This window comes from Microcaecilia unicolor, chromosome 6, assembly GCF_901765095.1.
Source record: "Microcaecilia unicolor chromosome 6, aMicUni1.1, whole genome shotgun sequence".
Lineage (NCBI taxonomy): Eukaryota > Metazoa > Chordata > Amphibia > Gymnophiona > Siphonopidae > Microcaecilia > Microcaecilia unicolor.
Window position 1 is genome coordinate 108,229,398 of NC_044036.1, and position 144,179 is coordinate 108,373,576.

The following is a 144,179-nucleotide window of genomic DNA, read 5'->3' on the forward strand; positions in this document are numbered from 1 at the left end:
CCCTTTCCTAATAATTTCTAGTATCTTGTCTGCTATTTTGGCTGCCCCACATACTGGGTAGAAGATTTCAGCATATTGTCTACAATGATACCTAGATCTTTTTTCTTGGGTGGTGACCCCCAAGGTGGACCCTAGTATCAGGTAACTATGATTTGGATTATTCTTCCCAATGTGCATCACTTTGCATTTGTCCACATTAAATTCCATCTGCAATTTGGATGCCCAGTCTTCCAATTTCTTAAAGTCTTCCTGCAATTTTTCACAATCTGCATGTGTTTTAAGAACTTTGAGTAGTTTTGTGTCATCTGCAAATGAATTACCTCACTTGTTCTGATTTTCAGATCATTTATAAATAGGTTAAATTGCACCAATTCCAGTACAGATCCCTGTGGCACTCCACTAGTCACCCTCCTCCATTGAGAAAAATGGCCATTTAACCCTATCCAATAACCAATTCCTAATCCACAACAGAACTTTGCCTCCTATCCCATGACTTTAATTTTCTCAGGAGTCTCTCATGAGGAACTTTGTCAAAAGCTTTCTAAAAATCTAGGTACACTACATTAACCAGCCATCATGTTTATTCACGCCTTCAAAGAAGTGAAGCAAATTAGTGAGTCAAGACTCATGAAGTACCGTAGGCTGCAGACTAATGACTGATAGGTATAAGGGGAGGGGAGGAGTAGAGGAAGAAGGAAAGGGTAAAGAGAAAAGAATCCAAAGTTTGGTGATGCTCAGACAGATTTCTTTTATAATATAAGCTTGTTGCTTTTGACTTTTACTTTCAAGGAAGAGAAATAATTGTCATCTGTTTGTTGTATATGGATTATTAATGAACATGGTTTCAATAAATAAATAAATAAAACATATGAATAAGGAGTAACTCAGTACACACAAGTAACTCAATTCTTAAAAATATAAATAATTCAATACTCACATGTCCATTATGGTTTGTTACTTCAATACATCATCCAGAAGGCTCGAATGGGGGGGGAGGGAGAGCATTATATTCTTTGTGTAATGCCGGCTATTACATCAATTGTTAATTAAAATTTTGATGGTGAGATATGTAGCTTTGAAAGGATGATCTCATTTGAATTGGTTTTACTAGTTAGGGGGTCCTTATACCAAGCTTCACTAAACTCGCACTTATTATCACCCATGGTGACCAGCTCCTAACAGGCCCAGCTTCATTAATCTACTTGTACTCTATAGACCTGAGTGTTTTGTTGACCGCCACCAGCATTAAACCCAGAAATTCAATGCCAGGCTCCAGCATTGAATTTTCGGGTACAGGTTTCTGATGAAAACATAGCCAGTTAAATATTTGGCACTTAACTAACTATGAAGAACCACATGTAAAAAGCACTATGTTTTATGTGGTCCTATTTATCTTAACTGGTTAAGTGATGACTCTGCCTCTTCCTACCTTGATCTGTTTTCAAACACTACAGTCAAACACTCTCCTGGAGGACCCCTTCCTCCTGCCCTGGGCCCTTCTTCAAACACTGTTGCCTCAGCATGGAATCTCTTTCTGAGGTTCTGTTCTCCCTGTTCTGAGCCTCCCTATTCTGCTACCAAACAAACAAAAATCTCCACCAATATTTGCAAATGGTGTTGCTATAGTAACTAAATAAACATATATCATAAAGCAATTAACCATGTATGAGGAAAAAGCCTCAGATATTGATTTAACCTTCTTTCATGTCAATAGCTAAAAAAAAAAAAAAAGAGCAGAAATACAGTCCAAAACCAAACAAAAAGCTCAAGTGGACCTTCAGAAACAGGACAAAAGAAACTCTTTATTGACACAACAGACTCATCGCAGCAGGACTTCAGGACTCATTATAGACAAAAGCAGTTTTTCTTCCCGATGTCGCGTCCCGTGCTCCTACCTGCTCTCCCGCCGCGGGGGGCGGGAGCCAGCATCCTCCGCGGCATGGGATGGTGGCCCAGAGGCTTCAGCGTGGGGGTGAGCGCTGCTGCAGGAAGGGCGGGTCGGGCCGAGACCGGCGGTCGGCGACGGCGACCACCAGTCCCGCTGTCGCCGGGTGTGGAAGCGAGGTTCGCGCCGCCCAAGATGGCGGCGCTAGTATGCAGGGGTCGGGGTCTTCCTCGCTCCGGAGCCAGAGGGCCTGGAGCTCCGCCTACAAGGCGCCGGATTGGAGAGCTGAGGCAGTGGCTCCGCCTGGGAGATCGGGCAGAACCAATCCAAGGGGCTCTGCCGACTCCCGGGGCCGGATTGGTGGATTTCTCCCACGAAGGCGGGGCGGCTATTGTGGCTCGATATTTAAAGAAGGAAGCTGAGCGGACTCTTTGCTTCCGGTTCTGTTCCGGAAGCGTTCCGTGGTTCCGTGTTGTTACTTCCTGGTCCTGCCCAGAGACTTGCTTTGAACCTGACTACTGATTGCTAGCCGCCTGCCCAGAGACTTGCTTTGAATCTGACTACTGATTGCTAGCCGCCTGCCCAGAGACTTGCTTTGAACCTGACTACTGATTGCTAGCCACCCGTCCAGAGACTTGCTTTGAACCTGACTACTGCTTGCTAGTTGCCCACACCTCCCGACTCCAGCCAGGTCAGACCGTCAACCCCGCGGTTCCAGCAGTCCCGCTGACCGCCTGCAGCTGGGGGCTCAACCCCTGGTGAACGGCGGTCGCCGCGGGTGAAGATTGGGGTTGCTCGGCTGTCCTTTGAGGTCCTTTGGGCCTTACGGGACCTAAGGGCTCACTGACATTGTGGACAAGACACCCGACTTCAAAATGGGAAATTTTCAGAGTTGCAGAAACATTGTTCCAAGACCGTTTCTGTCTTTATTTTGATGATGCTACGTTTTCATAAACTTTGACATCCAACAGTATAGTGACCCCTGACACAGGCGTTTGGTCTCCGAAACACGGACCGTGTTGGGTCCTCTCAATAAAGAGTTTCCTTTGTCCTGTTCCTGAAGGTCCACTTGTGCTTTTTGTTTTGGTAATGGCTAAAAAAAAAAAAATACACACACTCAAAATTCTATATCAAAATTAGCATCAAAATATAGTAAAGTACTTTTAAAAACTTGCCCACACTCAAAAAAAGTTTCACATACTCCCTCCCTTTTCTGCTCCCACATTAGGGATTTTAATTTGTCTCTGAGCTCCATCCTCCTGACTCGGCAGTCTAGCTAACATTCCTTTAACCTGGCTTGGTGAGGCAGTGCTCTTAAGGGGAACTTTGGGGCCCTTCTACTAAGCCGCATAAGCATCTATGCATGCCCAACATGTGCCAAAATGGAGTTACCGCCCGACTACCGCATGGCTCTTGCAGTAAGTTCATTTTTGGCACATGTCCAATACGCGTGTATGAAAAATATTTTTTTATTTTCAGTGTGTGTGGCATTTTGCACGCACAGGTCATTATGGCCCGGTTACCGCGTGAGTCTTTACTGCTAGGTCAATGGCTGGTGGTAAGGTCTCAGACCCAAAATGGACATGCAGCAATTTTCATTTTGCCACACGGCCATTTTTGGCAAAAAATTTTTACAAAGGCCTCTTTTACAGGCGCACTAAAAAAATGGATCAGTGCATGCCCAAAACCCGTGCCTACACTACCACAAGCCATTCTTCGGTGCGCCTTTGTAAAAGGACTCCTGTATTTACTTTGCTCGCTCCGAGAGGCATAATCAAACGTCACCGGCCAAATAGATCGCCGGCGATCTATGTTGGTGGCGGCGTTACAGCTGGCCGGAATCGTATTATCGAAAAAGATGGCCGGCCATCTTTTTTGTCGATAATATGGTTTAACCTGGCCAAATGCCTTGGAGTTCACCGGGTTTGAGATGGCCGGGTTTGTTTTTCAGCGATAATGGAAAGTTATGTCGGCCATCTCAAAGCCCGGCCAAATTCAAGGCATTTGGCCGTGGGAGGAGCCAGCATTTTTTAGTGCACTGGCCCCCCTGACATGCCAGGACACCAACCAGCCCTCAAACCCACTACCCACAAATGTACTGCACCCACTAAATTTGTTCCAGGGACCTGCATACAGCCTCTAGGACTTATTGCTGCTGTATAACTTTGGCACACCAGTTCACAGCTGAAGACTAATCTCTCTGAAAAAGTCCTTTCTTGAAATAAGCACGTTTACTCACAGTTAATTGCAGATCAGAGGTTGTGCCCCACTGGCAAAGAGTCCCCTGGTACTAAGATTAGCAGTAGGTCAGAGCTGGCACAATGGTGTACAATGCCCTCTTTCAGCACCATTCAAGGTAAGAACTATGTTCTCTAACGTGGGTAACACAGGAAAGGGAACTAAAACTGGCTTACAAAAATGGCCACTACCACATGGACTACAACAGGAAACAAAGCAGGGCACACTCTGACCCAGTTAGCAGGGGGGGAAAGCACCATGGGAGTAGAGCCCAGTACCCTACACCTATCACAATGCATTGCTAATGTGACTCTGCAGGGCACCTAACAGAAAAGGTGTCACACTCACCCAAGAGCCACATTGCAACCAGGGAAAGGCTGTCAGAGGATACAACATATTCTGCTGTCATGGAGGTGGGTACGGCATTTGAGGCTGGCATACAGGCTGGCAAAAAAGGTTTTTAGTTTTATTTTTTTAGTATGGAAGGGGGTTGGTGACCACTGGGGGAGTATGGGGAGGTCATCCCCCATTCCCTCCGGTGGTCATCTGGTCAGTTGGGGCACCTTTTTGAGGCTTGGTCGTGAAAATAAAAAGACCAAGTAAAGCCGGCGAAATACTGCTTAACGCCGCTTTTTTTTTCCATTATCGGCGAAAGCCGGCCATCTGGTAGCCACGCCCATGCCCGCCCACGTCCCGCCTTCGCTAATCTACCGACACACCCCCTTGAACTTTCGCCAGAGATGCGACGGGAAAGCGGCGATGCTGTCAAAAATGCCTCTTTCGATTATTCCAATTTTGCCGCTTTTAAGAAATTGCCGGCCATCTCCCGATTTGTGTCGGAAGATGGCCGGCAATCATTTTCGATTATAAGCTAGTCCCTCACAACTAACTACATGTTAATGAAAACAATCAAAACAGTTCACAAATGAAATCACCAAACAAAACCTTCCCTTTCCCACCCTACTTAATAAAACCTTTAACATTTCCTTGTTACAAACATTTTCCTTAATTCCTGACCTATCTCAACCTAGCTCGTTTTTAATATCAAATAAAAACTACATGAAAGCCCCACAACTGCCCCACTAGATCCACTATTTTGACATGGGTAAAGCCAAGTTTTGTAAGTGCTTTACAAAAAGACCTGTAAAGGTCTACAAGGTATAATTCAGGAAGCATTGTGTTCAACTTACACATGCCTTCTGCCCAGTACATGGCAGCAACCAAAAAAGCAAACTGAAAGCTAGGAAGTATTAGGAAAGGGATGCAAAATAAGAACAAGAATATTATAATGTGTCTGTATTGCTACATGGTGTGACCTCACCTTGAGTATTGCATTCAATTCTAGTCACAGTATCTCAAAAAGATTCAAAGAAGAGAAACCAAAATGATAAAGGGGATGAAACTCCTCTCATATGAGGAAAGGCTAAAGAGGTTAGGGCTCTTCAGCTTGTTAAAAAGACAGCTGAGGGGGGATATGATTAAGGTCTAAAAATCCTGAGTGGTGTATAACAGGTAAAAGTGAATCGATTTTTCACTTTTTCAAAAAGTACAATGAAATTCCATGGAAATATTTTTAAAATAAATAGGAGGAAATATTTTTTCACTCAAAGAATAGTTAAGCTGTGGAACTCGTTGCCAGAGGATGTGATAACAGTGATTAGCATATCTGGGTTTTAAAAAAATTTGGATAAGTTCCTGGAAGAAAAGTCCATAGTCTGCAATTGAATGTTGCTGCTATTTAGATTTCTGTTAGATACTTGTGACCTAGATTGGCCACTGTTGGAAACATGCACAAAAACACACAAACAAAAAAGCCATTGGGACATACGAGGGGCCAGCATTCTTAGACTGGCCACACAGACATCTCAGCAGAGCTGTTTGTGCAGCGCTGCGTATGCCTTGTAGCGCTATAGAAATGCTAAATAGTAGTAGTAGTAGTAGTAGCTGTGGGCAATCTAGGAGGCACAGCAGTGGAGTTCACATAAAAGGTCTCAGGCATACATCTCACTGTTACCCCCTTATATTGCTTGGGGAACCCTCCAAAACCTTCCAAAATCCTACTGTAACCAACTGTACACCACTACAATGGCCCTTACGTCTTCAGGTATCACCTATATGTGGTTACAGTAGGTTTTTGATGGATTTTGGAGGGCTCACATGTTCTTCCACGAAAGTGTACTAGTCTCCTTCTCTACAGTGCACTGCACTGACCCCTAGGCTACTCTAGGGACCTGCTTGCTGCTCTAATAGGACTGGCCATAACATCTTTGTGAAGTGGGAGGGGGTTAATGATCACTGGGTGAGTAAGGGGGTCATGCCTTAATACCTCCAGTTGTCATCTAATCATTTAGGGCACCTTTTTGAGACTTAGTCGTGATTGAACCTGGTCTAGACCAAAACGTCTAACTTTTAGCCCTGAATATTTTTGCTTTATTCCATTATGGCAGAAAAACATCCAAGTTCTGGGAATGCCCAAATCCAGCTACTGGCACACATTCAACACACCCCCTTGTGATTTGACATATTGCAGATGAACTGCATAGAAAAAGTTTTACAAATGGGTTTTGAAAATAACTATTTGGATGTTTTGGCAAAAACAATGCCCATCTGCCGCTTCCCCACACTTTTTGGATGTTTTTCAGTTTCAAAAATCAGCCCCTACTTTAGGTGACCAAATAGTGGGGCCCTTTTACAAAGGTGCATAAGGGCCTATGTTCAGCACGCGCCAAATCAGCATTACCACCTGGCTACCGCATACCCCAGGCGGTAATTCTGAATTTGGCACATGCCAAAAACACACAATAGAAAATATTTTCTATTTTATACCATCTGGTGCTTACCCAGCGGTAAATGGCAGTGGACTCATGCTGCATGCCTACCACCCAGGTACTGTGTGAGACCTTACCTCTCTCAATGGGTGGTGGTAAGTTCGCCGGCCAAAAATGGGCACGCCCTGGTTTTTATTTTGCCACGCGTCAATTTTCCGGCCCTTTAAAAAAAGGCCCTTTTTCCAGGAAGCAACAAAAACTGGCCCAGCATGTGCCCAATAGGTGGACTCACACTGCCATGGGCCACTTTTTGCCACAGCTTAGTAAAAGGGCACCAGTATGACCCTAATGCTACAGTTCTTATATTCTGTTTTTAACAAGCTTAATTCTAAGCAGATTACATAAAGAGTACTAGAACATACATCTAGGATTATACAAGAGTACATTAGTTGTTAACAATACCCAAAACATATTTTTGAAATAGATAAGTTTTCATTGCTTTCTTGAAAATGTCAAAACTAAATAGAGATCTAATTGTATGTAAAAACTTTTCTATTATACTGCATGCTTTGGTTACCATGATTAGGTGTTTTCTTGGCCCTCAAAGCAGTTACACATGCAGAGAAAAGATGCAGGCTACACCATGAACCTTTGACTTTCTGCCAAGTGGTGTTGTCGATTTATTCCACCCCTTTTGTTAATTGCAGAAAACTAGAGATTTCTACTGTGCACCTTTAACTTGAGTACCAGCTTGTAAAACAATTACCTTGCCTTTCAGCATGATACAATCTTATTAATCAAGTCAGGGTAATGACTTTTCTGTCCTGCTTTTGTTATAATGCATTACAGTGCCTGAAAATCAAAGTGTAAAAAATAAGCTTCTTGTGACCGAAACCCAATCAACCTCTTCACTCAGTGTCAGGCAGTTGCAATTATCATTTCTAGGTGAAAATAATAATTGCTTGAATCTCAGCAGTGCTCTTTTTTCATCCTTGCTGTAATATGGAATTTCAGTAGTCAGTGTCACTATGTTTTGTGTTCTTCACACTAAAATGCTTTGCATGTTCTGGAAAGTCAAGGGAAAGGCAAATGACCACAGGAAGGTACAGCCTGCAAAATGTGGTAACCAACCATCTTCTCTATATAACTTTTATGACTTCATTCAATAATTGGTTGACATTAGAACAATTGATGTAGTCAAAATCCATTTTAAATATATAAATCTAACCCAAATATCTCACTAACTAGCTACATTTGAGCACACGTGGATCCAAATTTTATAACATGACACTTGTGTTGAAGCTGGTTAAAGGTGCCTTCATAAGGGTACTATAAGCACCTAAGTGTCTTTATAAAATAAGCATCCAGAACCAGACCCTGTAAAACACAAATCCTCACACATAAATTATGTCTTCTCCAAGAAAGTTGTACATTTATTCGTGTTCCATGTGCATCTCGCATGGATCCCTTGTGGAGTTCCCAATCATAGCTGGGTTTTTTTTTAATTGAAGGCAACACCATCAGGCTGTGCAGGCTAAATTAAAGTATCTTATGTGAGAGAAAAGAACAAGGAAATATTGACAACAATGTATATTATAGTACAATAAAGAAGTGAAGTTGGGAGGGGGATAAAGCAGGCAATTTTTATTGGAGACCTAACACAGGTTGTTTCTACGTATCACTTACATCATAGATCTGTGTAAAATACATATAGGCATACATGCAAACATTAAAAATATATCAGGATTTACAATCAAAAGTGACAAAGTCTATAAAATATTTTTAAAACATAAAATATAAATTAATAAAAACATTTGAATATATAAATCAATTAACAAATACAATTACAAATGTAAAATTTATAAAAGAAGTAACTGAAATAAAAATTTCTTCCTTCACCCCTTCTTGTGGCTGACTTCACTTCTTTGTTGTACTGTTCAGTGCTTTGCTGTTGATTCCTTCTGACTTGGGGAACATTTATATTATAACCTTGACATCATAGAATAACACTTTATATACAGTATCAACTAATGATTCAAAATAGATTACAAAGCAAAAATTAACATTATCAAAAATGTACAAAACAATTTAAACTCATTAACCTAACTAAACAAAGTTAAAATGTTTCTGAAATAGCTAGAATTTCAGCTTTTTATGAAATCTCTATATATAAAAGGCACCACCAACGTTCTAATGAAGCCTCCAGCTGGAAGTGTGAAGCGCCAGAGATATCCGGTTTCCCCATGAGTGAAGGAAAACAGCACAACATGAAATCCCTCTCTCTGTAACAGTGAAGGACTAAGAGGGGGGAGGGGAGAGAGACGCCCTCACTCTCTCTGTAACACAAACACAGCACAGCAGGAAACTTAACACTGAAGGACTGGACTCGGAGGGGGAGGGGACAGACAGCACAGGGGAAGGGAGAGAGGGCAGAGGGCAAGGACACACACACTCCCACATGCACACTCTGAAGAAAACCTTGCTAGCCCCCGTTTCATTTGCACCAGAAACGGGGCTTTTTTACTAGTTTCAAATAATTGCTCCATTCTAAGATCAATTGGCATAGAATAAACAAGAAAGAAAATCCATACAAGACTTTGAAATGTAAAGAAGACGTTTTGAACTCTATTCTGCCACAACTGGAAGCCAGTGCAGGGAACTAAGTAAAGGATTTATATTGACAAATTGATAATACACTCATTATATTCCTATAGGCATCATATTAGTGCTGGCTAAATCTGTTAGTTCACCTTAGTAAAAGGACCCCTTAGATTTATAGAGCAAAACTCTTGCAGCCGTGTTGTGTAGTAGTTGGATCCTAGACAGAGAATTCTTGAATAGACCCAAATACGAGTTACAAATATCAATTCTAGAAAATATTAAGGCATGAGCAATTTTTTGCATATCATCTAAAGAAAAAAAAGAATGAATCTGATGCATCAAGTGAAGCTGAAAAATACAGAAAAGGATAACTGTTTTATCTGAAGATCTCTGTTTGTCCCATGACTCAACCTGGCTTGAATCTAATCTCCTTATTCTCAATTCTACTAAATGTGACTCCATTCTTTTCTCATGCTTTCATTGTGCTTCCCATACTGTTCCCTCTATTGATGGCCATTCGCTACCCTGTAAAGACTTAAGTAAAATCCTCTGTCTTATTTTTGATTCAAAGCTTACATTCAAATCTCAATAGATTCTGTTGTCCTTACATCCTTCTTTGTACTCTAGGCCATGTCTAACGATACCGGGGCGGGGCCCACTACTGTGCCTACATGAAAAACACTCCAGCCAATGTCTCTCATCACTGAGGTGGGCTCACCCCCGGTGTAAAGACAACTTCGGGTGAGCTCTTGCTGTGCAGCTGAAGGCCACTCCCAATGCCAATGTGAAAATAATTGTGTTCATGTACTATTAACCCTGCTATAATGCGACCCCACATTTAAAGTGATATTTTATGGACCTAATCATCGTGTTACATTGAGGTTCCACTGTATATGAGAAATGGACTTCCAAGTGCTGGTGACATCTAGCATGAACATCCATTTTACAAACTGAAATGGCCAAATTATGAATGGGGAGAAACAAGGCACAAGGACATCTTTGTGGTACCATAGGAACATCTATGTTATTAAATGGGTCCATAGACACACCCATGTAGAGCAGAGGAGTAGCCTAATGGTTTGACTGTTTGTTTGGACAGAGTATCTGAAATTGCAGCACTGTATGAACTACTATCAACATGTATCATTTTGAAGTTGGACCCAGTGTAAGTTTTCATAGAACCAGGCACTATCATCATTGTGCCTGATAGTGAAAACATTTTAAAATTGCCTGTCTGGGGCTAACCAGATACTTTCAGTGGCCCTTAACTAGATAGGGTGTGCATTCATAAATGTTGTTAAAAAATCAGTGCCAACCCCCCCCCCCCCCCCCCCCCCCCGCTTAAGTGCTATTCTATAAACCATGCCTAAAGTTAGGCACAGTTTATTTAGACACATCCATTTGCACCAAATTTAGGTGTGGAGCCTCCTTATTCTATAATTGTGCACGTAACCAAAAACCATGCCCACAATCCACCCTGAACCACCTATGATCCTCCCATTTCTGCACCCCCTTTATTGAGACACACATAAAATTTAGGTGCAGATCCCACACCTACATTTACATGCATAAATGCCAAATGAATCTAATTAGTGCTAATATTTACTTGTTAAAAACCTAATTATCGGTGCTAATTAGCTCGATATTCAATTAAATTGTGTGCACAAATCGGGTTCATGCCCAAATCTGCACAAACAATGTTTGGTGAATTTATACAATTAGTGCTGCTTTGAATGCCTGGCCAGCACCCAAGCTGAAACCAGATATTTTGGGGGTGTTACTGGGGGCAGAGTCAGCACTTAGATGGTTAAGTGCCGATATTCAACTCTTAACCAGCTACAATAACCGCATACATAAGACCACATAAAAAGCAATCCTATCTTTATGTGGTTCTTCTTAGTTGGTTAAGAGGCCCTTTACTAACGTGTGCCTAAAAGCGGCCTGCACTGGTGTAGGCACATGTTTTGGATGCTCACAGGTCAATTTTTCAGTGCGCCTGGAAAAAAGGCATTTTTTTGGCTGAATATGGATGTGTGGCAAAATTAAAACCAGCATGCATCCATTTTTGGCCTGAGACCTTACCACCACCCATTGACTTAGTGATATGGTCTCATGCGCTAACCGGGCAGTAAGCGGCCAGCATGCATAAACTGCTGATTACCGCCAGGTAAGTGCCACGCGGTAGAAAATATTTTCTATTGCGTGTTTTGGGCACACATCAAAAATGGAATTACTGCCTGGGGCACATGGTAGCCGGGCGGTAGTTGCAATTTGGCACATGTTGGACACATGTAGGCGCCTATGTGCCTTAGTAAAAGGGCCTATAAATGCTGAATATCTGGCTCCGTATACCCGGAAATTTAGGAGTCCTCTTGGGAAAAGGAGTCCTCTTGGGAAAAAGGGCCCTGCGCTAGCAGAAGGCATTTTTCCCACGTGCCAGGGCCCTGTTTACCGCAGTGGGTCAAATGCCCCCAGACAAAGATAGCCATGCGATAAGAGAACTCTTACCTTGTGGCCATGCGACAGGGAGCACACCACCACCCATTAAGGTAGCGATAAGGGCTCCTGCGGTAACCCAGTGGTAACTGGGCAGTACGTGGGGATGCCCAATTACCACTGGGTTACCGCTCTGGAAGCCATTTCCAGGTGTTTTCTTTTGCCCCTGGAAATGGTGCATGCTCAGGGCGGAACTACTGCCGGCAGCTGCATTGGGCTGGCAGTAGTCTCAATTTAGCATTCGGTAAACCCGTGTTGGGATTACTGATGCTTTGTTAAAGACCCCCTGTATTCTAGAGTCTAGATATGGCCTGGCATTGGATTTTCAAGTATAACATTGGCGACAGTCAGCAAAACATTGATCGCTGCTGGCTGAATATCGGGCCCATTGTATGTAAACCCTGAAGCAGGCATATGCTAAAATATGGCCATGTCAGGTTTTATGTCTTTTTAATTAAATTGCTCAGTATGGACCTTAGGAGTTTCTTTGACATGCCCAGACCATACTCTTTGCCCTAAGGACATACTGCAGTTTTAAATGTTTATAGCTTGGCTTTATAAAATTAGAAACTGAATGTCCATGCACTACAGATATTTAAATGCTGATTTTCAGAATAGAGCTTCTAAAATAAAAGCCTATATCAGTGGCGTAGCAAGGGGGGGGGGCGGTCCGCCCCGGGTGCACGCCGCTGAGGGGGGGGTGCCGCGGTGCGTGCCTGTTGCCCTGTCTCAGTCCGAGAAAGTTCGCAATTCGCATGTGTTCACTGCTCCCTCTGAGTCTGCCCTGGAACAGGTTACTTCCTGTTCCGGGGCAGACTCAGAGGGAGCAGTGAACACATGCGAATTGCGAACTTTCTCGGAGACAGGGCAACAGGCACGCGCCGCGCCACCCCCCCCAGCGGCGTGCACCCGGGGAGGGTGTCATTTCACCGGGGGGGGGGGGAAGAGGTGTCATTTCGCCGGGGGGGGGGGGTTGCGCTGCACCTGGGGAGGGGCGCATTGGCGATCCGCCCTGGGTGTCAGCTAGGGTCGGAACGCCACTGGCCTATATATCCAAGTGTTGATGGGTAAAAACTTGTTTAGCTTTAAAACCATTGGCTGTTTAAGATTATACATGGATTTTCAAAATGGTATTTACACAGATTTCTGTCATTGAAAATATGTATAATTTTAAATGGTCAATATATGTTTAAAAGTTATATGGTGGCTATGCCCCTGAATGTCATGGTCTTTCTAAATGTATAAAAATGTATAAATTATAGTTCTGTTTTATGTTGTTTTATATTATCTATTTATTGTAAACCATCTTGATGGCTATCCTAAAGGTGGTATATCAAATTTCTTAGGGGCCCTTTTACTAAGCAGCTGTAGGTCTAACACACGAGTAGCATGCGCCAAATTGACACTACCACTGGGTGAGGTAGTACAAGCGCTTGGCGATAATTTCAAAGTTGGCATGCTCTGTTTCCCATGGTTCAACCACGGGGGGGGGGGGGGGGGGGGGGGCTTGCCAGCAGTAATCAGCAGCACGGCCACATTGGTGCACGCTGTCTGATTACTGCATGAGTAGGGTGTAAGCCCTTACCGCTGGTCAATGGGTGGCAGTAAGGGCTCAGGCAGTAAATAGTCATGCGCTACTTATTGCCCCATTAAAAAAAAAGCCCATTTTCCCAGCTGCAGTCAAAAATGGCCCAGTTCACGCCAATTTCATGCATCCAGACTACCACAGGCCACTTTTTACCACAACTTAGAAAAAAGGTCCCTTAATAATATGATAAAGCATGCTAGAATAGCTCAGATATACAGCTGGATAGTATCAAAATTAGTTAAAGAAGAAATCATTTAGTATATAACCTTTATTGAATAGCCTTTTTTTATTTCAGCAATTGATTTCAGAAGACAAGGAAATAAGCACAAAATCTGGTCATGGTATTTTAGTGTTTTACAATATGGATTTACAGCCCAAATAAATTTTGTTTTGTTTTTTTTTTTTAATTCTTTATTTATATTTTCAATATATCATTTACAAGTATAACCTTGCGAACATAAAACAGGTAAATAATAATAAGTACTATTAATGTTCTCATCCTGCATTATTTAATGCTGCCAGACCGAAAGGGTGGTAGAGAGCTCAGAGCGTTTTTGGGAAAATATTTTTACCTCAGCGTAATAATGCCTCATTCTAAAAGGAAGGGAACGTTAAGGAATGTTCCTCAGCCTACCTTAACGTCTTCCCCTGCCCAAGCGTCTCTGGAACGATACTTTCCCGGTTTCTCCAAGTCTAGGAGGGAAGTAGATCCCATAGCGGGGGAGCTCGAAGAAGCGAGTTCCCCGCTGGGAGAGGAAGCCTCCCTTTCGCCACCATCCACATCGACGATCCCTCCGTGTCCAGCGTCGATTGCGGCCCTGGAGGGAAACCCCACCGAACCAGGAAGTGTATCGGAGGGGGCAACCAGCGAGGACCCAAGACCGCAACAAACGGCACTGAAAGCTGATGGAACGTGGTTTCCCTCAGAAAGAAGCCCGGAGGTGACACTAGAAACACTTTGGGTGATGTTGGATCGGATGAACACTACACTGCAGAAAACCTCAGGTGATGTTATAAATTTAAATGCCAAATTGGAGGGTCTAAAAGTAACTGTTGATTCCGTAAAAGAAGATTTAACAAAGCAAGTGACAATTTTGAGGAAAGAAGTGGATATGCTTAAGGACTTTAAAGATGTAGCTCTTAAAGATAATATGGAAATGAGGAGGAAAATTGAACAATTAGAGAATTATAATAGAAGGCTCAATCTTCGTCTTTTGAATTTTCCCAAGTTAACAGGGGTTACCCCGATTGACACATTACGTAGATATTTGACTGAGATATTAAAAATCCCCCCAGATTCTATTCCTCCAATAAATACGATTTATTTTATTCCTAAACCAAAGGGGGAATTACAAGGTGTTCAACAGAATATGCCTGATTTACAAAATATCTCTGAAATTTTGGAACAATCTATGGAAATAGTATTGGACAGAGCTACATTAATAATTTCTTTGGTTTTTGAGCAAGACTACAACAATATCTTAAGATTATATTTTCGGAATTCCAAAGCTCAATTTTGTGGGTCTAAGGTCTGGATGTACCCAGATGTGACAAAACAAACACAACAGAAAAGAAAGGCATTTCTTGCTTTGAAACAAAAGACGATGGACATTGGGGGATCTTTCTTTTTGGCATATCCAGCTAAATGTGTAGTCAAATTAGGTCAAACTAAATATAATTTCTTTTCCCCGGAACAACTGAAATCGTTTTTAGAAATGAAACAACTTAAGTAATATGTGGGAATATGTAAAAGTAACTTGGAGAATTGGCAGCTTTTACCTTTGTTTAAAGTCATTTGTTATGATAACTTCTTTAATTCTATCACTCCCCCCATGTATTGAGGTCTAAGAAAGGTTAATTGAATTTCCTAATTGACTAATTTAATTTCAATGTTCTTTTTCCTGTATAAGACAAATGTTTTCTTGTTAAATTTTGTTTTGTTTAATTTCATAAGTCATTCACAGAAATTTTTGTTTTGTTCATTTTTTTATTTTTTTATTATGGTTACAATGTCTCCAGTATTGTGCAATCTTTCAGAAGAGTGTGCATTATAAATCAGACAGAGAAAAAACATAAAATTTATTTTTTCCTGTCGATTTGTGCCAAAAACAACATGAAACAATATGGGAAATGCCCCTGTGTCAGACCTGTGAGTTCTTGTACCAAGTAGAGCACTGCCGAGCCCGGTACTTGGACCAGGTTCTGCTTGGCGGCCGGAAAACCCTGGGTTTCACCTGCGCTGACCGCCGTTCCCCAGAGGTTGAGCCCCTAGGTGCGGCCTGCAGGGCTTACGAGATGGAGCAGGAAGTGGGGTGATGAAAGTGATGGCCAGACAGGCAGCAGGCAAGAGAGTGATCCAGGTACAGGCAGAGTCAGTAGGCAGGCAGCAGGTCAAGAGAGTAATCCAGGTACAGGCAGAGTCAGTAGGCAGGCAGCAGGTCAAGAGAGTAATCCAGGTACAGGCAGAGTCAGTAGGCAGGCAGCAGACACAAGAGTAATCCAGGTACAGGCAAGGTCAGGAGGCAAGCAGCAGACACGAGAGTAATCCAGGTACAGGCAAAGGCAGGAGGCAGGCAGCAGACACGAGAGTAATCCAAGTACAGGCAAGGTCAGTAGGCAAGGTCAGTAGGCATAAGAGTAATCCAGGTACAGGCAGAGTCAGTAACAAAGAACAAAGTAGAGGAGAATCACACTACTGAGCAAGTAGCACCTACCAAAGTAGGAGAGCTCAGCTGATAAAGTGCTGGCGTCTGACATCAGCAGGGAGAAGGGGCACAGCCATAGGACAAGAGCAGGGGAAGGAGGAACCGGAAGACCAATAGGAGAGAAGCAAGGGAAGGCAGGCAGAGGAAGAGCAGACCCAGGTGGATGGAAGCAAAGCAATCAAGGAGCCTGCAGCCAGAGAAGAACCACACACATGGCTCAAGGCTGTGCCAGTCAAGTGTGCGTGTTGACAGGACTCTGCGCAGCCCGAGGATGCCGCTTGCGTTGAAGTAGGGGACATGACACCCTGACATTTCCCATTCTGTTACAAACCAATGCACATACTTAGTTTACAATTTGGAATCGATATGAATAGCAACAAAAGGATCTTCTGTACTGTTGCTAATCTGAAAATGTGCTAAGCCATCATTGTCAACTTGGATCTGATGTCCAGTGCAGTGTTCGCACTCCTTCTGACCAGAAATGATATCACAGTACGTGCCACCAGGAAGGCCAGTTTTCAAGGTTACGTCCAAGTCCCTGCAGAAAAAAAAAAGTTTAATGAGTTAAATCAATGTTAGTTTGAGTAAAATCAATGCCCCTTGTTTACAAAGCCACAATAGCGGCTGCAGACACAACCCATTCCAAGTGAATGGGCTGTGTTAGCATTACTGCACTGGCAGCCACTAATGCGTCTTTGTAAACAGGGAGGAATGTTAAATACTTCTGTTAAATTAAAGCATCTTCACTAGCAATTTCTTAGTAAAATACATATAAGTACATAAGTATTGCCATACTGGGAAAGACCAAAGGTCCATCGAGCCCAGCATCCTATTTCCAACAGTGGCCAATCCAGGTCACAAATACCGGGCAAGATCCCAAAAATGTACAAAACATTTTATACTGCTTATCCCAGAAATAGTGGATTTTCCCCAAGTCCATTTAATAACAGTCTATGGACTTTTCCTTTAAGAAGCCGTCCAAACCTTTTTTAAACTCTGCTAAGCTAACCGCCTTTACCACATTCTCTGGCAACGAATTCCAGAGTTTAATTACACGTTGAGTGAAGAAACATTTTCTCCGATTCGCTTTAAATTTATTACATTGTAGCTTCATCGCATGCCCCCTAGTCCTAGTATTTTTGGAAAGCGTGAACAGACGCTTCACATCTACCCGTTCAACTCCACTCATTATTTTATAGACCTCTATCATATCTCCCCTCAACCGCCTTTTCACCAAGCTGAAAAGCCCTAGCTGCTTTAGCCTTTCCTCATAGGGAAGTCGTCCCATCCCCTTTATCATTTTCATCGCCCTTCTGTGCACCTTTTCTAATTCCACTATATCTTTTTTGAGATACAGCGACCAGAATTGAACACAATATTCGAGGTGCGGTCGCACCATGGAGCGATGCAAGGCATTATAACATCCTCATTTTTGTTATGTATCATCAACGACAACACCTAGATCCCTTTCTTGGTCCGTGACTCCTAACGTGGAACCTTGCATGACGTAGCTATAATTTGGGCTCCTCTTTCCCACATGCATCACTTTGCACTTGCTCACATTAAACGTCATCAGCCATTTAGATGCCCAGTCTCGTAAGGTCCTCTTGTAATTTTTCACAATCCTCCCGTGATTTAATGACTTTGAATAACTTTGTTTCATCAGCAAATTTAATTACCTCACTAGTTACTCCCATCTCTAGGTCATTTATAAATATGTTAAAAAGCAGCGGTCCCAGCACAGACCCCTGGGGAACCCCACTAACTACCCTTCTCCATTGAGAAAACTGACCATTTAATCCTACTCTCTATTTTCTATCTTTTAACCAGTTTTTAATCCACAATAGAACACTACCTCCTATCCCGTGACTCTCCAATTTCCTCTGGAGTCTTTCATGAGGAACTTTGTCAAACATCTTCTGAAAATCCAGATACACAATATCAACTGGCTCACCTTTATCCACATGTTTGTTCACCCCTTCAAAGAAATGTAGTAGATTGGTGAGGCAAGATTTCCCTTCACTAAATCCATGTTGACTTTGTCTCATTAATCCATGCTTTTGGAGGAGTGGCCTAGTGGTTAGGGTGGTGGACTTTGGTCCTGGGGAACTGAGGCACTGAGTTCAATTCCCACTTCAGGCACAGGCAGCTCCTTGTGACTCTGGGCAAGTCACTTAACCCTCCATTGCCCCATGTAAGCCACATTGAGCCTGCCATGAGTGGGAAAGCGCGGGGTACAAATATAACTAAAAAAAATATATATATATGCTCTGTAATTTTGTTCTTAATAATAATCTCTACCATTTTGCCCAGCACCAACTTCAGACTCACCAGTCATCATTACTATTCCTAAGATTCCGTGTTGAAAGTTCTTAAAAGTTCCTCCTAAAATTTGAGGAATTTAAGCTTTATCCATATTCTCCCTAGACTCCATTGCCTATGTTTACTAAGGTGCGTTAGCATTTTTAACGCATGTAAATGGTTTACGCGCATTAAATGCTAATGCGCCCATAGAACTGTATAGGAGCGTTTGCATTTAATGCGCCTTAAATTTAGGGGCACATTAGAAATGCTATCGCACCTTAGTAAACATACCCCTATATATGGTGGCCATTCCCAAAATGCGTGTACAACTTAATTGAGTAACAAGCCCTTAATTAATTGCTATGTATTTATGTTACTTTTAGCAATAATTGGGTGCTATAAATCCAATATTACAGTTAATTGGCTCCAATTAGGATTTGTGCGCACTATTCTATAAGGCTTGATGCCTAGCTTTTATAGTGCATATGTGAAAAGGGGATGTTCCAAATGTTACATGTGGATTTACAGAACATGGCCTGAGTCCACCCAAGTTCGACACCAGCATTTACACCTGGTTTTGTCAAGTGTAAATCCAGTGCCTAAACGTTTGGTGTGGAATTGTCACTGAGCTCAATTCAATACAGCATGCGTGTATTTTATAGAAACACGTTCAGCGCCAATGTTTTGGGGCGCTGAATTTTGAGTGCCATTTACTGATTCCAGTCCTCTGTGTCTACAGAAGAAAACTCTTGTACATTAGCCCCCAAATTCTATAAAAGTCACTAAAAATTGTGCGTGCCAATTTGGGCATGCACCCAATTTGCATGCGCAATTTATTGAATAATGAGCTAATCTGCATCAATAATTGGCTTGTTAACAACCAATTGTTGGCACTAATTAGATTTAATTGAAATATAAGTGCATACATTTTGGCGCCTGCTCTGCTCCTAAATTTTTCATGCAAGTTCAAAAAGGGGGCACAAAAATGGAAGGGTCATGGGCAGACTGAGGGCATTCCTAACATTTATGTGTGTTATTATACAATGAGGGGGGTGGGCACCTAAATTAGACTCATATATTTGCACCATGTTTCAGTTGGTGTAAATGACTGCGCTTAAAGTTAGCTGTAATTCCGCGGCACAAACGCTATTCTATAAACCACGCCTAACATTTAGTGCAGTTTATAGAATAGTGCTTTATTCAGCGCTGATTTTTTTGGGCACCATGGCCCTGATATTTCAGACCATGGGAGATAGCAGGGCTATCTCTCGCGATCCGCGCTGAACTCGGGTATTCAATGTTGGGACATTTCTGGTGACGGGCATTGAATATCCGGGTTTGGTTCAGCCGGTTTGAGGATAACCAGCTATGCTGATATAGCCAGTTATCTTTGAACTAGCCAAAATTATACTACGGTTAGACATGGCCAAATATGACTGCCAAACTTGGTTTAAAAATCATTGGATAGCCGGTTATATCACGTGATACAACCGGTTATCCACCAGCACCCAACCACAGATATTCAGCAAAAGATAGCCAGTTATCCCCTGCTGAATCACTGTGGATAGCCAGTTAAGCGCTATGTAACTGGTCAGCATTCATTACGACTGGTTAAATAGTGCTACATCTCAGGCACCATATATAGAATTCACCCCTAGTTGCTTCCTCATCCACTTCCACTAATATTTTAATATAAGTAAATCTAGAATGCTATTGTACAACTCTAATCAGAATGTCATAAAAGCCTCATAGCTTGTGCATAAGAAACACAAATAGTAGAAGAAGGAATACAAGGAAAATTGACTTTATCAGCAAATATGTAACCATCATATGAAGCGGATATTTCATTTTTAAATTTTGCCACCTTATTTTTGGAAATAAAGACAGTCTAGCCATATAAAAGGCACTGGTTGCATAACATAGTCACTGGCCTAGTTGAGGTGAGATAGAAATGTCAGAAGTAGTGATTTCACCAATAAATGGAGTATACACATATGGGGGCTTAGGTGTAATATGAGGGGCACATGAGAAGAAGGGAGTTCAGGTGGCGTGTTATGAAATTTGTGGCTATGTGTGTTCAAGAACACAGCTTGATAAAAACATGCATACTTTTATGGTGATCATGAATTGGCATTGTTGGAGGTGTAGTTTGGGAGGAATAGAAATTACAGTAAGAGGTATGCATGTACTTTACAAAATATGAGCTGGATTCAGCAAATGACGCCCAATGATTGGTGCCAGAAAGATCAACACAAAACTAGTATTCTATAAAGGGTGCTCCACTCAGAGCACCGTTTATAGAATACTAGCTTAGCGTGAATTTTGCACTGAAGACCTGCATGGGAACGGGGTTAGCGGGAATCTTGCGGTTTCCATGAGGATCCGCAGGGATAGACCCAGGTCCTGCGAGGTTCCCGCAAAAGTATAGATGATTAGAGCCTTGCCTCCCCTCCTCTCCAGCATCTTGGTGTTCTAGTGGCCTCTTAGGAGCAGGAAAGATCCCCACTCGTTCCTGTCCATAGCTGCCAATCTTCTTGCTGTCGCTGTTTGTTTAAAATGGCTGCCAAGACTTCAAGTGCTGCCAAGACTTTCAAGTGGCAGCCTCATGAGATTTCCACGGAAGAGCCGTGATATCCATGAGACTTCCAGGAAAGCCGTCATATCCAGCGCTACAAACATATATTCATTGAGGTGGTGGTAAGGGCTCACTTGTTAACCCGGCGGTAACCAGGTAGCACATGGCACTGCCCGATTACTGTTGGATGCACTCTGGTGCTACAAAAATATATTTATTTTTGTAGCACCAGAGTGCTGCCTGGTTACCGCCGGGTTAACACGTGAGCCCTTACCACCACCTCAATGAGTGGTGGTAAGGGCTCCCCTCCGAAATGGCCACACAGCACGTGCTTTCCTGCAGGAAAGAGAGACTTGCCTTTTACCCTCTGTGGTAAAAGGGGGCCTTGGCACGCATGAAAAACACATGCCGATGCCAGTGCAGGCCCCATTTTTTTTGCCGTGGCTTGGTAAAAGGGGACCTAACTAATTTACATGCACATCTACCCTAGATGTCCAAATTTCACACCCAACTTTGGGCAACCTATATAAAATTTGGGGGTATGTGCACACCTGCTTGCAGTACAGAAAGTTGCATTTGCTTTGGAGCAGATTTAACTATGTGGAATCATTTTGTACTACTGGGGTTTATTCTGGAAGTCTGTGTCTTCTAGAAGCCCTTACACACATATGTTTCTTTTATAATGCAATCAACTATTTAAATCTGCTCTCGTTCAAAGAACTGTTACAGAGTACATCTATACCTGCTGCTCTAAAATAAATTTTAAAAAAACATAAAAGCCTCAAGTACCCCGAGGAGAGTCATGGATTTTTCAAAAACCTCTATGGGGTTTACTATCACTGGCTTCTTCTAGACTGCTTCAGGAGGAGGAACAAAATAACAGCACAATTTTGTTCCTCCTTCTGAAGCAGTTATGTGAAACAAGGGGGCCCTTTGTCAGGGTTTTGGATTTGAGCTGTTAAGCAACATGTGGGAATTTTGAAAATACTGCACCATGTAAATACTAAAGAGATACACTTCTTTCAAGCTAAGTGGTGTGGAATACAGTACTGTTTTCACTTCAGCTCTTTTATTTTAGGTATAGAGTACTCTGTAACAGTTCAAAGTTGGGTAAAGATATGACATAATCACTCCTAACAGATAAGTGCCGGCATGAAGGGTATTCAGTGGCACCAACCAGACAGTGCAGGGGTGGGTGTTAGTGGAGCTTAGGCAGAGTTGGAGATTATCCTGGTTAATAGCCATATCCAGACTGCTAACTGCATAACAAACCACACAAAGACTGTCCTAACTTCATTTGGTTAGGTACCCAATTAGGAGTCTGAATATTGCTGCTAACCGGAGAGCATTTCCGAGTTGGGCTGAAACTAGATATTCCATGCCAGATGGTATTTGGGTCCCAGGGCAAAATATCTAGTTTCAGTTTAACTGCGGCAGCTGATGTCTTATTTAATCATTGGCTGATGAGGTTAGATATCAGGCCCTTAATTTTTGGCCTGAGATATATCTATCTTGCTGTACCAAATCAATAGTATTAGAAAGAACAAGATTATGTTTCCAGCACACTTACCAATCATCATTATTAAAAATAATGAATCCTTTATTACCGCGCCCAAACGCTATTTGATTACTTCCATTGTCCCACCAGTTTTCAAAGGGTTGACCGTCAACGACATTACGAAAACCAACCATGTTCCTAAACACAACAAAAATCATTCATTATTGGATATAGTCTTCAGATTCAAATCAAAGGTGCTTGTGATTTATTGTACCTTATCTGACGCCATCTGTGCTCACAAACCCAGTCATCGCCACAGGTAGTATCTGCATTGATTGTAACAGGTTTAGTAGTTCCATCTGAATAACATGGTGGGCCTATCCAGTCATTCACATCCTTAGCAATAAAAACAGCAATAAAATCAGTAAAATATGCTTTGCACAAAAATTATAAATTAAAGGGCAATATTTCTATTTCTTTTAATTCTCATTCTTCGTACATTTGCACTATTATTTTGCACATAAAATAGATTAATCTTTATGGACTAAAATATTTTGTAAGCAATATTACTGTTAAATTGAAAATGTAGTGTGAACTACTTACCCTCCCATTAACAAAATATCTTGGCCATCGGAAACTTGACATAACACGTGTAAAACCATAAGGATGAGCGAGCATGAAACCAACTCCCATTTTGTACAATCTGCGTAACAGTATGAGAAACAATTAGAGAACAAATATTTAATCCCAGAACAAATATTCTTTATATTTATGTATTTAAAAATATTGTCTATTGAAAGTAACAAGATTGGTATCCATAAGACGTCTACAGAATGCATTTATTTATTTGTGAGATTTCTATTCCACATTATCCCAAACAAGTTTGAATTCAATGTAGCTTACAATAAACAGTATAGGATACATTAAAAAAAAATAATGCATAAGAAAGTACTTTGTTGTAAGAATCCAATTTTACTATACAATATCATAAACATACTGGGATAGCTATGGATGTTTAACATTTAGAAAATCTATTATGAATGAGAAATTGTACATGAAGCAAAGAGAAAGTTAATAGTAAATAGAGTAATAACCAATTCAGGTAATAATTAATTGTTTGAGATATGGTCATTCTTTGTGAGGGTTTGTTTGAATAGGAACGATTTGAGGATTTTGCGGAATTTAGTATATTCCTATATATTTCTTATTTTGGGTGGTAAGGAGTTCCACCATTTGGTTCCTAGGTAAGTGAAGTCTGCAGAGTGGACAGTTTTGTAGATCACTTTTTTGCAATTTGGGAGGTGTAGTCTGAGATAGGTTCTTGCCTCATATTGAATGTTTCTTTGAGGTAAGTTTATTAATGGTACCATATAGTCTGGAGATGTGCCATTTAGGATTTGAAAGATAAAGGTACATAATTTGAAGGTGATTCTTGCTTTGATGGGAAGCCAGTGTAATTTGATTAATAAAGGGGAGGCACTTTCAAAACGAGAGATTTTATAGATGAATCTGGCTGCAGTGCTTTAAGCTGTTTGGAGTTTTTTCAACATCACAACCTAAACAGAAAAGCCTGTGAAAACAGGTAAGTCTTTACTTTCTTTTGAAAAAACAACAAATCTGGCCACAGCCAAACTTCTAAAGGTCACCAATTGTGTAGAAAACATATGTACATATGTAACCATCTCAATAAAGACATTCTACTGTGGGAAGAATTCCCTACCTTGCATCAAAGAATGTGAGAATGGAAGCACCACCAGCTCCATGGCCTCTCTGGTTGTCATGATTATCCACAAAGACCAGCGCTTTGTCAGAAGGCATGAAACTCCAACCTTCTCCCCAGCTCCTAACCATAAAAAGCATGATTAAGCACTGCAGACAAAATAGTTTGGGATCTGCAGTAATGGACAGCTAATCATATTTTCTTACTTTAAGTAAGCCATTTTTTCTCCATTCCACTTGCGTATAACGTTGCCTAGTTTGGCACCATATTTAAATTCGGTAACCCGTCCAAGTCCAAAATATTCACTGGCTGAAATAGCTTCTCCACCTAAATCAATAACCTTGGGAAAAATAAAAAATGATTTCAAGTCATTGCAGTGAAAGAAAGTTATCTTAAACGTACTCACAAAGCTGCAGTAAAAGCAGGCCCCATTTTACCACAGTGTAGTAAAAGGACCCCTCAAGAGTTCTATGTACATTTCCAGAGAACACATCTTCAAAAAGATATAAACAATATGGAGTCGGTTCAGAAGATGGCTACTAAAATGGTCAGCAGCCTTTGTCATAAAGTGTATAGAGACAGAATTAAAGATCACAGTCCCCAGGTTCAAATATATGACGCTGAAATCCAAGATGCACACGCAACTAAATTAGGGGCCCTTTCACAAAGGCAAGGTAGGTTGTACGTATGTGCACCATGTGCCAAAACGAGACTACTACTAGGCTAGCAAACTCCCCTGGTGGTAATTTCAGATGCTGGGCTTGATGGACTTATGGTCTGTCCCCGTGTGGCAATACTTATGTACCTATGTACTTATTTGGCGCACGTCCATACTGCTGGGACACATTTTTTATATTTCCTACCGTGCACAGCATTTCCAGCATTAATTAGCAGTTGGCGTGTGCTGACCAGCCACCGCATGTGTAGCGCATGATCCCTTACCGTTGGATCAATGGGTGGCATTAAGAGCTCAGGCTGTAAATAGGCATGCGCTGGTTTCAATTTTACCACTGGCCCTTTTCCTGGCTCACTGAAAAAAAGCCCTTTTTCCCAGACATGGTAAAAACTGGCCCGGCACATGCCAAAAACACATGCTCACCCTGCCGCAGGCCACTTTATACTGCAGCTTAGTAAAAGGACCCTTCTGTTAACAAACTGTATGAATCAATAGGCATTAACAAGAAATAATTGCACTTGATTAACACTAATTTGGATTTGCAGGTGCATCTGCTTGAATGTTATTCTATAACCCCCAAGCAAGTAAATTCCATAGTGTACAACTCAGAAGGGGGCATGACCAGGTGAGGGGCATGAATGGATTAGGGGCATTCCAAAAATGTACGCACAGCTTTATAGAATAGTGTCATTTATGTGCAAAAATGCCATGAGTTGAGTGTCATCATTTATACCAGGTCTTTAAATATGTTCTATTTTTCATCTATGAAGGGTAAAGTAAGAAAGAAATGTGCAGATCCTTTGCTTTCTTATCAAGCAGCTAAATTAGACAGAGAAGTTTCCCATTTGATAATTCAGGCGTCAAGTTATGTACATTTTAGATGATTGCTTAACACATATTTATTTAGGAATTATGGAAGGAGGTGAATGTATTAGGGGTTTTTTTTTTATTAATTATTTTATTATTGTATTTGCTGGGATGTCCAGTCTCTTTGTATGTTACCCAGATTGAACTGCAAGGTATTGCAGGCTATAAGAATAAGTGTTATATGTTATGTTATGTTATGTTATGTTATGTTATGTTTAGCTGGAATAAATACTGGTGCTGTCGTTAGGCATAAGAATTGACTTTAAGCACTATTCATCTTGGCTGGCTCTTTATAGAGTACTGCTTAACACCAGGTTTTTTTTTTTCTGGTGTTGATTTTTGAGCGCACCATTTATAGAATTCCCTTCCCCACCACACCATATGTGTACTCTGAAAGAAAGGTTGGTGAAGGGAGATAAGATAGAGACATTTAAATATCTCCATGTCATAAATGCACAGGAAGCAAGTTTCAGTTGAAAGAAAGCTCTGAAATGAGTGTGCATAGGATGAAGGTGAATGGGGTCAGACTCAGGAGTAACTTGAGGAAATATTACTTCATGGAAAGGGTGGTGAATTCATGGAATGACTTCCTGGTAAAGGTGGTAGAGACAAAGACTATTTGAACTGCACTGGCTCCCAATCAAAGAACGTATTGCTTTCAAAATCTGCACTCTGGTTCATAAAATTATCTACGGTGATGCCTCGGGATATATGACAGACCTCATAGACCTACCAACCAGAAACACAACAGGATCAACATGAACATACCTAAATCTCCACTACCCAAGCTGCAAAGGACTCAAATACAAATCAACTTATGCATCCAGCTTTTTCTATATAAGCACACAACTATGGAATGCATTACCAAATGCCGTGAAAACAACATATGACCATCTAAACTTCCGGAAATCACTAAAAACTAACCTGTTCAAAAAGGCATATCCTACCGATCCAACTTAAATGCCTGAACCCTGCAACACAATGAAACCAAAGCTCGTAATGGGCATAACTTAACTCTTCCTCCCTACGATTCCCTAATGTGTCTGTTACACATGAACTTTATTCTACCACAACATCACTTTGTATTTGTTCATACCGGATTTGGCGAACACCTTTATGGTACTATGTAAGCCACATTGAGCCTGCAAATAGGTGGGAAAATGTGGGATACAAATGTAACAAATAAATAAATAAGAAAGCTTGGAACAAGTACATAGGATCTCTAAGGGAGAAGAAGGAAGAATAGATCTTATGGATAGGTAGACTGGATAAGGCCACCTGGCCTTTATCTGCCTTCATTTTTTCTATGTTTCTATTACTGTATACTTTGCAGAGGTGAATTAGAATCCAGGTGGAGTATGGGTGAGGCACACACTTTCACACATAAGGAGTAATTTGCTTAATGTTAGGCACCAGGATGATGAATGTTAAGTGTGACTTCTATAAAAACAGTTACATAACTGTTGTAATAGAATACTAGTGTCAGTCCATAGTTATGTGCTTACCATTAGGTGCAAGCACCTATGCCAGCTCAATGGTTGGTGTAATTGCTCGAGCATAATTGTAAGTTGCTATGTATGCCCCTGACCCACTCATGCCCCTCCCAGGTCCATGCTCCCTTGCAGTTGTACACTATGAGGGACATAATCGAAAGGGGCGCCCGAGTTTTCCTGAGGACATCCTCGCAGGACGTCCCGGCGAAGGGGCTGGGAAACCGGTATTATAGAAACAAGATGGGCGTCCACCTTTCATTTTGATAATACGGTCAGGGACGCACAAATTTTAACTTTAGGTCGTCCCTAGAGATGGTCGTCCTTAGCCTTGGTCGTTTCTGTTTTTCGGCGATAATGGAAACTAAGGACACCCATCTCAGAAATGACCAAATGCAAGCCCTTTGGTCATGGGAGGAGCCAGCATTCGTACTGCACTGGTCCCCCTCACATGCCAGGACACCAACCGGGCACCCTAGGGGGCACTGCAGTGGACTTCATAAATTGCTCTCAGGTGCATAGCTCCCTTACTTTGTGTGCTGAGCCCCCCCAAAACCCACTCCCCACAACTGCACACCACTACCATAGCCCTTATGGGTGAAGGGAGGCACCTAGATGTGGGTACAGTGGGTTTCTGGTGGGCTTTGAAGGGCTCACATTTACCACCACAAGTGTAACAGGTAGGGGGGGATGGGTCTGGATCCGCCTGCCTGAAATGCACTGCACCCACTAAAACTGCTCCAGGGACCTGCATACTGCTTTTATGGAGCTGGGTATGATATTTGAGGCTGGCAAAAAAAAATAATTTTTTTTGAGGGTGAGAGGGGGTTAGTGACCACATGATACAAAGTTGTGATAAACTTTAGAAACAGAAAGTCATACCTACTGCACTGCCTACATGAAGCACAGGTCTGGTCCCTTACAAGTTGCTTAAATCCACGAAATTATAAAAATTGCAAGAAATATCTTGGGGAAAAAATGGAACCTCATTATTTTTACATTTGCCACGTATCATTAACATACCATCAGGGCGCAGGTAAGTGGGTCGTCAGGGGAGCGTCTGCTCCCACAAACGGACTTTTGATGGCGCTGGCACTTATTTTTCAAGCGATCTGTCGCATTTACAATATGTGCCAGCGCCATCGGCAGCCCACTGTCCAATCCCCCCGCGTCCTCAACCTGGTTAAGCTACTGCACCTAAATACTGATACCCTTTTATAGAATTGCCCTCTGAATGGATAACTTATGTGTAGGACTTCTTATTTTCCATAATATGTAAACTGCTTTGATTTCAACCACAGAAAGGCAGTATATAAAATCCCTTTCCCTTATTTTATCCCTGATAAAATGCCCTTATTTTTCTAACCCTGTGAAAGCACCTAATTCTCTCAAAAATAAACCTCTAACATTGAAAAAAAAATAAATCCCTAGGATTGGAAGCTCTACTTTTGCATTTATGTGCATGCAAACAAACAGCAGCTGAAAATCCATATAAGTTAAATGGATATTTTATTCTTTTAAAGTATTTCAATCCAGTTTTTCCAGTGACGTTTTATCTTGATATGCTGCCATTCAAATAACAGCATCACAGTTATTGGTCTGCTGCTGAATATGTACCTCTATATATAGTCAAAAAATTGCTACTAATAAACAAGGTGATATTTAAGGAACCTAAAGGACCCTTTTACTAAGCTATGCAGCTAGAATGAGTTTTACCACAGGCTAAATGTTAACACCAACCCATACTAGCATTTACTGTGCGCTCAGACAGACCATACGGTAAAAATACTGCGCTAACTGCTTAAAATGGATGTGGGGGAGAATCAGGCGGTAAGTGCTGCCTCACTACTGACATCACTGGCCAACTTGTGAATGGACCATGGGTTCCAGAGAAGGATTGTGGTGTTAGGGGGGAGGGGTTTTCAGAGAAGGAATGTTATGTTGTGGGGGGGGGGGGGGGGGGGTCCAGAGAAGGAATGTTATATTAGGGAAAGGGATCAGACTTGTGGAAGGGGGGACAGCTGGAGACTGGATCTTGGAGGATATATTTCTAAACAATTGGGGATGTCATGGAGGTGCACTGCTATGAAAATGGCCTTATACCTTTATGTAATTCTCCTCCTCAACCTTCTCCTGCATTACATGCTGTAGTAGATAGCATGGGCACCTGGATTCTATATAAGGTGCGGTGAGTAGCACATGTTAAATTGAGCATTAATTGAGTAATGAGCCAATCAATAATGATAAATGGCCAATGATAACCAATTATCATCACTAATTTGCAATAATTGGAATTTACGCGTGTGACTTTTTTAGGCATATTCTAAAAAAGAGGTGAGTGTAAATTCTAACACACGTAGCTAAAAAGGGGGTACAACCATGGGAGGAGTGTGAGCGTGTCAGGGCATTACTCAAATTTATGCGCATTGTTATAGAATTTGGGGGAATGTGCCTAAAATTAGGCTTGGGCATTTATACAAGGTTTTCAGTGGTGCAAATGGCTGCACTTAAATGTAGGCACATTCCCTAGTCCCATGTGCTATTCTATGCATCATGCCTAACCATAGGTGCATTCCTCACGATTCTATATATAGTGCCTGAAAATCTGTGTGGAAATCAAAGTGTATTCTGTAACAATGCTCTTACCTTAATTGTTTAACTAGCTAATCAGCACTGTTAATTGGATGTTAATAAGCAATTATCAGCACTAACTGGCACTAATTAGGATTTATGCACACAACTCGCTAAGCATATTCTGTAACATAAATTTTTAAGTCGCACAGTTGGAAATGGGGCACGACCATGGGTGGGCGTGGGCATTTCTCCAATCTATGCGCATTATTCCACTATGTGCCTAATTTAGGTGTCAGGCCAAGTAAAATGTGGCCTAAATGGACATGACAAAAATTTGCAATACCCAGTATATAGCAAATTTAGGCCTATTCTATAAAATTTAGGCATACTTTAGAGAATCTGCTTAGGCATATTTGCTTGCCACATGGAGTTTTCAGATGCCATATATAGAATCTAGCCTATTATATAGAATAGCACTAAGTGTTTTTTTTTTCAGACCCATCTAGATTTTATATATGATTTACAGAATCTGGCCCATTATGCAGAGGCTGTGCAGTGGTTGCGCTAAATGCAGGAGACGTGTTAGGCATGTCTCCTGAATTTGCTGCACTGACTTTGCACTCACCATGCTATAGTTTGCCCTTCTACTGTGCAGAAAGTGGAAAAACGTGCCGCACTTTAGTAAAAGGACTCCCAGTTAGCCTGATTCTACAAAGCAAAGAAAAAAAAAACCCTTACCTCCTGGAATATGAAAGGTTTTGCACCACTGGGGAACCACTGTGTATTCAATGTGTGCAATTTGTCAAAAACTGCCTTCATGTCACCAGGCCACATGTGTTTGGAAGCATCAATTCTGAACCCTGCCACACCAATGTCAATAAGTTTGTTCATGTACTCGGCAATCTTCTCTCGCACGTAGTCCTTTTCAAGTGCCAGATCAAGGAGACTAACAAGCTTGCAGTCTCGAACCTGTACAAAATTAAATAAGCCAGTTATTTTTTATCCAAAACACACTGATTCAATTAAAATACTTTTTATTTTGCATTAATATCCAAATTTAACATATTTTACATTAGGCTATAACCTGTATACTCACTGTAGAGCTGTGTACATACATTGATTTTGGGCAGAGCAATTTTCAAACTGTTCTATTCAGGTGAACAGATGTTTACTAGCAGAAAATGAGCAGGTGAAAATTCCACCCCCCCCCCCCCCCCCATGCGCAGTTTCATTAAAATGAGCGTGCACAGCGACTGAAAAGAGGACAGCGTGCCAGGCAATTTGAGACCAGCACAGGACACACTTTAGCTGGCGGAGGTTGGGGTCCCTCGCTCAGCCAAACTGGCTCCCCGTAGCTACGCCACTGAGAAGAACATGTAGCAAGTAGCCATTTTCAAAAGAAAGAAAGGTGTTTTGCTGTTTCAAAAACTGCTATATTTGCTATTCAGATTCTGGACGTTTTAAGCAAAACTTCCTAAGGTGGACTTAGACGTCATATTGAAAATGCCCGTCTGTGTCTGTTATTTTGTTATCCAAGTTGATGCATGACAATAAGAAATTAACTTGACATAAACATTTCTCACACTGTACTCCTGTGTGACCTTAGGCAATTCTTTCACCTTCTGTTACTCGTGGACTAACTTGTAAAGGAAATTAACCTCTGTACCTGATTGTAACTTGCATGGGGCTTGGATTTGAAAATAACAAGTAGTTAAGCCAACATTAAGGGGCCCTTTTACAAAGATGTGCTGAAAAATGGCCTGTGGTAGTGTAAATGCATGTTTTGGGTGCGCGCAGAATCGTTTTCAGTGCACCTGTAAAATATGCCTTTTTAAAATTTTTGCCAAAAATGGACATGCTCTTGTTTCTTTGAGGATGGTAGTTGATATCTTAGGGTCCCCTAAGTCCATCTTGCTGTGTCTTGGGGATGGGAATCCTCCTAGCCTCAGAGAAACAACGAGGGGCTTGGTTGCCCCAACATATCACCTTCCACTAAGAGGTGGTATGATAAAGCTGTTGAGCTCCTCTTGTTATTTCTCTGGGACTGAAAATTGATATGTAGGGGCTGCCAATAGGGCCATGGAGTCAGTACGTCAAACCTTTGACTCCACTGGGGACTATTAATTAAGAAAAAAAAAATTTCTTCACAAAAGTGGAAAAGATGCCCATAGTGACCAATCAAGATTCATCTGAAACAAGGAATCTGACTGGTCACTATGGGGAAGTTCTTCACTTTTGTGGAGAACATTTTCTCCAGTTTTGGTAAAGAGACCCCATCTGTAAATCTCATTGTTCATTTTAATCAGTTTGAAAGAACACACCAGCTGTCAAGGGGCCAGACAGTTTATATGGGAGTGAAATATAACTATGTCTCATTCTGAATGCCATGTCCAATAATCTCTATTTGTTATATGTTGCCAAGTTAGTTAATAATTTAATAATAATATGCTGATCGGTGTTCGGGGGTACTCGATTGAAATTTGCTAGCCTTAGGGGGTACTTAAAAAAATGGAAGCGGTGCAAAGAAAAGCTACGAGAATGGTATGGGATTTGCGTTCCAAGACGTATGAGCAAAGACTTGCTGACCTGAACATGTATACCCTGGAGGAAAGGAAGAACAGGGGTGATATGATACAGACATTCAAATACTTGAAAGGTATTAATCCGCAAAAAAATCTTTTCCGGAGATGGGAAGGCGGTAGAACAAGAGGAAATGAAATGAGATTGAAGGGGGGCAGACTCAAAAAAGATGTCAGGAAGTATTTTTTCACGGAGAGGGTGGTGGTTGCTTGGAATGCCCTCCCGCGGGAGGTGGTGGAGATGAAAACGGTAACGGAATTCAAACATGCGTGGGATATGCATAAAGGAATCCTGTGCAGTAGGAATGGATCCTCAGAAGCTTAGCCGAAATTGGGTGGCAGAGCAGGTGGGGGAAGAGAGGTTTGTGGTTGGGAGGCGAGGATAGTGGAGGGCAGACTTATACGGTCCGTGCCAGAACCGGTGATGGGAGGTGGGACTGGTGGTTGGGAGGCGGGAAATACTGCTGGGCAGACTTGTATGGTCTGTGCCCTGAAAAAGGCAGGTACAAATCAAGGTAAGGTATACACATATGAGTTTATTTTGTTGGCCAGACTGGATGGACCATGTAGGTCTTTTTCTGCCGTCATCTACTATGTTACTATCCAGCTTATAATCGAACGAGAATAACGCCCAAGTTCCGACCTAAATCGGGAGATGGGCGTTCTTCTCACAAAAACAAATAAAGCGGCATAATCGAAAGCCGAACTTTGGACGCTTTCAACTGCACTCCGTCGCGGATGCGGACAAAGTTGACGGGGGAGTGTCGGAGGCGTGGTGAAGGCGGAACTGGGGCGTGGTTATCACCCGAACAGAGATGGGCGCCCTTCGCCGATAATGGATGTGTTTGTAGCTAGAATTTAGGGCACTTTTCCTGGACCCTGTTTTTTGACGAATAAGGCCCCAAAAAGTGCCCTAAATGACCAGATGACCACTGGAGGGAATCGGGGATGACCTCCCCTGACTCCCCCAGTGGTCACTAACCCCCTCCCACCACAAAAAAATAATGTTTCACAACTTTTTACTTTCACCCTCAAATGTCATACCCTCCTCCCAAGCAGCAGTATGCAGGTCCCTGGAGCAGTTGTTAGGGGGTGCAGTGGACGTCAGGCAGGTGGACCCATGCCCATCCCCCCCCTACCTGTTACAATTGTGCTGCTTAATGCTACTAGTCGTCCAACCCCCCCAAACCCCCTGTACCCACATGTAGGTGCCCCCCTTCACCGCTTAGGGCTATAGTACTGGTGTAGACTTGTGGGCAGTGGGTTTTGAGGGGGATTTGGGGGGCTCAACACCCAAGGGAAGGGTGCTGTGCACCTGGGAGCTCTTTTACCTTTTTGTTTGTTTTTGTAAAAGTCCCCCCTAGGGTGCCCGGTTGGTGTCCTGGCATGTGAGGGGGACCAGTGCACTATGAATCCTGGCCCCTCCCATGAACAAATGCCTTGGATGTATTCGTTTTTGAGCTGGGCGATTTCATTTTCCATTATCGGTGAAAAGCAAAAACGCCCAGCTCACACCTTGGCGAATAAACCATGGGCGTCTATTTTTTTTTTGGAACATACGGTTCACTCCGCCCCTTCACGGACCCGTTCTCGGAGATTAACGCCCATGGAGATAGGCGTTTCTGTTCGATTATGCCCCTCTATGTTACTTGGCTTGAAGACGTTGGGAAACACTGCACTAGTTTACTAATCATGAAGAATTACTACCTATGGTGATCTCAATTGGTAATAATGAAAAACTAACAGTAGAGAAGTCTACTAAAGTACTGGGAATAATGCTGGATTCATCTTGAAATACAAATTAATAGCCTCTATAAGAAGGTTTTCTTCAAATGTTGAAGCAATTATGAGCTACATGTTCATATGTTCATGAGCATCAGTTCAGATTATTAGTTCAAAGTCTTATACTGTCCCAGATAGATTATTGTCGTATGCTGCATTTAGGTATAATGGTGAAACTATGAAATCAACCTCAACTGCTGCAATACACAGCAGCTCACATTAATTTTGAAATAAAGTAAATTTTAATCACATTTTCTCAGTGTTGGTGAAACTGCATTTGCTTCTGTTGCAGGCTCACATTATTTTTAAATCTTGCATTATGTTCAAGATATTTCATGGATTAATAGATTTACATGCTATTTATTAGGTTCAATTTCACCTAGATTAGGATTTAGCTGTACATCACTCTGGATTTGGTTTGCCCATCATTTAAGGGAATTAGATTTCAAACCATTTGCCGCCATGCTTAAAGAATCAATCTTCTTACATTGTATTTCATAAAGTTTAAAAATGTATTTATTTGAGAAATATTTCATTTGTAGTAGTATGAATTAAATTATTTAGTGTATCAATACCTTATAATGGGCTGCTTGTTACAGTAAGATATTTTTGTCTACTATAGCTTGGACCATCATAGGGAGTAAGCAGGTTATATGTTGTAAATATTTGTTTATTGATTTTGTTACAAGAGAGAAAGCAACCACAAGCAACAATGCTGATCTAATATATAACGCATTAAAGTACAAGTATTCAGGTGCATGAATAAGTGTTTATGGGAGAGAGAGAGAGAGAAAGAAAGAAAGAAAGAAAGGAAAAAAGGGGGGGAAAGTATATTAGTTGAGGATATAATTAACATACAGAATAGTTCATGCATATAATACAAAGTAGTTTACAACATTGTTCATCCTACCGTTGAGAGATATGACACTAGTACCGACCATTGTTTCTTATATTTGATAAAACGTGGTGATTTTTTAGCCAGGTACATTTCATTTGGAGCAACAAATTCCACCATTCCTGATGAGAAGCTAGATGCAGAGTTTTCCAGTGTGAGAAAACTACTTTCATAGCTAAAGAAAACATAGTATTAACAAGCCTAGATTCATCAGGATTTAGCATTTCATTAAAACATTGACCCTTGAACAACAAGTATTTATACCGCATTGGGCCAGCATAGTGGAAGATCGCTGTCAAGGTGAGCCATACATTATTCCAAAATTCTTGAATACATATACAGTCAAACATAAGGTGTTTAAGAGTACCCTGCTGCACCTGACAAGACCAGCACATGCTGGAGGTGTGAGGGTCAATTGTATGTGACCTGAGAGGAGTCCAAAAAGACCTGTGCATGAAGAAATAGAGGGATTGTGTTATTGAGGAAGAGTGAGAGCACCATACTTGTTCCCAGCTTTGATTTGTAATAGTTTGCTGGAGATCTTCTTCCCAACATCTACGCAGACCAGCACATTTAACAGAGGATTTACTTATGAGGAAAGCGTAGATATGGGATGTGATATGCCCTGTAGAGTATAACTTCTTAGCTAATTCGAAGATGTCTGGAGAACACTGCACCATGCGGGGTATTATCTTGCTTTTTTTCAGCATGGTATTAATCTGGAACCATTGAAAGAATTGAGAATCTTTTAACATAGTAACATAGTAGATGACAGCAGAAAAAGACCTGCATGGTCCATCCAGTCTGCCCAACAAGATAAACTCATATGTGCTACTTTTTGTGTATACCTTACCTTGATTTGTACCTGTCCTTTTCAGGGCACAGACCGTGTAAGTCTGCCCAGCACTATCCCCGCCTCCCGCCACCGGCTCTGCCACCCAATCTCGTCTAAGCTCCTTAGGATCCATTCCTTCTGAACAGGATTCCTTTATGTTTATCCCACACGTGCTTGAATTCTGTTACCATTTTCATTTCCACCACCTCCCGCGGGAGGGTATTCCAAGCATCCACTACTCTCTCCGTGAAAAAATACTTCCTGACAGAATTCAGCATTTAATTTAAGCAGAATTCAGTTTGCATGGTTGAAAAGGTTTTCCAACCATGGCTGCCCGACTCAAGGAAATTGCTATGATCCCATATCCCTATTCGCTGCCAATGTGACCAAGAAACTTGCCTTTTGTTAATTAAAAATTTAGAGTTGTTCCATATGGGCATACGCATGGTAGAAGACCAGAGGATGTCTAATTGTTTATCAAGAGCTAGCAACAGTTTATGAGTGATGTTAATAATGGGATTAGAAGCAATATGTTTAGGAAGATGCATACCAGCTAAATAAGGATGTATCAATGGGTCAATGATGGACTGTTCCAGTGCCATCCACCTAGGCAAAGTGTTAGTAGTAACAAACCAGTCCAAGCCCGAATAATAAATACTTTATGGTAGGTTAAAAGATCAGGAAATTTTACCCCTCCCTGTAGTCTTGATAGTTTTAACTTACCTAAGGAGATTCTAGGTGACTTAAAGTTTCACAGGAAACTAAAGAGTGTTTTTTCCAGTTTTTTTATAAAAAGTGCTGGGGAAGAGGAGGGGGATCATGCTGAAAGCATATGTGACTTTAGGTACTATCATCATTTTGATGGTGTCAAGTCTGCCCCACCAAGTTAAATTAAGTGGGGACCAGGATGAAAGAGAAGTTTCAAAATTGTCTATTATTTTATCAGAGTTAATTTTAATAGTGGTGTGGAGATCCCTATCAAAAAAGAGAATAAAGACCATATGGCCTGCCTATCCATACCAGGTGCCAACTCTTCCTCTCCCTTAGAGATCCTATGTGCTTGTCCCAAACTTTCTTGAATTCAGATAGCCTTCATCTCCACCATCTTACCATGAGGCTGTTCAATGTATTCACATCCTTTCAGTTATACCCAGGGCTGTCGAGAGGAGGGGCAGGGGGGACAAAATTTCCTGGGCCCAGGCCTCCAAGGGGGGCCCGGTGCCAGGGTTTCTCTCCTTCTGCTCCCAGGTCGCCGGCGCTGCAGTCCCCGGTCTCACCTGCATGCTCTCGGCTCCATCGACAGTCCCCCTCCATCCTCCACCAGGCCCCTGCATTCAAATCGTCAGCGCCTCACCTCCATGTGAAAGCGGCAGATCACCTCCCTTCGGGCTTTCCCTCACTGTGTCCTGCCCTCATCTGATGTAACTTCCTGTTTCCGCAAGGGCGGGGCACAGTGAGGGAAGGCCCGAAGGGAGGTGATCTGCCACTTTCACATGGAGGTGAGGCGCTGACGATTTGCATGCAGGGGGCCCGGTGGCGGATGGAAGGGGGCTGTTGATGGGGGCTGGGGGTGGGTGGTTGAGACTGGGGACTGCAGCGCTGGTGACCTGAGAGCAGGAGAGGGAGGTGACAGTGGTAGAGATTGTGGGGGAGGTGCGGCAGCGGGGGCCCGGGGGCGGCCTTGCCCCGGGCCCAGCTCAGTCTCACAGCGGCCCTACCAGCTTCTCAAACACTTAACAAACCAAGGGCCCTGTTTACTAAGGTGCACTAGCATTTTTAGCGCGTGCTAATGCTAGAGACACCCATAGGAATATATGGGTGTCTCTAGTGTTAGCATGCGCTAAAAATGCAGTGCAGCTTAGTAAACAGGGCCCCTAGTAACCAGTCATGAATTTTATTAAAAATAGTAATAGTTCTATTAAATGCATACCTGGTAGCGGTCACTATAGTCTTCAATCTCTCCACTTCCAGTTTTACATTTGCCATCATTGAAATCCCAACTTGAATACGGGACAGCTGAAAAATCTCTGTTTCCTGTATTGAAATAGCTTCCACAGGTACAATGAGTACCAGAACCACCAGCTGCTCCACACATGTGATTAATTACAGCATCCACATATATGTACACCTAAGAAAAGAGAAACCTAATTTATTCTTTTACAGTAAAATATTCATCTTGATTTATAAAAATATTACTTACAAGCAAATTGTTCTACTTCTCTAAATCTTAAATTAAAAAAAAAAATTAGGATAGGGACTTATGGGAGCAAATTTTCAAAATTCTTATCAAGTCCCATTTCCCTTTCCCTTTCACTTACTCCAACATTGTTGCATCTAGTAACCATGTCTCTGAATTCTTGTTCATTGCCAGATCGTGTACAGAGTCTGTAGCTGATTGGTTGATATCTCTCCCACCATGGTCTTGAAGGGTTTGTAATTATAATATTTTCATTTGGAGGAGAAATCTGTTAAGTACAAGTATTGTGCTTTATAAACTGAAACAACAATATCTTTCTTAATAAACATTCTAATATCAAATACATCTGCCATATTCTTCTCCATCCCAAATTCAAAACAAAACACAAACATCTTCATGATATCTAATATATTCTGTTTGATGTCAAATAATTTGGCTAGTATAAATGAAAAGAATTTTTGTCAGAGAAATAGGAATGTTTATAAAATATATGCTAATAGATTTAGCTCATACATTTTCAGTAGTAGTTCAAGGCATATTGCATTTTGGGATATTTAGTTGTAGCTCAAGGCAAACTACATTCAGATAAAGCTGGTAATTTCTTGTCTCTGGAAGGCTTACAATCTAACCCCCCCTATTTCTAAACCATGCTAGCGACTGCCACACGGCAATGCCGACACAGCCCATATCAAAATGTTCAATGGGGTACAAAAAACTCAAAGGTGAAAAGTCTCAGAACCCTTCCTTCACTTCTGTGTTTCAAAGGAAAATATGGTAGGATTAAACAGGGTAGACTATTTTCCCCTTGGAGGGCCCCCTTTACCAAGCTATGGCAAAAGGGGGCCTGCAGTGGCATCGGAACATGTTTTCCACATGCACTGAGGCCCCCTTTGACCTCAGTGGGTAAAAGGGAAGTCTCTCTTTCCTGCAGGAAATGGCTGTGTGGCAAGTAAAGCACTTGCTGCACAGCCATTTCAGGGGGGAGCCCTTATCACCACCCATTGAGGTGGTGGTAAGGGCTACTGCGCTAACTCGACAGTAACCGGGCAGCGCGTGTCACTGCCCGATTACCACCGGGTACACTCGGTGTTACAATAAACATTTGATATTTTAAAGTATTGTGAGCTATGTCTTAAAAAGAGTTTTGTGAGACAGGTACAGTTATACCAGGTCTGTGGCTAGTGTAAGTGCTTGTGCCTAAGCACATACATGCATGTATATACTGTACCTGTTTACAATAGTATTCTATAAAAGAAAGTAAGCACTTAGGTACCTTTATAAAACAGACTTCTACCAGGAGCCTTCTAGTTGCCCTGTTTTAGAATTACCCTCCATCTGCACACTAAAAATATATTAGTGCATGTGACTGGCAAATAGGGCACAGTAAAAAGTGAAAAGAAGTCAGAGCAAATATAAAGAAAATGAAACAGGGGGAAAAAACAACAAAATAAAGAAAAGATGAAAACAAAAGGACTGAATATCTTTACTTACTTGCACACCACCGAAACCATTAGGTGCCAGATAGCGTTCACATTCACTTGCAATATCTTCCCAGCGCCATTCAAACAAGTGTACAATGGATGTTCTGCCTGCCTTCGTGTTTGGATTGTATTGGGCAGCGCAAAGGCCAGCTGTGACAAGGAGAAGGAGAATCTTCATCTTCCTATTTGGGCAGTGAAGAACCAAGCACTCGTCTCCCTGGCTTTTTATAACGCTGCAGGAAGATTAGCCACAAAAGATGTGTTACAGATTGCCAAACCATCTATCATTTATTTCTGAAAGCATAACAGCTGGCGACATTGAAGAAACTCTCACAGTTACATAAGCTCTAATGGTATTCTGGCCCACTGGCTCCATTTTATTTCCATGTAAAATTACAAAATTGATTTATTTAGCTTTCTTCTCATACAGACAAATGAGTGGACAGCAAATCAGGCTCCGTATTTTGTGCATATTTTTAGTATAATAGAACAAGGAATCCAAGATCTAGAGAAGGAAAACTACAAAAATAGAGCCTCCTTTTTTCCGGGGCAGATCAGAGCTAGACTGTATAGGAAGAATTAGAAAGCTTTTGTAATTCTGCAGCAATTGTGTGGCACATTTGCATAACTATATTTGTTGTAATAATAAATAATATAAATTTATGGACTCTTTTACCAAGCTGCTGTAAAAGGGGCACTATAGTAGCATTGATGCGTGTACTCGCCGCACACCAAGGCCCCCTTTTACCACAGCTTGTAAAATGCTTTTTTTTAAAAAAGGAGAGAATCCTGCAGCAAGTGAATCACTTGTCACGCAGCCATTTTCCTGTGGAGACTTACCGTCTGTCATGAAATGCCTAGCACCTGCCTAGGGTTACCTTGGGGCCACCTGAAGGGTCTGCCCAAAATCACCTGCACTTGAGCTCATGCTCTATACTAGCACCCTCTACCCACTGACTGGCTCCCACTTGCTTCTGGGCTAGTCTCTCACTCTCAGGTTATTCCATGGTGATTTCTATGGCACTGGGGCCGTACTCCAGGGGTCCCATATTTCCCAAAAAGCACCAATAGACCCAAAAACACAAACCAGGATTCTTAGTCAGTCTAGAACAACAGAATCAATAAACTAAATAAGGTTAATTGTCACAGAACTTGAATAGTGAACAGAAAAAGGTGAACTCAGCAAGCAATAACAGGTAACTATGGATCAATTATAAAACTATCTAAACATTTGTTTACTACCTGGGTAGTGCCTGGGGAGGTCATAAAATAGAGCTGCTCACAGATTATATCATATAACTGCTCACAGGGTCTCAGTAAAGAGATCTTTCTCTCTCTGCTCCCTGGCTGAGACTGGGGAAATTCCAGTACCTTCAGACTAGTTTTGAAATCCAGGGTCAATCAGAGCCCAGGGCATCAATTTTGAAAGTAGCTGCCCAATAGACCTGCAGATTGCCTTTGCATAACCTGAAAGTGGAAGAAAGTCTTTTTCTGCAACAGCTTTAAAACTCAAAACAAGTGCCATCTGCTGGCCAATTAGGAGAACTACACTTCATGAAATAATACCATTTTCAGGCTCAGAACCCCACGGTTTCATTACACCGCCACCCATTGAGGTGGTGGTAAGGCCTCCTGTGCTACCCCAGCACTAGAAAATAAAAATGCATTTTCTAGCACTGGAGATGGCAGAGGCAGTGAAACATCTTTTTGATTGGAGGGTCCAAACAGACCAATCTACATGCCACCCCCAAACTCTCTACTTGCTAATGCTGTGTTGGGCTAAATATTGGAAGGGCCATGGCTACAGTAGCCCACCACATTCTTCCACCTATGCATCATGGAAGTAGATTTTCAATTTGTTTGTATGTCCATACAAAACATTGTGGTGTTTTGGGCGGCAGAATGAAATCTCTGGTACTTTAATTTAATTCATACACAACTTGGGAATGCAAGAAAGATCATGAATGAAGGAAGAAGGTGTGAGTTCCTGGGAGTGGGGAGAGGGATGGGTAGGAGGAGGAAGGTGCCAGGAGAGGAAAAGAGAAAGGATCCAAGATCAGTGAAGAGTAGCTTGATGAGAAGAAGATTTGGAAAAAGAGGACATAGTATCAGGGAAAGGATGAACTGATATGGTTTGATTGATTTATTATGGCCCCCATTTTACAAACCCTATTCAGGTTTTATACATGCATAAACAGATAAACATTAATCATACATAAATGTTTGGATATGCATGTATTAGAGCTAAGTGTGTGCAAATGGAAGGGAGCATGTTTTGTGTGGAACAAGGGAGTGACAAGATCATAGACATTTACCTCCTGTGCAGTTTAATTGAATAATGGGCTAATTAGCACCAATAATTGGGCACAATCAATTATTGGTGTTAATTGGCAACAATTTGGATTTGCGCACGCATCTTGCTAAGCGCTATTCTATAAAAGGCTGAGTGCAAATCTTTTAGCATGTAAGTAAAAAGGGGTGTGGCCAAGGGAGGGACATGGGTGGTCAGGGGCATTCACAAAAGATGTAAATATATAGAATTCAGGGGATCCATGCCAAATTTATGCACAAGGATTTTACACCAAGTTTCAGTCAGTTTAAATCATCATGCCCAAAGTTGGATGTGGATCCCAGTTCTAGAGCTATTCTCTAAACAGCGCCTAACTTGCAACATTGTTTATAGAATAGGGCTTGGTGAGCATTTTTTTGGCTCCCAAATATGTTCGCTATTGATTGAGTCTAATCCTTAGTCCACATTTTAGAAGGGAACTAAATGTCTATGTCCTAAAATATCCACCTGCTCCCAAGCACGTTTAGGATTTTGTGAACAACTGCTGCTGAGCATCATTTCACTGGATGAATTAGGGTTGGTCGATCTCATAATACCTCAGTGGTTTCTGGCTCCATCAAATGCCAAAACGCCAAGGTTAAGGTCACTGTGAAAGCATTGGAAACATAACTGATTATGATTCTAAAATCACAAAGATTACAAATTATATGCTGGTATTTATGTGCCAGAACATAACCGGTTATCTTTGCAAGCTTAGAAACTTAACCAGTTATGTGTCTGCTTTCTAAACATCTGTATTCTATTCCCCTACTCAGTGCTATTTAACTATCCAGGAATGACTCCTGGCTGGTTAAATAGCATTTAGCTGCTAACTGCTAATATTCAGCAGGTGATAGCCAGTTATCTACACTGAATACCCATGGTTAGTGCATAGCTGCTAACTGGCTATATCGTATGATATAGCCGGTTAGCCCCGATATTCAGCGCTAGGTTAAGCGGACAAAAAGAACCATGTAAATAGCAGTCCTAACTTTAATTGCTAGGAAATTAACCAGTAACTCCCAGATTCTATATAGCGCACCTAGAGATCGGCGTGGAATCTATAACAATGTGCACAATGTAATTAACTTAATAAGCTAATGAGCACTGATAACTTAGCAAGCAATAATGAGCACTAATTGACACTAATTAGAATTTAGGTGCACAAGTCACAATGCATATTCTGTAACGATGTGTGCCGAACTTCTAATGTGCACAGGCAAAAAGGGACGTGGTTATAGGTGAGGAAATTGGTATTTCGTGGGTGTTCCAAAATTTATGCACCTAGTTATAGACTAGGAGTGGCCTAGTGGTTAGGGTGGTGGACTTTGGTCCTGAGGAACTGAGTTCAAGTCCCACTTCAGGCACAGGCAGCTCCTTGTGACTCTGGGCAAGTCACTTAACCCTCCATTGCCCCATGTAAGCCGCATTGAGCCTGCCATGAGTGGGAAAGCATGGGGTACAAATGTAACAACAACAACAACTATGGCCCAGTGTGCCTAAATCTACACATCGGGATTTATGCCACACTTCCGTTGGTGTAAATGGATGTGCATAGATTTAGGTGCTGAAATATCAACTAAGTGTATTCTATAATCAGCACCTAAATTTAGGCACCAATTATAGAATACTCATTTTTTTAGGCGCCATATATAGAATACCCCCCTTAGTGCTGAATCTTGGCTTAACCAGTTATGTTCCGGTGGCCAAAAATGAAACCAAATATTCAATGCTGGCCACTGGAAACAGCCCAGCATTGAATATCCAGGGTTAGTGCCAAACAGAGCACTTATGTTGGCTGCCTCCCACCAGCTGTATATCAACCCCTATATGTTTATTTTTCTGATATTGGTGTTTATATTGTCTGCACTCAGCACATACACATCTATTTCTCATAGGAGGAGTAACCTAATTGTTAGTGCAGTGGCCTGTAATGCAGGGAAACAAGGTTCAGTTCCTACTTCAGCTCCTTGTATCTCTGGGCAATTCCCTTAACCCTGCATTGCCCCAGGTACAAAATAAGTACCTGTATATAATATGTAAACTGCTTTGATTGTAACCACAGAAAAGCAGTATATCAAGTTCTGTCTCCTATTTTAGAACAGCCTCTACATCAGCAGATTCTGTTCTAAAATATAACTGAAACTGGAGATGTCCTGATCTGCACATGTCAAGTCTGACTTCTACATCCTTTTTTTAAATGGGGCTGGCGTGTGACTTGGCCTGCAGGAGAATCTGTGTACTTTTACCACTGCCAATAGAGCCTATATGAATAGCTGATTATTAATCTTGCTGTCCCATCTAGTACATCCTGACTATTCTGGTCTTATACCAATATTAGGAAGGTATTGAACCCAATATCGAAAGACTGTCTACCTATGATAGTAAACTTTGTCAATAAAGAAAGGCATTTTACAGAGTGTATCGGCCCTTTATGATGCCTGTAGTCCCCCAAACAATTTGTAGTAACTACAGAGCTGCTGACCCACAGAATTAGGGAACTAAACTCTTATGGATCAGTAGCATCTATGATGAAAACAGAGATAGTCAGCATTAATTTAAAACAAGAGAAGTCATCAATCACCAAGAGCAATATCCTTTCAATTAATACCTTACACTGAAATGGCTACATAAAATATTCCCTGACACAAAGGAGGAATGGTACATTCCTCAAGATGCAGGGATAAAGGAACATTTTTTACCATATTTGTTGGGATTCAATTATAATAGTGCCATTTTGGAAGCAAGTGGAGCAATTCATTAGTCATATGATTAAGAAGGAAGTTGTTTTGTCTCCTATAGTATTTCTTTTTAAAGATCCAGCACTAAGATTGAATGAAGAGGAGGTAAAATTAGTGACCTATATATGTACAAGCCTTATTCTCCATCTAGGGAAGGAGTTCAGATTTATAATATGGCAAAGCTAATGGCATTGAAAAATCAGTTTATAGGAACTTGGTAAGTTATAATCTCTGTTTATTTAATTAGTGTAACATTAGTAATGACAATGTAGGTCAAGAGACGTGAAGGGGGAAAGAGAAAGGAGGAAAGGGTTTGGGAGGTTCATAGCCCTACCACATAAAAGCACAGTTACAAAACCCGTGGCAAGAATTAAAGTAAACGGGGGGTATACATCCGCTATTCAGATTGAACGGGGCACTAGACAGGGGTGTCCGCTGTCACCACTGTTGTTCGCAATCTCGATTGAGCCTTTGGCTCAGAGGGTGCGTGAATCGGTGGACATTCCAGGAATAATGATAGGAGGTTTTGAACACAAATTGGCGTTATTTGCCGATGATGTGTTATTTTTTGTAAACAACCCGGGGATGCATCTTCCTATATTGATGGCAGAGTTGGAGGAGTTTGGTAGGCTCTCTGGTTTTAAGATAAATTATGACAAATCAGAAATGATAGGGGTGTCTATAGCACAACCTAGGATGGAAGAGCTCTCCCGAAGTTTTCCTTTCAAACTAAGGAGGGATACAATTAAATATTTAGGAGTTCAAATACCTGCTCAGATTCCTCAGCTATATCAGCTAAATTATACACCGCTATTCCATCAAATACGCAAGGATATGGAGAGCTGGACGGGTAAGTGGCTGTCATGGTGGGGAAGGATAGCATCGATTAGGATGAATATATTGCCCAGACTTTTGTTTTTGTTTCAAACATTACCAGTAGCAATCCCTGGGAGGGAGTTGAGAATTCTACAACAAGCTATAGTGAAGTTTATTTGGGGGGGCAAGGCTCCCAGGCTCAGCAGGAAGCTGCTCTGGCGTTCAACAGAGATGGGTGGGAGAGGGGTCCCGAACCTTGAATGGTATTACTGGGCTGCACAACTGAAACTGATATCCATGTGGGGTCAGGAAAGATGGTCGGTGGTGGCACACATGGACCAGGAGATGGTGCAGGGGCATAGCCTGCAGTCAGTACTATGGGCATCTTCAACTTACCCCACTGTGGGCAGGCTTACTACCAACCCGTTTGTAGGGCATTTATTGACATTATGGGGTTCCCTTAGGTCACGCTTTTGGAAAAATAGAATCACATCTACATATGCCTGTATTCGGGGGGAACCTACATTTAGAGTGGGGCTGGGAAATCCGATAGCAAAGAGGTGGGCGGAGAGGGGCATATTGAGGTTTCGAGATTTATTGGAAGATGGGAAAATGAGATTATTTACAGAGCTCAAGGACGATTATGGGGTTTTGGATAGGGACAGATTTTTTTATCTGCAGGTCCAACATTATATTCACACACAAGGATGGCTAAGAAACGATCCAGAGGATTATGAGGTATTAGAAAACATGTGGGGCTCACTGGGAACAATGAGGGGAGTTATATCCAGGCTGTATAAATTTATAAGGGGAGTGAGTTTTGAGAAATGCTTGTATATGACTAAATGGGAAAAAGATTTGGAGAAGGAATTGACAGTTCATGAGTGGAAGGCCATTATTGTGGAAGTTAATAAGGCATCAACATGCGTGTTGTTAAAAGAAAATGCCTTCAAGGTACTCTCGAGATGGTATTTTACCCCATATAGATTACATATGATGTTTCCAGGGGCCTCACAGTATTGTTGGAGATGTTCAACGGATGTGGGAACTTTTTTACATATCTGGTGGTCCTGTGGGAAATTACAAGTATATTGGCAAACTATAACTGCAAAGATAACTGCCCATACAGGCAAGAACTTTCTATGTGAGCCTCAGTGGTGCCTGTTGGGCTTAGGGAACAGACGAGGAGTCAAATGGCAAAGACGTCTGAAGAGGATGTGTTTGACAGCTGCAAAGAGTGTCATTGCTCGGTTTTGGAAACAGCCGGTGGCACCAACAGAGCAAGACTGGATCCTAAAGCTTTCCCTAATTGAGGAGATGGAGAAACTAACCGATAAACGGTTGGGAATTTATAATATGAATGATGAACTTTGGACACACATTAGAGCCATGACCCAAGTGAGTTAGTAATAGGTGTTTGAAGGGGAGGGGGGGGGGGGGGGGGGGGATGGGGGATGGGGGATGGGGGGGGGGGGAGAAATGAAAACTAATGTTTGTCTTTGCACATTTGCAGATTTATAGTTGATTGATAAAAGAGAATGTTTACGGTGAGAGCTGTATAGAATTGTACACCATTGAGGAAATATACAAGTATATACTTTGTATTAAGGAAGATATGTTTATTATGATGTTTATTAATAAAAATTATTGAAAAAAAAAAAAAAAAGCACAGTTACAAAATGTTTGGTAGCATATTTTTATTTTGAAATGAGTTATTGGCAAATGCATAAATCTTTAACAGAAGAAAAGAAGGGGCACGGGAAGGAGAGGGGGATGAGAGGGTGGGTAGAAGAAAATATTTGGAAAAATGAACTGTGATGTATTATATTATATTTATGATACACTGAAAGAACAATGGTGTACCGAATATAGTTATACGTTTGAATGATAAAAATAAACAATTTGGTTCCTGCTTGTTTAATTTCTTTCCAATTTTTGTGCATTTTTCAAGTTTACATCTATTTGTTTTTATACACTTTTTATGCACACATCTATTGTACACATATCAATTGGTAGGTATACATGTACAAGCTATTTGTGCATGCTTTTAAATATCCAAATGAACCGAATACACGCTCACGAATGCACACCCCTAGAAACAGGGAGCAATTTGGGGTAAACTGAGATAGGACTAAATTTATGCCTTCTATGGTAACATTCAGCCACTGAACTTATACACTAACCCCCAGATTCTATATTTGGCACCCAGATTTGGGTGTGCTGGCGATATGCATGCACAACTTAATTGGCTAATGAGCTGTTAACTATCAATAATTGTATGCAAACAACTAATTATTGATGCTAATTGGCACGAATTAGAATTTTTGTGTGCATCTGGCTATGTGCTATCCTATAACACTGAGCACCTAAATCCCATAGTGTGCAACTCAAAAGGGAGTGTGGCAATGGGAGGGGCAGGGCATGGGCATTCCAAAGCATTGCATGCAGTGTTACAGAATAATGGGCCTCTACACCCAACTTGGACATCAGGATTTACACCAGATTTCAGCAGGTGTAAGTCTAGCACCCAGAGTTAGGTGTGGAAACCAAGGTTAAATGCTATTCTATAAAGGGCGAGCGCACTGTATAGAAAACGCTTAGCACCAAACTTTCCCGACACCAGTTTTTGAGTACTATTTATAGAAATCCCCCTATTTATCCAAGTGCTGATGGCTAAATAACAGGTATAACTTTAAAACATTTAGAGGCCCTTTCACGAAGCCGTGGTAGGGCTACCGTGGCAATGGTGCATGGCAAATTGGCCTTACCATTGGTCTACCACAGGAGCCCAGCAGTAGTGCCAGTGTGTGCAAAGTGTCATTTCCAGAGCTAAAAAATATATATATATTTTAATTAAGTTATTTATTTATTTATTTATTTTAGCACATTTGATATATTACTATGGCGCACATATGGCGCACATATGGGCATGAAGTGGTTAACAAAGAATAAAAACAATAACTCAAAATGAAGGAGAATCAGGGGAGACATGAGGGAATCAATCAGAGAGTTAGGATACGGAGAAAATTATAGAGAATAGTGCCAGGGGCTTACCTGGCGGTAATTGGGCAGCCCCACACACTGCCTGGTCAGTTCTGGATTAGCGCAGAAACCTTTATCGCCTCCTGGTGGTAAGGACTCCCCCAGAAAATGGTCATGTGTAAAATGTTTAACTTACTGCATGGCCATTTCTTTTTTTTTTAACTCGTTTTACCAGGCAGCGGTAAAAGAGGGCCTTGGCGCGCAGCAAACCCATGTTCTGATGCCACTGCAGGGCCCTTTTTACTGCCACTTGGTAAAAGAGGCCCTTAATCATTTGTTCTGGCTCTGAAAATATCTAGAATTTTAAATGGCCAATATATGTTTAAAATTATATGGTATCTATGCCACTGAATATTGATGGGATGTCTTTCTAAAAACTATAAACATTTATAATATGATAAAGCATGCTAGAATAGTGTCAATATTAATTGAACTAGAGATAATTTAGTATATAATCTTTATTGAACAACCTTTTATGTTTCAGAAAAATGATTTCGTAAGACAAGGAAATAAGCGCAAAATCTGGTCATAGTATTTTATTGCTTTACGATAGGGATTTACAGCCCAAATAAATTTTGTTTTGTATCATTTCACATGTCATTTACAGGATTTTCATTTTGTTCATTTTTTTAAAATGTTTTCATTATGGTTGCAATGTCTCCAGTAGTGTGCAATCTTTCAGAAGGATATGCACTACTGGACAGAGGAAAAGAAAACTACATTTTGTCGATTTCTGTCAAAAACAACATGAAACATCCCATGCTGTTATTAACCAATGCACATCCTTAATTCACAATTTGGAATCGATATGAATAGCAACAAAAGGATCTTCTGCACTGTTGCTAATCTGGAAATGTGCTGAGCCATCATTGTCAACTTGGATCTGTTGTCCAGTGCAGCGTTTGTACTCCTTCTGACCAGAAATGATATCACAGTAAGTGCCACCAGGAAGGCCAGTTTTCAAGGTTACGTCCAAGTTCCTATAGAAAAAAAAAGTTTAATGAGTAAAATCAATGTTAGTTACTTCTTCGACATTAAAGCGTCTTCATTTGTGATTTATTAATAAAATGCATGCAATTGGCAAAACAAAAAATATTATTTTCCTACCATTCCCAAGATCTTTTGTTGAAAGTTTTGAAAAGTTCCTTTGAAGATTTGAGGAACTAAAACTATTTCCCCATCCTCTGTCTATAAAATCCGTATAAATTAGATACTTTTTTATGTACTTCTACTAATATTAATATAAGTAAACCCAGAATGCTAGTGTACAACCCTAATCAGAATGTCATAATGGCCTCATATTTGTGCATAAGGAACACAAATAGTAGAAGAAGGAACGCAAAGAAAAATGTTTTACCAACAAATATACAGCCACCATAAAAAGTGGATATTTAAAAAAAATTGCCACCTTATTTTTGGAAATAAAGGCAGCCTAGCCATATAAAGGGCATTGGCTGTATAAAAGGGTTGCTACCCTAGCCAGAGGTCATTGGGAACCAGAACAGGATGGGTAGGACAGACAATGGGGGGCAGGTAAGGGAGAGGGAATTAATAAATTGTTTTACTAAAGGAAGGCACAGAAGAGTAGGGGGCTTTTAATAGAGGTTTAAAAGGGCAGGAAAGCGAGGGGGATGCAGTTCTATGGCAACAACCCTCTCTTCTACCCATTAACCAGAATAAAGGCAGGATGAGATATGGGATATCACATCTAGGGACCTCTCTGATAAGTTAGGGGGAACAAAATATATAAGTGTCTAGGTGGGATATGAGGGGCACGTGAGTCTAAGAAGATTGGGAATCCAGGTGGTGGTACAATTACTTGGACCTGAAGAAAAAGGAGACCCAGGTGCAATATCCATGGAGAACCATGACTGGATATAATTATACCTGGCTATATCTGTTCAGGAGAGACAGGGTAGAAAAAAAGGGGGGGCCTGACAGAATTGGAGAAGGGTATACAGGCCTTCTTCAAAGGCAAAAGAAGTGGACAGAGATTTAACTGAAGAAATTCAAAATATATCTATGAACGGGGAAGTACTAATAATAGGTGATTTTAACATGCCAGATGTTGGTTGGGACATCCTTTATGAAGGGTCATCAAGAAATAGGGAGACCATGGATTCAAAGGGAGGAGTAGCCTAGTGGTTAGTACAGCGGACTTTGATCCTGGGGAACTGGGTTCAATTCCCACTGCAGCTCCTTGTGAGTGTGGGCAACTCACTTAACCCTCCATTACCCCAGGTACAAAATAAGTATCTGTATATATATGTAAACTGCTTTGAATGTAGTTGCAAAATACCACAGAAAGGCGGTATATCAAGTCCCATTTCCCTTTCCCTCTTCAAGGAGAACTGTTCCACCAATTGGTAATGGAATCCATACAGAGTGAAGCCATATTAGACTTAGTGTTTATAAATGGAGAGACTATTTCTGATATTATACTGGTTGATCATCTGGCATCCAGTGATTACTGGATGGTGTGGTTCAATAATAACACGGGTGTTAAGAGGGTTCATTCAAAAGTAAAGATTCTAGACTTCAAAAAAAATCTAACTATTGAGATGGGAGATAACCTCAAGGAGTTGTTAGCTGGATGAGAACCTCTGAGAGATGTAGAAAAGCAGTTGACAAAACTGAAAGGAACTATTTAATGGGCAACAACATTTTGGATAGTAAATAAAAGTAAGAGAAAAAGAAAGACACTTTGTTTCTCAAAAATAGTAGCTGAAAAGGTGAGGAAAAAACAGTTAGCCTTCATAAACTACACAATATCACAGTAAGAGGAAGACAAGCCACAATATCTAGAAAAGCTAGGTGAAGCTAGTAGTCACGAAAGCAAAAATGCAAACAAAATGGGGGGACAAAACTTTTCTTTTAGATATGTTAGTGATTGGAGAAGTGCAAGTGGAATTGTGAGACTCAAAGGTGAAGGGGAGGAATATGTAGAAGCTGATAAGGATAAGGTGAAATTGCTTAACAAATATTTCTGTTCTGTGTTCACAGATGAAGGACAGAGAGTATGACCGCAGAAGACAAACATAAATAGGAATGGAAGTGTGCTAGAATCTGAATGATTTTCAGAGGACTATGTTCAAAAGAATCTAACTAATCTAAAAGTGAACAAAGCAATGGTGCAGGATAGCAAACATCCAATGTTACTGAAAAAACTTAGGAAAGTTCAGGTGGCTTCGTTGTCTGAACTTTTCAATGCTTTTATAGAATCAGGAGTGTTACCGAAGGACTAAAGAAGTTCAGATGTGGTCTCTCTCCACAAAAGCATAACCTAATCAGGAGGTTGGGAACTACAGTTAGTCTAACCTCTGTGGTAAGTAAATTAATGGAAATGCTTCTCAGTGGCGTAGCTAGGGTAGTTGACACCCGGGGCCGGTCATTTTTTAACAACCCCCCCCCCCCCACCGAAATCCAGTACTAGGCATACCGAGAATACAAAACACTCAGGACCTATAGAGCAATTCTACCATACCATAAGCAGTAATTTGTACGAGTCACACAAGGAAAAGGAAAGCATCTTAAACACTACAGTGAGCACTAGAACATCAATTCACCTATTGTAAAACGAAAACAGACAGATTAGTACAGATCGTCGATCCTGCACAGTCAATGCCAACCGAAAGCCATGTCTTTTTCACAAATAGATACACCCTAATCCACTATAGAATAAGTAATCATAAACTTTCTATTTAGACAAAAATTAAACTGAACCCCCGATGCCAGACTCTGCATACAATGCAACACCACAGAAACAGAAAATGTCCTCTAGTACTGTGCAAAATATAAAGACAGCAGATGTACATTTGAAAAAACTAACAAATACCAATCACCACGTTACAAATTAACAAATAGAAATAAAACAAATAATATCATTTTATTGGACTAATACATTTAGCTTTCAGAGGCCAAAACCTCCTTCCTCAGGTCAATTCAGTATAGTACTGTTACAGTGTCCTATCCTGACCTGAGGAAGGGGGTTTTGTTCTCCGAAAGTAAAATGTATTAAAATTAGTCCAATAAAAAGATTACCTTATTTACATGTTCTATTATAAACATTTATTAACACAGCTACAATACTACTTTATCCTAAAGCAAAAAAAATAAAAATATATATTTACAGTTCGTTGTCTCTGGTTTCTGCTTTCCTCATCTTTTCACTGTCTTCCTTCTATCCAGCATCTGTCTTCACTCTCTCTCTGCCATCCAGTGTCTGCCCTCTCTCTCTGCTCCTTCCATCCACTGTCTGCCCTCTCTCCCTTCCATCCACTTCTGCCCCTTCCATGCGCCATCTGCTACAGTCTGCCATCTCTCTCTCTCCCTTCCATCAACATCTGCCCTCTATCTCTGCCCCTTCCATCTACCATTTGCCCCAGACTGCCCTCTTTCTCTCTCCCCTTCCACCCACCATCTGCCCTTTCTCTCTGCCCCTTCAATCCTTCTGCCCTCCCTCTCCCATCCGTCCAGGCCTCCCTCTCCCATCCGTCCAGGGTCTGCCCTCCCTCACGTGCCCCCCTTCCATCCAGGATCTGTCCCCTCTCTCTCTGCCCCCTCTTTTCAGCCCCCAGTTCCAGTCCCCTTCATCCACCACATGCCTTGCATCCCCCCTTTCAGCCCCAGACCCATTCTCCCACCTTCCCCAGGCATGGACCCATTTTCCCTCCTGCCCCCTTGTCAGACCCCAGTTCCAGCTTCAGACCCCTTCTCCCATCTGAGCACTCCCCTCCCCCCTCTGAGCACCCCCACCCTCCTCAATCCCCTTCTCCCCTCTCTGAGCACCCATCTGAGCTCCCCCACCCTCCCTAATCCCCTTTAAGCACCCCTCTGAGGTCCCCACCCCCCCAATTCCCTTCTCCCCTCCTTGATGCTCTCCCACCCTCCCTAATCCCCTTTAAGCACCCCTCTGAGCTCCCCCACCCATCCCCAATCCCCTTCTCCCCTCTCTGAGCTCCCCCACCCTCCCTAATCCCCTTTAAGCACCCCTCTGAGCGCCCCCACCCCTCCTTAATCCCCTTCTCCCCCTCTGAGTCCCCCCCCCGATCTCGACAGCTGAGATCGTTCTCCTGCTGCTCCTACCCTGTCCTGCCTTTAAAATTTTTTTCCAAGCGCCGGAGAGTGGCAGGCAGCGCGCCTCGCATCTGCCTTGCTAGTAAAGAAGATCTTGCTGACGTCGTCGCCCTTCCCACATTGAGTCCCGCCCCCCTCTGAGGCAACTTCCTATTACCGCGAGGGCGCTGCCTGCCACTCTCCGGCGCTTGGAACAAATTTTTTAAAGGCGGAGCAGTGGAAGCGGAGCACCCCCGCACCCGATGACACCCGGGGTGGACCGCCCCCACCGCCCCACCGTTGCTACGCCACTGATGCTTCTACAACAGAGAAGAGTGAGGTTTCTGAAATCCAATGGATTGCAAGACCCAAGGCAGCATGGTGTTAATAGAGGCAGGTTTGTTCAGACAAATCTCAATAAATTCCTTGACTGAGTAACCAGAGAGTTTGGATCGGGAGAGAGTGCTAGCAGGGCTGGTCTTAGCATGTGTGGGGCCCTGTGCAGACCAATTTGGTGGGGCCCCATCCTAGCCCCGCCCCACCTAGCTCCACCCCACCCTAGCTCCACCCCATTGACAATTAATACATTTAATTAAATTTAGATATTAGATATGTATCATATGTCAAAGAATTTTAGATATGAGATACGTATCATATGTCAAAGAATAAAGTGGTTGCTCAAAGCATATACTAACCACAATCGCTCAACTGCGAAACACTATGCACAAATTTGTGCAAAAACACACTCAGGAAAAAGTCCAAGATGGCGCTTTGACCGGACGCACCTGTGTTTGCTGCTGAGGTGACTCCATTTTTTTTCTGCCGTTCTTGCTGCCTCTGTAACCTCTACGATGGGGAAACGGAGGGGGAAAGTCAAGGAGCATTCCTCGGCTCCTGAGGCACCTTTGGCGTGGCGGCAGACGACTCTGCAGTTCCCGAGGCAGCTACCGGGACCTCGGGGAACTTCGACCCCTTCTGCAGCTCTCGACGCGTCGGCGTCGATTGAGAGCGCTAACGGGGCTTCCCTGAGCCCTGTGGAGCGCATTGCTCCGCCTCAGCCCGGAAGGGAATTGCTGGCAGCCCAAGCAGGGACGGAGAACGAAGGAGTTCAACCCAAACTGCTCGAGGGAAGGACTGCAGCGTTAGAGAATGAACCCCAGCCAAGAGAAGTACTAATTCAATCAGCACTACAGGTATTTCCTCAGGACATTGTTACTAAACTGTCTCAAGTTGGTGCTCAAACTCAACCCCCTCCTGGAGCTTGTGGCGTGCTTAGACCAGCAATTGTGACACTAGAGTCACTATGGGACATGGTACACAACATTCAAATCTCTATGCAAACCACATTAAAAGAAAATACTGACAATATAAAAACTCTTTCAGAAGCTGCGCTACTCCAAGCACAGGTGTCTGCGCAGCAGTCCTCGAAATTGGAAAATATGAATACCAAATTGCAAGAAATGGGAACTTTAGAGACTGCTCTGGTTAAGGACAATATTTTTCTTCATAAACGAATGGAATACTTGGAGAATCAGGCTAGGAGACTTAACCTTAGGTTCCTAAATTTTCCTAAGTCTCCTTTAATTCCACCTGTTGAAATGGTCAAGAAATATATGGTGGACATTCTTGGAATGGATAAGGATTCATTGCCCCCCATAACACGGGCCTATTACATCTGGAACCCAAAGGGAGGTGATGGAAACCCCCCAGTGGTGGGGGATGGAATGAATCTAACCTCATTCCTCGAGAGTTCACTGGAAATTATTACTCAGAGGTCTACTATGCTTGTCACTTTTGTTTTGGAGCCTGATCGCAATGCTGTATTAAGACTTTCCTTAAGACATTTAGAAAACCTGTTTATGGGCTCAAAGGTCCGTATTTTTCCAGATCTCTCAAAGCCTACACAAACTAGACGCAGGGCCTTTTTGGAACAGCGTCCTAGAGCGTTGGCATTGGGAATAAATTTTGTATTACGATTTCCTTGTATATGTAATTTACTGCTGGAGGGCAAACAGTTTCAATTTGTTGACCCTAAACAGTTAAAAGATTTTCTTGATGCTAGAGTAGATATGAATGTTGTGTGCCCTCCATAAATAGCAGGCTAGGGCCGTTAACCCGAGGTAGCAACTGGGTGTTTTTGTTTTTTTTATTACCTTTTGTTGTTCATATTTCTTGATTCTTGGAACCAAATGTTTCTTAATTTGTGGACGAATAGGCCTTGAGATTTATTCTTATATGTATTTCCTGTTTGTAATGCCGATTGCATATTCACAATTTGTAGTGAAATAATGAAATATACCAATAAATAAATAAATTAAAAAAAAAAAAAACACACTCAGAACCTTACTGTACCATAAATATTACACTGGGCAGACCCTAATATACCAATATACCGCCCATACGGAAAATGCAGACCGTCAACAATATGAAACAAGGGATCATATCACAATTCTCATGTAGAGCCACAAAACACCTTTTTAGGGTGGATAGTGTTCACAATGAGCTCCTTTTATTAACGACCATATATAGATCCTTCAAGAGGTAGTATGTCATGATTTAGGCTCTACACCCTTTCTGATGTTTTGGTGCCACCCCAGTAAGGCCAACACACAATCTCTCCACTGCAAAACACTATACACAAACTTGTGCAAAAACACACTCATAACCTTACCAAACCATAACAGCACTAATTCCAAGGACAGGACGAGCTACAACCTTATGCGTGGAAAGGCAGCACTATAATTACACTGGGCTCTAAAACACCAGTACACAACCTAGTGAAACAAAAAAAACAAAAACAAAAAAGGCTGCAAATACTTCATGCTAGCAGAATACTGCACCTTGATCACACATGAAAAACACATGACACAACAGAAAAAGTTACCTCAAGAAGTCAGACTCAGCATGCAGCAATACCCCACATGCACTCCATTCACACAAGTCCTCTGCATGCACTCTACTCCCCACCCTCCAATGTACCCTTCTGACGTCAGTCCTCTGTATGCACCCCACTTCCACCCTCATGCACCCCACTGACATCAGTCCTTTGCATGCACCCTCCATGCACCCCATCCATTCATATCAGTCATATGCGTGCACCCACAAACTTCAGTTTTCTGTATGTACCCCACTGACATCAGTCCTCTGCATGCACCCTCCATGCACCTCATTCATTCATATCAGTCATCTGCTTGCACCCCACTCACATCAGTCCTCTACGTGAACCCCATTTCCAACCCCTGTGCACCCCACTTCCCATCAGTCCTCTCCGTGCACCCAACTCCCATCCGTCCTCTAGGAGAATCGCACTCCTCATCTCCACTCGCATCGCTGTGAGAGAGGTGATCTCCATTATCGAAGCTAAGTACTACTTCTTTATATTACATATAAAAATAAATTTTCACTTATAAATTATCATTTTTTGCACAAATAACTATGGGACCCTTTTAAAAAGGTGAGGGAGGGCATACGCGTATACAACGTGCGCCAAATCGGCACTACTGCACAGCTAGTGTATGAGCCAGATGGCAATTCTGAATTTGGAGTGCACTGAATCCAGAGGTAGAAAAGAATTTTCCATTTTCTACCAGGGCCGCTTACTTGGCAATAAACAGCAGTTGGTGTGCGCTGCATGCTTACCATGCAGATAACGCTTGAGACCATACCATTACGTCAATGGGTGGTGGTAAGGTCTCAGGCTGAAAATGGATGTGCGCTGGTTTCAGTTTTAGCGCACATCAATTTTCTGGCCCCTTAAAAAAGGCCCTTTTTCCTAGGTGTGGTAAAAAATGGCCCAGCATGCGACCAAAAGACACGCTCGCAGTACCATAGACCACTTTTTACTATGGCTTAGTAAAAGGACCCCCCTCTGTGAGGAACTATATGGACCAATGATTTTTTTGAATGAATAGATGACCTGTTAAAATTTGATTGGAGATGCACATTTCCAAAAGCTGATATATTCCAATTAATAAATTCAGAATAAAATACTATTTTCTTCCTTTGTAGCCTGAGTATTTTATTTTTCCATTTGCCTAGGTCCTGGAGTCTCTTTCATTCTTTTCTCTGTTTTTTTATTCTTTTCTCTCCAGGGTCTCTTGTCAATTTTACGTTTCTTCTCCTCTCTCTATGTTTACCATCTTCTACTCTGTCTAATTGAGCATCTCCCCAGTCTCTATCCTCCTTCCATGTTCAGCATCTGCCCACTCAGTGCCCCCTACATTCAGAATCTCCCCTCTGTGTCTTGTCCTGTCCAGCATTTCCCCCTCTGTGTTCCTATCCCTCCCCTGTGATTAGCATTGCCCCTCTATGTCACTACTCCCCCCCCCCATATGCAGCATTGACTGTGAATACCTATCCCTTCTCCACCCAGTATGACCCCTTTGTGTGCCTGTCCCTATGCTCCCTCCATGACAAGCATCTCTTCTGTCTCCATCTCCCTCCCCTCTCTCTCTTCCCTTCCTCCCACACCCCCACCCTGGAACCAGTATATCTCCCTCTTGCTTCCCACCTACTACTACTACTACTTAACATTTCTAAAGCGCTACCAGGGTTACGCAGCGCTGTACTCCTCTACTGGGTCCAGTGTCTTTCTCATGCTCTTCCATTCAACATATTTCCCCCTCTCTTCTCCTGCCCCAGTCTAGTCTCTCTCTCTCCCTCTTTCATTCCCCTCAAAAAACTCCTGCCCCTCCCCTACTGGTCCAGCATCTATCCATCCCCCTCGCAACTCCAGCACCTCTTTCTGCCTGTCTGTCTGTCCCTCTGTAACTCCCCTCAGGTCCAGCAGAGCAGCACTTTCCTCTCACAGATCCAGAATCTCTTCCTTTTTCTTCCCCATCCCCACTCCCCATGGATCAGGCATCTCTCCTTCTCTCTCTCCTTTCCCATAATCCAATGATTCTTCTAATTTGCCTTGATCTCTGACAGTGGCTGCACCACAGCAATTTAAACAGGCTGTTTTGGGGCCTTGGCCTTTCCTCTGAAACCTGCAGCCTCCTCTGATGCAACTTCCTGCTTCCACTTGAGCAGGACGTGTTACAGGCAAGGCCGAGGCCCTGAGGCAGCCTGTTTTAATCATCTTAGTGCTGCCACTGACGGTGATCAAAGCAAGTTAGAAGGACCATTGGATTACAGGAAGAGAAAGGAAGATTTGTGGGCAGATTTGTGGAGGAGTAGCCTAGTGGTTTGTGCAGTGGACTTTGATCCTGGGGAACTGAGTTTGATTCCCACTGCAGCTCTTTGTGACTCTGGGCAAGTCACTTAACCCTCCATTGTCCCTGGTACAAAATAAGTACCTGAATATATGTAAACTGCTTTGAATGTAGTTGCAAAAACCACAGAAAGGCAGTATATCAGGTCCCATTTCCCTTTCCCTTACAACTTATTTTAATTTTTGATATACTGCCTTCCAAAGTTGGGTAAAGACATAACAAGACACAGCTAACCAAGTAAGTGGCACTAATTAGAAAGTGCTATGGAATATGTCCTCTGACCACCTTGGCACTATCCAGAAAGTGCTGGGGAGGTCTATGAACAGGGAGCTTTGATGGATTTGGAGGTTATCCTGGACTGCCATATTTAGACTGCTAATCAGATAGTCAAAACAGCACAAAGACTGACCAAAGTTTACAGTATATGATCAGCTACCCAGTTAGGGGTCTGAATATCACTGCTAAGAGGACAGCATTTCTGAGTTGGGCTGAAACAAAATATTTAGTGACTTATGGTGTCAGGGTACCAGGCTAAATATCTGGTTTCATTTTAACTGCAGCAGTTGATGATTTACTTAACCATTGACTGCTGAGGTTAAATATTGGGCTCATATTTTTTGGCCTGTCATTAAGAACAAGAAGATTATTAATGTTTCCAGCACACTTACCAGTCATCATTATTAAAAATGATGAATCCTTTATTACCGCGCCCAAATGCTATTTGATTACTTCCATTGTCCCACCAGTTTGCAAAGGGCTGACCATCAACAACATTACGGAAACCAACCATGTTCCTAAAAACAGCAAAAATTATTTATTATTGGATATATTCCTCAGACTGAAACCTTTACCAGGATTATGCAGGTGCCTGTGGTTTACTGTACCTTATCTGACGCCACCTGTGCTCACAGACCCAGTCATTGCCACAGGTAGTATCTGCATTGATTGTAACAGGTTTGGTAGTTCCATCTGAATAACTTGGTGGGCCCATCCAGTCATTCACATCCTTAGCATTAAAGACAGCAATAACATCTATAAAATTTTCTGGCACAAAAATTGCAAATTTTGCAGATAGAATACATTCATCTTTGTGAACTAAAATGTTTTGTAAGCAATCTTACTGTTAAATTGAAAATGTAATGTGAACCACCTACCTTCCCACTGACAAAATTTCTTGGCCAACGGAAGCTTGACATAACACGTGTAAATCCATAAGGATGAGCAAGCATGAAACCAACTCCCATTTTGTACAATCTAAGCAATAGTATGAGAAAAATTAGAGAACAAGTATTGAATCCCAGTACAAATATTTTTTCTTTGTTTGTTTGTTTATGTAGTTAAAAAAGCTTATATATTGTCTATTGAAACTAAAAAGACTGGCATCAATAAGACATCAAATCATCTACAGTACACATCAAAACCTAATCAGAAAAAGCCTGAGAAAACACGTGTCTTTTTAGTTTCTTTCAAAAATATATATTAAATCTGTCTGTAAGCAAATCTCTAATGGAAGCCAAAAACAGTGAAGAGGTCCTGCCACTGAAAATGCATACACATTTCAATATCCCAACAAAAACATTCTATTGTGGGAAGAATTTCCTACCTTGCATCAAAGAACGTGAGAATAGAAGCTCCACCAGCTCCATGGCCTCTTTGGTTGTCATGATTATCCACAAAGACCAGCGCTTTGTCAGAAGGCATGAAACTCCACCCTTCTCCCCAGTTCCTAACCAGAAAAAAAATGATTAAGCACTGTAGATAAAAATAGGGGCCCTTTTACTAAGCGTATACGCGTCCAACGTGCACCGAAATGGAGTTACCGCCCGACTATCACATGGCTCTTGCGGTAATTTCATTTTTGGTGTGCAGCTGATATGAGCGGCTGAAAAATAATTTTTATTTCGGACACATGAATCGGACGAGAGCCAAGTGGCATTTGGCGTGCGTAGGTCATTACCACCCGGTTACCTCATGAGAATTTACCGCTAGCTCAATGGCTGGCGGTAAGGATGCAGACCCAAAATGGACACAATTTTGATTTTGCCGCACATCCATTTTCGGCAAAAATTTTTAAAAGACTTTTTTTACAGGCACGTTGAAAAATGGATCGGCACACACCCAAAACCCATGCTTACACTACCGCAAGCCAATTTTCAGCGCACCTTAGTAAAAGGACCCCAAAATTTGGGATCTGCAGTAATAGACAGCTAATCATATTTTCTTACTTTAAGTAAACCATTTTTTCTTGATTCCACCTGCGTATAACATTGCCTAGTTTGGCACCATATTTAAATTCAGTAACCCGTCCAAGTCCAAAATATTCACTGGCTGAAATAGCTTCTCCACCTAAATCAATAACCTTGGGAATAATAAAAAAAAATGATTTCAAGTCATTGTAGTGAAAGGAAGTTATCTTGAATTTACTCACAAAGCAAGACTTACATGATAATAGAATGTTGTTAGTACATTAATCAGAGTCAATAGGCAGAGTACTTGAAGAACAGGATCTCCATCTTATATACCTCCAAGGTCCCTAAGGTCCTCTCAAGGAGTATCCCTAATGAGAGTAGCCCCAACACTCTGAATTTGCATTCACTGAAAGGCTTTGCTCAACCCATATTTCAGGAAACAGGAAAGCTTCGCTCTTCTCCCAATGGAGAAGCAACAAACTAGCTAGTTTCACCCCCACAAGGACTTACACAAGCTGCAAATACAGTACTGCAGCAGGACTTGCTTATCCAAATCCTACCCTAGCTGCAGAGGCGTAGCTAGGAGGGGTGCCAGGGGAGTGGCCGCTCCCCCAAACAGACTTCCGCCAGTGCCGGCTCCTATTTTTTTACTCAATCTGTTGCATTTAAAAAAGGCGCCAAGCCGGCAGCAGTCCGCTTTCAGCTCCCCCAGGGCCTTCAACCTGGCTACGCTTCTGCCTAGCTGAGATCATTTTCATGCACCATTCCAACTCCACATGCAACTTTCTTTTAAGTTAGTTCCCTTATTCTCTAACTAACTTCTGTTATTCTATCTTATCTGTTTATATATTCCACCTTCGCTTATACCTTATGCTGTATATCAAGTGGCATCTGACATGCATAGGTCGTTACAATGCAGATTCCTTACCGCTAAGTCTATGGCTGGTGGTAAGGTCAGACACCCAAAATGGACACGCTGCAATTTTGATTTTGCTGCACGTCCATTTTTTGGGGAAAAAAGGGCATTTTTTTGTACATGCGCTGAAAAATATTTCTGCATGCGCCCAAAACCCGCACCTACACTACCGCAAGCCACTTTTTACTGTGGTTTAGTAAAAGGACCCCTTAGTAGACTGATTCTGCAAAGCACATGGAAAAAAATTGCTTACCTCCTGGAATATGAAAGGTTTTGCACCACTGGGGAACCACTGTGTATTCAACGTGTGCAATCTGTCAAAAATCGCCTTCATGTCACCAGGCCACATGTGTTTGGAAGCATCAATTCTGAACCCTGCCACACCAATGTCAATGAGTTTATTCATGTACTCGGCAATCTTCCCACGCACATAGTCCTTTTCAAGTGCCAGATCAAGGAGACTAACAAGCTTGCAGTCTCGAACCTGTGCAAAATGAAACATAATGATTCAGTGCAAATATCTTATATTGTGTTATATTTATTTTCAAATTAGGCTATAACCTGTATTCTTACAGTAAAGCTGTGTTTATACATTGTTTATGAGCACAGCAACTTCCAAATCTTTCTATTCAAAATAAGTACCGTACCTATAATATGTAAACTTGTAACCACAGAAAGGTAGTATATCAAATCTCATCCCCTTTTTCCTTTCCCTTTCAGGTAAACAGCTGTTTACCAACAGAAAAAGAACAGATGAAAAATGGCCCCACCTCATCATGTATAATAGATCCATGGCAACAGAGAAGACAGAAAATATTCATGAGGCTTTCACTTGGAAATAACCGCATGCATTTTCCAATATCAACATTTGTATCTGCTTCAAAAGCAGGTTCTAATATCTATGCGTAGTAGACAAAAGGAAATGTTGGAAGGGGGAGGGAAGGATTCCATCTGAAAATTAGCCTGTAGTCCTGGAGGTCCAATGTAGAATCCTCAACTAGCTTGCAACCTACAAATGCAGTCTCAAATTTCACCAATTAACAGTAAAAACAAACAAACAAATGTATTAAAAATATGAAAGCATGTGCACTAGAATTTGCTACATTTAACATTATCTTGAAATACTGCTTATGCTTATCTTACTTATTACTAGTTAGTTGATACTAAAATAAATACATTGCATATTCATCCCCCTCATTCTATGACAAGTTGCCTAAATGTAAGAACAATTTGCTCACTTAAATTTATAGAATACTGTCATCCACGTAAATAGCAGCAGTACACTGTATGCTAGTCTATAATTTATGATAAATCTTAATTAATTGACCAAAAGAAGAAATTTTTTTTTTAGACAAGGCAGGGGCAAATACTTGTACAGCATGAGAAAAACCCAGCACCAAAGTTTGACTTACAAATAATTGTCAAAGTCTGGCAGGCTCATGTAAAGCTATGTTATGACCTCAGTGGCAACTAGCTTCACAAGGGCAACCTAACTCTTGGCTCACCTGCCTCCTCATAGGTCCAAACATTTATTCAACTATTTATTTTCAAAACCACTCATTTTTTTCAAACATATATACTTTTGCAGCTTTACTTAAAATTGATGTATGAAATATCAAAAAGCACATAGCTTGATAATTAAATTAATTTGTCTCAGGAACATCAGCCTTTTACTTAAAAATGATGTATGAAATTAAAAAAAAAAAAAACACTGATAATGAAAATTCATTTGCCTCAGGACCTTTAGCCGACATGTGGCATGTTTCATATTTGCTGCATCAGGGTTCGGTCCACTACAATGATATAAAAATTCAATCAACACAAGAATAAAAAGGTTTTAAATATATCTCTCATACATGAGAGAGCACAAATCTTGTGTCAAACAGACAGTTTTGACAGCTCCTATTGTACAACATTGGCTTGATTTTAAAAATACACTCTTCAAGACCTTTGTTGGAGAATTATTGACAAAGTAGAACTATGTCTGGAGGGTGTTTTCATTGGTTATAGTTGTTATGTTTGAGAGTTCTGATTGGCTCAGTGGGTGATGTGATTGTTGCATTTAAAATGTTCCAGTTTGGCCACCATTTTTAAATACTGGATAGTAATGGTGTGCAAATGTTTGAGAGTGAGTATAGTAATGCATTTTTCTATTTATTTGAACTGCCTCATGTACGAGAGACATATTTAAAACCTTTTTATTCTTGTATTGATTGAATTTTTATATCACTGCAGTAGACCAAACCCTGATGCAGCAAATGAGAAACATGCTGCATGCCAGCTAATGATCCTGAAGCAAATGAATTTTCATTATCAAGCCAAGTGCTTTTTGATATTTCATACATCAATTTTAAGTAAAAGGCTAACGGTCCTGAGGCAAATGAATTTTCATTATCAAGCTAAGGGTCCCTTTTACTAAGGCGCACCTAAAAGTGGCCTGCACTCATGTAGGTGCGCTTTTTGGATGCGTGCAGGTCATTTTTTCAGCATGCCAGGAAAAAAGAATTTTTTGTGGCCGAAAATGTGTGGCAAAATTAAAACCTGCACATGTCCATTTTCAGCCTGAGACCTTACTTCCACCCATTGACTTAGCAGTAAGGTCTCACGCGCTAACCGGGATGTAATCATCAGTGCACGTAAACTGCCGATTACCGCGGTGTAAGTGCCATGCGGTAGAAAACATTTTCTACCACGTGTTTTGAACGCATGTCAAAAACGGAATTATCACCCGGAGCATGTGGTAGCTTGGCGGTAGTTCCAATTTGGCGTGCATTGGACATGTGTAGGTGCCTATGCACCTTAGTAAAAAGGGCCCTAAGTGGTTTTTGATATTTAATACATCAATTTTAAGTAAAACTACAAAAGTATATATGTTTGAAAAAAAAATGAAGATGCAAAGTACCGCCATGTTATGATTTCTGTTATATGTAGGAATACAAAGGCAAGATTGGACCCACCAATGCCTGTTTCAGACTGATTACATTTTGAAACGTATGGATTTAAGGAAGTAAATGTGCAAAGAGATTTGAGGTATCAAGAGCTAAGCCACAGAAGAATAATTTAATTGTTGCTCATTAAACACTGAAACAGAGAAAATGATGGCAGATAAAGACCATATGGCTTATCAAGTCTGCCTATCCACACCATCTGCTATCCCTTCCTCTCCCTTAGGGATCATCTGTGCTTGTTTCATATTTTCAGATATTGTTCGTCTCCACCACATTACCACGAGGCTGTCTCACACATCCGACCCCCCCAGCTGCTCAATCACATTTAACAAACCCAGTAACCAGTCATGAGACGTGTACCCATCACCAATCACTAGTGCTATAAAATGCATACCTGGTTTGCGTCATTATAGTTTTCAATGTCTCCACTTCCAGTTTTACATTTGCCATCATTGAAATCCCAACCTGAATAGGGGACAGCTGGAAAATCTCTGCTTCCTGCATTGAAATAACTTCCACAGGTACTATGAGTACCAGAACCACCACCTGATCCACACATGTGATTAATTACAGCATCCACATATATGTTCACCTAAGTAAAGAGAAATATAATTAATTTCTTTTTATTTTACAATAAAAGGTTCATCTTGCTTTCTAAACATATTACTGTACAAATAATTTGACTCCAAGGACAAGTTGAGATAAATATGGTCCACGTTCTCTGAGGCAGCAGTAATAGATCTGTAAAATGTTGGCCATCAAAGATAAGCAGCTTTTTTCCCATGCTAAGGTGCAATAGCCTTAAAATGTTTTAAAATTGAAAGCATGGAGAGTCATATCTCCTTGGGCTGTTGTGGGGGGGGGGGGCGGGGGGGAGAGAGGAAGGTTCTGCCAGTGATTGAATGTGAAAAGCACAATTGTGTGACTGTTGCTTTTGCTCGGAGGCTTTTTCCTCTTCAGATATGCAATATGTTGATGGAGAATTTTGGTAATATATTGGATATTGATTTCTCCATTCCTCCTTTTTTATATTTGTCAAATAATTTGTTCTACATCTCTTAAATTTAAAAAAAAAAGTTATAGCAAAGGGACACATGGGAGCCAAGTGTCAAAATTCTTATGGGACTTTCACTTGATGCTGGCTGTATAAGGGCTTTTCATTTAGGGACCCTTTTACAAATCAGCGGTAAATCCACCATGGGCTTACCACATGGCAATCGAGAACTACCATCAGACCAACGTGGGCGTTGGCAGTAGGTCTACCCCCAGTGTGCAACATTTCAGGCGCTAGTGGAAATAGAAAAATATTTCAGTAGAGGGGTTACCCAGTGGTAATTGGGCAGCACTGCATGCTGACCAGTTACCACCAAGTTAGCATGGGAGTCATTACCACCACCTCAATGAGTGGCAGCCCAGAGTAATGGTGCCTTGGGTTGCATCCTTTATCTTCCATTACTGGGAGAAACAAAGAAATAGGAAGAAATGAAGGGCAAAGGGAAGTAAAGGGGTTTGGATACAAAGGGAAGCAGAACTGGATCTATGGAAAGAATGCTTTCCTTTCTTACCATTCCCATACTTTATTTATCTGTGTTTTATTTATATTCTTTACTGTAATCTGTTTGTTGTAATTTATTTTACTAAAGTGAGTGGAGGAGTGGCCTAGTGGTCAGGATGGTGGACTTTGGTCCTTAGGAACTGAGTTTGATTCCCACTTCAGGCACAGGCAGCTCCTTGTGACTCTGGGCAAGTCACTTAACCCTCCATTGCCCCATTTAAGCCACATTGAGCCTGCCATGAGTGGGAAAGCGCGGGGTACAAATGTAACAAAAAAAAACCCATGCAAACAGCAGGAATAACTAAATGGATACAATTATACATCTAAAGTTATGCAAGAATATTCAGCTGTTTCACTTCAACATACAGACTGGCTGAATATTTGTGCATAATTTTGGATGAATAATTTACCCTTTCCAGCTGAAAATTCACCTCATTGTATTTCTTATGAGATACTTATGTCTGTAGACTTACACCATTATTAGGACAACTAAGCTTTCAATAACCCGGCAGCCTATAGACAAATAATGTTAAGCCAGTTAAGACAAATTTAAAGAAAGAAACTATTCACTTACTCCAACATTGTTGCATCTAGTAACCATGTCTCTGAATTGTTGTTCATTGCCAGATCTTGTACAGAGTTTGTAGCTGATGGGTTGATATCTCTCCCACCATGGTCTTGAAGGGTTTGTAATTACAATATTTTCATTTGGAGGAGAAATCTGTTAAGTACAAGTATTTTGCTTTAAATACTGACACAACAATATCTTTCCTAATAAACATTCTTATATCAAATAGATCTGCTATATTCCTCTCCATCCGTAATGGACAACAAAATACAAAAGTCTTCATGATGTCTAATATGCTCTGTTTGATGACAAACAATTTAGCTAGTAAGAATACAAAGTATTTTTGTCAGAGAAATATGAATGAGATAGATATTCAGCCAGCAACGATCAATGTTTTTTAAAACTTTGACAGTGGCTGGTTAAATTATCTCCGGATATTCAGTACTGGGCCATGTGTGGACCTCGGTACTGAATATCCGGAGTCAAACGATGCTGCACTAGCTGCCAGAGCTTATGCGGGTCCTGGCTAATATTTAGCCGGGTCCTGCCTAAGACAGTTAAGCAGTTCCCGGCTGAATATCAGCTGGGACCCACATTACCTTTTCTTTTTCCCTCCTCTTGAGCCCCTTGAAGCAGCCTGCCTCTTTCCCTCCCCCTCTTAGTCCGTCACCATTCTTAACCCACCACCCCCTTCTCCCAAAACATCCCCCAACCCCTCAAATCCATCCACCCCTGTGGTGTAGATAGGCCTCCCTGGCCTACCTTAAGCCCTAGTAGTCCAGTGGCGGGTGATGGGGGCAGGAGATGTGATGGCAGCCATTTGCCGCCATCACTTCCCACTGGCTTATCAGGGCTACAGGTAGGCCTAGGGGGCCTACCTAGACTGCAGGGGTGGGAGTAGTCCATGCTGAAAACAGAATCCAGATTATTAAAATGCATATGCATTTTTTACTTATAATTCATTTTTATTTTGTTAAGATTCTTTCTATATTGTATGATTACATTTTTTAAAAAGTAGATTTAAAATACGATTTATGTTATAATTACCAGTATACTTATAAGTATAGATATATGGTATTAATTATAGATATGATTTACAGTGTTAACTATTATTGTTTTTATAATATGAAAAGGGGGAGTGTTAGGCTAAATTGGAGGTATTTTTAATTCACATTTTTTAATTAACATATTAAATTATATAGGTAGAAATGTGCTAGGATTTATTTATAAGTCCCTCCCTGGTGGAAATTACCAGCTATACTTGGTTATTAGTAGCTCTGGAACAGATGAGCTCATCTTTCTAAGAATTTGCAGAAAACATGAACAGGAACCATTGCCTTGTGTTGAGGGTCACAGGCATAGGCGGTCGGTGGCCCAACTATTTGGGGAGGCTAAAGGGGGTGGGGTTAGGGGTGGTGTCTGGGTTGGGGCTTACTACTACTACTACTACTATTTAGCATTTCTATAGTGCTTCAAGGCGTACGCAGCGCTGCACAAACATAGAAGAAAGACAGTCCCTGCTCAAAGAGCTTACAATCTAATAGACAAAAAATAAAGTAAGCAAATCAAATCAATTAATGTGTACAGGAAGGAGGAGAGGAGGGTAGGTGGAGGCGAGTGGTTACAAGTGGTTACGAGTCAAAAGCAATGTTAAAGAGGTGGGCTTTCAGTCTAGATTTAAAGGTGGCCAAGGATGGGACAAGACGTAGGGGCTCAGGAAGTTTATTCCAGGCATAGGGCTTACATCCATAATTGTCTGACAACACAGAAAAAAATAAGTAAAAGTAAAATAGTCACAATTAATACCTTTTATTACATTTAGATATTAGATATGTATCATATGTCAAAGAATAAAGTGGTTGCTTAAAGCATATATTAACCAATGTATACTATTCAAAAATATTATCAATTATTAAACACTGCTATTTCCATCCATTTCAAGCCCTTACCAACACTAAACCACATACACATCTATGGAACAATTCAGATCCTCCAAAAGCTTCTAAAACCATGTCTGATGTTATGACAAACAAACTAAAATTAAATTGAAGTGTTGATGTCACCTCAGTAAGGCCAACACACAATCCCTCAACTGCAAACACTATGCACAAACTTGTGCAAAAACACTCTTAGAACCTTACTGTACCATAACAGCACTAACTCCGAGAATCATAATATTACAATTCCTCATGTACAGCCACAAAAAAACCTTTAAGGGTGGTAGTGTTCACAATGAGCTCCTTTTATTAACGACCAGATAGAGGTAAGAGTTTTCAATTTTGGCACAGTATAAGTCATCTCAAGAACAAAAGATAAGAAAACCAATGGACTGCATTAGGGGCTTATAGCCCATTTAGTTATGTTTAAACAATAGAGATCTGCTTATAAAACTCTCTCTCTCTCTCTGTCTCTCTCTCTCTCTGCCCCAATCCAACATTGCCCACTGTCTTGCCCCCACCACTATCCAACATGCCGCCCCATCTATCTCTCCTCCCTTCATCATCCACTGCATCATCACCTCCTCTGTCTTTCCTCCCTCACCAGTCACTTTCCAAGTTCTGTTCATTTCCTATTTCACAAAAAGAGTCTTAAGAATTGCTAAAAGAAACATCTATATAACCGGGTGACCAGGCAGTACCATACGTTAATGCATTGCTAAATCTCCTCCTAGGACTGTTGTTTACAACCACCCTCTCTTGTTCAGCAAAGCAATGAGTCCTAAATACTCCTCTTACCCCCCCCCCCCCCAACACATACCTGCTTGCTTGATCCTCTACCTCCCTCCCTGGCTCGGTCGGTGACTGACTAAAAAGAGCCGCATGCTGCATCACTCAGGCTCACAGTCACAGCCCTAGGCTCTGCCATTGGAATGGACGGTGCAGGAAGTGTGTCACAGGGAGAGGTTCCGACAGAGCCGGAACCGCTAGGGAAGGAGCTGCCTTAGGGAGATAGTGAGCAGACAGCTGGTAAGAAAATATGTGAGCAGGCATAGCAGGGGGTAAGTGCCAGCGGAAGATGCAATTTTGTTCCTGGCTGCCCCGGGGCCAAATTCGAGGAGGAGGCAGGCGGGGAAGGTCACGGTTGGGCTGGGGAAGCTTAGGCTACCTAAGCCTCTTATACGGGGTGCCTATGGTCACACGGAGGACAACCTAAGGAGAACCATCTGTGTTGTTCCTTAAGAGTAAACAGTAAACGTGTCCTATATAATAATTCACACCTCCAACGTTCTGAGGCTGCCTGGAACCGTGGCTTCCAGCAAGAGGTGGTCTACTTAATGGAGTGGAGTAGATAAAAGTGACGTCATCAAAGAAGTGCCACTGATTGGCTGCGCCTCCGAGTCCAGCCCGACGCCCAGCAACAAACCGCCACCCAGCCAGCAGAAAACAGCGACCCAGGGAAACCGCGACCCAGCCAGCAGCACACAGCAACCCAGGCAGGGGGAGGAGTAGGGAAACACATGGAGCGTGTTTCCTTACTCCTCCCCCTGCCTAGGAATCGCTGCACACTGCCTGCGAACCTCCCGAACCACCCGCGCACACTAACCGCCCTCAATTGGAGAGGACGAAGAGGGAGGGTGGGCACACGGTGAGCGAGCACCTGCGGCGAGTGTCGAATCTGCAGGAGGCGGGTGAGGGCTCAGGACGGGGGTCGGGGTCCACTGGCGACTCGCAAGACGGAGGAAGCAAAGAGGAGCGGCTCCTACTACAGCGCAGCCATCATCCCCGTTCACTCAAAACAAAGGTTGCAAACCTATGAGATGCTGCAGCAAGTTCAATAGACAGGAGTGGAAGTTAGCAAAGCAAGTCTACGGTAAGCAATGAAGCCCATTTGTTAATCTCTGTTTCCACTCCCCTATGCAGCCGTCATTGCTATACACTGAAAAACAAGCAAAAACTTGCAGCTGCTTGACATTGTCGTTTTTAAAATGTTGTTCCTTCTGAAACAAATCTAAAGCTCTTTCAACTGGATAGACAGTGCCTTAAAACTTGGAGGACAAAAGGAGGGGGAAGACAAACATACCCTGCAACTTGGAGGGAGGGAGGAAGGAGGGAGGGGGGATCCTGCAACTGGGAGGAAGGGAGGTAGGGGGACCCTGCAACTGGGGGGGAGGAGGGAAGGGGGGGAACCCCCTGCAACTGCAAGACAGACCCGGGGACGACGACCCTGCAACTGGGAGGGAGGGGGGACCCTGGCACATACTCTCATTCTCACACACACACTCACACACAGTCTTACTCTCTCTGTGTCACACACACACACACACTCGCACATTCACTCTCTCTCACACAGTCACTCTCACACACACTCTTTCTCAAACATACACACTCCGAGGAAAACCTTGCTAGCGCCCGTTTCCTTTAAAACAGAAACGGGCCTTTTTTACTAGTTTTTCTATATTGCACTGCTCAGCGTGATTTGCATGTTCTAACATGTAAACAGGCACAGTATATAAGAGAGTAGGGGACGACTGGTAGAGCAAGTGGGGAGAGGTAGCCAGGAAGAACCAACTTGTGAAGATGTAAGATAAGTCGGGGCAGTCTCAATATCTGGTTCCTATGAATAGGGACCAAATTTGGCAGATCCCCTTTTCTTTTCCCATATTGAATAAAGGTTGGACTAATCTAACAGAACCTCTTTATTTTAAAACCTTGGCTACTTCAAATTCCACTCCACAACCTTTGTCTTATTTTTCTCTAAACAGTGAACTGTGGTTGAGAAATCAGGAAGCAGCTTGGAAGACAACCTAGAGTGAAGAGACCCTTTCAGGCTCATTTTTGAAAGAGAAGGACGCCCATCTTTCGACACAAATTGGAAGATGGGTGTCCTCAAAGGGTCACCCAAATCGGCATAATCGAAAGCCGATTTTGGGCATCCCCAACTGCTTTCCGTCGCGGAGACAACCAAAGTTCACGGGGGCATGTCGGAGGTGTAGCGAAGGCGGGACTTGGGTGTGCCTAACACATGGGCGTCCTCGATCCATAATGGGAAAAAAAGGATGTCCCTGATGAGCACTTGGACGACTTTACCTGATCCTGTTTTTCTTACGACAAAGGCACAAAAAGGTGCCCGAACTGACCAGATGACCACCGGAGAGAATTGGGGATGACCTCCCCTTACTCCCCCAGTGGTCACTAACCCCCTCCCACCCTCAAAAAAAATCTTTCAAAATATTTTGTGCCAGCCTCTATGCCAGCCTCAAATGTCATACTCAGGTCCATCACAGCAGTATGCAGGTTCCTTGAGCAGTTTTAGTGGGTGCAGTGCACTTTAGGCAGGCGGACCCAGGTCCATCCCCCCCCCCCCCCCCCACCTGTTACGCTTGTGGTGGTAAATGTGAGCCCTCCAAAACCCACCTGAAAACCACTGTACCCACATCTAGGTGCCCCCCCTTCACCCGTAAGGGCTATGGTAGTGGTGTACAGTTGTGGGTAGTGTGTTTGGGGGGGGGGGGGGTTGGGGGGCTCAGCACACAAGGTAAGGGAGCTATGTACCTTGGAGCAATTTAGGAAGTCCATTGCAGTGCCCCCTAGGGTGCCCGGTTGGTGTCCTGGCATGTCAGGAGGACCAGTGCACTACGAATTCTGGCTCCTCCCATGACCAAAGGGCTTGCATTCGGTCGTTTCTGAGATGGGTGTCCTTGATTTCCATTATCGCCGAAAATCAAAAACAACCAAGTCTAGGGACGACCATCTCTAAGGACGACCTAAATTTCAAGATTTGGGCATTCCCGACGGTAATATCGAAATGAAAGATGGATGTCCATCTTGTTTCGATAATACGGGTTTCCCCGCCCCTCCATCGGGATGTTTTGCGAGGACGTCCTCAGCAAAACTTGGGCGTCCCTTTCAATTATGCCCCTCCATGTGTTTCTTATCTGAGAGAGATGGACAGAGAGGAGAGGGGCTATGAGAGGAAAAGTCAGTAGCAGTTAGGACAGAATCTAGGGGGTCTTTTACTAAGTGGGCTTACCACTCGCTAAATCAGAAGTACTGCCAGTAATACAAAAATATTCCCACCCCCAGCCCGTGCCATTTCTGGTGCTACAAACATATTTTTATTTTTGTACCACTGGTGTTTACTCGGCAGTAATTGGGCAGTGCTATGCACTGCCTGGTTACCACCAGTTTAGTGCTGGAGCCCTGGCAGAATGTGCTCCCCCCAACCCCCCACCCACCCCCCGAAATGGCCTTTACTTGCAGCCTGGCCATTTGATTTAATAAAAAAAAAACATTTTACCTGCTGCTTAACAGGGAGCCTCAGCGCACATCAAAAACACATGCTGATGCCAGCACAGGCCCCCTTTTGCCGCAGCTTAGTAAAATGACCCCCTAATGGCTTGCAGTTGTTTTTTTCTAAGATACACAGACAGAAAGGAAAGACACATACACGTGAATATTTCTATGTAACAGGTAATGCTGTGAATGTATATATTTATATATCATATTCTTTTGTGCTTATTAGAATAAGAGCAAATAAATTGGCATTTATAGCACACTATTGTTTCCTGAGAATTTATTTGTATAGATTAAGTAAGAATTCCCCACCACTATATCTCATAGAGCAGAAAGTGATCAACATTTTATTCATTGAACATAAGAATAGCCATACTGGGTCACACCAATGGTCCATCAAGTCCAGTATCCTGCTTCCAGCACTGGCCAATCCAGGTCACAAGTACCTGGCAGAAACCCAGTATGTAGCACCATTCAACGTTACCAGTCTCAGGGCAAGCAGTGACTTCCTCCATGTTCATCTCAATAACAGGCAATGGTCGTTTCCTCCAGGAACTTGTCAAAGCCTTTTTTAAAGCCAGATACGCTAACCACTGGTAATGAGTTCCAGAGTTTAACTAGTCTTTGAGTTAAAAAATATTTACTCCTATTTGTTTTAAAAGTATTTCCATACAATTTCATTGAGTGTCCCTTGGTCTTTGTACTTTTTGAATGAGTGAAAAATCAATTTACCTCCACCTGCTCCACACCACTCAGGATTTTGTAGACCTCAATCATACCCCCCTCAACCGTCTCTTTTCCAAGTTGAAGAGCCCTAATCTCTTTAGCCTTTCTTCAGATGGAAGTAGTTCCATCCCCTCTATCATTTTGGTTGCTCTTCTTTGAACCTTTACTAATTCTGATATATCTTTTTTGAAATAAGGTGACCAGAATTGACCACAATACTCAAGGAGAGGTCACACCATTGAGCAATACAGAGGCATTATAATATTTTTTGTCTTAATTGCATCTCTCTCCTAATAATTCTTAGCATCTTGTTTGTTTATTTGGCCGCCGCCACCACACACTGGGCAGAAGATTTCAGTATATTGTCTACAATGACACCTAGTTCTTTTTCTTGAGTGCTGACTCCTAAGGTGGACCCAGCAGCAGATAACTATGATTCGAATTATTATTCCTAATGTGCATCACTTTGCATTTGTCTACATTAAATTTCATCTGCCATTTGGATGGCCGATCTTCCTGCAATTTTTCACAATCCACATGCGTTTTGACAACTTTGAATAGTTTCATGCCATCTGCAAATTTAATCACCTCACTCGTCATTCCGATGTCCAGATCATTTATAAATATGTTAAATAGCATCAGTCCCAGTACAGATCCCTGAAGAAACTAGCTTCAGCTAGGCATTCATTTTAATGTAACATCATTAAAGGCAATTTTATAAATTGGCACATCAGTCTCAACATTCTAATGCCATATGCTTAACACCAATTCTATAATGGCTTCTTGGTGCCAACATTCTAGTATACTAGTGCAAGGTCAGCATTGGAGTAGGCACGCTCTCTTACCCCATGTCAATGGCAGACATAAGTTGGTGTGCCTGGTTTCTAGTATTCTACAAACTACAGACATAACTGGATACATTCTCATGGCTCACCCATGTTCCGCCAAGGTGTACGCCTCCTTGCAGCTGGAGGTTATGGCATATAGGCACTAACTTATAGTATAGCACCTAGTGCAAATAGGTGCCTAGCTGTCAATAGGGGTGTCTCTGCCTCTAGCACCACTTTATAGAATTGCCCCCTTTGTGAACAGTGCACACTCCTTCGAAAGTGGTCATACTCTTTCCAAACAGTGCGCACTATCAATGATATTGCTCTTGTAATGAAAAGAAAAGAAAACCAAACAAACAAAATGAAAATTCCTGTAAACAATATGGGAAATGATATGAATCAAAAATTTGTGGACTGCACACCCATACTGGTCTTCCTTTCCCCGCATTGATATCAAACGTCTTATACAAAGAAAACTAGTATTCTATAAAATAAAGTAGGTGCCTATTTTCTTTTATAAAATAGACTTCTATCAGGTGCCTTCTAGTTGCTCTGTTTTAGAATTACCCTCCATGTGCACTCTAAAACTATATCAGTACACATAACTGGCAAATAGGGCACAGTAAAAAGTGAAAAGAAGTGAAAGCAAATATAAACAAAACGAAACAGGGAAAAACAACAAAATAAAGAAAAGATGAAAACAAAAATGCTGAATATCTGTACTTACTTGCACACCACCGAAACCATTAGGTGCCAGATAGCGTTCACATTCACTTGCAATATCTTCCCAGCGCCATTCAAACAAGTGTACAATGGATGTTCTGCCTGCCTTCGTGTTCGGATTGTACTGGGCAGCGCAAAGGCTAGCTGTGACGAGGAGAAGGAGAATCTTCATCTTCCTATTTGGGCAGTGAAGAACCAAGCACTCGTCTTCCTGGCTTTTTTATAATGCTACAGGAAGATTAACCACAAAGGATGTGTTACAGGTTGCCAAACCATCTATCATTTCTTTCTGAAGGCATAACAGGTGAAGACATTGAAGAAACTCTCACAGTTAGATAATATTTGATGGCATTTTGGCCCATTAGTTCCTTTTTGTTTCTAAATAAAATCACAAATCTGATTTACTTAGTTTTCTTCCCGTTCACTCAAATGGGAGAAAAGCACATCAGGACCTATATTTTCTGTTTGTTTATAGTATAATAGAACAAGGAATCCAAGATCTAGAGAAGTAAAAGAAAATTACACAACTACAAAGCTTAGCGCCATAGGGCTCCCAGTTTTCTGGAACAATTCTGAGCTATATTGTGTAGGAAGAGTTAGAAAATTTGCTAGTGGAAATAGTATAAATGTAATGTTACCTCTTGGCAGGGGAAATATTTGGTTGGAGGGACCAAACAAACCAAACTCCATCCTGCCCCCAAGCTCGCTAGTTGCTGATGCTGTCTTGGGCAAATTATTGGTAAGGCCATGGCTACAGTAGCTCAACACATTTTTCTGCCTATGCATTATTGAAGCAGATTTCCAACTTTGTACATCCATACAATTCATTTTGGTGTTTTGGGTGGCAAAATGATATCTCTGGTACTTTAATTTAATTCACACACAACTTGCGATACAAGAAGAATCATGAATGTTTAGAAAGAAAGAGAAGGAAAAGGCACAAGGTCCTGGGAGTAGGGAGAGAGGTGGGTGGGAGGCGGAAGGTGCCAGGAGCAGAAGAGGAAGAAAGACCAATCAAGGATCAGGGAAGGGTGGTTTCATGAGAAGAGGAAGATTAGGAAAGAGAGGACATAGTATCAGGGGAAAGGTGAACTGGCATAATTTGATTGATATTTGACTTTCTGCCTTTATTTTTTTTTTTTTTTGTTACATTTGTACCCTGCGCTTTCCCACTCATGGCAGGCTCAATGTGGCTTAAATGGGGCAATGGAGGGTTAAGTGACTTGCCCAGAGTCACAAGGAGCTGCCTGTGCCTGAAGTGGGAATTGAACTCAGTTCCTCAGGACCAAAGCCACTCCTCCACTCACGTTAGTAAAATAAATTACAACAAACAGATTACAGTACAGAATACAAATAAAACACAGATAAATAAAGTATGGGAATGGTAAGAAAGGAAAGCATTCTTTCCATAGATCCAGTTCTGCTTCCCATTTGTATCCAAACCTCTTTACTTCCCTTTGCCCTTCATTTCTACCTATTTCTTTGTTTCTCCCAGTAATGGAAGATAAAGGATGCAACCCAAGGCTGATGCAGTAAGTTTGTATTAGAGCTATGCGCTGATAGCTTAGAACACAGCTTCCTAACACAAGCAGGACATCAAATTTTTGCTCATTGATGCCATGACCAAATTGTAGCAAATAGGCCCAGCACAAAACTTCTGAGCAAACTGAACATATGCACAGATGGTTCTATGCTAAGGGTCAGAGCTTTCAATTTACCCAGTTCCAGAAGAGAGATTTTAGGCCAGTCCTGAATTTCAGCCAACCCTATCATGATATATTATGGGACCTGCAGCACTGAATCAGAGACTGCAAATTTCACACAGTTTTGGGATGTGAGTAGAAAACCAGGAGTGGCCAAAAAATCTCCCTCCTGGAATTGAGTAACTTGGCAGCTCTGAAAGGCAGCTAGAGTTGTACACAAGGCTGAGCAGACAAACAGTATTTGCACACATCTGCCCATGTACTGGCATGCTATTCTGTACATAAAATTCAGACAATACCGACATCTATGCACAGAATAGTGATGCAGAAAGTCATGCAGTACAGCCGCACACTGATAGTTTAATGCATGGTTTCTATCATGAAATTAGCTCTCTCTCCCCAGTGAGTGAAGGAACAGTTCTAAATATAATACAAAGAGAAACAGCAGAAGGTGGCATCTTTACCGGGTGCCTCTAGCCTTTAGAAAATATTGGGATAAACACAATTGACTATCAATACCGTATAAGGATGCTGATATAGACCTAGCCCTCTGACCAATGTTCCTTAAAATGCTAAAAAGAAAATCCTAACCTACGTAGTCAAAGGCGTTTTCTGCATTTAGGCTAACTAGGCCTGTTATGTGTCTGGCATTACAGGTTTCTATAGCCAACAAAGCTTTCCTCTTTGCCAGAGTTTCCAGTAACCCAACTAAATGAAGGTTGTTGCACCAGGAGAGGTTTTCCAGATCATCCATTTTCTCAGCACAGGCATACTACTCTCTCCATTTCAGAGATTGCTGTTCAGGTTCCCGTAAGCAACCATTAAGTTCACAGAGAGACTGCGCCATACCTTGGATTTGTTCTGAAAATTGCTCAAATTGAAGATCAAAGGCAGTGACTATTGCCACTGTAAGCAATCATATCAGAGATTCAATCAACTGTACCTCAGCGCCTTCTTTGTCCACCATCTTAGCCCTGGCAGGCTACGTTTTATCTTTCTCTTTCCTAAGAGGTTTAGAGATCACATTGGACTCTCTTTTAGCACATAGTTGTCCATATATTATTCAGATAAGCATACTGTACAACAATTCTGGCTGAACATAAGCAAAATCACTAAATATTCAGGGATTTAGAAGCAGGAGGGTCAGAGCATAAGAGCTGCACGTCTACTTCTGCACAGCTCATTATATGATCCACCTCCCACCCCCACCCCAGGAAGGAGGCATCTAAAAAAAAGTTGATGAGTCTGCATCAGCCCCCAAATCATCTAGTGATCCCCTGACCTGACCCTCCTGACAGAGTAGCTTTTTGTATTGCCCCTTTTTTTTCCTGGTAGCCTAGAAGCCCTGTCCTTTTCCCCGACACGCCTACCCTCCCAGTTAATTTAAAAATCCCTGTTGTCCAGTGGCACCACTTTCGCCCCTGATCTGACCCCTCCCACAACTTAAAAAAATTCCTTCTTGTTCCCTGACTCTCGCTATCCCCCCCCCCCCACCCCCAGGGCGCAGCTTCAAGAAACAAGAGCGATCCCCACTCACTTCTGCCTCCATGCTATAATCTTGGAAGATGGCAGCACCTGTCCTCATGCAGTGCATCCTGGGACACACCAAGCAGGGGCAGGTTGGCAAATAAGGGAATTTTCCCCTTATTGGGTAGTCTGGGCAGATAGCACAAATAAAGGAAAAAATTCCCTTATTTGGTAGCCTGACCCAACTTGATAGATCCCAGGATTCACCACACAGGATTAGACACTGCCATTTTCCAAGAACGTGGTGCAAACACACAAGTGAGTCGGCATCGCTCCTGTGTCTTGCAGTTATGCCCCGGAAGGAAGGAGGTTGGTAAGGTGGCGGTGACACTAGACACCAGAAAAAAATTTTAAGTTGGAGGAAAGGGGTCATGTACAGGTGTGGGGGGGGGGGGGGGGGTAATGCTTGATACCAGGGAATTTTTTCAAACCAGAGGAAGGGGAGGGGAACCATGTTGGAGGTGGGACCAAATATTGAGAAATTTTTTAAGTCGGGGGAGGAAGGGGACTGCTTGAGTACCAGAGATGTTGAGACCAATGCAGGGGCAGGGATGTTCAAGTTGACAGGCTTTCCTTACCTTTCTAAGCCGCTTCAGTGCAGAGCCTGGTAGGCATCAGTGCATTGCTTAAAATCCTTCCTGCATTGCTGCAGATTACTAGTTTCCTTACTATACATTTTAATATGTTTTCTGCTGGTGTCTACTGCGTGAGTTAATTTCAATGCTGAAACTCTGTCTGTATCATGTGGCTAGTAATGAGCTTGCAGACCACTCATTCACCTTACATTTCGGCCCCTAGTAGTTTTCAGCATCAGCTGCACAATTGTCTTCTGCTCAGCCCTGAAAACAGCTCTAGCTGCCCTTAGCACAGAATGTGATCTCAGCAATCCAGCTCTTTCAGCACATCTCCCTTTCAGTTCGGTATTCATTTTTACCCATACACTTCATGGAAGCCAGAAAAAATGGGGGTCCTGCATGCTGTCATCAAAAAGAAGAAACAGGCAATAAATCCTCACAAGTGCTTCCACAAAGGGAGCTAACCCATCTACACCTCCACAGTCTTGGCAATAAAATGCAAGGATTATGCTCTGCCTTTCAGTCTTCTATGCCCGCCTCTGTATCTGCATAGAATAGCTAATAGCTTCATTACCATAGCTTTAAATATATTGTGTTAGCTCCTGTTCAAAACCCATTTTGTAATTGTGCACTCAAAAAATTGTGTACTAAAGTCATTGTAACCCTGCACAAACTTTTATACACTTCATTGCATGGGTCCTTTTAAAAGCTAAGAAGAAATCAGGGATTGGGGGTTAGGTGTCAGGAGCAACAAAGGATACTGCTTTCTAGGACTCATATAGACTAATCAACTCTGACAAAAGCTACATTTTTTTTAGCTCTTGGCAGAGCATGACAGAAAATAAGTGGCTCTGCACTAAAAACCAAGAAGAGGGTGTAATAATGAAGGGCTAAAATCAGTTTTTATGATGTTTGTTTTATTATATTAGTAGGAATACCACACAAGGGGGGGTGACCTAAATATTTTTATTTCATTTTATTTCCTGTGTCGTTTACAGCATTGTTCATTTTGTTTTGATTAGTCTTTATTTTCATTCAAGGGCATAGCCAGACAGCAGATTTTGGGTGGGCCTAGGCAAGAAGTGGGTGGGCACCAAAAAAATATCTCAGCTGGTGGGAAAATGCTTCTCTCCACCTTGCTAGTCTGCAGCAGGCATGCGCTGAAAATGAGAATGCGCAGGTGCCGGTATCTTAGAAAGTAGCATTTTCGTTACCATCAGGGAGAAGTCTTCAGCTGGCAGAGCTTGGGATCCCTACCAGTGTTGCAGGAATTGATGCATGAATTTATGATACTTCAGAAGTCAGACAGCACACCAGAATGAGAGAGAAATCTTCTTTATTTGCCAGCAAACAAAGTAGAACATCAGCATTAAGTCTCTTCTTCTCTTTCTCAGCTCTCTTTGTCTCTCTCTCAGCTCTCTGTGTCTTTCTCTCAGCTGCTTCTCTTCTTATGCTGTCTTCTCCTTCTTCTGTCTGTTCCTTCTGTCCTTCTCTTTCTTCTGAGCTCCTTCTGACGTAACCTGCTTCTTCTCCCACTTAAATACAGTTCTATCTAGCCTAGCCTAGCCCCCTTACTCTCCAATTGGTTAAGGAATAGATTGATTACCTTGCCTCAACCAATCAGCTCTATACAAATATCAGTTACATAGGTTCCAGACATCCTAAACTGACCTGTGACCTGGGGCCCCTTACACCAGACATTTGGGCTCCAGTCTCTTACATGTTATTATGATTGATTTCTCATATTCCTAGTACTAACTGCTAACTAAACTCTGGTATTCATTAAAGGGGTCAAGGGCCAATCTTACTTAATAGCATACATATCAGGTTATTACTTTCAAGACCATTTCTACATTTTACCTATAATTAATCAAGGAGAAGAGAGCTGACTAGTCCTGACCTCTTTCACCTATCAGCTTATACATTGAACCAGCCAGAACTATGGCTAAGTCAAACCACATGTTGATCTCTTCACTGCAGCCCTACTCAGAACGTCAGACAGAGAGTTGAACAAACATTCCACACAGAATTATTAATTTACACAGAATACAGCATATTCTAAAGTAAGCATCCTTATAAGACATATTCTACATACTTATAATGGTCTATATATCTAAGCTATCTCCTTATAACAAAATCTACATATCAAGAACTTCTGAAATTATTTCAGCTTTAAACTACAGTATGCCTAACAGTATACAGATGTTGAGCTAGCATTGGCAATTCACAAGGGTGAAAGAAATTCCTGTCTCTGACCTTTCTAACCTTTGGCTCGGCAAGCTAGACATTGAAATAATATGAACCATCTGGCATACCTTCACTTTACTTGCAAAACTGAGAATTTAAAATAGTATTTTGAGCACCTTTAAACAAAATTAACCCTTAATATGATTTCTTATATATATTATGCCCATGGCTGCCTCATTCCCCCCTTTGAGACTAAAATCAGCTTATGCAGAGATAAGTCTCACAACTCAAACTCTGGAGATTATAGTGATCCTAACTAGGAATAGACTTATGAACCACCATTACCCTACTTGTTAAGGTCCGACGGCATACTGCCGAAGCACATGAGGCCAGGAAACAAAACAACAACCCTGCTAAAACTAAGACTATTAGGGAAATGAACAAGGGACGTATCCAGGAGGTCAATGACCACCACCAGGAGGTAAGGTCTAATCCTCCTCGGTAATCCTCCACATTAAGGCTGGCCAACTGTAGGACTTTATCCATGGCATGCCTAACTACATGCGTCCTATTTATGACAATAGTACAGCACTCTGAAGAATTTAGCACTGTGCAGAGACCACCCTGGGCTGCAAAGAGATAGTCAAGACCCATACGGTTATACCGAGAAACTATACTTAATTCATTAATTTGATCCTGCAATGCATTGACTACCACGTTCAGCTCATGAACTAGAACATGAAGTAGGGATTGAAGTCTCCGGGTAGCCATACCTAGTTCAGTAATACCCACTACCGGGCCCCCAATTGGAATCCAGGCCGTGGCAGAAAGGGCTACAAGTCTCTTTTTAGTCAGAGGATAAGTAGAATTAATATACTGGAGGGCTAATTCAATCGCCTCATCCTCTGTGGCAACGGAGGAAGGTAAGGACAAGGCCTCTCGCTTAGAGTGGTGCGGGGATGGTGGTTTGAGAAGAGGAATAACTTTAGGAAAATAATTCAAGGTTACCAATACACAAAAATCATATGTGGGGGGAAGAATCATGTGGAGGACATTATCACAGAGCCAGTAATGACCAAGGAGAGGGCGACGAAAGTTCCCAATAAATGTAGGCACAGGATGGAGATTAGGATGCCCATAATGCGAGCCCCTATCCCAGGGGGAACGAAGAAGAAATGGAGACTTTGTACACCATAGGTGCCAATCCCCAATTGTGACAGACCGCTCATATGATGCAACCCCTTCATACCCCGGGGACTTATGAAAGTAGAAAATAGGATGGGACACTATAGTCTTCTCAGTAGTAAGGTTAGGAGCCAGGTAATCACCTTGGTCATAATCTACAGGTATGGTAGTAGGGCACATAGGAGTACCTGGAGAAACTACCCACACAGGTTCCTCCTTCTCTGGGAGAACATTAGTATAGTTACAGGGAATGGGAAGAACAGTTGAGATGTCTCTTGTTAAACAAAACACTCCAGAAGCTGGATAGGGAGACGTAAAAACTGGCCTTAGAGAAGAGTCAGAGGGGGAAGTAGCATTATAAAAGGACCACCAAGTATAATCCTGGCTCCAAGGGCCTGAACTCGAAAAGTAGGGAGGTATAAGAGCTGGGAGCTGCACAGGAACAGGAACAGCTGGGACATCTGTAGTATAAGGAGAAAATCGGGAACACACAATACAAGGGGAAGTAATCTTTGCCTGGCTAATTAGTTCCTGGACAGAGTGTAACCAAAGGTTGGAACGAGTTGGGGTTTTAGGAACAAGGAGGCAAGGAGTAGAAAACAACAAAAGCATCCAAACTACTAACATTTTCTTTCTTCCTAATCTAAAACAAATACAGCAAACTAATTAAGCAATAATATTTCAACAGTCTGTGCTAATCACAGATTACTCTCATATAATGTTCTCAGTCTTTGAGTTCTTATACCAGTTGGGATAGACCCTCAACTGACAAGGATCAAGCTCTCAAATTCCAAGAAAGCCAGAATCTGGACAGAAAGAGTCTCAGTGTGAAGCCGAAGTTCAGCAGCTCCTGCAGTATGCAGTTGACCCTTCTTTTCAGCTAGTAGATTCTTTGGTTCGGGTCACGCGCAACTTCAATGGCTCCGCTGGATCACTTTCTGCTCTCCACTGTCTAGGCTCCGTCTGATCCGTGCTGGGCTCAGTCTGGTCAGCAGACTTAATTCGAGACCAATGGACCCATGGAGTAATCCCTGCGACCTTCACAGCTGCAGGGGTAGAAAGCAAAACAGTAAAAGGTCCTTTCCATCGGGGCCCCAAAGGCTGGAGCCTCCAGTCTTTCACCCAAACTCTATCCCCTGGCAGGAAGGAATGTACCTGAGCCTGGAAGGGGACAGGGTTTATTTCTCTCACATAAGACTGAAGCTCAGAAATTATCTTGCCCAAGAGGGCTACCTGCTCCTGCACCTGGGCAGACCCTAAAATCCCTATGTCTCCCTTAATTCCCTGCAAAATGGCTGGGGGCTTTCCATACACAATTTCAAAGGGAGAGAGGGCTGTTCCTTTAGTTGGAGTGCATCGGAGGCGGAAGAGGGCTAGTGGCAGTGCCTGTGGCCATTTCAGTTGGGTTTCCTGACAAATCTTTGCTAGGCTATTTTTCAAGGTTCTGTTTGCCCGCTCAACCTGCCCTGAACTCTGGGGACGATAAGCACAATGCAATTTCCAGGTGATGCGCAATGCGCGGGACAGGGCCTGAAGTGTAGCTTCAACAAAGGCGGGCCCATTATCTGAACCTATGGCAAGGGGCAGTCCATACCTGGGGATGACATCCCTAAGGAGGGCTCGAGCTACTTCTGTGGCTTTCTCAGTAACTGTAGGATATGCTTCCACCCACCCAGAAAAGGTACAGACCATGACCAAGAGGTATCGGAGCCTACCGCTCCTGGGCATTTCTGTGAAGTCTATAACTAAAGACTCAAAGGGTGTTAGTCCTCTAGACTGAACTCCTGGTGGAATACGGGGTCCCTGACGGGCATTATTCTGGGCACAGAGAGTACATCGGGCTGAGGCAGTGGCAACCAGACTATCCAATCCTTCCAGCACCACTACTCGACTGAGTAGGCGGGCTAGTGCTGTTTTCCCTAAGTGTGATAGGTCATGAGCTTGAGACACTACAGGCCAAGCTAGGTGGCGTGGCACCAGAACTCTGGTATCAGGGAGATGTAACCAGCCATCAGGTCTCCTTACTGCACCTTCCTCTTGAGCCCATTTCTCTTCCATTTGGGTATACATAGGCGTCCATTCTTGCAGTCGAATTTGGAACAGGGGAGTCACAGTACTTGCTGGGGGTCCTCGAGCAGCTTCCTTGGCCACCCGATCAGCATGGCGGTTCCCTCGGGCCACTGGAGTATCTATCCTTTGGTGTCCCCTGCAGTGAATAACAGCTACCTTCTTAGGGGCCCACACAGCCTCTAGCAGCTGAAGTATTTCGGGTCCATACTTAACAGGTTGGCCTGCAGCATTTATGAGTCCCTTTTCCTTATACAAAGCTCCATGAGCATGTAGAGTTGTAAAGGCATATTTGGAATCAGTATAAATGTTGGTTACCAGTCCTGCTGCTAGCTCCAGAGCTCGTATGAGGGCCACAAGTTCTGCTTTCTGGGCTGAAGTTCCTTGGGGCAGGGCTCTTGCTTCTATCACCTTGTCTTCTGTCACCACAGCATAGCCTGCCAATCGCTTAGAGTTCTCCACGTAACTGCTTCCATCTGTGAAATAAATTACATCTGGGTCCCTCCACGGAACATCTTTAAGATCTGGTCGACTGGAGTACACTTCATCCATGGTTTGGATACAATCATGATCCGGTGGTCCCTCAGATGCTGGCAAAAGAGTGGCGGGATTAAATGTAGCCACTGTTTCCAGGTGTATCCGTGGATTCTCACACAAGCTAGCTTGGTACTTAACCATGCGGTTATTTGTAAACCAGTGGTTGCCCTTATACTCCATGAGGGTAAGAACTGCGTGGGGGACTTTAACAACCAGTTCTTGCCCCAAGGTCAGCTTGTCAGCTTCCTGGACCAGTAAGGCTGTTGCTGCAATGGCCCTCATGCAGGCTGGCCATCCTTTAGCCACTCCATCCAGCTGTTTAGACAGGTATGCAACAGGCCTCTGCCAGGATCCCATCATCTGGGTCAGCACACCCAGAGCAACCCCCTGTCGCTCATGGACATACAGTGAGAAAGGTTTCTCCACATCAGGAAGGCCTAACGCAGGGGCTTGGAGTAGGGCTTTCTTTATGGCAATGAAGGATTGTTGAGCTGTAGGTCCCCATTCAAATGGTTCCTTTTCACCCCCCTTTGTGGCTTGGTAAAGGAGTTTCGCCATCAGTGCAAAATTTGGAATCCAAATTCTACAGAATCCGGCTGCTCCCAGAAATTCCCTAACTTCCCTTCTGGACTTGGGTTGGGGAATTGCAGCAACTGCTTGCTTCCTACTGACATCCAGTCTCCGACTTCCCTGGGAAATACAAAAGCCCAGATACTTCACTTCTGACTGACAAAGTTGGGCCTTTGAGCGTGAGACCTTATAGCCTGCATCCAAGAGTAACTCCAGCAATTCTCTGGTAGCCTCAAAACACTCTTCCTGAGTCACTGCTGCAATCAGGAGGTCATCTACATACTGGAGTAAAACTCGCCTGGAAGGCTCAGATTTAAAAGTCTTAAGGTCTTGCCCTAGGGCAGTCCCAAAAATGGTGGGGGAATTCTTGAACCCCTGTGGCAGGCGGGTCCATGTATACTGAAGCTTCCTTCCTGTTACTGGGTTTTCCCATTGAAAGGCAAAAAGCAGTTGACTGGCGGGGGCCACCCGAATACAAAAGAAGGCATCTTTTAGGTCTAGTGTCGTGAAATGGGTAGCTCCAGAAGGTATCAATCCTAGCAAGACATATGGATTAGGCACTACAGGGTGTAATGAAATAGTGGATTTGTTAACCACCCGTAAATCTTGGACTGGCCGGTAGTCCTCAGTCCCTGGCTTCTGAACTGGCAACAGTGGCATATTCCATGGAGACTGACAAGGACGAATAATTCCATGGGATAACAGACGATTGAGGTGTGCTTGGATCCCTTCCAGAGCCTTTCGGGGAATTGGGTATTGGCGAAGATGGATTGGCCGGGCACTTGGAAGTAAGTCTACATGGACAGGAGGAATATTTCGGGCCAACCCTGGGGGATTATCTTCTGCCCATACCCCTTTGACTTGAAAGCTATCTGCCAGGGGTAGGTCAACTTGGCCATGTGACTGATGCAGCCGCCATTCTTCTTCAAGAGGGCAGCAGAAACTCAATATACCCTTTGGGCTAGATGTCGGGGGCCGAAAGGAGACTGAAGTCTGGCCATCAGAGTCAAAGGAAATTTGGGCCCTAAGCTTGGACAGCAGGTCTCGACCTAACAAAGGGATTGGACAGTCTGGCATATACAGGAATTCATGAGTGACTGTGTGTGAGCCTAATTGGCATCTACGGGTCGTCAGGAAGGGCCTCCGGTTCTGCACCCCCGTGGCTCCCACCACTCGGACAGTTTTTCCAGACACAGGCGCTAATCGCTCCGTCACAACAGAATGTTCAGCTCCTGTATCAATCATGAATGGAATTGAGCGGCTCCCTATAGTTAACTTGACCATAGGTTCCTGGGAGCCCAGTTTGTAGGAACCCGGTCTGTCCTATTCGTCCCATTCTGCCATCTCGGCTATCCCGATGATGTCAGATTCAGGAGGCTCATATCTTCCCTCTCGAACTCGGCCTCGGCTTCCTCGATCTCCTGGTCCCCTTCTCAGTCCCTGGCGCCTCTGGGGGCATTCATCTTTCCAGTGCCCTCTTTCCTTACAGTAGGCACACTGATCCCTCTCCAATCTTGGTCTGGGATTCTCCCCCCTTGGCCGGGATTGATTGAAGGAATCTCGGGGCCTGGCTGGTGGTCCGGGGTCCCACTTTGGCTTCCCATTAGCTAGAGGTCGACCTCGATTAAGGGTGGAATTAGTAATGGCTGCCGCTAAAAGGTCGGCCTTCTTCTGCATCTTCCGGTCAGCCTCTCGACGCACCTCCTGATCTCTATTAATGAAAACCTTGGTTGCGATCTCAATTAGCTGGGTGGTATTCATCCCTGCGAATCCCTCTTGACGCTGCAACTTCTTCCGGATATCTGGCATACTCTGGGCCACCAATGCACTATTCACCATTCTCTGGTTTTCTAGGGCTTCAGGGTCAAATGGGGTGTATGTTCTGTAGGCTTCAATTAGTCGCTCTAAAAAAGCCCCAGGGGATTCAGTTGCCCCTTGGAGAATTTCAGAAACCTTTGCCAGATTAATGGGCCTCTTTATGCCTTTCCTCATACCTTCCAGCAAGTCCCGGCAATAGCCAGACAACAGTTCATAGTGCTGCCCATTATTTGGATCCCAAACTGGAGCTGCGCGAGGAAACCGAGCTCTAACCCATTCCTCTAGGTTCTGTGTCCCCTCGGGGGCACGCGCTCGCGTTATGGCCTCAGCATTTTGCAAAATCTTCCGCCTCGCCTCAGTTGTGAAGAGGGTCAGGAGACGTTGTTGACAATCAGTCCAGGTTGGGTTATGGGTGGCCATAATGCTAGCCACTAGGTCCACCACTGCCTGAGGCTTTTCAGTATAAGAGGGGTAATGCGTCTTCCAATTCAGGAGATCGGTGGTTGTGAAGGGTACATACTGATAGGCCTGTGCCTGTATAACCTGACCCTGATTATTAGGATCCGGTCGAGTGGTAGTTACCTGACGGAGTGGCAGAACTCTCGAGGAGGTGGGAATGGAATCTGAGGTAGAGCTAAGAGCTACCCTCCTATCATGCTCAAAGGTGATTGCAGCAGGTCTAACCCATTCAGGGGAGGTGTGTTGAAACCCTGAGGGATGGGGAGGGGTACTCATAGACTGAGAGGTGGTCACAGGTGAGTCAGTCCATTGAAAGGGATGCCGGGCCCCTAATGAGTGGGTAGGGGTACTAGAGGGAGAGGCTGGGCTGTCAGGAGTTGAGGAGTCAGGGAGTGGAGCCCAAAGCGGGTCTTCGGAGGTTAACAGGGAAGGATGTGGCAGAGGAGGGTAGAGACTAGCTGAAAAGTCCAACCTAGGATGTGGTGGGGTTCGCACAGTGCGGGAGGAACTATCCGGAGAAGCCTGTACTGGAGAAGCTTGAGCTGGGCGGCGTGGATCTCTAGGGGCGGCACGGAACCCCAACAATGGGCCATAAGGTGGTGGCTCAAGATCTGAGGGGTCATCAGAGAGTATGGGTTTCTCAGACAGGGTAGGGGCGGAAGCCACCGATTGGGTGGTAGGCTTCCTGGGGCTCTTTCCCTCTTCCAGTTTAGATTTTCTAATCTTTCTTTGAGCACGGCCTAACATGAATTTTACTGGGGATCCCATATAAGTTTTCAACCAAGAGGGAGGGTCAGTCACAAGGCTATCCCAGGAATCTATATAAGGGAGTTGTTCAGAATATTCTGGTTCTCCTACAACTATGCTGTAGACCTTCCGGATTACTTCAATATCTAAGCTGCCACTAGGGGGCCACCCCACTCCCATAGATGGCCACTCAACTTCACACAAGGTTCTTAGAGTACTTGAGCTTAAAGTCTGTCCATAGTCATTAATTAAAAATCCTTTTTTAAAATTCTTAAGCATACAATCTAGGGGGGTAGCAATTTGTCTAGATGATGTCCCACCCATAATGCTTACAGTTACAACACACAAAGGGGGAGGGAATTTTTGAAAGTGCAGTAAGGGGTCCGCACTCTCGAGACACTAGGTAGACAGACAGCAATCGCTTCCTTCCGTCGCTGGCCAATTGAACTCGCGTTAATTGGAAACGCAGCTATAAGAAGTCCGCACTCATTTAGCATTCAGGCATCACACATTCTGCACAAAAAAATCCCACCCAACAATTTCAGATTTCTCAGATACAGATAAGCTTAAGCGGTTTCGCTTCTAATCTCCACTAGACTAGAAGGTACTAGGGCCTTCGCTGAGAGTTGATCAGACTCTCCTTCCCCCAATTTTTGAGGGGCTGGTTTACAACTTTCTAGCTAGAATTATAATACAGAATACAGAATACATACCCGGCGAATGTTCTCCAGTCAGTTGGGTGCTGGGATTAATGCAGGATTCAGAATCCCACTGCTGCCACCAAGAATTGTTGCAGGAATTGATGCATGAATTTATGATACTTCAGAAGTCAGACAGCACACCAGAATGAGAGAGAAATCTTCTTTATTTGCCAGCAAACAAAGTAGAACATCAGCATTAAGTCTCTTCTTCTCTTTCTCAGCTCTCTTTGTCTCTCTCTCAGCTCTCTGTGTCTTTCTCTCAGCTGCTTCTCTTCTTATGCTGTCTTCTCCTTCTTCTGTCTGTTCCTTCTGTCCTTCTCTTTCTTCTGAGCTCCTTCTGACGTAACCTGCTTCTTCTCCCACTTAAATACAGTTCTATCTAGCCTAGCCTAGCCCCCTTACTCTCCAATTGGTTAAGGAATAGATTGATTACCTTGCCTCAACCAATCAGCTCTATACAAATATCAGTTACATAGGTTCCAGACATCCTAAACTGACCTGTGACCTGGGGCCCCTTACACCAGACATTTGGGCTCCAGTCTCTTACATGTTATTATGATTGATTTCTCATATTCCTAGTACTAACTGCTAACTAAACTCTGGTATTCATTAAAGGGGTCAAGGGCCAATCTTACTTAATAGCATACATATCAGGTTATTACTTTCAAGACCATTTCTACATTTTACCTATAATTAATCAAGGAGAAGAGAGCTGACTAGTCCTGACCTCTTTCACCTATCAGCTTATACATTGAACCAGCCAGAACTATGGCTAAGTCAAACCACATGTTGATCTCTTCACTGCAGCCCTACTCAGAACGTCAGACAGAGAGTTGAACAAACATTCCACACAGAATTATTAATTTACACAGAATACAGCATATTCTAAAGTAAGCATCCTTATAAGACATATTCTACATACTTATAATGGTCTATATATCTAAGCTATCTCCTTATAACAAAATCTACATATCAAGAACTTCTGAAATTATTTCAGCTTTAAACTACAGTATGCCTAACAGTATACAGATGTTGAGCTAGCATTGGCAATTCACAAGGGTGAAAGAAATTCCTGTCTCTGACCTTTCTAACCTTTGGCTCGGCAAGCTAGACATTGAAATAATATGAACCATCTGGCATACCTTCACTTTACTTGCAAAACTGAGAATTTAAAATAGTATTTTGAGCACCTTTAAACAAAATTAACCCTTATGACCTCCTGATTGCAGCAGTGACCCAGGAAGAGTGTTTTGAGGCTACCAGAGAATTGCTGGAGCTACTCTTGGATGCAGGCTATAAGGTCTCACGCTCAAAGGCCCAACTTTGTCAGTCAGAAGTGAAGTATCTGGGCTTTTGTATTTCCCAGGGAAGTCGGAGACTGGATGTCAGTAGGAAGCAAGCAGTTGCTGCAATTCCCCAACCCAAGTCCAGAAGAGAAGTTAGGGAATTTTCTGGGAGCAGCCGGATTCTGCAAAATTTGGCTACCACTAAACATGTGCTACTGTTGGGTGGGCACAGTGCAGAATCTGCGCAGAATTCTCCACTTCTACAGTAAACACAGAATTCTGCAAAGGACCCACCACTGAGTCTTTCCTCCCCTTCCCCACATAGAGATGATCACACAACAGGAGGAGGAGGAGGAAGTGAACCACTGCTTAGCGGGTCACTTCCTTCTCCTCCTCTTCTGCTGTCTTACATCAGACTATATAGGTGAAGCATGAAGGTGTAGGAAAGCCTGTGCAATGTAAGCCCGCAGAGAAGGAGGAAGTGGCCCAATGTGCAGCATTCCTCCTGCTGCATGATTTCTGTGGGGGAGGGGGAGAGAGTGCAGCTGATGCTGAGTGTGCCATGAGGAGGGTTGGGGAGGGAACAGAGCATGACTGAGTGTGCCATGGGGGGATAGAACAAGTGAGTATGATGGGGAGGGTGGGGGCAGAGCAAGGTGACATTGTGCCATGGGAATGGTGGGGGGGGGAGGGGTAGAGCAAGGTGAGAGTGTCATGGGGAGGGTGAGAGGAGAGAAGTAGATCAAGGTAAGTGTCATGGAGCGGGTGGGGCAGAGCAATGTGAGACTGTACTCTGGGGTTTGAGGGCAGCAAAAGCTGAGAACGTACCATGAGGATGGGGGGGGGGCAAATAAATAGGGGGAGGGAGAGAAAACTGAGAGTGTACTATGGGAATGGGAGGGGGACAGAGGAGCCTGAGAGTTTACCATGGGAATGGGCAAAGAAAGCAGAGTGTGTGTCACTGGTGTGGGGGAGATCATGCTTGAGGGTTTACCATGGCGAAAAGTGGGAAGAGATACAATTATAGCTGGGTAGAGGAGGAGAAAGATAGAGAGGTGAGGGGGGGGGGGTGCCAGGGAGGAGGGAGAATGAGAGGTGGGGATATTGCATGTGAGAGACTTGGGGGCACACAGAATTAGGGGTATTGCTGGGAGTTGAAGATAGAGAGAACTGCAGTTGGAGTGAGAGATGGCACGGAAAAGGCTAAAGCCAGAGGAAGAAAAAGGCAGGATGGAATTTCAGGCCTTTAAGACGGGGAGATTATGTGCAAAAACATTTCAAATAATCAATGCAGAATTTAAAATTCCCCCAGCTATACGTATAGGACAATTGATGAGTTTTCATAAAGTTTGGGATCGGTATGTTGCTTGGAAAAACACCTTGACTGCTGTATAAGTTATTCTTACATAAGTCTGTAAGGGTGCGGGGGGGTTCCCTATCATAGCCATGTCAACATAGTTTAATGCTATACAGGCGGATGGGAGGGTTCAGAGGGTTTGGGTAGAAGGTGTATTTGTTTATATTGGCTATAGATATACCTATTGATTGTTAATTGCATATATAGTGTGTGCTTTATTAACCTGTAAAACTTTAAATGAATGAGTGCACCCTCTTTGCAAATGGTGTGCACTAATATTGGCAAACGAAAAAACACAAAGTGTCATGTTTTTTCCGCTTCCTTTCATTTGTTAATGTGCAATGACATGGGATATGGCACCATGAACATTTCCCATGTTATTGCAAATGACAGCCCATCCCTACCACACAGCGAGAGGTCAATTTTCAAAAGCCATTTACTCATGTAAATGGCTATTTACCTGAGTAAAATAGCATATTGAAAATTGTCCGTTCTGTGTGTGGGTAAACACACACACACTTTGTTCCTCAATACCTGCAATTTTATTCGGATTTTCATGAACATTTTCTCAATGTTGAATTAGACTAGAGACAGCAATCAAGATTTGCAGTTTCAAAGTGCATTCCCTTCCAGTCTTTAAGGGCCACAAACAGGTCACATATTTAGGTCACACTTAATAAATATGCATGAGAAGGTTTTGCATACATACTACCTTAATAGTATGTTTATTCATCTCATTCATATTCATTAACCTACTTCAATGAGATTTCTAAATTTTCACTCTGGTTACTACAATTTAATATCTCTTCTTACAAAGTAACTACAAGATATAAATCTTAATTCTTTTATTCGTATCAAAATTTTTTTTAGAACATGAGTTTTTTTTCACAGTAATGCTACAATGCATTTACCCAGTTTTCCTACTTTCCCTACCTTTCATATCCACAATTCCAACGTACATAAGTATTGCCATACTGGGAAAGACCAAAGGTCCATCGAGCCCAGCATTCTGTTTCCAACAGTGGCCAATCCAGGTCACAAATACCCGGCAAGATCCCAAAAATGTACAAAACATTTTATACTGCTTATCCCAGAAATAGTGGATTTTCCCCAAATCCATTTAATAACGGTCTATGGACTTTTCCTTTAGGAAGCCTTCCAAACCTTTTTTAAACCCTGCTAAGCTAACCTCCTTTACCACATTCTCTGGCAACGAATTCCAGAGTTTAATTACATGTTGAGTGAAGAAAACGTTTCTCAGATTCGTTTTAAATTTACTACATTGTAGCTTCATCGCATGCCCCCTAGTCCTAGTATTTTTGGAAAGCGTGAACAGACGCTTCACATCTACTTCCTACACACTCTCACCCATGCATACTATTCATCTCAACTCACACACACTACTCGAAGAAATACAGAAATGTCCTGTACACATAATGCTGTTAGTTGTATCACAACACAGTTCTTAAATATATTTGTTCTTCGTTGTTTTTCCTCTATGACTCCTTGCTGTTGTTAAGAGCAGTCTTCAATTAAAAATGTTTCTTATTGAAATAACCAGTATTTGAGTATAAACGTTTTCTTGTTGAAATGCCAATATACTTTCTCCAATACACTGAAAGCTGCTCTTAAAGTCTCTTTTCTTCTCACGTCCTTGTAATATAAAATTTATAATTTTCCACTGCATATTATTTTTTTTCATACGATTTCATCGGTACTCTTTAATATTGTTTTATGAAAAATTTATTCCTCATTCAAACATGTGATTATCTCCTTTCTCTCCACTGCTTGTGAACATTCTGTTGCTCTCCCATGATATAAATGAGCCAAACCTGTTTATATCTGAAAGAGAAACTACAGCATTTTTTCAGTTTTAAGAATTTTAAGTCCTGTTTGCAAACTTGCAAGCGCCTCTGTGATCTTAGGTGGTGGCTCAAGTTTCTCATCCTCATCTTCTTAGGTTGCATTCAAATCATGATTTTTATCCAGCCCTACTCTCCTATCAAAAAACACTTTCAGCACTGTTTCTGAATCGGCCATATCATTTTCTGTGAGGCCTTCAGAAGTGTATCTTTCCAAGAACTGTTTGGCACCAGCGACATCTTCCCCTGCAAAGTATTTAAAGTCATTCTCTTCATCGCTGTCACTGGCTACCTTTGAGTTATCCAGGACTTTACTTGCACCAGTTAGTTTCTCCAACATTTGGTAATACAAATTTTTGTGATCACATCCCAGACTTCACCACCAATGAAAAAGAACTTCTTTTAGGTTTAGCTTCTTTTAAAAATACATTGACTGAATCCTCACTCATGATAATTAGCACTATCAGCATCTTTTGGACATTCAACTTGTTGCTGCAAGTTTTATAAAGTGGTGGAAGTCGTTCATGCATTTTTGCTAAACTTGTGGGGAAAAGGCATACAGATCATGTTCACATGGTGGAAGCACCGAGTAAACTTTATCTAATATATATATATATATATATATATATGTTCCTTCCCTCCTTCATTGCTGTAAATATGTACATATGTAGATATGAAGCATCTTTTTGCACATCTTCCAAGGCCCTCAGCCATGTTGGTTATGGGCAAGGAAGCATGCAGAACTCAGAGTAAAGTATAATCTAGGTACTGCCTATACATAGTACCAGACTGGTATCTAGTGTGAGACAACACACCTTCCTACCCACTTGGGTTTGCTGGACTTCAGATTTGATCCTACAGGCATCTCCTGTTAATCAAACAAGAGCCATGCTTGCATCTCTTTACAAGTGGATTCACATTATAATGGATTATGTTATAATGGGGTTGAGCTGTACTTTCATTTGTGTTTGGACATGCACACAGATGTTCAGTCTCCAATTCTTTCTTTTAAAGTTGCAGGCAGTGGCCCCTGGTTGGCTTGCAGGGGTCCCCAACCCCCCGCCAGCTGAAGACATCATCCAGCGCTGGTCTGCAGCAGCGCCACTGCATTGCCTGCCTCAGGAGCATAGCCAGACCTGCCATTTTGGGTGGGCCCACAGTTAACCTGGGTGGGTCCTTCCCACCCTCACCCTCGTAAATGCATACAGTTTTTTTTAACCTTCCCCTCCCTTCCCTTTTCCATCTTCTCTGCCCCTACTCACGTTTTCATCTTTCGCCCTCTCCTCCACCCCAGACCAGCATCTGCTCACCCATTCCATCCTCGTCTGCCATCTGCCCATCTCTGTCTGAACCCCCTGCAGGGCACTGGGTCTGTCCTGCCGCTAAGCTGCTGCCTTCGTTGTCATCTTTTTCTGGCAGAGGTGTTAGTTCTTCTTCTGCTGCTTATCTGCAGCAGATCCGTGCGCTGCCAGGGCTGTATGCTGCTGCGAATGCTTCCTTCCGGCTGGCCTCACCTTCTCCGATACTCTTAAGAGGCGGGGCCAGCGCAGAGGAAGCAGTCGCAGCAGCAGAGTGGAGGAGTGGCCTAGTGGTTAGGGTGGTGGACTTTGGTCCTGGGGAACTGAGTTTGATTCCCGGCACAGGCAGCTCCTTGTGACTCTGGGCAAGTCACTTAACCCTCCATTGCCCCATGTAAGCTGCTGCGAATGCTTCCTTCCGGCTGGCCTCACCTTCTCCGATACTCTTAAGAGGCGGGGCCAGCGCAGAGGAAGCAGTCGCAGCAGCAGAGTGGAGGAGTGGCCTAGTGGTTAGGGTGGTGGACTTTGGTCCTGGGGAACTGAGTTTGATTCCCGGCACAGGCAGCTCCTTGTGACTCTGGGCAAGTCACTTAACCCTCCATTGCCCCATGTAGACTGTTGCGGCGCTGTCCGAAGGGGAGGGAGGGGAAAGAAGGCCTGTAGCGTGCCAGTCTAATTCTTTTGGTGTCTGCGACTCTGTACCTTTGCTGGGTGGGCCTGAGCTCAAAGTGGGTGGGCCCAGGCCCACCCGTGGCTACGCCACTGGCCTGCCTTACTCTATCTTCCCCTCATTTCAGGCACACCCCCTTTAGTGAAATTTTCAGTTTCACTAAAAGAAGTGTGCCAGAAGTGAGGGGAAGAGAGAGCAGGGCAGGCAATGCAGTGGCGCTGCAGACCAGCGCTGGATAAAGTCTTCAGCTGGCAGGGGTTGGGGACCCCTGCCAGCCAAGATATTTACAGCTGTGGCAGTGGGCAGCGGAGGGAGACAGTGAGGCAGCAGGGAGGTGGCAGCGAAGGGACGGTGACTAAAATGTGCCCCCCCACCTCGAGGTCTGGCTATACCCCTAGTTGCAGGTATTGATCTGGTTGCAGAAAAAAAAGATAAATGAGGTATTTAAATCCCAGACTGACATTAAATTCTATTAATATCAATCAACCCTTCTATGCTGCCTTGGACCTGGCAAAATGTTTCTTGTGCTGCGCATGCATACATTAAAAACCTCTATTTCCGTGCATTGCAAAGGAAAATCTAATGGCATCATTAGAGTTAACTCCTGCACAGAGCCTCTTTCTGCATTGTGCACTCATTAAGGTACTCATATACCTAGCAGTAACTGTGCACTTCTGCTTGCAATAGCTCTGTGCATCAGGCCCCTGAATGAGAAAAAGAGACACTCAACCTATTGTACAGTATTCTGGCCAACACTGCATGGGACAGGAAGCAGCTGTTTTCAGGGCAACTCTAGCAGCCAATTTAATTAAACACTGCAGCAGGGAGTTATCTAGTATGTATATTTTGTAAGTTGCTTTTTTGTATATTGCAACCCCAGGAAGTATATGAAACTATTGTTTTGTATCCAGAACACCTCATGTTTTAACCTATTGTCTACTGTCTCAATCTCTGACCTGACAAGTGAATTTTAAAAATCCACTTATATAAACTAATGTAATATACAGCAACCAGATCCTCCTACTGCTCTAGACAATCATCCTTCTGCTTGGCCAACCTTCTGCTGCCTAATGGGTAGAGTAGGAGTCCAAAAATCAGGGCAGCTAGGTTGAGATACTACTGTGGCTTCTTGTTATGTTGTGACAGTCACATAACCCTCCATTACCTTAGGTACAAACTTAGGAGCTGATGCAGGCGGCTTGCGTTGTAGGGCACAGCTTCCTAATGCAGGTGTAATGCCCAATTCTTGCTTGCCAATACAGTGAACTAATTATATTTAAATAAGACCTGAGCAAAACTTATGCACTAACCAGGGAGAGCACAATAGACATATATAAACATGGTTCTGTGCTAAGGACTAATGCTATGCCGTATGACTGAGCAGACAAAATGTATTGGTGTAAATCTGTGCATGTGCTAGAATGCTATTCTGTATATAAATGTTTGCATTGTCAATATTAATGCACAGAATAGCATTCCAGCATATGCACAGATGTGTGCTGATACAATTATTTTCTGCTCAGACCTGTGTGCAGTTGTAGTTGCCCTTCGTGCAGAATTGTCACTTCTCCTGTCTTTTTATTTTTTCTAACCCATGAATTTTATGGAGGCTACAAAAAGAGCTCATGTGTCCCAGATCAGGAGCATAGCCAGACCTGCCATTTCGGGTGGGCCCTTCCCATCCCACCCCTAAACATACATACAGTTTTTAAAAAAACTTCCCATCTGCCCCTGCTATCGTCATCTTTCTCCTCTCCCCCCTCCCCTGTCTACCTCCAAGCCATCACCGGCAGTGATTCCAGTAAGCAACTTGCACTAGCCCTGTAGGCTTCCGTCTGCCACGTACCCACCAGTGAAGAAACAAGAAGCGATGTCATCAAGGGTGGAACACAGTAGAGGGAAGCCTGCAGGCACAGGTTGCTTACAGCTGCAATTGGCAGCACAGCCACATTGCTGTGCGCTGCTCGATTACCATGGAGTTACTGCATGAGCCCTTACCACCTACTAAACAGGTGACGGTAAGGGCTAAAGCAGTAAATAGTTGTGCGCTAATTTTAATATTAGCGCATGGCCATTTATTGCCCCATTTTTAAAAAGGCCTTTTCCCACCATGGTAAAAAGTGGCCCAGTGCATGCCAATTTAATGTGCCAAAACTAAAGCAGGCCACTTTTTAACATGGCTTAATAAAAGGGCCCCTTAGATTGTAAGCTCCCTGAAAAAAGGTGTGAGCTAAATCCAAAATTCCTTTCCTTATCTTCTACTTAGCGTAAATGTTTACTTTACCCCAAATCTTTATTTTTTTTGCTGCTGGAAGTCAAACAATAGAAAATTTAGACTAGCAACTGCTGTTAAAGGAGATATTCAGAACAAAATTTGAAAGATTAAAAATAAAGGGGCCCTATTACCAAACAGCGGTAAAAAGTAGCCTTAGCATGTCCTTACGCGGATCATCCCCACGTGCTAAGGTCATTTTTACCACTAGGATAAAATGGCTGCTATTTTTCTTAATAGCCACACGCTAATTTTCCCATTAGAATATGGCCATTAGCACATGAGCCCCTACCCCCACTCATTCTGTAAGCGGTAACGGCCCACGCGCTAAGCATTAGCTAATTGGTTAGTGCATAGCAATATAGCTGTGCTGATTAGCACAGAACATGCCCACTTTCCATCCCCAGACCCGCCCCCAGCACTAAAAAATAAATTTTATTTTTTAGCACGTGGGTAATGTGCTCATCCCAAAATTACTGCGGGATGCTTGAATGCACCCGTGGTAAGGCATTTTTTGCGGTAGTAAGCATGCCTTAGTGCTTACTGCAGCTTTGTAAAAGGGCCCCAAACATATTTGGGCCATGCAGGAAGAAATGCCACTATATATTCTCCACAGATACTCATATTTGAGGGGACTCTATATATGGCACCAAAAAAATCCATGCAGAAAATATTTCTGCCTAAGCGTATTCTATAAGGAGTGCCTAGATTTAGGCACAGTATATAGAATATGCTTAGTTAACACTTTAGTGCCTAAATACATGCACCTCCATTTACATCAACGAGAACATAGCATAAATCCCGGAGTGTAGATTTAGGCACAGAGGGCCATATTCTATAACACATGTAAATTTTGGAATGCTCATGAAATGCCCAGTTCCCCACCCATAACCACACCCATTTTAGTCTGTATGCATTAAAATTTATACACCGTGTGTTACAGAGTACACTTAGCAATTTGTATGCGTAAATATCAATTAGTGCTCATTATTGTTAAGCCAATTAAGTTACACGTGTTGTTATAGAATACACTTCGATTTTAGCTTTTAAAAAAATAGAAAATTGTTCTACATTTTTATCCAACACTCTCCTTCCCCAAACTTTAAATATGCACATTTGGTTGATAAGGGTGCCTGAAAATTAAAAGATAGCACATATTTCTAGTACATGTACAGTTCTATGAATTAATGAATATACAATTTGCGTGCATAAAAGATATCTTATGCGTGCATCTAAATGTGTGCAAACACACGTGTTGAAAACAGAAAAAAACACATAAAAATCAAAATAATTTCAGTCATTCTGAAGGCTAAACATTTTTTTTGATCATGCATAACCCTACTATTTTTCCGTTTCCTAAGCTTTCACATGCAAAAATCCATTTAAAAAAAATGGAGTCACTTGGCAAGTCCATTAGGCTAGTGCTCACCTTTTAAATTGCAGTCTTAGGGTCCTAGAGGGACACCAAACTGATGACTTCTTAAATCCTTAGTTGCTTCCTCCTCTTTGTTTTAATTTTACTAAATTCCCTTCTGTTTGGAGAGAAAAATATGACTTTAGAATTAAGAGGCATCTAGGCGGCAGTGGTTGGGTTGTAAACTAAAGCCATATGATGCTTTTGAAGCTGAACATCACACCTTAGGAGCCTCCTTCCCTGAGAAGAATGCCAGTAGAGAAGAGCACTGTTCTGTCCTCTGACAGCCTTTCCCTGATTATAATGTGGCTCTGGGGTGGGTGTGACACTTTTTCTGTCATTCTCACTGCAGTCACATGAGCCTTGTATTGTGGGGGGTGTAGTATCAGGCAACCTGACTTCACTAGCCTGTCTGTATAGAACTATTATATGATTGATTATGCTGTTGCTAGTTGGCAGGCTGCTCCCATTGGTGGTTTTCCCCCTGTTAACTGGGTCAGAGGTTGGCAGGCTGTTCCCATTGGTGGTTTTCCCCCTGCTCACTGGGTCAGAGTGTGCCCTTTTCTGTTCCCTTTAGTCTGAGGTAGACTCCATTTGTTAGACAGTACAGAACCCTTTCTTGCGTTATCCTGTTAAGTACTTAGTTTTTACCTTGACTATATCTTACTAAAAAAGATATTGTACTCCATTCAACCAGCTCTGAGCTAATGTTGTTTTCAAAATCACGGAGACTCTTTGTCATTGGGGCAGAACCTCTGATCTACAGTTGACTGTGAGTAAACATTGTGTTATTCAAATAAAGGACTTTCAGAGAGATAGTCTTCAGGTGTGAACTGGTGTACCGAGGTTATACGTCAGGATATAAGTCTTATAAGCTACAAGTCATAGAGGCCTGAACAAGCACAGCTTGGCTATTAGATCTGCCTTGGCTTTCTGCTGTGCAGAGCCCCAGCTTCAGTTTATGTAGTCACAGGGGGGAAAGTCTTTCATGCCCCTTGGTGCATGGAGGTTTCTTTCTATAGATTGAGTTCATGCATTCACATTCGTAGCTCAAAGCAAGTTCGTTCAGATGCAGATTTCCAGTAAGAGTGAATTCGTGTTCATTTTAGTTATTTTTTTTCAGTTGGAAACAAATGCCGCTGAGCGCACACCATTCCCTGGATTCTATAAAGGTCGCCCAAAGGTGGGCACCATCCTGAGATGCATACACAACTTAATAGACTAATGACCCACTAATAGTCAATAATTGAGTGTTAACAATGAATTGTTGATGTTAATTGGCATCGATAACATAGGGTCCCCAAATCCCATAGCAGGGAATTCAAAAGGGCATGGCCGGGTCATGTGTGTTCCGAAAAGTTGCGTACAGTATTATAGAATTCCGGGGATGCACTCCCAACTTGCATGCTGGGATTTATACCAGGTTTCAGTAGGCATAAGTCCTCATGCCTGAAGCATGATTCTATAGAGCACTCATCCCGGCATACCCTTTATACAATTGTGCTAAATGCCAATTTTCCCAGCACCTAATTTTTGTTGTTTGCTGAATCTAAAAGCACAAAAAAGCATCAAGAGACTTCTATAACCAGGATAAAGATCTTTATTTGCACAGCATATATCGATCACACAGTGATTCGACATGGGCCATGTTTCAGTGCAAAGTTCCTGCCTCAGGGGTCTACATCAAAAATGATAGAAACACGTTACATAATCAATAAATAAAATAAAATCAGATACAATTGATAAAATATGTAAAGGAACCAAGAACAGATACACAAATAAAAAGTTAATATAGACACACATATCATAAAATATGTAATTAAATACAACAAAGTCTGAGACATATTAATAGTTAGTGAATGCAGTGTCGTTCCTGGGGGGGGGGGGGGGGCTGACACCCAGGGCGGATCGCCGATGCGCCCCGCCCCCCCGGGGGCCGCGCCCCCCCCCCCCCCCGGCGAAAGAACCCCCGATCCCCCAGTGAAAGAACGCCCCCCCCCCCCGGGTGCACGCTGCTGGGAGGGGGGTGCCGCGCGCCTGCCGGCTCTTCGTTTTCATGCTCCCTCTGCCCCGGAACAGGAAGTAACCTGTTCTGGGGCAGAGGGAGCATGAAAACGATGAGCCAACAGGCGCGTGGCACCCACCCAGCAGCGTGCACCCGGGGCGGACTGCCCCCCCCTTGGTACGCCACTGAGTGAATGTGAATGACCGGTAATAAAAACCATGAACACTTTAAGCACAATGTGTATAAATAAAAGTTCCATATCATCATGCTGATCAATCCATAGACTGGTGGGTTGTGTCCATCTACCAGCAGGTGGAGATAGAGAGCAAACTTTGCCTCCCTTTATGTGGTCATGTGCTGCCGGAAACTCCTCAGTATGTTCTCTATCTCAGCAGGTGGTGGTCACACACAGCAGCAGCTCTGGCTAGGCCTCCAAGCCTAATTTTTAGGTTTTGTTGAGTGCCTGGGGTTGAGGGCTCTTCTTGAGCAAGTGCAAACCTGGTGGTGCCAGGTCCCTCCTTTTCTCCCCCCTCCCGCTGGCTCCGTTTAAAAAAAAAAAAAAAATTTTGAACGTCCTTAAAGGCGTTTATTTCGACGTTTATTTAAACGTTTATTGCAGCTACTCACTGGGACACCAGGTCGTTACAGCTCGGAGCGGACAGCAGGTAATTTTTACCTTTTATAGCGGGCAGGGGGTTCCCCGATTGGTCTCCACGTGGCCTATGGCGTCGGAGGGCGAGGGCGCAAAGAGTCGCTCCCCGGATCGCGTGTGCGCTTCTAGAGGGGATGCGGGGGTCTTAAAGTCTGATTCGCCCTTGTTGGGTGACAGTTTCGTGACTGATGAGTGTCCCGGTCCTTCCTCCGGCGCGGCGGTTTTTTCCGCCATAAACGCCCATCCCCCGCGGCTCGCCTCCGCCATATTGGCCGGCCACGCGGCTCGGACGGCTTCTTCTTGGGCCGCCCTTGAGGTGGGAGACATTGATGCCATGAACGCCCTTAATTTGGGCGACGGCACAAAAGCGGCTAAAGTTAAGCGCCGTTCTTCCCGCGCGGCTCCTTCGCGGAGTGTCGCGCCGGACGCCATCTTGGATGCGCAGCATGTCTCTCCCCCGCTTTTGCGAGCGCCGGTTGAGGGTGCGTCTAGGGCTGTAGCCCAGGCTGCGGAAGTGCACAGTATGCGGGGTTTCTCCCCCGAGTTTGTTTTGCTGCTGCATCAGGCCTTCCTTATGCAAAACGCTGCCCCTGCTCCCTCGTCTGGTAAAGAGGTTGAGGCCCCCGGAGGTAAACGCCCTCGGGTTGATTCCCAGGCCTTGGAGGACTTTGTCTCCTCCGATGTAGATGAGGGCAGCGTATCTGAGTTCTCCCAACGGTCCTTTGCGGATTCCTTGGAGGAGACGGATCCCCGCTCGGATGGAGCGGATGACCCCTCTGCAGCGCGGCTCTTTAGCTCAGAGGATTTGCCCAACCTGTTAATGCAGGCCATGGGCATTTTGAAGATTTCCTCTCCGGAGGACGTCTCTCCCTCAGCCCCTGTTGGCTCTGCCATTATGCTGGGGACGAAGCGCCCGCATAGAACCTTCCACGTGCATGATGCCATGCACACCTTAATTTCGGCTCAGTGGGATGTCCCGGAAGCGAGCCTTAAAGTGGTTAGGGCTATGTCCCGCCTCTATCCTTTGCCTGAAAGTGAACGTGAGGCCTATCTGTGGCCTACCGTGGTTTCTTTAATCACTGCGGTGACTAAGAAAACGGCGTTGCCGGTGGAAGGTGGCACGGCCCTATAGGACGCCCAAGACAGAAGATTGGAGGCGGCCTTAAGGTCGTCCTTTGAGGCGGCTGCTTTAAGTTTGCAGGCCTCAGTTTGCGGCTCCTATGTGGCCAGGGCGTGCCTGACTATGGTGCAGCGGGCTTCCCCCTCGGATCATTCCTTGAGGGCTGATTGGCCGGCCCTGGAATCGGGCTTAGCCTATTTGGCAGACTTGCTGTATGATGTCTTGAGGGCCTCAGCTAAAGGCATGGCTCAGACAATCTCTGCGCGGCGGTGGCTTTGGCTGAAGCATAGGTCTGCTGACCACGCCTCTAAATCCCGCCTGGCTAGATTGCCTTTTAAAGGCAAGCTGCTCTTTGGGGTCGAGCTGGACAAAATCGTGACCGATCTCGGCACGTCTAAGGGCAAGAGGTTACCAGAGGTCAGGGCTCGGGCTAGTGCTCGCCCCGGTACCTCCAGATTGTAAGCTCTTTGAGCAGGGACTGTCTTTCTTCTATGTTTGTGCAGCGCCGCGTATGCCTTGTAGCGCTATAGAAATGCTAAATAGTAGTAGTAGTAGTAGTAGGACGGTTTCAGGAAGCCCGTCGGTACCGCCCGGGCAGGTCGGGCTCCTCTGCCCCCTCTTCCTTCAAGAGGAACTTCTCCCCCAAGCAGCATTCCTTTCGCAGAGACCGCCGTCCCGGAGGTGCTCCCTCCGGTCCTCCCCTAGGGTCTCGTACCCAATGACGGGGCCTTGGTCCACGCCCCAGTGCAGATTGGAGGACGGCTGTCCTCGTTTCTGGGCGAGTGGATCACAATAACTTCAGACGCTTGAGTGCTGGAAGTCATCAGAGACGGCTACAAGCTAGAGTTCTGCCGACCCTTAAGAGACGGGTTTGTGCTCTCTCCCTGCAAGTCTCCGGTCAAAGCTGTGGCAGTGCAGCAGACCTTGGACAATCTGATCCGCCTGGGTGCGGTCGTTCCGGTGCCAGAAAATCAGCTTGGCAAGGGACGTTACTCCATTTACTTTGTGGTACCAAAGAAAGGAGGTTCTGTACGGCCTATCCTCGACCTCAAGGGGTCAATCAGGTTCTTTCGCATGGAGACCCTCCGCTCTGTTATAGCGGCAGTGCAGGCAGGAGAGTTCCTGGCATCCTTGGACATCAAGGAAGCGTACTTGCATATTCCCATCTGGCCTCCTCATCAACGCTTTCTGCGTTTTGCAGTACTGGGCCGACACTTCCAGTTCAGAGCCCTCCCGTTCGGGTTGGCTACTGCTCCGCGGACCTTCTCCAAAGTAATGGTGGTCATCGCAGCCTTCCTGAGGAAGGAAGGAGTACAAGTCCATCCTTATCTGGACGACTGGTTGATCCGAGCCCCCTCTTATGCAGAGTGCGGCAAAGCTGTGAACCGGGTGGTTGCTCTTTTGAGCTCCCTGGGGTGGATCATCAACTGGGAGGAAAGCCAGCTGCACCCAACTCAGTCCCTGGAGTATCTGGGAGTTCGATTCGACACCCAAGTGGGCAGAGTGTTCCTGCCAGACAATCGGATTGTCAAGCTTCAGGCTCAGATGGACCAGTTCCTAGTAGCCTCTCCTCTTCGGGCTTGGGACTATGTGCAGCTGTTGGGCTCTATGACGGCCACGATGGAAGTAGTGCCCTGGGCCAGGGCTCATATGAGACCACTACAACACTCTCTGCTGCAGCGCTGGACTCCGATGTCAGAGGATTATGCTGTGCGCCTTCCCTTGGACCCAGCAGTGCGCAAGGCGCTGAGCTGGTGGACGCAGACAGACAAGTTGTCTGCAGGAATGCCTCTGGTGACCCCGGAGTGGATTGTCGTCACGACGGACGCCTCTTTGTCGGGCTGGGGAGCCCACTGCTTGGGAAGGACAGCGCAGGGGCTCTGGTCTCCTGCAGAGGTAAAGTGGTCTATCAACCTCCTGGAACTCAGAGCCATTCGGTTGGCGCTTTTGGAGTTCATCCCGGTACTGGCGTTGAAGCCTGTACGGGCCCTGTCGGACAATGCCACGGCTGTGGCCTATGTCAACTGCCAGGGAGGTACCAAGAGCGCCCCTCTAGCCAAGGAGGCCATGAATCTATGCCAGTGGGCGGAAGCGAACCTGGAACAGCTGTCAGCGGCCCACATTGCCGGAGTCATGAATGTCAAGGCGGACTTTCTCAGTCGCCATACCTTGGAGCCCGGAGAGTGGCAGCTATCTGTTCAGGCGTTCTTGGACATCACGAAGCGCTGGGGCCAGCCGAGCCTAGATCTGATGGCGTCATCGGCCAATTGCCAAGTGCCGCGCTTTTTCAGCAGAGGACGGGACCCTCGATCCCTGGGAGTAGATGCTCTTCTCCAACAGTGGCCGACACAAGAGCTTCTCTATGTGTTCCCGCCGTGGCCCATGTTGGGCAGGGTGCTAGACCGGGTGGCAAAGCATCCAGGCCGGATAATCCTGGTGGGTCCGGATTGGCCCAGACGTCCCTGGTATGCGGACTTGATCAGGCTCTCAGTGGACGAACCTCTGCGACTGCCAGTGGAGCAGGGCCTGTTACATCAGGGTCCCGTGGTGATGGAGGATCCCTCCCCCTTTGGTCTTACGGCCTGGCTATTGAGCGGCAGAGTCTGAGGAAGAAGGGCTTCTCAGACAAGGTCATCGCCACTCTGCTGAGAGCGAGGAAGCGCTCTACTTCTACTGCTTACGCCAGGGTTTGGCGTACCTTTGCAGCGTGGTGTGAAGCAGGTTCACTTTCTCCATTTACTGCTCCAATTTCTTCAGTGCTGGCGTTCCTGCAAGAAGGTCTGGAGAAAGGCCTGTCGCTCAGTTCCCTGAAAGTCCAGGTAGCGGCCCTGGCTTGCTTCAGGGGCCGCCTGAAGGGTGCTTCCCTGGCTTTGCAGCCAGATGTGGTGCGTTTCCTCAAGGGAGTTAATCACCTGCGCCCTCCTCTGCACTCAGTGGTGCCTGCGTGGAATCTCAACCTGGTGCTAAGAGCCTTACAAAGCCGCCTTTTGAACCCTTGTCGAGGGCATCTCTGAAAGACCTGACGTTGAAAGCAGTCTTTTTGGTGGCTATCACTTCAGCCAGAAGAGTTTCCGAGCTCCAGGCACTCTCTTGTCGAGAGCTTTTTCTGCAGTTCACTGAGGCAGGAGTGACTATTCGCACAGTGCCTTCCTTCCTACCCAAGATTGTTTCTCGCTTCCATGTGAGTCAGCAGCTCTGTCTCCCTTCCTTTCGTAGGGAGGACTACCCAGAAGAGTATTCTGCTCTCAAATATCTGGATGTGAGACGGGTCATCATCAGATACTTGGAAGTGACCAATGATTTCCGGAAGTCGGATCATCTGTTTGTCCTGTTTGCAGGTCCTCGTAAGGGTCTGCAGGCTGCTAAGCCTACAGTGGCAAGATGGGTCAAGGAAGCCATTGCAGCGGCTTATGTGGCCACGGGGAAGGTGCCGCCTATTCAGTTGAAGGCCCACTCCACTAGAGCTCAGGCGGCCTCGATGGCAGAGGCCGGGTCCGTCTCCTTAGAAGAGATTTGCAAGGCGGCAACTTGGGCGTCGGCCCATACCTTCTCCAGACATTACCGCTTGACTGTGGCTGCTCGGGCGGAGGCCCGGTTTGGAGCTTCAGTGTTGAATTCAGGGATTTCAATGTCCCGCCCTGGGTGAGTACTGCTTCGGTACATCCCACCAGTCTATGAATTGATCAGCATGATGATATGGAAGGTAAAATTATGTATCATACCTGATAATTTTCTTTCCATTAATCATAGCTGATCAATCCATAGCCCCTCCCAGATATCTGTACTGTTTATATTCTGGTTGAATTTTAGGTTCAAGTTTAGTCTTCAGTTACTTCAGGAGGACTTCGTGTTCAAGTTTTTTCACTTGGATTCTTCAAGAGTTGAGACGAGTTTGTGTTACAGTGAGCTGCTGCATTCCTCTCCCCTCCGTTTTACGGGGCTGGATTGAGACTTAAATTCTGCCGGCACTCCCTCCTGCTTCGTGCGGCTGTAGGGCAGCTTTGTACCCCTCCCGCTTCGGCGGTGTTAGGGTCAGTCAGCTCCTCCCGCGGTTGCGGTTGCAGGATAAGCCAGATCCCCCCCGCATCGGCGGGGTGGTGTCCCTCCCCCGCTCCGCGGGGATGAGCTGGACGGATTCCCCTCCCCCACTTGTGTGGGGATGAGCTGGGTTAATTCCCCTCCCCCGTTTCGGCGGTGGTGAGCTGGGCAGAGTGTCCCTTTGTGGGTGTAATTCTCTAAGTGCTGAGTCCTGCGGATGGAGCTTTGATATCGACATACTGAGGAGTTTCCGGCAGCACATGACCACATATAGGGAGGCAAAGTTTGCTCTCTATCTCCACCTGCTGGTAGATGGACACAACCCACCAGTCTATGGATTGATCAGCTATGATTAATGGAAAGAAAATTATCAGGTATGATACATAATTTTACCTTTGACATGGTGGATTAGATTCAAAAATATGTGGTGAAATACAACAACCACATAACCAAAGTGAATCTAACCTTATGTGCATATACCCTCAGATTCTATATATGGTGCTCAAAATTGTGCATGCAAATTTGGGCATGCCCAATTTACATGCACAATGAGTAACAAGACAATTAGTGCCAATAATTGGGTACTAACAATTATTGGCATTAATTGGCAACAATTTGGATTTGCATGCGCATCTTGCATCTGCAAATCTTTTAGCACTCAACTGAAAAAGGGGCATGGCCATGGGAGGGGCATGGGGGGGTCAGTGTTCACTAAAGATGAGCGTAGTATTATATAATTTGTGGAATCCGTGCCTAATTTGCATGCAAAGATTTACATCAGGTTTCATTTGGTGTAAATTCTCGTGCCCAAACTTGGGTGCAGATCCTGGCGCTACATGCTAGTCTATAAATAGCACCCAACTCAGACCACCGTTTATGGAATAGCGATTAGTGCTCATTTTTTGGTGGCGCACTGACTCTAGTCTACAGTGTGCACTTTTCTTAAAAAGTGCATGCTATTTGTACCCAGTACACTCTTTCCCAATATTACCCATTTATGTGAACCAGTATGCATACACAAACCACCATGCATGTGCGCACTATCAGGAAAGAGTGCACACTATGGGCCAGATTCTATATATAAAATCCACACAGAAAACATTTCCGTGTAAGCATATTCTATAAGCAGCACCTAGATTTAGGCGCAGTATATAGAATACGCTTTGTTGATATCCTAGCGCCTAAATCTACATGTCTCCATTTACACCACCAAAAACATGGGGCATATCCTGGCATGTAGATTTAGGTGCAGAGGCCCACATTCTATAACTGAGTGTGTAAATTTTGGACTGCTAATGAAATGCCCATTTCCAAGTCCATTACCATGACCCTTTTTGCCTGCATGCATTAAAATTTAGGCACTCTGCATTACAGAATAGGCTTAGTAATTAATGCGCATAAATTCTAATTATTGTCAATTAGTACTCATTATTGCTTATTACATGCTGTTAACAATGCTGATTAGCTTTTTAAGCTAATTAAGTTACATGCATTATTAAAGAATCTGTTTGGAATTTGGCTTGGAATGCTAGGTGCGCTATATAGAATCCGGGAGCATGTGCAAATAGCGCAAACTCTTATCAGCAAATGATATTCATTTGAAACTCCTGCCCATCCCTACTAGAAGCTGGAACCAGAAAACATGAGTGCTTTACTGCTAGAGCTAAAGCCAAATATTTATGGATACAGTACACTCCAGAAGACTCTAAAAATATAATAATTAGAGAAAACCACCAGGCAAGTGACAAACCAATGACTGCAGGGCAGTGATGAGATTGGAAATTATGCTTTGTGAAGGAACAAGCTATGTGAGAAAACAATGAAGTGAGAGATATTAAAAGTGTGGCAGAAGTAAAGATTTAAAAATAGCAAATTACTAATGCTAAGAGTATTTCAGAAGCTTTAATGAGCGTACACAATGACTGGTGAATTAAAAGGCATTATTGTTCAGACCAACAGAAAAGGACATGCCAGTCACCAAGGCAGATATTGTCTCACTTATGACAGAGCTAAAAAAGTAGTGGTTAACATAAAAAATAAAGCTGAGTGGGCCGGCCGCTGGTATTTTGCAGCACTTAACCAGCTAGTGCTGTTGAATGTCGGCACTAGCCGATCATTATAAACTCAGGCAGGAAAAGGGTATTCTGGGGGTGGAGTTGAGAGTTATATAGGTACCAGTGATATTCAGTGCATAACTAAGAGCTCCAACAGGACCACACAAAAGTTTATCCTATCTTTGGGCACATAGCTAGGCAGCACAGAATATTTACCGGCACCCACACTTCTGGATAACTGCCTGAAGATCAGAGCTGTTCTTCCCTGCCTTCCATTCCACTGAGGGTCACCCCCATAACAAGGTCCAATCCTCCCTCCTGACTCTCCAGCATGTCTGACCTCCCCAGTAAGGTATGATCCCCTACCTTGGAGTGGAGGAGTAGCCTAGTGGTTAGTGCAGAGGACTTTGATCCTGGGGAACTGAGTTCAATTCCCACTGCAGCTCCTTGTGACTCTGGGCAAGTCACTTAACCCTCCATTGCCCCTGGTACAAAATAAGTACCTGAATATATGTAAACTGCTTTGAATGTAGTTGCAAAAACCTCAGAAAGGCGGTATATCAAGTCCCATTTCCCTTCCAACATTCTTTACTCTCCCCAAAATGAAGTGACATCCCTCTCAACGCCTCCCCCCCCAACACAAGTGGACCCCCTCAAATGAAAAATACCCTCTTTGTCTCCCCCATAAGAAGCGCTTCTCTCTTGTCCCAGCAGCCCCTCATTAGCCTACCCGATAATCTCTGGTGGGCTAATTGGTCATCCAGGCAGGAGCAAAGCCCACTCCCTCTTGCCTTTGGCAGCTCCAGATACACCTGCTCTAACCTCTAGCTGTACTACAGTATCTAATGATAGTACTGTGAGACTACTATTAGAGGTTACAGCAGCTGTTTTGCATCTGAGTCATTAGGGGCAGAAGTGAGTAGGCTTCTCTCCTTCCCGGATGACCTGTTAGTTCACTAAAGGTAGGCCCCAGGGAGTGGGGGTGAGCAGCTGGAACATGAGGGGTCTTTTTTGAGTAGGGGTCTAAAGTGGGGGGATTGCATCTTGTTGGGGGAGTCACAAGAGGAATCACAGTTTTTCCAAGAGATACTATTCTAATGACATTTTATGTCTTTTTAGCTGTAATCAGCATTGGTGAAGTTTGTAGTTTTATACCAGCTGGGTAAGCCATCCTCTGTATTTTATTGGCTGCACTAGGCTAGACCTTTTGGGCTAGATTCTATATATGGCACCTGCAAATTCTGTGTGGAAAAGAAATATGCCGAGGCATATTCTCTAAAGTATGCCTATATTTTACAGAATAGACTTAAATTTCCACACGGTATATAGAATATGCCAAGTACCTCTCCATGAGACCAAATTTAGTCATGGCCATTTACACCATGTTTTACTTAGTGTAAATCCTTATGTCCAAATTGGGTGCAAAGTAGCTGTATTCTATAACAATGCGCATAAACTTTAGAAATGCCCACACCTTGCCCATGGCCATGACCCCTTTTCAACTACGTGACAGAGTTTAAGTGCACCACATAAGAATATAAGAGTAGCCATACTGGGTCAGAGCAATGGTTCATCTAGCCCAGTATCCTGTTTCCAATAGTGGCAGAAACCGAAATCATGGTAACATTCCATGCTACCAATCTCAGAGCAAGCAGTTGCTTCCCCATGTCTGTCTCAATAGCAGACTATGGACTTTTCCTCCAGGAACTTGTCCAAACCTTTTTTAAACCCAGATACATTAACTGCTGTTACTACATCTTCTGGCAAAGAGTCCCAGAGCTTAACTATTCCTTGAGTGAAAAAATGTTTCCTCCTATTTGTTTTAAAAATATCTATATAATAATTTGTACCTCAAGGTTCTCTGGCTGGCTGGCTGGCTGGGTGGGTTCGTAACATCTTGGTGACGTCAGCTCGCCTCCAGCGTTCCCTTCTCTCTCATTGTCCCGCCCTCGTGTAGAGATGAAATGATGTCAGAGGAGGGCGGGACACTGAGAGGGAACTTGGAGGCGACGCAAGCCCAGCCTGCCTGCCGTCGCTCAGATGGAGGGGAGGACAGAATCGCAGGACATTGAGGGGAGGGCAGAGCAGAGGAGAATCGATGGACATGGATGGGATGGGAGGAGAGGAGAGAATCGCAGGACATGGATGGGAGAGCAGGGCAGAAGAGAATCGGTGGGGAGGGCACAGGACAATCGCAGGACATGGAGGGGAGGACAGAATCGTGGGACATCGAGGGGAGGGCAGAGGAGAATCAATGGACATGGATGGGATGGGAGGAGAGAATCGCGGGACATGGATGAGACAGCAGGGCAGAGGAGAATCGCTGGGGAGGGCAAAATCGTAGGACACAGATGGGAGGGCAGGGCACAGGACAATCGCAGGACATGAAGGGAAGGACAGAATCGTGGGACATTGCGGGGAGGGCAGGGCAGAGGAGAATCGATGGACATGGATGGGATGAGAGGAGAGAATCGAGGGACACGGATGGGAGAGCAGGGCAGAGGAGAATCGCTGGGGAGGGCAGAATCGCGGGACATAGATGGGAGGGCAGGGCACAGGACAATTGCTGGACATGGAGGGAGGACAGAATTGCAGGACATCGAGGGGAGGGCAGAGGAGAATTGATGGACACGGATGGGATGGAGAGGAGAGAATCGCGGGACATGGATGGGAGGGCAGGGCACAGGACAATCGCTGGACATGGATGGGATGGGAGAGGAGAGAATCACGGGACATGGATGGGAGGGCAGGGCACAGGATAATCGCTGGACTTTGAGGGGAGGACAGAATCGCAGGACATCCAGGGGAGGGGAGGGGAGGGCAGAAGAGAATCGATGGACATGGATGGGATGGGAGGAGAGGAGAGAATCATGGGACATGGATGGGAGGGCAGAGGAGAATTGCTGGACATGGAGGGGATGGGAGGCCAGAGCAGAGGAGAATCGCTGGACATGGAGGGGAGGGCTGAATCGCAGGGCATGGAGGGGAGGGCAGGGCAGAGGAGAATCGCTGGACATGGAGTGGAGTCCAGAATTGCGGGACACGGAGGGGATGGTAGGACACAGGAGAATCGCTGGAAATGGAGGGGAGGCCAGAGCAGAGGAGAATCACTGGACATGACGGGGAGGCCAGAATCCTGGGATACGGAGGGGAGGGCAGGGCAGAGGAAAATCGCTGGACATGGAGTGGATTCCAGAATTGCGGGACACGGAGGGGACGGCAGGGCAGAGGAGAATCGATGCACATGGAGGGGAGGTCAGAATCGCTGGACATGGAGGGGAGGGCAGGGGAGAGAGGAGAAATCGCTTTGACGAGAGCCTTCCTAGGGCTTGATTCATTTTTAATGAAATGGGCTGTGTTGCACTAGTTTCAATATAACTTCCTTGAGTGTCCCCTAGTCTTTGTTCTTTTGAAACAAGTAAAAAAAAATCGATTTACTTTTACTTGTTCTACACCACTCAGGATTTTGTAGACCTCAATCATATCTCCCCTCATCTGTCTCTTTTCCAAGCTGAAGAGCCCTAACCTCTTTAGCCTTTCCTCATATGAAAGGAGTTCCATTCCCTTTATCAATTTGGTGGCTCTTCATTAAACCTTTTCCACTTCCGCTATATCTTTTTTGAGATATAGGGACCAGAACTGAACACAATACTCAAGGTGATGTTGCACCATGGAGCGCTACAAAGACATTATAGTATTTTCGGTCTTATTCGCCATCCCTTTCCTAATAATTCCTAGCAACCTGTATTTTGGCCACCGCTGCACATTGAGAAGATTTCAGCATATTATCTACAACAATACCTAGATTTTTCTTAGATTCTGACCCCCAAGACGGACCCTAACATCAGGTAACTATGATTCGGATTCTTTCCAATGTGCATCACTATGTTACAGAATACGCTTAGCGAGTTGTGCGCATAAATCTTGATTGCCAATTAGTGCTAATTGCTTAACATCCAATTGACAGAGCTGATTGGCTAGTTAACCAATTAAGTTACACGCATTGTTATAGAATACGCTTCAATTTCCATGTGGAAATTAAGACACAATATATAGAATACCAGGGTTTGTGTTTTATTGTTATATATTTATTTGTATTGTGTCTCAACTATTTATTTAATCAATTAAACATCAATTTATTTATGCATTTAGATGTGTTTTAGGTATTATTTCCATATATTACGTATGTGACTCGGTGCTCATAGATTTATATGTATTTTATTGGATTTTTTAAATCATTTTTTTAATGTTCAGTGTTGCAGTTTCATTGCCCGTGACATAGCCTGTACTACTGGCAAATCATGGCCATGTCGGGCACTTGTTTATAAATCATGGGAGCTTTGAACAACCAACAAAAGACTTTTTCTTCACAAGGTCTGCTTTCTTCTTTTCTGTTCCCTTTTTGCTTGAGGACATAGTCTTTCAGAAAGAGTGCACACTCTTTTCCCAATAATGTGTACATATGTGCATTATTCACCCAGCTGCAGTGGTTTGTGCATGTGCATTGGCTTGAATGGGTGCACTATTGGGTAATGAGGAAAGGGAAAGGAGATGGGACTTGATATACCACCTTTCTGTGGTTGCAATCAAAGCAGATTTACATACTATATATATATAAATACTAATTTTATACCTGGAGCAATGGAGGGTTAAGTGGGAAGTGCAGTGGGAATTGAACCTGGGCCCCCTGGTTCTCAGGCCATTGCACTATGTGGCTAATCCTCCACTACTGAACTAGATCGCAATAGTACACAATCTTTTGAATGAGTGTGCACAATTATCAGCAAACAAAAAAAAAACAGAAAAAGTTATTATTATTATTTCATTCATTAATGGCATGGGATATGTTGATGAGATTTCCCATGACTTTGAAAACATCTCATCCTTAATGATGTACAGATAAAAAGCAGTTATATGAAAATGTGAGGGCTGTGAAGCATCAAGCATTAAATCAGTGTGTTTTCATGCCTTTCATGAGAACTGATAATCAGCAAAATTTGTGGAAAAGATTTTCCAAGCTTTAAGGCTTCAGAACAAAAGTAATTATCAGCCTATGAACTGTCATGCAGAAGTTTTAGACCTTTGACAACCATTGCCAGACACAAGATATCATTAAGGATTTCCTTTTTACATTAAACTTTAAAATACAAGGTGAAAAACATCCTCTGATTTCAGAGGAAGACTGTACAAAAATGTGTTAGATGCTGTCAAAAAAAGGTGTAATGCAAGATGTCTTGGAACTGTCTAATTGACAAGAAATCCTTCCTGAGAGGAGGAAACTATCAGAAAGTTAACAAAAGCTAGAGAGCCGACAAGAATAAGTAGAAGTTGTGGAGGCTGATTTTATCTTATGAACACTTTCTCCTTTTAGTTTATGCCTTATTTTAGTTCCAGCTACTTAGTTCCCACATATCCAGTTTAGAAGTCTGACTAACTATGATAAAACAATCAAGAGGAAAAGAATGGGAAAGAGATAGGGAGGGGACTTGATATACCACCTTTCTGTGTTTTTTTGCAACTACAAAGCGGTTTACATAGTATATACAGGTACTTATTTATACCTGGAGCAATGCAGGGTTAAGTGACTTGCCCAGAGTCACAAGGAGCTGCAGTGAAGTGAGAATGAAGAAAGAAGAGACCGTCCTTTGCATCTCCTACTGAATTTTCCCTTCTTAAGAATAGCTAAATATTGTTGGATTCAAAAATCTATGGGTTATGCTAAGGAAGAAAATCATACATTCACTTATTAGAATTTATTTACCACCTTTTTGAAGGAATTCACTCAAGGCAGTGTATAGCAAAACATAAGCAATAGACAATTACAGCAGTAAAAATATTCAAATAACACTATAAGTGTGGCGTGGAGGGGCATTTTCGAAAGAAACGTCCAAGTTGGGATTTGGACGTCTTTGTGAAACGTCCAAATCCGGAGGCGGGGAAAAGCACATTTTCGAAAAAAGTTGGACGCCCATCTTTCGTTTCGAAAATACCAAGGACGTCCTTAGACATGAGCGTCTCTGAATTTCAGCGATTTTCGAAACCAAAGACGTCCATGTCTAAAACGTCCAAATGCAAGCCATTTGGACGTGGGAGGAGCCAACATTAGTAGTGCACTTGTCCCCTTGACATGCCAGGACACCAACCGAGCACCCTAGGGGGCACTGCAGTGGACTTCATAAATTGCTCCCAAGTACATAGCTCCCTTACCATGTGTGCTGAGCCCCCCAAACTCCCCCCCCCCCAAAACCCACTACCCCCAACCACTACCATAGCCCTTAAGGGTGAAGGGGGGCACCTAGATGTGGGTACAGTGGGTTTGTGGTGGGTTTTCGAGGGCTTGCTGTTTCCTCCACAAATGTAACAGGTAGGGGGGGGGGGGTATGGGCCTAGGTCCGCCTGTCTGAAGTGCACTGCACCCACTAAAACTGCTTCAGGGACCTGCATGCGCTGTCATGGACCTGAGTATGACATCTGAGACTGGCATAGAGGCTGGCACAAAATATTTTTAAAGATGTTTTTTGAAGGTGGGAGGGGGTTAGTGACCACTGGGGGGGGGGGGGGTAATGGGAGGTCATCCCGGATTCCCTCCGGAGGTCATCTGGTCATTTCGGACACCTTTTTTTGCCTTATTTGTAAAAAAAAACACGTCTGGGTGAAAACGTTTTACTTTAGGACGTCCCTGCTTTTTTCGATTAAGGCTCAAAGACATCCAAGTCTTAGGCACACCCAAGTCCCGCCTTCACCACACCTCCGATATGCCCCCCTGAGAGTTGGACATCCTTGTGACAGACTGCAGTTGGAGACATTCAAAATCGGGTTTTGATTATACCAATTTGGACGTCTCTGGGAGATGGACATCCACGTTCCAATTTAGGTTGAAAGATGGACGTCCATCTCTTTCGAAAATGAGCCTGATAGTATACTACAATACATGTCAACACAATATACAATAAATCGTTTTAATAGACAGCATAAGGTATAAGCAAAGATGGGCAATATAGATAGATAAGATAGAGTAAGAAAATATGGAACTAATTTAAAGAAAGTTGCAAATGAGGTCAGAAAGGTGCTTGAAAATTATCACTTCTGGCTTAGATCTATAAAAAATGTTTGTGCTATGGTTGGCTAAGTTAACTGCACATTTAAAAATCTTATTTCTTGGTTTAGGTCTTTTGCCCAACATTGTGAATAGATAAACAATTAAAATAAAGATAGGCTTTCTAGTGTTACAGGAAAGGAATTTAGCCAAAAATTAGGCTCAGCAGGGTGTGTCCAACTGAGGGATTTACCTTTATTATATCAGCTAATAAATAACTTAGAGTAAACTTTATGCATTTAGGTCAAGGTGTTAGATATTAAGAGAGTGGGGGAGGATACTATGTTGTAAAAGAAAAAGCACGTGGAGGTTTATTTTATAAGAGGCCACTTAGGGGCTGGTGCGGTAAACTGCACCATATGTCTGGTTTTACTTAGCCATGTCCTCTTTTTGAGGACACAGCCAGGAATCCGGGCGGGTTTTGTCAGCCTGTTTGTCCAGATTTGTGGATGAACAGGCAGGCTGGCGGGCGGATGGGCAGGCGGGTGTCCTATCTTCCCCTCCTTTACATTAGTGTGGTGCCTGGTGGTCTAGTGACCTCTTCAGGGCAGGAAGAACCACCACTTTCCTGCCCGGCACATTTGCAGACTGCTACCAGCACCACTTCAAAATGGCTGCCGAGAGTGCAAGCGACGGCCTCACAAGACTTCCACAGTAGTCTTGCAAGGTCATTGCTTGAACTCTCAGCAGCCGTTATGAATCGGTGCCGGGAGCAAGGAAACAGGGTCTTTTTCCCCAAAGAGACCACTAGACCACCAGGAAACTACAAAAAGGTATGCTTCCCAAGTGCTTGCAATGGGGGCAGACCATGTGGTATAAATGGCCTTAGTGCACAAGAATGGCATATGTAAGAACATGCTAAGACCACTTTTCACCACAGCTTAGTAAAAGGGTCCCCTTAATAACATAAATACATAAATTAAAGGTCATGGATTGCTTATGCTTAACCTCCTCTGTCTGATTTGGAGAATAAAAAAAAAAAAAAGAGTTAGTGGGCATTTTTAGGGGTCCTTTTATTTATTTGTTACATTTGTATCCCACATTTTCCAACCTATTTGCAGGCTCAATGTGGCTTACATAGTACCGTAAAGGCGATTGTCAAGTCTGGTATGGAAACAAATACAATTTGATGTTAGGTCGGGTAGGTTGGTATATTCAGGTACAGAGGGATCGAGGGTAGGAAGGAATATATAGTATCCAGTACAGTCTAAGGTTTTGCTGTTTTGCAGAGTTGATGCATCTAATTTATGTCGGTGGGGAATGCTTTTCTGAATAAGTAGGTCTTTAATGATGTCCTGAAGTTTAGATGGTCGTAGATTGTTTTCACAGACTTTGGCAGTGCATTCCATAATTGTGTGCCTATGTAGGAGAAGTTGGATGCATGAGTTAGTTTGCATATGAGTCCTTTGCAGCTTGGGTAGTGGAGATTCAAGTAGGTACGTGATGCTTTGGTTCTGTTTCTGGTTGGGAGCTCGATCAGGTCGACCATATATCCTGGGACTATACCGTGGATAATCTTGTGGACCAAGGTACAGATTTTGAAGGTGATACGTTCCTTGATTGGGAGCCAGTGCAGTTTTTCTCGGAGGGGCTTGGCACTTTCGAATCGTGTTTTTCCAAATATTAGCTTGGCTGCTGTGTTTTGGGCTGTTTGGAGTTTCTTTATGACTTGTTCTTTACATCCCACATATATTCCATTGCAGTAGTCTGCGTGGCTAAACACCATTGATTGTATCAAGTTGCGGAATATTTCTCTCGGGAAGAAAGGTTTATGCGTTTAAGTTTCCACATTAAGTGAAACATTTTCTTTATAGTGGAGTTTACTTGGCTCTCAAATGTGAGATTGCAGTCAATTATAATGCCTAGTATTTTGAGGCTATCTGAGATAGGAAGGGTGAGATCTGGGGTGTTTAAGGTTGTGGGATTATATTTATTGCGTTGGGATGAGAGGATGAGGCAGTGTGTTTTTTCAGTGTTCAGTTTCAGTTGAAATGAGTTTGCCCATAGGTCCATGATATCTAAACCGCGCTTGATTTCATCGGTGATTTCTGTTAGATTGTGTTTGAAAGGTATGTAAATTGTGATGTCATCTGCATAGATGAACGGGTGAAGGTTTTGGTTGGATAAGGCTTTGGCCAGGGGGGTCATCATTATATTGAAGAGTATTGGTGAGAGTGGTGATCCTCGTGGTACTCTGCAATCTGCTTTCCACGGTGGTGATATAGTAGTTTTTGATTTGACTTGACGGCTGTAGTGGAGGGCGGCCACTCAAAACTCAAAGTCCTGGATTTCAAGCGTGCTGACTTTACTAAAATGGGGGAATACCTGAGGAAGGAGATGATGGGCTGGGAGGAAGTACAAGAAGTGGAAGGACAGTGGTCAAGGCTGAAAGAAGCTATAAATAAGGCCACGAACCTTTATGTAAGGAAAGTAAATAAAAGCAAGAGAAAAAGGAAACCGATATTGTTCTCCAAACAAGTGGCTGAGAAAATAAAGGCTAAAGAGTTGGCGTTCCAGAAATACACAAAAACTCAAGAACAGGAACACGGGGAGGAATACCGGATGAAACTGAAAGAAGCCAAGAGAGAGATACGTCTGGCGAAAGCGCAAGAACAAATGGCTAGAAATGTAAGGAGGGGTGACAAAAATTTCTTCAGGTATATTAGTGAAAGGAGAATGACTAAAAAGGGAATTGTGAGACTAAAAGTTATTGAGAACCGCTATGTAGATAGTGATGAAGAAAAAGCAAATTTGCTAAATAGATACTTCTGTTCTGTTTTCACAGAAAAAAATCCTGGAGCAGGACCGCGATGGACTGGAAAAAGTACAAATGAAAATGGAGCGGATACAGCATCATTTACAGAAGAGAGTGTGTATGAACAACTTGTAAAGCTAAAGGTGGACAAAGCCATGGGACCGGACGGGATCCACCCCAGGATATTGAGGGAGCTCAGAGAGGTTCTGGCGGGTCCTCTTAAAGATTTGTTTAATAAATCCTTAGAGACGGGAGAGGTTCCGAGGGATTGGAGAACGGCGGAGGTGGTCCCTCTTCACAAAAGTGGTGATAGGGAAGAAGCTGGAAACTACAGGCCGGTAAGCCTCACTTCACTTATTAGAAAGTAATGGAAGCGATGCTGAAGGAAAGGATAGTGAATTTCCTGGAAGCCAATAAGTTGCAAGATCCGAGACAACATGGTTTTACCAAAGGGAAATCGTGCCAAACAAATCTCATTGAGTTCTTTGATTGGGTGACAGGAGAATTGAATCAGGGATGAGCTATGGACGTAATCTACTTAGATTTCAGCAAAGCTTTTGACACGGTTCCCCACAGAAGGCTTTTAAATAAACTGGATGGGCTGCAGATAGGACCCGAAGTGGTGAACTGGATTAGGAACTGGTTGACGGACAGACACCAGAGGGTGGTGGTGAATGGAGTTCGCTCGGAGGAGGGAAAGGTGAGTAGTGGAGTGCCTGAAGGATCGGTGCTGGGGCCGATTCTGTTCAATATATTTGTGAGTGACCTTGCCGAAGGGTTAGAAAGTAAAGTTTGCCTATTTGCGGATGATACTAAGATCTGTAACAGAGTGGACACCCCGGAGAGAGTGGAAAACATGAAAAAGGATCTGAAGAAGCTAGAAGAATGGTCTAAGGTTTGGCAATTAAAATTCAATGCCAAGAAATGCAAAGTGATGCACTTAGGGAATAGAAATCCACGGGAGACGTATGTGCTAGGTGGCGAGAGTCTGATAGGTACAGACGGGGAGAGGGATCTTGGGGTGATAGTATCTGAGGATTTGAAGGCAACGAAACAGTGTGACAAGGCGGTGGCCGTAGTTAGAAGATTGCTAGGCTGTATAGAGAGAGGTGTGACCAGCAGAAGAAAGGAAGTGTTGATGCCCCTGTATAAGTCGTTGGTGAGGCCCCATCTTGAGTATTGTGTTCAGTTTTGGAGGCTGTATCTTGCTAAGGATGTAAAAAGAATCGAAGCGGTGCAAAGAAAAGCTACGAGAATGGTATGGGATTTGTGTTACAAGACATATGAGGAGAGACTTGTTGACCTGAACATGTATACCCTGGAGGAAAGGAGAAACAGGGGTGATATGATACAGACGTTCAAATATTTGAAAGGTATTAATCCGCAAACGAACCTTTTCCGGAGATACGAAGGCGGTAGAACAAGAGGACATGAAATGAGATTGAAGGGGGGCAGACTCAAGAAAAATGTCAGGAAGTATTTTTTCACGGAGAGAGTGGTGGATGCTTGGAATGCCCTCCCGCGGGAGGTGGTGGAGATGAAAACGGTAACAGAATTCAAACATGCGTGGGATAAATATAAAGGAATCCTGTTCAGAAGGAATGGATCCTCAGGAGCTTAGCCGAGATTGGATAACAGAGCCGCGGAGTCGGGGATAGTGCCGGGCAGACTTATACGGTCTGCGCCAGAGCCAATGGTGGGAGGCGGGGATAGTGCTGGGCAGACTTGTATGGTCTGTGCCCTGAAAAAGACAAGTACAAATCAAGGTAAGGTATACACAAAAAAGTGGCACATTTCTTGGGCAGACTGGATGGACCATGCAGGTCTTTTTCTGCCGTCATCTACTATGTTACTATGTTTCTATGAGTTGGTATGTTCTGGTTATTAGGAAACCACTGATCCAGTTAAGTATATTTCCTCCAATCCTGAAATGGTCTAGGAGGTGTAGAAGTATGTTGTGGTTTACCATGTCGAATGCACTCGACATGTCAAATTGGAGGAGGAGTATGCTTTTACCTGTGGCAATTTCTTGTTTGAATTTGGCCAGGAGGGTGACTAATACAGTTTCAGTGCTATGAGAGGGGCAGAATCCTGATTTTGATTCATGTAATAATGAGAACTTCTCCATGTATTCCATAAACTGTTTTGTCACCATACTCTCCATCAATTTGACTACTAATGGAATGGATGCGACTGGGCGGTAATTGGTAAGATCGTTCGATTTTTTCTGTGTGTCTTTCGGTAGTGGAGTGAGTAGGATGTTGCCATATTCCTTGGGGAAGACACCTTGTTGGAGCATGCATTTTAGGTAGGATGTAAGGTCTTCAATGAAGCAACTGGGTGCAGTTTTAAGTAAATAACTGGGGCAGGTGTCTAATTTACAGTGGGTATTGGAGAATCTATGAATCACTTGGGTAACTGATTCAACGGAGAGAAGAGCACATTTTGACCAGATGCGGTCTGCAGGGTATTCTTCCTAGTTTGAGTCCAGTAGATTAAAGAAGTGGTCAAGGTCGGTATTGTGTTGAGGAAGTGTATTGCGTAGCTTTATTATTTTTTCCTTGAAATGGTTGGCAAGATCATCTGCAGATGGGATGTCAGTGTTGGTTGTAGTGATAGGAGTGGTATCTAGGAGCTTGTTTACGATTTGATATAGTTTCTTCATGTCTTTGTAGTCTGGTCCTATTTTAGTTTTGTAGTAAGATCTTTTGGTTTGTCTTATTATATATTTGTATTTTCTTTGTGTTTCCATGCATTGAGTGTGTGCTCATCTTTTAACTTTTTCCATGCTCGTTCGAGTTTCCTGGTTTGTGTTTTTTTTAGCGCGTCATTAAACCATGGGGTCACGTTCTGTCTTCATGTTATTCGTGTTCTTAGGGGTGCTATTTCGTCTAGTAAGTTAAGTACATAAGTACATATAAGTACATAAGTATTGCCATACTGGGAAAGACCAAAGGTCCATCGAGCCCAGAATCCTATTTCCAACAGTGGCCAAATACCCGGCAAGATCCCAAAAATGTACAAAACATTTTATACTGCTTATCCCAGAAATAATGGATTTTCCCCAAGTCCATTTAATAACGGTCTATGGACTTTTCCTTTAGGAAGCCGTCCAAACCTTTTTTAAACTCCGCTAAGCTAACCGCCTTTACCACATTCTCTGGCAATGAATTCCAGAGTTTAATTACACGTTGAGTGAAGAAAAATGTCCTCCGATTCGTTGTAAATTTACTACATTGTAGCTTCATCGCATGCCCCCTAGTCCTAGTATTTTTGGAAAGCGTGAACAGACACTTCACATCTACCCGTTCAACTCCACTCATTATTCTATAGACCTCTATTATATCTCCCCTCAGCCGCCTTTTCTTCTGAAGAGCCCTAGCCGCTTTAGCCTTTCCTCATAGGGAAGTTGTCTCATCCCGTTTATCATTTTCGTCGTCCTTCTCTGCACCTTTTCTAATTCCACTATATCTTTTTTAAGATGAGGCGATCAGAATTGAACACAATATTCGAGGTGTGGTTGCACCATAGAGCGATACAAAGGCATTATAACATCCTCAATTTTGTTTTTTATTCCTTTCCTAATAATACCTAACATTCTATTTGATTTCTTAGTCGCAGCAGCACAATGAGCAGAAGGTTTCAACGTATCATCAACGACAACACCTAGATCCCTTTCTTGGTCCGTGACTCCTAACGTGGAATCTTGCATGACATAGCTATAATTCGGGTTCCTCTTTCCCAGAAAAATCACTTTGCACTTGCTCACATTAAACGTCATCTGCTATTTAGACACCCAGTCTCGTAAGGTCCGCTTGTAATTTTTCATAATCCTCCTGCGATTTAACGACTTTGAATAACTTTGTGTCATCAGCAAATTTAATTACCTCACTCCCATCTCTAGGCCATTTATAAATATGTTAAAAAGCAGCGGTCCCAGCACAGAGCCCTGGGGAACCCCACTAACTACCCTTCTCCATTGAGAATACTGACCATTTAACCCTACTCTCTGTTTTTGTTTTTTTGTTACATTTGTACCCCGCGCTTTCCCACTCATGGCAGGCTCAATGCGGCTTACATGGGGCAATGGAGGGTTAAGTGACTGGCCCAGAGTCACAAGGAGCTGCCTGTGTCTGAAGTGGGAATCTTTTAACCAGTTTTTAATCCACAATAGAACACTACCTCCTATCCCATGACTCTCCAATTTCCTCTGGAGTCTTTCATGAGGTACTCTGTCAAACGCCTTCTGAAAATCCAGATACACAATATCAACCGGCTCACCTTTATCCACGTTTGTTCATCCCTTCAAAGAAATGTAGTAGATTGGTGAGGCAAGATTTCCCTTCTCTAAATCCATGTTGACTTTGTCTCATTAATCCATGCTTTTGAATATGCTCTGTAATTTTGTTCTTAATAATAGTCTCTACCATTTTGCCCAGGACCAACGTCAGACTCACTGGTCTATAATTTCCCTGATCTCCTCTGGAACCTTTTTAAAAAATCGGCGTTACATTGGCCACCCTACTACTACTACTATTTAGCATTTCTATAGTGCTACAAGGCGTACGCAGCGCTGCACAAACATAGAAGAAAGACAGTCCCTGCTCAAAGAGCTTACAATCTAATAGACAAAAATAAAGTAAGCAAATCAAATCAATTAATCTTCCGGTACCACGCTCGATTTTAAGGATAAATTACATATTTCTAACAATAGCTCCGCAAGCTCATTTTTCAATTCTATCAGTACTCTGGGATGAATACCATCCGGTCCAGGAGATTTGCTACTCTTCAGTTTGTAGAACTGCCCCATTACATCCTCCAAGTTTACAGAGAATTCATTAAGTTTTTCCGACTCGTCAGCTTCGAATACCATTTCCGGCCCCGGAGCTTCCTTCACCTCACCTTGTTTGATCTTCCGTCCTCCGTTTTTAATATGCGGAATATATTTGGCTTGGGCTTCCAGGATGGTGCTTTTGAACAGCATCCACGCCTGATGTAAATTTTTGACCCTCGCAGTCGCTCCTCTAAGTTTTTTTTTCACCATTCTTCTCATTTTATCATAGTCTCCTTTTTTTAAAGTTAAACACTAACGTATTTCCTATGTATACTTACTTCAAAGCTAATATCAAATCCGATCATATTATGATCACTGTTATCAAGCGGTCCCAGCACCATTACCTCCCGCACCAGATCATGTGCTTCACTAAGGACTAGGTCTAGAATTTTTCCTTCTCTTGTCGGTTCCTGTATCAGCTGCTCCATAAAGCTGTCCTTCATTTCGTCGAGGAATTTTACCTCCTTAGCGTGTCCTGATGTCACATTTACCCAGTCAATATCAGGGTAATTGAAATCACCCATTATTATTGTGTTGCCCAGTTTGTTTGCGTCCCTAATTTCCTTTAACATTTCTGCATCCGTCTGTTCATCCTGGCCAGGCGGACGGTAGTACACTCCTATCATTATCCTTTTCCCCTTTACACATGGAATTTCAATCCACAGTGATTCTAAGAAGTGTTTTGTTTCCTGCAGAATTTTTAATTTGATTCAAGGCTCTCATTAATATACAATGCTACCCCTCCACCAATTCGATCCACCCTATCACTACGATATAATTTGTACCCCGGTATGACAGTGTCCCACTGGTTAGCCTCCATCCACCAGGTCTCAGAGATGCCTATTATATCCAATTTTTCATTTAGTGCAATATATTCTAACTCTCCCATCTTATTTCTTAGGCTCCTGGCATTCGCATATAGACATTTCAGACTGTTTGCTGCTCCTATTTACATCATGATTAGTACTTGACAGTACTAATTTGCAATCTTTTGTCTGATTTTTATTTAGGGACACCTGATCTACTACGGTCTCTTTTGCAACCTCACTATCAGGATACCCTATCTTCCCTGTTTTGATGATATCTTTGAAAAATACCTTATCCTGAACCATGCGCTTTGAGCGACTGTCGGCCTTCCCCCCCATTTCTAGTTTAAAAGCTGCACTACCTCCTTTTAAATGCCGATGCCAGCAGCCTGGTCCCACCCTGGTTAAGGTGGAGCCTATCCTTTCGGAATAGGCTGCCCCTTCCCCAGAATGTTGCCCAGTTCCTAACAAATCTAAAATCCTCCTCCCTGCACCATCGTCTTATCCACACATTGAGATTCCGGAGCTCTGCCTGTCTCTTGGGCCCTGCGCGTGGAACAGGTAGCATTTTGGTAGCATTTCAAAAAATGCTGCCCTAGAGGATCTGGATTTGAGCTTTCTACCTAAGAGCCTAAATTTGGCTTCCAGAACCTCTCTCCCACATTTTCCTATGTCATTGGTACCCACATGTACCAAGACAGCCGACTCCTCCCCAGCACTATCTAAAATCCTATTTAGGTGACGTGTGAGGTCCGCCACCTTCGCACCAGGCAGGCAAATCACCAGGCGATCCTCACATCCAGCAGCCACCCTATATGCCTAATGATCGAATCACCAACTACAACAGCTGTCCTAACCTTTCCCTCCTAGGCAGCACTTGGAGACATATCCTCGGTGCATGAGGATAGTACATCCCCTGGTGGGCAGGTCCTGGTTACAGGAGTACTTCCTACTTCACCAGGGTGATGCTCTCCTTCTAGGAGACCTCCCTCCTCCAAGGTAGCACAAGGGCTACCAGACTGGAGGTGGGACTTCTCTACAACATCCCTGTAGGTCTCCTCTATGTACTTCTCTGTCTCCCTCAGGTCCACCAAGTCTGCTACTCTAGCCTCAAGAGAACAGACACGTTCCCTGAGAGCTAGGAGCTCTTTGCATCGGGCACACACATATGACATCTCACCAACTGGGAGATAATCATACATGTGACACTCAATGCAAAAGACTAGATAGCACCCCTCTCGCTGCTGGACTGCTGACTCCATCTTAGTGTTGCTACAGTATTAAGGATATTAGCCTAATATAAAAGTGTCTTTTAGTTTATATAGTATATTGTATGATTTAGTTAGTGTTTCCTTCTTAGATGGTAATGAAATGTATTTAAAACTCTGTAAGAGCACTCCTTACTTGTTACCCTAATTACAATACCTGAATATAAATGAAGAGTTGTCCAAGGGGTGGGCGGGAAGACTAAACTAGATCCTGCAGTGTCTGTTAGATTCTGTTAATGCTGTGGTACAGCGTTTTTAAAACTAAGCGGAAAAGACTATGGAGAATAGTTGATAAAATTTGCTTTTTATATTTTTATTTTGCCTAACACTAACCTACAATTCCTCCTTTAAACCCCAATCTTTAAGTTCCCAAAGCACAAAGCAAAATAGCGTTCACTTACCAGAGAAATGTTCTTTTCTCTCGGAACTTCTCAGAAAGAAAGTTCAGTGGGACCTTTTCTCTTTATACAGTTTTGAATCTAAGGGGCCTCTTTTAAACAGGCTCTTTGAAGCTGACTCAGCAACCTATGCAAGTATTCTATTCCCCACATCTTAATTAACACTTAATTGAGGTCGCTAGATGAGCTACCTCTCCAGCAGCCAAGGAACAGAAAATAACTGCCTTTTAGAACAAGAGTTTTTGGCTGTTTAGTTTCTACCTCTAGAAAAGGTTTCAGTTTAAAACTATGGGAAAATGCCTATTTCTAGAGAAAATGTCATCTTTCATCCCAGTCAGAAAGGTAATGTGTGGAATCCTTTCGTGCGTACCATTCATTGTCGTATATGTGTTGCCAATGTTCTGTTGGGTCAATTTGGCCTCTTGTGCTGTAGGTTGTGTGTTCAGGTGTATGGTACAATCCCTTCTTCCGCGAAGTTAGAGATAGGTTTTAATTTGTAGTGATCGGACCATGGTATTTCTGACCATTTAATATCTGTTACTAATATGTTGTGGTTTGTGAAAAATTTGTAGGAGAAGAGGTCCAGTGTGTGCCCTTTAATGTGAGTAGCTTGCATTTGAGGAAATTTGAGATCCCATGAGTGGAGGAAATCCTTGCAATCTCGTGAGTTGGTAGAGTTAATATCTTCAAGGTGGAGGTTTATGTCACCTAGTACTAGTGTGTTAGGGTTGGATACACAACTGTTTGAGATAAAGTCCATAAGGTTGAGCTGACAATCGTTCCAGTTGCCTGGAGGTCTGTAAAATAAGACGCAGTTTAGGTGATCAATTAGGAATTTGTTGTGAATTCGGAGTGAATTTCTAATTGGGTTGTTATGGACTCAGCGGTAGTTTCGGTGGTGAAATGGGAGCAATAAATTAGTGCTAGGCCACCGCCTCTTTTCCTTTCTGGTCCAATGAGTGATCTTATATCCTGGAGGGCAGGGGTCAAGGATTATGGGATCTTTTTGATCGTGGTTCCAGGTTTCATTGATGAACAGTAGGTCAAGGTTATCTGTGATCCAATCTGTTATTGTTGTTTGGTTTACTACAGATCTGGCGTTAATGTAGCCCACTTGAATATTGTGGAGTGGAGCTTCTATATTTGGAGAGGTGTGGATTTTGGTGAGTTGTCGTTCCCAGGTCATTGTGTGTGTGTTTTGACTTTCATTCCGCTTTGTTGGTCTAGTCCAGTTGTGGGTGGTCTTCCTTTAGTATGGTGATTGTCCGTTTGGAGAAAGGTGGAGTGTTTGATTAGTCTTTGGTGGTTTAGTATGATGGATGTTATATTTTTATCTGCAAGTGCGATGGAGAATGATAGTTGGAACAGTGATGGGGAGTATATTACTAGTAGTGATATGAATATATTCATACTATTGCCGGAATGGAGGTTGGTAGATAGCTCTTAGACCAATTATCAGGAGTGACGCTTTTACTAAGCTGCAGTATAAAGTGGTCTTAGCATTAATGTTGCCATTAAAAATAGCATGTGAGCACTTACCGACATCTTTATTGTAGGTAGTAAAGGCTCACACTAATCCTGCACTAATCAGTTAGCACACGGTAATGTAGCTGCATTGATTAGTGCAGAAATGCCCCTCTCCACCCCCAGACATGCCCCCGTCATGGTAAAATAAGCTCCAAAACTTATGCTTCTAATTTCATTAGTCTCCTAAAAAGTGTGTGACAAGACAAAAAAGAGTTAAGAGTTTAGGGGGAGCCAATATGGCATTGAAGATCTGGTTCACTTGTGCTGATATGGGCAAGAGGAAAGGGTAAACTTAGCCCTGTCCCTCACAGTTTGCTGTGGTCCCACAAGATAGTTGGAAGGGATACTCAGTGGATGGAACCTGGCCATGACGTGACCATTCCCAGCACATTTGATTACAGACTAAGCATCCTGGAGAGGTATTTGCTAAACTGACATCAGCTGTGAACACCACTGAAGTAGTGGCATTCTTTCCTGATGAAAGAGGGGCTGTTTTGATGCATCATCCAGACAAGTGACTCCCAAACCTGGTCCTGGAGGCACCCCAGCCAGTCAGGTTTTCAGGATACCCACAATGAATATTCATGAGAGTTGCATACAGTGGAGGCAGTGCATGCTAATCTCTCATGGATATTCATTGTGGGTATCCTGAAAACCTGACTGGCTAGGGTGCCTCCAGGACCAGGTTTGGACACCACTGTTCCAGACTGAGGTAATCTGTTAAAAGGTGAGTTCTGTGGATAATGTTGTGATCTCCTTAGACCAGGGGGTTCTCAGCCCAGTCGAGTTTTCAAGATATTCACAATGAATATGCATGAGATAGATTTGTATACAATGGCGGCAGTGCATGCAAATTTATCTCATGCATATTCATTGTGGATATCTTGAAAACCAGACTGGCTTGGCTTGGACTGGGTTGAGAACCCCTGCCTTAGACTCTGATCCTGTGAAGGTAAAGCAGCTGAGTTCTCAGACTCATGAGCCATTGTATGGTGAAGGAGGGGTAGTTAAAATCGCTGCAAGTAATGCTCTTTGGATAATGGAAAATACTTTGACACACAAAAAAGGTTAGTTTTAGGGACTTCAATTTTCCTTGTAAACCCAGATTAATTCACAAGGGAGTTAGTTTTGTTGGAGGCTCAGGGACAGAAGATGGGTGAATTGAAACAGCAAATGAGGGAGATTCAGGTATGCAACATGGATTTTAATAAAGATTAGGACATGTTACATCAAAGGATGCACATTTTGGAGAATCTTAATAGATACTTCAGCTTTGAAGGTCAGGTGACCCTCATGGGGAGGAATGCTGGCTTCGGCCTAACCCCTGGTAAGCCTTTCTGTGGCTGAGAGGTACCCAAGCTCTCCCACCGGCTGCCTTTCAGGTGATGTGGAGGACTTGCAGCTCATCTGCATATCCTCACAGCCTTCTCCAGGGTGACTCCCAGGTCCACTCTGATACACTCAGGGCCTCCGCTCTAGGTGCCGCGTGCGGGCATTCTCTCTTTACATTTATATTTTCTCCCAGTTGCTTCTTATGGCTCCAGTACACTTTCTCTTCCTGGCACTGTCCCTTCCTAATCTGTTTCTCCATCTGAAACCACTGTACTCTGCACGAACACATTGCTCACCTTCTGCTTTCACCATCTCACCATCTCTTTTGTCCCCTTCTCAGCTCTCAACCTTCAACATTTCCTTCCTTCCATTCATCCATCTCCTTTCTGAGTACATCTCACATTCGTCGCTGTCGTCATACCTCTCCAACTCTTCTCCGTACTCTCTTGTTCCTTCTCCTGCTCTCCGCTGGGGACATCAATCCCAATCCTGGTCCTCCACATCAGTTCTCATCCTATTCATGCAGATCACACTGTGATGTCTCCAATCTAATTTCTGTTCCTCTCCTCCCTCCCCTTCTTGCCTGCCTTTCTCGTGTGCTCTGTGGAATGCCCGTTCTGTCTGTAACAAACTTTCCTACATCCATGACCTGTTTATCTCTCGTTCTCTCCATCTGTTTGCCTTAACTGAAACTTTGTTTTGCCCTGAAGACTCTGCTTCAGTCATGGCCCTATGCCATGGAGGTTCTTTTCTCCCATACTCCTCGCCTGGTTGGCCGCGGAGGTGGTGCGGTCTACTACTTTCACCCTCTTGTAGATTTCAACCTCTTCTTCCACCTCAGTCTCACTGCTTTTCTTCCTTCAAAGTCCACTCCATCCATCCATCTATTCACTCCTCTGCCTCTCCGAGTAGCAGTCATTTATCGACCTCATGATAAGTCCCTTTCTTCCTTTCTCACTGACTGACTCCTGGCTTTCCTTCTTTCTTGAACCTTCATCTCCTTCCCTCGTTCTTGGAGATTTTAACATTAATGCTAATTATCCCTTTGACTCTTATGCTTCTCAGTTTCTTGCTTTTAACATCCTTCTTCAATCTTCAACTGTGCTCCACTACCCCCACTTACCAGAATGGCACTGTCTTGATCTTATCCTCGTCTCAAACTGCTCACTCTCCAGCTTTTGTGCCTCAGCTCTTCCTCTCTCTGACCATCATCTGATAACTTTCACACTTACACCCTCCTCCCCAGTCCCGTCCAATCTTAACCAATACATTTAGGAATCTTCAGGCTATTGACCCTTCTACTCTGTCCTCCAGTGTTTCAAATCTCTTCTCTACCACTTTGTTATCCAAGTCTGTCAATAAGGCTGTCTCTTCCTATAATGCTATTCTCTCCTCTGCTCTGGATACTCTTGCTGCTCCCATTCCCCGTCCTGTAAAGTGTACCAAACCCCAGCCTTGGCTGACCTCTAGAATCCACTACCTATGTTTCTGTGCTTGCTCTGCCGAACGCCTTTGGCTGAAATCCCGTGCCCATGCTGACTTCATACATTTAAAATTCTTGCTGACCTCCTTCCAGTCTGCTCTTTTACTTGCCAAACAGGATTATTACATCCAGTTGACAAATTCTCTTGGCTCAAACCCTCGACGTCTCTTTGCCACACTGAACTCTCTCCTCAATGTGCCTTCACCTCCAACTCCCTCTTCACTTTCTCCCCAGACTCTGGCTGAGTTCTTTCATGATAAGGTTCACAAGATTAAACTTGAATTCTCAACCAGGTCACCTCCACCTTTCCTTCCCTTAGTCCATTCTCTCAACCCTCCAAACCCCTGCCTCCTTTTCTGAAATCACTGAAGAGGAATCTACACATCTTCTTTCCTCTTCGTTAACTACCTGTTCCTCTGATCCTATTCCCACCCATCTACTTAACACTATCTCTCCTACTGTCATCCATTTTATCTGTCATATCCTCAATCTTTCACTTTCCACTGCGACTGTTCCTGATGCCTTCAAACATGCCATAGTCAGTTTTCTTTTTCTGCTTTTCTTATTGGCTTATATTTAAATCACTTGATATACTGCCCTTCTTGAGGTCAAATCAGGGCAGTTTGCAATATAGAACTCAAAAGTGCTATTTCAGTAGAACTAAAGTAATAGAGACCATGAAACAGATAGGAGAATAATAAACAAGAGAAACTACCCATGTACCAAGCTCCATTCAGGTTCCCAAGTGCCATTCAAGGGTCGAGTAAAAAATGTGTGTTTGCAGGATGGCCTTGAATTTTGGAAGTGATAAATCAAGATCAGGGCTGGTGTTAGACATGCTGAGGTCCAGGACAGAAATTAAGGAGGGGTCCCCTCAATCCCCTCTCCTCCCTGCCCCTCTCGATTTTCCCACCCACCATTACTACCACACATAACACAACGTTAAATTACTTTTTTTTACATACAAAACACAGGCAGACCTTCACAAGGGATCACAAATTAGAAATAGAATATGAACACCAAAACTGAACTGGGAACCCCAAGACATTACACTCATCAAATAACGCAACATTGGTGAAATAAAAACAGAAATACACTTCATTTTGTACTAAACACAATCAGTGATGTTACTGGGGGGAGGGTGAGCTGGGACCCCAAAATTAGCATCTTCTTTGATATGGTTGGTGTGGATCCTCAAGCCTCACCAGCTAATGACCACCCCCTCAGGTCCAGCGACCAGAACTCTCCAAGCTCTGCAGCTGGCAGTACTTCAAAGCTGCTGCCTTCCCCTCTCCCCTGTGCTTGCTGAGCTTTCACACATGCATGAAAACCGTGTGTAGTGGGGGGGTGTGGCGGTGGTAACTTCATATTTCCACCAGCTGCAGAGCTTGGAGATTTCTGGGTGCTGGACCAGAAGAGGACGTCTTCAGTTGGTGGGGCTTGGGAATCCCCGCCAGCACAGGAAATTTTATTTTGCTTTCAGGAGGGGAGAAAATTTGGTGTCCACTCATTTTGGGGCCAAATTCCACCCCCCCCCCCCCCCCCCAGTCATTTGGCTACACTTCTGAATACAATACAAAAACATCTGTGATACACATATCCCAATGCTAACATATTCCAGTTAATAAATTCAAAATAAAACACTTTTTCTGCCTTTGTTATCCAGGCAATTTGTTTTTTTCCATCATCTTTTCTCTTTTCTGCTTTCTTGTTTGTCTTCTGCTAATTCTCTTTCCAATGCCTGCTATCCATTTTTCTTTTCTTCTTTTGTTCCATTTCCTCACTACACCATAACATACTGTTTTTTCCCCTTTCAGCTTTCCTCTTTTTTTTTTCTGCCTCTGGCCACTCACATTTCACCCTCTTTCTCACCATCTCCTTCTTTTCAAAATTCAGCTATCAATTTTCCATCTCCTCTCAGTCCCTAGCTCTCCCATTTCCTATCTTCTTTCACAATCTCCTATTTCCTTTCATCTACTCCCCATGACCACATTTCTATCTCTGTACTCAATATTCTCCTCTTACTCATCTTCTTGCCACCCCCCCCTCTTTGAGCACTCCCACATGGTTGAAGCACTTCCAGAATTCCCTCTCCTCCTCTCCACTAATCAAAGAGAGTATGGTGGGATACTTCTCCCTGTCCCTTTCCCTCCACCCCCTAGTATTATTCTGTCCCATCTCTCTTCCTTCCTGCTCTCCCATGGGTTCATCTCCCCTCCTCTCTCCCCCCACTCCCATGGTCCTACTCTCTCATTTTTGTTGTTCTTCTCTCCTCCACTTGATGCATCTCCTTCCTCCCACCCCCAGGTCCACCATCTCTCCCTTTCTCCTCCCCTCTCATTCCATCTCTCCATTACCTCCAAGTCCACCATCTCCCTTTCTCTTCCCAGCTGCCCTCCCATCCAGTATATATCTTCCTTTCCCTCCACCCCCCCCCCCCGAGATCCAACTTTTCTCCCTTTATTTTCCCCTCCCTCCATCCCATTGTCCACCACCTTTCCCTCACCTGATTCTGGGTCCATCATTTCTTTCCCTTCACCTCCCACACCCCTTCTCTTTGAACCCCCCCCTCCGGTCTACTTTAAAAACAGCTGCTTCAAGGAGCCCCACGAGCTAGCATGTCTTCCCCTTTGCTCCATCCAATCCAATGTCTCCCTTACCTTCCTGGTCTACCTCTAAAATGCATTTTTCTTCACAGGGAGGTCACCAGTGCGGCAGCAATTCTGATATGCTGCGTGCAGCCTCCTTGGTGCTTTCCCTCTGCTGCAATCCACCAAGGTGGAAACAGGAAGTTGTAACACAAAGGAGCAGACCACAGCAGAAGGAATGCACTGAGGCTGTGGGCAACATATCAGGATGGCTGCTGCACTGGCAACCCCCTGTGAAGAAAAATACATTTTAAAGGTAGCCCAAGAAAGTGAGTGAGAAGTTGGACAGGGGGTAGAGAGAAGGGGAAGACATGCTGTCCCAAAGGGCTCTACTGGAGCTGTGGGGACCAGGGCAGTTGCCCTGTTTGTCTCCCCTGCCCTTCCAATGCTGGACCTGTTCAAGCTGAAAGGAGAATGGCATACGACTCCATAAAGCCAGAAACACTTGAGGAATTTTGTAACATTGGGTGCCTTAAGGAAGTTCAACACTGATATTTTAACTATGCTAAGTGAATGAAGCTATATGCCCCCTTCTTTTGATGTAGTCTATTTTGGATTTCTGGGATTTGTTTTTGGTATATTTTTACAATGCTTTTGAAATTTTGATTAAATATATGTTGTTGCAAATAATCAACTAGAAGCATAACAGATGATTAAATCTATATTCAAGGTATCAGACTTGAAATAGCTGTGTGCTATAAGAGGTTTTAAGACCATGTACCTTTCATTATGATGTAATTTCTTCTTCTTCAAAATATTACATTATGGTGGTTTTGTTGATTACATTAAGAGTTCTGTGGACCATCTTTTCCTTCCCCTTTTTTTGATGATTGATGTCTTTGCTGTAGGGATGGTATTTTCCTCTTTTTTCCCTTACTACAGAAGACTCAATAAAACAGGTGTTAGAAAGAAAAAAGGCCGAGTGGTGATTTGAAAAGTAGCCAGTAATGGGGATGGGATGAAAAGTTTTTTTGTTTATTGTATTTAAAAATAAACAAGCATTGCATGCATGAGAAACAAAGCTATGTGCAGACAAAAGGAAAAAAGCTTTATGAGAAAAACCTCTCTACATACAAAAAAAGTAATGATCTAAGGCCCATTAACTCCCTAGGAGTCCACAGACTTAAGAGAGGGTCCCATTAAGTAAAGAAGCCAATGACAACAAATAAGGAGAAAATAAGAATACAAAAAGGGAAAAAAAAGTGCCTAGAATGTCAAAGGAGTGGAGGAGTGGCCTAATGGTTAGGGTGGTGGACTTTGGTCCTGGGGAACTGAGGAACTGAGTTCGATTCTCACTTCAGGCACAGGCAGCTCCTTGTGACTCTGGGCAAGTCACTTAACCCTCCATTGCCCCATGTAAGCCACATTGAGCCTGCCATGAGTGGGAAAGCGAGGGGTACAATGTAACAAAAAAAAAATACTATTAAGATTTCTAAACAATACCTATAGACCCCCTCAGCTAATGGGAAGTTGAACAGGATGTCTGTTATCTAGAAAAGCCCTAGGCTGTTTGGGATGATAGAAAAGATATTGATTTGTATTCAATTAAATTAAGCATTTACAAGGAAAATGTAAAGAATTGTGCTCTCAGGGATAACATCTCTGGACACATTAACAGAAATAGTTTCTTCTTCTCCTGTGTCTCCACACAGATATGACAAAAAACCCAAACATTTTCTCCCCCCCCCCCCCAAAAAAAAAAACAAAAAACTTTGAACAATTCCTAATATAGGGGCCCTTTTAGTAAAGGGTTGGCGTGAGGCAATGGGCTTGCCATGCGCCAACCCAGAACTACAACCAGGTTACCACAGGAGCCCGGCAGTACTTCCCACCCCCAGTGCACACCATTTCCAGCACTACAAAAATATTTCCTATTTTTGAAGCGCTGGTGCTGACTTGGTGGTAATCGCTGCCCAGTTACAGTCGGGTTAGCATGGGAGCCCTTACCACCACCTCAATGGGTGATGTTAAGTGCTCGCCCCTGAAATGGCTGTGTAGTTAATTGGCTCACTTACCACATAGCCATTGCTTAAAAAAAAAAAAAAAAAGAGACAGCCTTTTACCCACTGTGGTAAAAGGGGGCCTCAGCGTGTGGCAAAAACATGCTGATGCTACTGAAGGCTCCCTTTTACATCAGCTTAGGAAAAGGACCCCACAGAATCTTAAAACCCAGTCTTTCCCTGGTTCAAGTACAAATGTCACTAGGAGGGTAGATCACACATTAGATGTTTCCAACATTTGTGTGACATTTAAACTGTCCTGAGATAGATCTTCCCATCTAATATCCTGACATTTCTTCTCTAGCAAGAAGTATACATTTGATTTTTGGAGGTAAAGCTTTTGGAACCTCCAAGCTCTCCATCAGATATTTCTTAAACATCTCTATGTGCACAATATAAAGGGGATTTTTTTACAAAGGCATGCTAGGGTTATCAGTACACGCTAAGTGCTAGCGACACCCATAGGAATGAGTGTCTCTAACATTTAAAACATGCTTATTTTTAACACATTCTAAAAGCATGCATTTGTAAAAGTGGCCCTCAATGATTTAGGGAAATTGACAGATCACAAGTTTAGCCTTCTGAAAAAGTTTTAAAACTGCTGTTAGTCAAACTAATAATACCCTGGTCAGATGTTACCCCCTTTGTTTGTATATCCACTAAATCACTTTGAAATGTATTCAGTTTTCTATTCATTTTGAAAACATCTTGCCTCGGTAATTAGCTGAGACTTACAATCTTACAAGGTAATATCCATTTCTTGCTTATTAGTCAATAACATTTTTTCCAAACATGCAATAGCTTCCCAGATGGAATCAAAAGATTAATGGGACCAAAAGAGACACACCAACTTGCATAGCTGGAGAGCCAGTAATCTGATCTTTCAGCTGCATTTCCTACTACTAATCATTTCTATAGCTCTACTAGACATAAGCAGCGCTGTACACTTGAACATGAAGAGACAGTCCCTGCTCGACAGAGCTTACAATCTAATTAGGACAAACAGGACAAATAAGAGATAAGGGAATATTAAAGTGAGGATGATAAAATAAGGGTTCTGAACAAGTGAATAGGGGTTAGGAGTTAAAAGCAGCATCAAAAAGGTGGGCTTTTAGCCCACTTAATCTCGTTCTAAAAGCTGTCTCGGGTTCACCACCATAGATCAAGAGACAAAGCTGCTCCCTTGAGACTCTCTGCCATAACAGCTGCACTTCCCCCATGTGCTCCATCTAAACCCAGGGCAACTTCCTCATTCAGCACCAAAGATGCTGCCCAATTATCCAGAGATGGCAACATCAATTGCTCAGGGTTCACTTGTTTGCCTGGGTCAAGGGGTTTAAAGTTGCTCATCCAGGCTCAGAGAGACACTAAGCTCTGGCAAGGCTGCCTCAATGCCAGTACCGGTTCTGAAGGATGTCACTGCTGAACCATGAACTTTTCAATGGATGAAGTAGCAACTGGAGAGAACTCTGTCCTCACCTTTCCTTTGCATGCCATCAAATTTAAAGTCATAGTTTCCCACAACAAAATGTGAATAAGGTAAGCAATTTCAGACACTAGAACAGAGCTTTGCTCATTGTGTCTATCTAAGATGCCATCTTGGGGCCCCCTTCATGATCAGGGTGGGATGAAAGTAGATGAACAGGAAGTAGTGAGGGTACCAAATATGAAGAACCACCTGTTTACACAGTTTTATGGGTAAGAACTAGTATTTTAATTGAATTCAAAACTTGATAGGCAGTCAGTGATCTTGAGACAGCAACGGAGCATTGCAAAGAAGACAGTGCTGAATTTTGTACAAACTAGAGAAGTTTAAGGCAGCCCAGTGGAAGGTCTGCATATTGTGTTACAGTAATTGCGTCTCAATGTGGCATGCAGATGTAATAACACGACTTGAGAATCATGGTCAAGGAAGTAATGGATAGATCGGTATTGGCGAGGAACCAATCAACAAGAATGGACTAGATGAGAGAATTGAATTTTTAAAGGAAGTTGTCGATCAATATAAACACCAAGGTAGTTGAAAAAAATCAGCACGATAGATTGGAAGCCCTGCTAATGTTGGAATGATGGTTGGGCATTGTTTAGCCCCATTATTTTGGTAGGGTTTTGAATGAGTTTATTGAGTTTTGTAAATCATTGTTTCTTTTTATTCTTTATCATATTTTGGAGTAATTTTGAAATTACATATCAACAAAAATGTTAAACGTTAGGAGCATTTCATTTTCATTTGTAGGCACCTAAATAGCCTCCTAAAAGTAGAAAAATTAAAGGTATTCCTAAATTTAAGAGCTTAGCTTTTGAGATGTAAAATCTAGGCAGATTTTGAAGTGAGAATTTATAGTCCTAATTTTGGCTGACAGTAGAGAGCAAATTTGGACATTTGTGTGTTTAAATTAAAGTGCTTAGCTTAGTTTTGGCATATCAGGCTCTCTGTGTTCCTTAACTATGCAAGTGAAATGAGAACACAAATAGATTTCAATGGGAGTTCACTTCCTCAATATGAGGAGACAAATGGCCACTAAAATCAGTCCTCTTTATATGCATTCCTCTATACTGTAAAGTACTGAAGTGATAACTGTAATTTAAAAAAAAGCTTACTTGAAATGTGGACTAAATTAGAAACTGTTGTCAAATAACATTCAAAAAAGTAGAATGCTCCTTTTCGGTATAGAATGGATATAATTTTATAAACCATTATTGTACGTAAACCATTGATATATGTTTGAAAAAGGCCTCTTATAAAAGGTCACTCCTAAAAGTATGCAGCGTGCAAGCCAGCGTGCTCAGAGGCTGAGTTTGGGTATAACATGGGCAGCCACAATTTACACACAAAATATGAACTAACATGTAAGCCTGCTCTCGAGCATCATCATCTTTGCAAAATTTTACTAGTCAGAAAGTCATCACAACCTTAACACAATACACAAAATTTAAAATTTTTCTTTATAGAAACAAAGGGGGTAGATAATACTACCAATGCTGGAGGAAATGCCACATCCATCACTGATTTTAACATAGAAAAATAGGGGAGGCAGTGAGCTTGGGGTAAAGCAGTCACTCCGCATCCTAATCCAATCTCTCTTTTCCTATTGCTCCTTCCCCTGCTCACCAACCCCTCGCTCCCTTGGGTCCATAGCTCCATTTGTTTTTTTGCCTACAAATCAAGCCCTGCATATAATAAGATAACATCCATAGAGCTAGACTGTATATATGATGCCTGAAAATTCTGTGCAGAATAAAATATATACCTAGGCGTATTCTGTAAAGTATGCCTAAATTTTATAGTATAGGCTTAAATTTCCATGCAGTATATAGAATAACACTCAGCACCTCTCCATGTGACCAAATGTAGTCACAGCCATTTACTCCATGTTTTACTTGGTGTAAAATCCCGATGTCTAAATTAGGCGCAGAGCGTATGTATTCCATAACATACAGATTTTAGAAATGCCCACATCTCGCCTCCTGTTCAATTATGCAACTTAGAATTTAGACACACCACATTAAAGAATATGCTTAACGAGTTGTGCCTGTAAATCTTAGTTAATGCCAATCAGTGCTGATAATTGCTTGTTAATATCCAATTAACAGCGCTGATTAGCTAGTTAACCAAGTTACACACTGTTATAGGATACGCTTGTATAATGGAAATTTAAGGTGCCATATGTAGAATCCTGGGGATAATGCTGTACTGGGTATGATATAGGAATTGTTTTCATTTGCCATTTAGTACCTATAGGCATATACTATAATTATGATAGTGTGCATCTAATTATGCATTACCAATGTTTTACTTTGGTGTTTATTGCTGTTATTCATTTTATTGTTGTACACCACCCAAGTCAATTGTTCAGAAGACAGTTTACAAAACCTGTAAATTAAACAACTTTTATGGTTTGCTTGATAGTTCCTTTCATTACACTTCAATAAGTTAACAAAAAATGCTAACCAGTTTGCCCTAGAGGACCCTCAACAGTGTATGCATTTAAGAAAATAATTACGTTTAACTTATAACTGAACTAATAACTGGGGTAGGGATATGGATTAAAAACGAGGGAAATGCAAACAAAATGAACAATGGGGGATAGAAAGACAAGAGACAGAATACCTTCTCCCATTATATTTGAGGACTGACACAGATAACCTGCAAAATATCCAATTTTGTTTAGGACTAATATGGTAACAATCATTCTGATCTACAGTAAAAGTGCCAAGTTACTAATTCCTTTCAGAGCTAATCCCAGTTTCTGCACATGTAGTCAAGAAAAACAAAAGCTATCTGCTCTACTTTCTTGCTTTTGTTTTTCTACATATCCATAGCAAATTGGAACCTTGATATCAAATACCATGCTAATGAAAGAACACAACAACACTATGATAAAAATAATTTATTAAAAACATAAAAAGTGGAATGAACATGTGCTTGCCAAAACTGAAAGGCCTTGAAAGCTCAAAATACACAGTGACATTTTTTAAAATATACAATTACTTTGTTAGTCTTGATGATCCAACAACTTCTTTCCATAGCTTCCGAGACATGGACCTCAGAAGAAGCCTAGAACATTACAAAAAAAAAAAAAAAGTTAAAAATAGAAACTGCTGGGAAATAAGTGTGCTGCTTCAGACAGTATGTGAAAAGTTGATAGAAAAAATAAAAAGGTAAAGCACTGAATTGTGTGTTTATATAAGATGTGATAGGTTTACATTCCTGTTCAATGTCCCTAGAAGTGTTCTTTTCATTTGTTAAACTTTGCCACCATTTGCTTGGCTTTATACGTGTATTCTTGCTCTATCATAAGTTATAAACTGTAAAATTCTTTAACTTTTCCTTGCCTAACCAGCCACATGTTACATGTCTTCTCCATGTGCAGCAACAGTGGTATTCACCGAGGGCCCTGAACGGTGCAAACAATTTGATATACTGCACAGCTCAGCAGTGGGAAATTATATTCCTAATGCATATTTGTGAAATTTCCATGCACACTACCTCCACTGTATGTAAATCTCTTGTGCATATTAGAGATGCATTGAAAAGCCAATCAATTTGTGGTCCTCAAAGACTGGAAATGAAAGCTACTTCTCTATCAGCAGACCACAAGGACTGTCTCCTGCTGTACTTTGCCTACACAGTCAGTTTAAACATGTGATACACCATCTTGAATAAAATGCTTCAAAATAGCAATTGATAAAATCATAATTTTAAAAAATGCCTCAGGCAGTTGATTTGAATAACTTGACTCATCAAAATATATCACATTCAGTAAATATAATTAGACTAAAATTTATGATGCAACTTGTTTTTTGAGCAATGTGTAAAGCATGCTTTCAAACGTAACAAAACGTAGTATTTAAAAAGTTGCAAAACTATACGAGTATGCTGTGTTTTCCACTGGTGATTTACAGGTCTGAAAATGACCAGGAGCTTAGTGGGAGCAAACAGCAGTAAATCAACAGAAAGTCTGCTGTTGATTGGTTCAGCTGTTCTTGATCAGCTGAGTATTTCAGAGGAAATAGAAAATCTCAGAAATCTGCTAAAAAAAATGTTTACCCAAACTCATTCCCCAATAACAATATTATCTTTACACAAAGTTAAGGACCAAGATACTACACTCAGAAGGCAGCTGCTTCAACTCTGGAAAATCTTTAAAACAATGTCATCACCTATAGCCCTATTTGATGGAACAAATGGCCAGCTTCCAAGTCATATGCTAAAAGCTATGTCTAAGTAAATTTTACCATATACTACTACTTAACATTTCTAGAGCGCTACTAGGGTTACGCAGCGCTGTACAAATTAACAAGGAAGGACGGTCCCTGCTCAAAGGAGCTTACAATCTAAAGGACGAAATGTTAAGTTGGGGCAGTCTAGATTTCCTGAGTAGAGGTGTAGTGGTTACTGTGAACGATAATAGCTCAGAATGTGTTTTGCTGGGACAAGCCAAAGTATGCCTAGCTATTATATAATATGAACAGAGCAGTACTAGTGGGAGGAAGGAGGAAGCAGCACCGGTGCAATTGAGCAGGGGCAACTGTTGGGGCTGCCACAAGTATGTCCTCTTCATCTTCCTCCTTCCACTTCTACTGCACAGTTAATACTATATAATAGCTATGCGGGCTTTAGTTCGCCCAGCAACACACATACTGAGTAACATGGAGGCATATTTTCAAAGCACTTTGGGAGGCTAAGTTCCATAGGTTTCTATGGAACTTTGGGAGGCTAAGTGCTTTGAAAATGAGCTAGATGGTAACATAGTAGATGACGGCAGAAAAAGACCTGCAAGGTCCATCCAGTCTGCCCAACAAGACAAACATATGTGTAAACCTTACCTTGATTTGTACCTGCCTTATTCAGGGCACAGACCGTACAAGTCTGCGCAGCAGTACTTCCAGCCTTCCAACCACCAGTCCCGCCTCCCATCACCGGCTCTGGCACAGACTGTATAAGTGAGCTACTATCACTCACAGTAATATTGTAAAATTTAATTAGAACATGACAGTTTTATGCACACAACTATGGAAGCAGGTCCTTGTTCCATCAGATAGGGCTATAGGTGACATTTTGTTTTTTTAAAGTACAGGGCAAAGAAAACCAGTATTTTTGGTTTCATCTGCAACTGAAATTCGCTGCACAGTTTCAGTTGAAACTGAAACCTGTATGGCACCCTCCAACCCCATCCTGATAAAGCACCACCCTCCCACTACCAGGACATCCCCAGGCATACCTTAGAAGCCCCGGTGGTCTAGTAGTTTAGTCAGTGCAACAGTGATACCTAGTCACTCCTGCCCATTCCAGCTCCAATCTCAAAATGGCTGCCAGGACCTCCAACAGCAGTCTCATGAGACTGCCATGACAGGACATGGCAGCCATTTTGAATGCAGAGCCGGCATTTGGCAGGAGCAACTGGGGATTACTTCTGCCCTGATTAGGCCACTAGACCACCAGTTGCACTTTTGCTCGGAGGGTAGGGGTGGTAAGGAGGGTTTTGGCTGGTTTCAGCACCAAATTCAAAACCAAAATTAGGTTGGCCTCTATTTTTAAGATTTTCCAGTGTTGAAGCAACAGCTGCCTGCTAAGTGAGTGTAGCATCTAGTCCTTTGGTCTTTAAGCACCTGGAATTAACTTTGTATACAGGTAATATTGTTATTGGAGAAAGCCTTTAAACATGTTTTAGCAGTTTTTTCCTGAAACTTGCTATCCCCTCTGAAATATTCAATTAATCAAGGACAGCTGAACCAATCAGAACACTGGTTTACCCCTACTAAGCTCCTGGCCATTTTGCATAGATCACCAAAGGAAAACAGAAAACTCCACCCCTCCTGCGGGAGGTGGTGGAGATGAAAACGGTAACGGAGTTCAAACATGCGTGGGATATGCATAGAGGAATCCTGTGCAGAAGGAATGGATCCTCAGAAGCTTAGCTGAAATTGGGTGGCGGAGCAGTTGGGGGGAAGAGGGGGTGGTGGTTGGGAGGCGAGGATAGGGGAGGGCAGACTTATACGGTCTGTACCAGAGCCGGTGATGGGAGGCGGGACTGGTGGTTGGGAGGCGGGAAATACTGCTGGGCAGACTTATATGGTCTGTGCCCTGAAAAGGACAGGTACAAATTCAAGGTAAGGTATACACTTATAGGTTTTTCGTTGGGCAGACTGGATGGACCATGCAGGTCTTTTTCTGCCGTCATCTACTATGTTACTATGTTACACTGACAGTATCTACCTATTGTTCAGCCCCCCCTCCCCACCACCACCAGCACTTGCCCCCTTCCTCACATTGCTACTGCACTATTCACACTGCTGCCTCCTCCAACTTGCATATGGCAATTTAGCTGTCTTCTGGATCTACTGTAAGAAAATGGCAGCAGCGACAAAATGGGGAAGTGCCACTGGATGAATGGGAGCCTCCTCCATCCTAATATACATCTCATGGAGGAACTGCCCATATAATACATGTATGTTCTGCCACTTGCCAAGACATACCAATTTCTAGAGATAGTGAATTTTTCTCATATATGTAGTGTCTATATTTCACTTCTAATTACATATTGTGAGAAGGAAGAGACTGTCCTACCCTGGTTAGGCCCCTAGAAGGCGCTGTTCCCCTAAAATGTCCAGGGAGAAGGGCTGGGTGAGTCACTAAAGGGAGCCAGTAAGGGGTGTATAGCAGGAGGTCGCTAGGACCGAGGAGAGTCCTGGGGATAGAAACAGGTGCAGCAGGTTATGGGCTGGGTCCTGTTTGGTCATTAACCACTTAATACCCCTCCTGAGTGTGAGGGAGGAGGAGAGCTAG

General features: G+C 43.1%; 2 protein-coding genes and 1 long non-coding RNA gene across 3 annotated transcripts in view; all 3 read right to left on the reverse strand.

Moving 5' to 3' along the window:
* Nucleotides 1-16,508: 16,508 nt before the first annotated feature.
* LOC115472690 (pancreatic alpha-amylase-like) lies at nt 16,509-39,958 on the reverse strand. Its single transcript, XM_030207046.1, has 10 exons — nt 39,765-39,958; nt 38,395-38,541; nt 38,007-38,204; nt 30,724-30,954; nt 24,585-24,718; nt 24,379-24,501; nt 23,262-23,361; nt 22,933-23,054; nt 22,731-22,856; nt 16,509-16,819 (listed from the first exon to the last, which is right to left on the reverse strand). The coding sequence occupies exons 1-10, from the start codon at nt 39,930-39,932 to the stop codon at nt 16,630-16,632; spliced, it is 1,539 nt and encodes a 512-aa protein (XP_030062906.1). The 5' UTR covers nt 39,933-39,958; the 3' UTR covers nt 16,509-16,629.
* Nucleotides 39,959-49,219: 9,261 nt separating this feature from the next.
* LOC115471867 (pancreatic alpha-amylase-like) lies at nt 49,220-100,106 on the reverse strand. Its single transcript, XM_030205750.1, has 11 exons — nt 99,889-100,106; nt 75,643-75,866; nt 67,133-67,279; nt 65,398-65,595; nt 62,309-62,539; nt 61,176-61,309; nt 60,554-60,676; nt 60,105-60,204; nt 59,835-59,956; nt 59,619-59,744; nt 49,220-49,662 (listed from the first exon to the last, which is right to left on the reverse strand). Exons 2-11 carry the CDS (start codon nt 75,808-75,810, stop codon nt 49,473-49,475), a joined length of 1,539 nt encoding a protein of 512 aa, XP_030061610.1. The 5' UTR covers nt 75,811-75,866; nt 99,889-100,106; the 3' UTR covers nt 49,220-49,472.
* A 40,159-nt stretch (nt 100,107-140,265) lies between these two features.
* The window catches only part of LOC115471667, a 12,479-nt gene continuing 8,565 nt past the window's right edge, over nt 140,266-144,179 (reverse strand). Inside the window, exon 2 of the long non-coding RNA XR_003942391.1 lies at nt 140,266-140,447. This is a non-coding gene — a long non-coding RNA (uncharacterized LOC115471667). The remainder of the gene's footprint in view (nt 140,448-144,179) is intronic.

Coding starts and splice junctions, on each gene's coding strand:
- LOC115472690 (XM_030207046.1), bottom strand. CDS start 39,932: ATGAAGATTCTCCTTCTCCTTGTCACAGCTGGCCTTTGCGCTGCCCAA. Junction 23,362..24,378: donor CTCACATTCTTTGATGCAAG/GTAGGGAATTCT, acceptor ACTGTTACGCAG/ATTGTACAAAATGGGAGTTG. Junction 23,055..23,261: donor GATATTTTGTTAATGGGAGG/GTAAGTAGTTCA, acceptor TTTATTGCTAAG/GATGTGAATGACTGGATAGG.
- LOC115471867 (XM_030205750.1), bottom strand. CDS start 75,810: ATGAAGATTCTCCTTCTCCTCGTCACAGCTAGCCTTTGCGCTGCCCAG. Junction 60,677..61,175: donor GAAAAAATGGTTTACTTAAA/GTAAGAAAATAT, acceptor TTTTCTGGTTAG/GAACTGGGGAGAAGGGTGGA. Junction 60,205..60,553: donor CTCACGTTCTTTGATGCAAG/GTAGGAAATTCT, acceptor ACTATTGCTTAG/ATTGTACAAAATGGGAGTTG.